This window comes from Sapajus apella, unplaced genomic scaffold, assembly GCF_009761245.1.
Source record: "Sapajus apella isolate SASKATOON/1434 unplaced genomic scaffold, GSC_monkey_1.0 scaffold53, whole genome shotgun sequence".
Classification (NCBI taxonomy): domain Eukaryota; kingdom Metazoa; phylum Chordata; class Mammalia; order Primates; family Cebidae; genus Sapajus; species Sapajus apella.
In genome coordinates, this window is record NW_022436993.1 from 11,434,120 (window position 1) to 11,567,615 (window position 133,496).

General features: G+C 41.8%; 2 protein-coding genes and 1 long non-coding RNA gene across 10 annotated transcripts in view; 1 reads left to right on the top strand and 2 right to left on the bottom strand.

Moving 5' to 3' along the window:
* Positions 1–227, bottom strand: part of LOC116527143 — a 2,933-nt gene extending 2,706 nt beyond the window's left edge. Inside the window, exon 1 of the long non-coding RNA XR_004258407.1 lies at positions 183–227. This is a non-coding gene — a long non-coding RNA (uncharacterized LOC116527143). The remainder of the gene's footprint in view (positions 1–182) is intronic.
* A 36,383-nt stretch (positions 228–36,610) lies between these two features.
* On the top strand, positions 36,611–46,461 carry C1QL3 (complement C1q like 3). The gene is made up of 2 exons (XM_032243974.1): positions 36,611–38,007; positions 43,773–46,461. Exons 1-2 carry the CDS (start codon positions 37,420–37,422, stop codon positions 43,950–43,952), a joined length of 768 nt encoding a protein of 255 aa, XP_032099865.1. The 5' UTR covers positions 36,611–37,419; the 3' UTR covers positions 43,953–46,461.
* PTER (phosphotriesterase related) lies at positions 46,373–120,992 on the bottom strand. Of its 8 annotated transcripts, none has more exons than XM_032243966.1 (6): positions 120,886–120,990; positions 93,777–93,880; positions 74,812–75,298; positions 72,890–73,155; positions 53,098–53,238; positions 46,373–47,390 (listed from the first exon to the last, which is right to left on the bottom strand). In XM_032243966.1, exons 3-6 carry the CDS (start codon positions 75,241–75,243, stop codon positions 47,180–47,182), a joined length of 1,050 nt encoding a protein of 349 aa, XP_032099857.1. In that variant the 5' UTR covers positions 75,244–75,298; positions 93,777–93,880; positions 120,886–120,990; the 3' UTR covers positions 46,373–47,179. The 8 variants fall into 8 exon arrangements, with proteins under 8 accessions (XP_032099857.1, XP_032099863.1, XP_032099858.1 ...); XM_032243972.1 differs by having other exon boundaries at positions 74,812–75,038; positions 120,886–120,989; XM_032243967.1 differs by lacking the exon at positions 120,886–120,990 and adding an exon at positions 115,260–115,403.
* Between the last annotated feature and the right edge of the window lie 12,504 nt (positions 120,993–133,496).

The window sequence follows — 133,496 nt, forward strand, 5'->3', positions numbered from 1 at the left end:
TGGGATTAGTCCATTCTCAAACTGCTATCAAGAAATGCCTGAGGACCTGTAATCCAAGCACTTTGGGAGGGTAAGGCAGGTGGATCACTTGAGCTTAGGAATTCAAGAGCAGCCTGGGCAACATGGCAAAACCTCATCTCTACTAAAAATACCAAAAAATAACTAGGTGTGGTGGTGCATACCTGTGATCCTAGCTACTCTGGAGAATAAGGTGGGAGGATCACTTGAGCCTGAAAGGCAGTGGTTGAAGAGAGCCAACATTGTGCCACTCTACTCCAGGCTGGGTGATAAAATGAGACCCCGTGTCAATTTAAAAAGAGAAAAGAAAAGGAAAAAGAAATGCCTGAGACTGGGAAATGTATTAAAAAATAGGTTTAATTGGCTCACGGTTCTGCAAGCTGTATAGGAAGCATGATACTCACATCTGCTTGGCTTCTGGGGAGGCCTCAGGAAACCTACAGTCAGGATGGAGGACAAAGGCGGAATGGGCACTTCACATGGCCAGAGCAGGAGAAGGTGGAAATGCAGGGGGAGATGCCACACACTTTTAACAACCAGGTCTCATCAGAGCTCACCCTTGTGAGGATAGCACCAAGGGGGATGCTGTAAAACCATGAGAAACCTCCCCCATGATCCAACCATCTCCCACCAGACCCCAGTTTCCACACTGGGGATTATAATTCAACATGAGATTTGGATTGGGACACAAGATCCAAGCGTATCAGAGGCCTTCCATGAGTTTAGGATTTGGCTTATCAGCCTGTACTTTACTTTCAACTTACCTAGGACCGTAACTCAGCAATGATTTACGTGAATTTTTTTGTTTAATGGACTTTCTAGACAATGTAAATTTTAAGGGCAGAAATTTTATCTTTTTACCACTCTCAGAAGAGTTTATGTTCGAAGTAGGTGCGAAATACATTGGCTTCTGTCTTTGATATCTACTGATTGAGGACATGGAGATACTTTAAGCCAAAAGGGCAACAAAAAATCTCTACCTTCATGGAGATTATATTCTGGTAGGGCATGGCAGAAAATGAACCCATAAACAAATATATGTACAGTGCTTTGGAGAAATAATAAATGTAATTTCTATATATATAGTGTGTAGAGTGTTTCAGAGAAAACTAAAGAAAGCTGTAGGGATAATGGTGATGTGATGAGATGTAGACTGTTTAAATATGGTGGCCAAGGAAAGCCTTTACCTGCAAAACGACAGTTAAGAAAATAGCTAATGCAGGCAGCATTCACTCAGGACCAGGACAAAGATGGTAAGGAATGAAGACAAAGTATTATTAATCTAAACATGAGGAGGAAGAAAGCAAACTTGGAGTGGATATCTAATCTCTTATTACAGGAGTCTACCTTCAACTGGGAATTTGTACTGAGCTAAGTAGCAGAAATATAATTTGGATTTTCTGATTCACTTCTTTCCCTCAGGCATCCCTGTTACTGATCAAGAAAGGAATGGATGTTGGAAAGCACTCTCAGCTGTCTGTGGGATTGCTAGATCTCAGTCACAAAATAGCAATGAAAAGCAACCACCTCTCTAAAGCTAGGAATTTTAAGAAAATAACTCCCAAAAGGTTAGGAGCTTCTGTTTTCTGTTCATTTCACAAGACGGAGGATAGAGAGGATTTATTCTTTCCATAAATTCCTGGTGAGCATCTTTCGTGTACCATAAACTGTAAAACGTCTAGTGGATACAGCTGTGTGCAAAGCAGGTAAGGTTCTGTCCTCCCCACATCAAGCTTCCAGCTTAGTGATTAATGCTAGGGGGTTACACATTAGATTTACACCACAGAAATAGGCAAACCCTCTAAATCAGAGCTTGATTTATCATTTGTTGATTTTCCAGGCTTAAAGTGATGAAGAAAATGTTAATCCTGCCAATTAAACTCAAAAATGTATTGTGCATGTAGCTGCTACATTGCATCCAGCACAGAAAAATGAGGCAGTATTCAAGTATTGAAGAATTATTACCTGAGAAGATAAAAAACAACACCGAAGGGGAAAAAATGGCACATAGGAGGCAGGTCTAATCTGCAGCTCCCATTTTGACAGACAGAGCGGCATGTGGAGACCTACATCATGAGCTTCTGATCCAAGGACTACCGCAGGAACATACCAGGAAAGCCAAGGGAATCCACAGACCCTTTCAAGGAGGTGGCTAGCTGCTATAGGCTCCATGGGACAACTGAGGAACTATGAGTCTGCTTCCTTTCTCAGCTGGGAGGCTTATAGTCTGGGGCAAGTTCTCAGCCCTGCTCACTGGCTACCTGGCAATAAACCTGGTGCTGTTGGGGTTGTGGGGGGTGTGGTTGTATATAGAGGAGACTGGTCTTTTGGCTGCAGGCTGTGTGAGAGCTGGGTGCGGTCTGAGTCTGCCCACTTTCCCTCGCTTCCCCGGTGACCTGTGTGATGCAGCAGAGACAGCCATAATCCCCCTGGGAACATAACTCCATTAGCCTGAGAACCGCATCCGCATCCCCATCCCCCACAGCAGCCACAGCTAGCCCCACTCAAGCAGAGTCTGAACTCAGACAGGCCTATCCCTGCCCCCACCTGATGGTCTTTCTCTACCTGTCCTGGTAGCCAAAGACAAAGGACATAATTTTAGGGGAGCTCTAGGGCCCCGCCTACCACCTGACCCTCCCTATACTACTGCAACTGATGTCCTCTTGAAAGTGCCAACTCCTGGCTGGAGGCCAACCAACACAAAAGCCGAACACTTACTACAACCAAGGACCCTCACAGAATCCATTTCACTCCCCTGCTACCTCTACCAGAGTAGGGACTGGAATCCAGGCCTTAGAGACCTGAAGACAGATCACATCACAGGACTCTTTGCAGACACTCCCCAGTACCAGTTCAGAGCCTGGTAGCTCTGCTGGGTGGCCAGATCCAAAAGAGAATTAACAGTCACTGAAGTTTGGCTCTCAGGAAGCCCCATCCACAAGGGAAAGGGGAGAGCACCACATCAAGAGGGCACCCTGTGGGATAAAAGAATCTGAACAGCAGCCCTTGAGTCCCAGATCTTCCCTCTGATATAGTCTACCCAAATGAGAAGGAACCAGAAAAATAATTCTGGTAATATGACAGAATGAGGTTCCTTAACACCCCCAAAAGATCACACTCGCTCACTAGCAGTGGATCCAAACAAAGATGAAATCTCTGAACTGCCAGGAAAGGGATTCAGAAGGTCAATTATTAAGCCAAACAAGGAGGCACCAGAGAAAAGTGAAGTCCAACTTAAAGAAAAAAAAAAATGATACACAGTATGAATGGGAAATTCTCCAATGAAATAGATAGCATAAAAAAAAAAAAAAAAAAAAAAAAACTTCTGGAAAGCAAGAACACACTTAGAGAAATGCAAAATGCATTGGAAATTCTCAGCAGTAGAATGGAACAAGTAGAAGAAAGAACTTCAGAGCTCAAAGATGAGACTTTTGAATTAACCCAATCCAACAAATACAAAGAAAAAGGAATTTTAAACAATAAACAAAGCCTCCAGAGGTTTGAAATTACATTAAACAACCAATCCTAAGAATAATTGGTATTCCCTAGGAAGAAGAGAAATCTAAAAGTTTGGAAAACATGTTTGAGAGAATGATTGAGGAAATCTTCCTGGCCTTGCTACAGACCTAGACATCCAAACAGAAAAAGCTCAAAGAATGCCTAGGAAATTCATTACAAAAAGACCATCACCTAGGAATATGTTCATCAGGTTATCTAAGCTCAAGAGAAAGGAAAGAATCTTAAAAACTGTGAGGCAAAAGCATCAGGTAACCTATAAAGGAAAACCTATCAGATTAATAGCAGCTTTCCAGGACAAACCCTCCAAGCTAGAAAGGATTGGGGTCCTATCTTTAGCCTCCTTAAAACAATCAGCCAATAATTTTGCATCCAGCCAAACCAGCTTTCATAAATGAAGAAAAGATAGTCTTTTCAGAAGAATGCTGAGAGAATTTGCCACTACCAAGCCAGCACTACAGGAACCGCTAAATGGAGCTCTAAATGTTGAAACAAATCCTTGAAATACACCAAAATAGAATCTCCTTAAAGCATAAATCTCACAGGACCCATTAAAAAAAAAAAAAAAAAAAAAGAAAAACAACAACAAAAACAAAAAAAAAAAAAAGAAACATGCTATTCAGGCAACAGCTAGCACAATGAACAGAATAACTCACATTTCAATGCTGACACTGAGTATAAATGACCTAAACGCTCCACTTAAAAGATTCAGAATGGCAGAATGGATAAGAACTCAATAACCAAGTATCTTCTGTCTTCAAGAGACTCACCTGACACATCAGGACTCACATAAACTTAAAGTAAGGAGATGGGAAAAGATTATTCCATGCAAATGGATGCCAAAAGCCACCAGGAGTAGCTATTCCTGTATCAGACAAAGCAAACCTTAAAGGAAATGCAGTTTAAAATGACAAAGAGAGACATTATATCATGATAAAAGGACTAGTCCAACAGGAAAACATCACAATCCTAAAGACATATGCACATAACATTGGAGCTCCAAAATTTATAAAACAATTAAATCTAATAGTAATGAGATAGGTGGCAACACAATCATAGTGGGGGACTTTAATACTCCACCGACAGCACTAGACAGTCATCAAGGCAGAAAGCCAATAAATAGACAATAGACTTAAAGTATACCCTACAACAAATGGACTAAACATATTTACAGAGTATTTTACCCATAAACTGCAGAATATACATTCTATTCATCAGCATATGAAATATTCTCCAAGACAGACCATATGGTAGGCCACAAAACAAGTCTCAACAAATTTTTAAAAACTGAAACTGTATCAAGTACTCTCTCAGATCACAGTGGAATAAAATTGGAAATCAACTCCAAGATGAACCCTTAAAACCATGCAAATACATGGAAATTAAATAACCTGCTCCTGAACGATTGTTGGGTCAACAATGAAATCAATACAGAAATTAAAAACTTCTTTGAGCTGCATAGTAATGACAACCTATATAAACTTCTGGGATATAGCAAAAGTAGTGCTAAAAGTAAAGTTCATAGCATTAAATGACTATATCAAAAGGTCTGAAAGAACACAAATAAACAATCTAAGTTGACACCTCAAAGAACTAGAGAAACAAAAACTGAAACCCAGCAAAAGCTATGCTATAAGGCCATAGTCACCAAAACAGCATGGTACTGGTATAAAAATAGGCATCTAGACCAATGGAACAGAATAGAGAATGCAGATATAAAGCCGAATACTTACAGTCAACTGATCTTCGACAAAGCAAGCCAAAACAAAGTGGGAAAAGGAGACCCTATTCAACAAATGGTGCTGGGATAACTGGCAAGCTATGTGTAGAATGAAACTGCATCCTCATCTCTCACCCTTTACAAGAATCAACTTGAGATAAATCAAAGACTTAAATCTAAGACTGAAACCATAAAATTCTAGAAGATAACATTGGAGAAACCCTTCTAGACATTGGCTTTGGCAAATACTTTATGACCAAGAACCCAAAAGCAAATGCAACAAAAACAAAGATAAACAGATGGGACTTAACTGAACTACAAAGCTTCTGCACAGCAAAAGACAATCAGCAGAATAAACAGAACCCACAGAGTGGGAGAAAAACTTCACAATCTATACATCCAACAAAGGACCAAGACCCAGAATCTACAAGGAACTCAAATCAGCAAGAACAAAACAATTCCATCAAAAAGTAGGCTAAGGATATGAATAGACAGTTGTCAAAAGAAGATACACAAATGGCTGACATATCAAAAAATGCTCAACATCACTAATGATCAAGGAAGTGCAAATCACAACCACAGTGAGATATCACCTCACTCCTGCAATGGCCGTAATCAAAAAATCAAAAAATAATAATAGATTTTGGAGTGGATGTAGTAAAAAGTGAACACTGTTACACTGTTGGTGGAATGTAAACTAGTACAACCTATGTGGGAAACAGAGTGGTGTTTCCTTAAAGAACTAAAAGTAAATCTACCACTTGATCCGGCCATCCCACTCCAGGGTATCTACCCAGCGGAAAAGAAGTCAACGTACAAAAAAGATACTTGCACATGCATTTTTATAGCAGAACAATTCACTTGCAAAAATATGAAACTAGCCCAAATTCCCATCAGTCAATGAGTGGATAAAGAAAATGTCATCTGTATGTATATATTTGTGTGTGCATATGCACACACACACACACACACACACCCCATAGAATATTACTGAACTATAAAAAGGAGTAAAATCATAGCATTCACAGCAACGTGGACGGAACTGGAAACCATTATTCTAAGTGAGGTTATTATTCTGACTTAAGAATGGAAACCCAAATACGGTATGCTCTCACTCACACATGGGAGCTAAGCTGTGAGGATGCCAAACCATTAGAATGATATAATGGACTTTGCAGACTCAGGGGCAAAGAGTGAGAAGGGAGTGAGGGATAAAAGACTACACATTGGGTACAGTATACACTGCTTGGGCAATGGGTGCACCAAAATCTCAGAATCACCACTCAATAACTTATTCATGTAAGCAAACAGCAGCCATTCCTCAAAAACCATTGAAATTAATAAAAATCTATTACTTAAAGCAGCAAAGGAGCCACTCATGTCATTGACAAATGAGTGAAATTCCAATATACATTTCCTTTGTTGTTTCCCTTTCCTTTTTCACTCATGAAGGTGAAGGAACACATCAACATCCATGTCAGAACTATGCTCCTTCGTCATTCACATAGCGTGGCCATGGATACAGTTATTCATCTAAAGGCAGCATTCGGAACAATCAGTTGGCTCACATTGAGATCCATTGTTGCTTTTTCTGTCCACAGCAACATCATGATCTTGAAATCAAAAGACAGAAGGGCGAATGCTTTGCATTGCCTGCTGGTTTGTAACCAAACATCTACCAAGGCCAAAGGTGAGTAACAGCGGCGGCTAAATATGCAGAAGTGTTAGCAACACTGGGTAGACTGACCAGGATAAACTGTAGGAAGTTTGGGGGATGTGGCTGTGTGCAGAGCAGACCGAAGTCTGTCCTCCCCACATCAAGCTTCCAGCTTAGTGATTAATGCTAGAGGGTTACACACTAACATTTACACCACAGAAATGGGCAAACCCTCCAAATCAGAGCTTGATTTTTAAAATTTTATTATTATTTTTTGAGACAGAATCTCACTCTGTCACCAGGCTGGAGTGCAGTGGCGCGATCCCAACCACTGCGATCTCCACCTCCCAGGTTCAAGCGTTTCTCCTGTCTCAGACTCCTGAATAGCTGGGATTACAGGGTGTGCCACCATGCCTGGCTAATTTTTCTATTTTTAATAGAGACGGAGTTTCACCATCTTGGCCAGGCTGGTCTCGAACTCCTGACCTCACCTGATCTGCCTGCCTCAGCCTTCCAAAGTGCTGGGATTACAGGAATGAGCCACTGTGCCGAGCCCAGAACTTGATTATCTGATTTTTCAAGGCTTAAGAGATTAATGGAGAAAATGTTAATCATGCCAATTAAACTAAAAAAATTTCTTCTGAACTTGCATCTGAGAAGGTGCCTCATGAAGAAGCCTCCATCATGCAGGTTTCTTCCTGGCTCCTGATTGTGAGTTCCATTGTGTTGAATTGTTTTCTCCTTCTGTATCTGCCTAAGGCTACAATTGAGCATGGGTGAGGCAACAAGCTAGGTCTAAGGATCAAGTCAGCATTCATAAAACAGTGTTATCTCTGTGAGAAATGAGAGCCCACCTAGGGCACTAATTCACAGCACAGGCTACTAACTCTTTAATAGAGTTTTTTATACACACACACACACACACACACACACACACACACACACACACACACACATTTATTCATGCAGACCATGGAGCTGGGATTACTGGAGACAGGAGTCAGGAAAAAGATGTGATGAGCTTCTCTTCCTGAAGGTATCTTTCAGTATTTCAAACCCTGACATTTTGAGAAGGGAGAAGAAAGAATGTTGGGAGAGACAGTTCTGACCTGATATAAGTCAGAACCATTGGGAAACCCCCAATGATTGTCTCAGCAGCCATCCACAGCAGAGGGTTGGGGGGACATCCCCTCCTGGATTTTTCCCCTCAGTCTCCTTCAAAGAGGCCCCCAGACATGGGAACCTGGGAAGCAGCCTCCCAGAACCAACCCCTTTGTGTTCATGTTTTTCCTCTTATTTAGTTTTGAGAGATGAGGTCTTGCTCTGTTGCCCATGCTGGAGTGCAGTGGAATGATTATGGCTTATTACAGCCTCAGATTCCTGGCCCAAGTGATTCTCCCACCTCAGTCTCCTAAGAAGTTGGGGCTGCAGGCATGTGCCAACAGGCCCAGACAGACAAGGGTCTCGCTATGTTGCCCAGGCTGGTCTTGAATTCCTGGCCTCAACCAATCCTCCCACCTTGGCCTCCCAAAGCACTAATATTACAAGGCATGAATCTTAAAATACTCTTTGGTTTTCTCTTTTAAAAACTTGCAGCTTGGTTTGGCACTCAACTGAGGAATATCATCTATTTTATCTCAATGCATCAGTTGAAATTTATTTTCTCCAGATGGGGAATCTTAGAACTAAGGGAATCCCCTGATTGCATAAAAAGAACATACCCGTATCTTGAGGGAAACTGATGGATCTTCCAGCCTCTACTTTTTTCTCCCATTCTGAAGCTGTCCCAGATACAGCCCTGGAGATATCACTTGACTTTAGAGACTAGAATCCAACACCACACTCAACAACGTTCCCACCTATGCAGGAATTCTAATAAACTTAGTAGCAATTTGGACAGTGTCTGTGAGCATTATAAATCAGCAAACTATCATAAGCAGCTTTAGTTGACTTACAGCTCAAAAAAAAAAAATCAACTTCATCTTCCCTCCAGCATTCATGTTATGCCTTGGTGTCGCAAAGATTTCTCGTGTCTCAATGCTGAAACATCCATCTTGACTCATGGTAAAATTATACCCACAGGGTTTTACAAAAGACCAAAATTTGTCCTCATTTTCCATCAGACTATCTCCTAGAATGTTTGAGTCCAGTATCTTCGAAATGCCATGTTTCAACAACTATATTTATCTACATGTAGCTGTTAGACCCCTTAAGGTTTCCCTTGTCTTGCTGATAAAATTCCGTATAAAGGTTTTTTTTTCTCTTTTTTCCCTCTTGTCTTTCTGATAAAATTTCATATGAAGGTATTTTCTATGTTACAAATTAAGAGGAAAATATCAGAGTTTTATCAGGAGAAGAGAAACAAGTTGTTCACAGAAGAAAACAAAAAGCCTACATAAACAAACAAACTGCACTTCCAAAGTGGCTATCATACGGTAAGTGATTTGTTAACCTAGGCACCAGTACCCCTTTCCAAGCCGGGATCCTGCCATTCTCCTTTGCACTGCTTGTCACTCACAGTTCACCTGTTCTCCAAATATCCATTTTCAATCAGAGTTCCCCAATTATAAACACATTTCTCTCTGCTTGGAATGGCTTTCTTCTTTGTGGCCTGACATCCAGCAATTAATTCAAATGTCTCTTTCTCATATTTAGGCAGAATTAGTTTTCTATTCCTTGTAATTCCCTATAACTACAGTCCTGTGGATCAAATCCAGCCCACCATCTGTTTTTATAAATAAAGTTTTATTGGAATACAGCCACCTCATTCACTTACATACTGTTTGTGGCTGCTTTCTTGCTAGTATGCAGAGTGGTTCCATCAGGGACTGTTTAGCCCACAAATCCTAAATATTAATTTTCTGGCCCTTAACAGAAGAAAATTGCTAACACCTATTAGTCCATTCTCATATTCCTATAAAGAAATACCTAGACTGGATAATTTATAAAGAAAAGAGGTTTAGCAGGGACATGGATGAAACTGGAAACCATCATCCTCAGCAAGCTAACACAGGAACAGAAAACTAAACTCTGTATGTTCTCACCTATAAGTGGGAGTTGAACAATGCGAACACATGGACACAGGGAGGGGAGCATCACACACTGGGGCCTATTGAGGGGGAACGGGTAGGGAGAGCATTAACACAAATACCTAATGCATGCAGGGCTTAAAACCTAGATGACAGGTTGATACGTGCAGTAAACCACCATGGCACATCTATACCTATGTAACAAGCCTGCGTGTTCAGCACTTGTATCCCGGAACTTAATATAAAATAATAAAAGAAGTTTAATTGGCTCAGGGTTCTATAGGCTGTATAGGAAGCATGATGCTGGCATCTGCTCGGCTTCTGGGGAGGCTCAGGAAACTTACAATCATGGTGGAAGGCAAAGAGGGAGCAGGCAGGTCACATGGCCAGAGCAGGAACAATGGAGGTAGAAGGGAGGTGCCACACGTTTAAACGACCACATCCCAAGAGAACTCGTTCACTATCACAAGGACAGCAGCAGCAGGATGGTGATAAACCATTCATGAGAAATCCAATCACCTCCCACCAGGCCCCACCTCCAATATTGGGGACTAGGTTTCAACAGGCGATCTGGCCAGGGACACACATCCAAATGTTATTACCTGCCCTAATACATTGCATGTGTACAATAGGACTCGTCATCCTGGATGGAAATTGTTTGCTAACTTACAAGTTCACCTACCCACACAGTGATAGTCCTTCAACGGACAGACCATAAAGAACAAGGTGTCTGAAGTTTTCAAGTTTTAGCTCTGCCGCTTATGAGTTGTGCGGCCTTGAAAAAAACTACGTCATCTGTCTGGGCTACTGGTTTTCTCATTTGCAAAATCGGGATAATAATAACCGCAAAGGTTTGCTGTGAGGATTAAATGAGCTATACCAAAAGTGCTTCCAATACTGTCTGGAACAACAGCAAAAAAAATGTTAGTGTAAGTAATCCCTTTATCCCACATACCATGGAAGTAGCCCACACTAGTAGAGTGCCTGAAATCTACTGCCTTCTCCATCAAGTTTCTTGCATTTGTTGGCAGAGTGAATGAAAAAAGATATAAATATTCCTGGAAGATTAAAATGGAAAATATCCAAAGTCATAGACTGATTCCATGCACAAAGCAGAAGCCTGACTCAACATACTTAAAGGAGGTACAATAAAGCCAAGACAGAAAAATCTTCATAGAAGGATGTATCAGTCCATTTGCATTGCTATAAAGAAATACCTAGGGTGGGGTAATGTATATATATATATATAAAAGAGGTTTATTTGGCTCATGGTTCTTCAAGCTGTGCCAGCATGGTGCCAGCATCTGCTTGGCTTCTGGTGAGGCTTCAGGAAGCTTAGTGGTAGATGAAGGGGGAGCAGATATGTCACATGGCAAGAGTGGGAGCAAGAGAGAAGACAAGCTCTTTTAAAGCACCAGTTATTGTATGAACTAACAGAGTAAAAACTCGCTCATTACCATGAGGGCATCAAGCCATTCATGGAAAATCCACCCCCATGACCCAAACACCTCCCACTAAGCCCACCTCCAACACTGGCAGTCACATTTCAACATGAGCTTTGTAGGGGACACATAACCAAATCGTATCAAAGGAGAAAAACTGGAAAGCTCTGTTAAAGAATAGAAATTCTCCTGGAGTTACATGGCTAGTTCGATGTCAGAGGGAAATTATAGAAATGTAGGAGGAAAGTCGACCCTCTACCTGCCTCTGCTATTCTGTTGAGTTTCAAAGAAGGAAGACAAGACACCAACGTGATCCTCACCTGCAGTTCATGCTAAGTGGGGCGCCTCCCTAAACCCTTATGTACCATGACTATTGAATTAACCATACACGTGTTACACAAGTATAGATGAAGGGGGAGCAGGCATGTCACATGGCAAGAATGGGAGCAAAAGAGAAGTCAGGCTCTTTTAAAGCACCAATTATTGCGTGAATGAACAGAGTGAGAACTTGCTCATTACCATGAGGGCATCAAGCCATTCGTGAAAAATGCACCCCCATGACCCAAAAATGTAAAATATCCAAGTTGTGGGTATTTTACCCACAACTTGGCCCCCAAATAGGACTAGAAACTCCTTCAGCTTGTGCTATACCCAGGGCCTCACATGCTCATCTCTTTCCTAAGCCTGCGGGTTCCTATGCTCTTAATTCTGCAGCCTCTCTGGGTATTACCCCAAGCCGCAGCACTGTACCTCTGTCACTGCTAAGGGGAACTATGCCAATTTGCCATGATTAGAAGATCTTTGAAGGTCTTTGGCAGTTTTTATCAAGGCATGAAAAGCAATTATTGCAATTAATGCAATTTACCATGTGTTTCTCTTCCAGAAAAGCTATTTCAGGGAAGGTCTGCCATCTGTCCCTGTCAGAGTGACAAGCCTTATCATTTAACACTGTCCAGAGCCCCGGGGTTTGCATGCAAAACCTCAGGGAGTCTCCTCAGAGAAATCCACTCCAGCATGTCCTGATGGGCTTTTCCAGGTCTCAGGTTCATAGACAGTCTTCACCTCCAATATGAGAAAGGCTTTTGTGTCTGGGTAGGAAGAAGGAAGAACACGGTCTCTAAGTGGATATTCAGACATTTGTGTCTGCGGAGGGAGCCCTCAACCGGCAGAGGGAGCTGACTTTTTACTGTCAACAACCCTTTCCCTTAACACAACACTGATGCTTGAAGATGCAGTCTACCAACGTCGCTTCTGACAACCAGGAAATCTAGAGAAAACACCGTAACTGGCGTATGTTGTTGCAGAAGCCAAGGCAAATAGAAGAGTTCTTGCCAAAGAGATCCAAGCTAAACAGGAAGGAAAGGAGACAAAAATCACGACTCCTAGTTTCTATCGGGTGAGTTTTCAAACGAGACAGTGGACATCTAAGATCAAAGTCCAACTACCCAAGATCAAGTTAAAAATCTACCTATTTTTATTCCTTTTTCAACAATCCATCAAACACTTGATTTCTGTCTTCGTCTTTCGTTTTACATAGATGAACTGGGGTTCTTGGGAAACATGAATTGGTATAAACCACTTTAAAAAACACAGTGCCAGCCAAATGGCTGGAAAACTCATACTTTGCGTCTCACCGATCTCCCTCATTCCTCTCAGAGAAATCTGGCTGCAGGGCTGCTAAGCGTATACTGAAAAGAGAAGCAGGGCAGGCTTTCCCCCATGAAAACAAGATTCACAAAGGCACTGAGAAGCAAACCAGCTTTTCTCTTAGTTCACACATTTGGTAAAAGCTGCCATTTTCCAAGTTTGGCACCTTTTTCCTTTCCAATAACCAAGAAGATTTTATGTATAAAATATTTATATATCTATCAAGTACTGTCTCTATGCTTTTTAATGACTAAATGTTTGTATAATTCTTAAAATCCCAGTGCTTTTGGTTTGTGCACTATATATATATATATATATATATATATATTTTTTTTTTTTTCTTCTTACTGTGAGCCATGTAGCGCTCGGGTTTGTGAGGAGTTGCTGGAAAATAAATTAGGCTCTTCAAGATGGTATTTGGAACCCTCTGCATTTATCAGGAGACAGGCTGTTCCCTCCTTGACTACCTTTCAATGAGGCCAAAGGACTGGGGCAAGGGCGTTTGTCTGAGGCGAAATGACATCGTGCTCTTCTTCAGTGGGAAGGACAGGGGTGGGGCAGAGAGTTATGCTGATTGTTCCTGAAAACTTTCCATTTCCTTCCAATCGTCAGCCAATGCAAGGCTCTCATTTACTTTTAAGACTTTTCTTTCCTTTTTTTTCCCCCAAAAGATACTTCAGTCCTAAGGGCTCTTATTTACATGGTAAGGGAACTAGAAATGTCAGTTTCATTGTCAGTTTCTTAAAAAGATGGTTTTATTCACAATGTTTGAACAGCATGTCCACTGTTATATTTTATATTTGCTATCAAGCATCTGTTGACAAGATAGATATTTAAAAATTACTACCAGGGCAAGGTGCAGTGGCTCATGCCTGCAATCCCAGCACCTTGGGAGGCAGAAGTGGGCGGACTGCTTGAGGTCAGGAGGTCGAGACCAACCTGGCCAACATGGTGAAACCCCTTCTCTACTAAAAATACAAAAAAAATTTGCTGGGTGTAGTGGCGGGTGCCTGTAATCCCAGCTACTCGGGGGGCTGAGGCGGGCGGTGGAGGTTGCAGTGAGCTAAGATCGCACCACTGTACTCCAGCCTGAGGGACAGAGTGAGGCCGTCTCCAACAAGAAGAACAAAAATTACTACCAATATATTACATTTAAGTTCAATATCTGAAGCTTTCAAATTTTAAATTACTGAATACTTGAAGTTTGCAAACAAGATTGAGTTTTGCACATCCAATGTGCAAATGAAATGTAACTTGCGAAGTAGACGAAATAAAGTTGATATGAAAATAACCAATAAAGAGACCATTATTGTGGTTCCAGCAACGCTCTGGCTCCCTTTTGTTTTCTTCACACCCTTAGGCCATTACAGACTGATGAGCGTTAAAGAACTCAGGTGATAAGAGATTCAAGTGAACAGAGTATGGAAGCAAGGCACCCCAGATGCGCATATCATGGTCACAGATAACTTGACCGTTCCTTCTGCAACGGCCACTGACCGGACCAGTAGCTTGTCAGAGGCCCACAGACTTCCCCAGAGCCACTGGGCACAACCCATGGAGCCCCCCAAAGTGCCCTAGACAGCCTGGCCGTAAGCATGTCCAATGACCTGACAAGGCCTTACACAAAGGACTCCTCCCAAAGTCGCTTACTAACGACTAAGCAACGAAGACGAAATCTCTCCAGAATGGAAGAATACATAAAGGCAGGGTCAGTTAGGACCTACAGGCGAACGAAGAATCCAGGAAACAAGAAGCGATATTTAAGAGAGAACACACCGAGCAGACGATAAAGCCAGCAGAACGCCTGTCTCTGAACACGCCTCTCTTCCTAGTGGTTTTTACTCTAGTCCACACGTGCTCTTATGCTCTGTGCCGCTTTGCTTAAGCTGCCCATGGGAGGCTGTGATTCTTGTTTCCAGGTAAGCCTAGCACCACAGGTGAGGGCTATGGCGGACGGCTCAATTGACTCCCTGGAACAGAGAGTGTTGTTATTCTTAAATACCCCATAAACAGGCTTTGAAACCTGTCGTATTCGTCCATTTTCACACTGCGATGCACATATGACTGGAGGCTGGGTAATTTATAAAGGAAAGAGGTTTAACTGACTCACAGTTCCACACGGCTGCGGAGGCCACAGGACGCTTACAATCACGTGGACAGGGAAGCAAGCACCCTCTTCACGAGGCGGCCGGAGTAATAAAGCAGCCCGGGGAAACTGCCGTTTAGAAAACCATCAAACCCCGTCAGATCTCGTGAGAACTCCTCACTATAATGAGAACAGCATAGGTGAAACCACCCCCAGGCTCCAATCACCTCTATACCTGGGAATTACAATTGGAGATGAGACTTAGGTGGGGACACATAGCCAAATCATATCACCTGTACAGAATAAAGACGACACCTTTCATTTTCACTTAGTACTCTGTAAACTCAAGTTCTGGTAATAGGGTATTTTTTGCTATATCAGCGCTATACAGATGATTCAACAGTTCTCTGGAGAACACAGTTACCTGCTGCATACCCACCTAGAGAACCAGGTGCCCCTAGAGGCTTTTCTAGTGCGAATGGGAGAAAAAACATGGCATCTGTTTGCTTGTAGCTGTTCTTTTTATTTAGGTGATTTCAAAAATAAATTTGGAGGTCAGGTGCAGTGGCTAATGCCTATAATTTCATCACTTGGGAGGATGGCTGGGAGGATTTCTTGAGGCCAGGGTTCAAGACAATCCTGGTAAACATACCAAGACCTCGTCTCTACTAAAAATTCTTTTTTATTTTTTTTGAGTCAGAGTTTCCCTCTTGTTGCCCAGGCCAGAGTGCAATGGGGTGATCTTGGCTCACTGCAACCTCCGCCTCCTGGATTCAAGCAATTCTCCTGCCTCAGCCTCCCAAGTAGCTGGGACTACAGTCATGCACCAGCATGCCTGGCTAATTTTTGTACTTTTAATAGAGATGGGGTTTCTCCATTTTGGTTAGGCTGGTCTTCAACATTTAACCTTAGGTGATCTGCCTGCCTCGGCCTCCCAAAGTGCTGAGATTATAGGTGTGAACCACTGCGCCCAGCCTAAAAATTCTTCTTAAAAAATTAGCTGGGCATAGTGGCACATACCTGTGGTCCCAGCACTCAGTAGGCTGAGGCACGGGGATCACTTGAGCCCAGGAGGCCAAGGCTGCAGTGAGCTGTGACTGTGCCACTGCACTCCAGCCTGGGTGACAGAGTGAAGCCCTGCCTTGAACTCCTGTCCTCAAGCGATCCTCCCACCTTGGCCCCTCAAAATGCTGGGATTACAGGTGTGAGCCAGTACGCCGGGCCTTCAGCAGGTTTTCCTACAGCAGGTCTTCACAGCTGTCAGGAGTTTACTAGGGCTGCCATAACAAAGTACCACAGACTGGGGGGTTTAAGCAACAAAAATGTGTTGCTCCTTGGTTCTGGAGGCTGGAAACCCCTAATTCAAGATATTGAAAAGCCTGGTTTCTTCCAAGGGCAGTGAGGGAAAGACCTGATCGGGCCTCTCTGCTGGACTTGTGCACGTCCATCTTCGGGTTTATTCAGTATCTTCCCTGTATATGCCTGTCTGTGTTCCTATTTCTCCCTTTTATAAAGACACCAGTCATGTCAGATTATGGCCCACCCTACCCCAGTGTGATCTCATCTTAACTATATCTGCAGCGACGCTATTTCCAAAAAGGCTCACATATTCTGAGATACTGCGGGTTAGGACTTCAGTATAGGATTTTGGGGGGCGGGGGGTGGGTAATATAATTCAGCCCATAACAACTTTTGTGAACTTGAGTCTTTCAAAGTTGTACATCAGACCAAGTCAGTCCCATCCTCCACCTACTCTAAGATTCCTTCAATGAAAGCTTGAACCCTAATGTAAATTATAGATTTTATAATAATGTGTCGGCACTGATTCCCCAATTGTAACAAATGTGCTCACCAATGCAAAGGTTAATATGTTTAATAATAGGGGAAACTGAGGCAGAGGACAAGGAGAAAAGATACACGGGAGCTCTGTACTCTCTATTTTTAACTGCTCTTAACAATAGTCTATTAAGTTTTTTTTGAAATGGGATCTCCCTGTGTCACCCAGGCTGGAGTGCAGTGGCACGATCTTGACTCATTGCAGCCTCTGCTTCTTGGGTTGAAGCGATTCTCCTGCCTCAGCCTCCTGAGTTGCTGGGATTACAGGTGCACAACACAAAGCCTAGCTAATTTTTGTGTTTTTAGTAGAGATGGAGTTTCACCATGTTGGCCAGGCTGGTCTTGAACTCCTGACCTCAGGCAATTCGCCCGCCTTGGTCTCCCAAAGTGCTGGGATTACAAGCATGAACCACCATACCCAGCCCATTTTGTTAAAGGAAAAATCCTACGTAAACGGGAAAAAATGTACCCTTTGGCTACAATGACAGAGCCTCCAGGGACCTTGGGGAGTTGCTCCTTTCCCTCTGTGACCCCTCCTCCCTTTCACTTCACTCCAGGCCAGCCATACTGACCTTCCTTCTGTTTCCAGAGCCTCACAGTCTTGTTTAAAATCAAGGGCCTTACACAAAGTTGTTCCCTCTTACTGGAATCTTTTTATCTCCCCAGATTCTCCAGGTCCTGGTTTACCTGTCAGTCTTTGGAGAGGGCAATACCCCAGCTCTCATTTTCCTCACAGAATTTATCATTGCTAGGTTTGATTCCCTCGTCTATTACCCGTTCCTTCCTTTTCTGTCTCTGATTCTTGCTCTCACTGGGCCCCCTCTGTCTCCACCAAGACCTCCTGGTCTAAGCCACCATCGAACTTGATCCACGGCAACTGCCATCTCACTGGTTATCAATAAGAGATTAATGAGAACAGGTGGAAGTCCTTGAAGATTGGCCCAACAATTTTCTTTTTTCACTGTAATCTGAATTTAATTTAATGCACAAAGATTTTTTTTCCTCCCTCTTTTCCTCTTGAACAAAGTTGCTGTAAACACACACACACGGGCACACACACACACACTCTCTCTCTGAACGCCCTTCTTCCCAGAAGGATCTTTGTTTAGCATTTCCGATTGAACATCTTGGAACTGTTAGAGTAACCACCTGACTTGATCTCAGCTGGTAGAGTTGAGAAAGGTGATCCTGAGAACAGCAAGAATTTATGAGGCAATTTAGAAAGAGATGGATTTAAAAACACCAAGTGCTCCTGGTAGATTTGGGAGCACAGGTGTACTATCTTTGATTTGGAAAGAATTGCAAAGAAATGCCGTCCAACACTGTGCGTGAGCGGATGTGTGGGAACAGCTCCTACATTACTGTGGAGTCAATGGGCTTTAATAGGTGATTTGAGGGGTAGAGGAGGCTGGTGTTTTTATGCTTTGTTACCAAAGGAAATCACCCTTATTTCTCAAAGCACGATCACAGGGATGAGTGAGCTAATGGTTTTGTTTTGGTTTTTGTTTTATGTTTTTTGTTTTTTTTTTTCAAACAGCAGAAACAAACTCAAACCAGTTTAAGCAAAGAAGTGGCGGTTGACAACAGGGACCCAAGAGCATCAAGTGGAAAGGAAGGGCAGGGACAGACACTGGCCCCAGGAAGCTCCCATGCCCGCTGCCTCTGCCCGACTGTCTAGTCATCTTTCTCTGTGAACTGCCTTCCTTTCTCTGTTTCACAAGGTAGGCATCTGCCGCCCCTCTTCCATTGCCTACATATAAAAATAGAAGTCTTGCAGCCAGAAGAGGATGATGTGACACTCTTGGTCTCAGTTCAAGTTCCTGGAAGAAGCAATCTGCATGGTACAGTGTCCATCTGTGGTCCAGTCTACGGTGGCCAAGATGAGGGCTGTGCAGAGACTCATGGTAAACACTCCTACCTTCCCTCCGTGCTTTGCACACTGTGGAGGGGAAATGGAAAGACAGGGAAGTGAGATGATCCTCAGAGAAGGGCGCTGTTGGAAGCTCAACTAATATTCCCCAAGGGTCCCACGGAATGGGTATATGTGTCATTCACTCATTAAAGATTTATTGAGCCACTATTACAAGAGGGCAGAATCTCAGGCCTTAGGGACAACCCTCCCCTTTAGAAGCTGGGATGCTAGCTGGTAATCAAAACATGCATGCGTGAAATAGTCAGGAAATATGTAAATAGGACCTTATTTAGGAAAATATTCACCGAGTGTCTGCCATTGGCAAGATACTGCGGGGAGTTAGGGAGCACGAGAACTAAGAACTAGCACCCCTTCTCCTTGCCCAAGTTCTAAGTCAACTGAGAAATGAGATAAAGCCAACAGAGACCAAAGCACTACCTCTATGACCAACAAAGGTTAGGTTGGAGGATGTAGTTAATAGCAGCAGATGGATGGGCTTCCTGTTCTAAACCCCAGAATGAGGCAGGGATAAGCACAGCTGGGCACGTCAGAGAATGATCTTCCAAACTCCATTCACTGAGCACCTCCTACATGCCAGGCACTGCTCTAGATATAAACACACTGCAGTGAACAAAACTATGTTTCTGCCCTTGTGAACTTTATTTCTAGTGCGGGAATATGGAACCCCCCTAAAAAAATCAGTTAGATAGTGATATACACAGCTGTGTTGCTTCACTCAGGCTCCATAGCAAAGTAGCATGGACTGGGCAACTTAAACAACAGACATTAATTTTCTCAGCTGGGTGCAGTGGCTCATGCCTGTAATCCCAGTGCTTTGGGAGGCCAAGATGGGCGGATCCCTTGAGGCCAGGAGTTCAACACCAGCGTGGCCAACATGGTGAAACCCCATCTCTACTAAAAATACAAAGATTAGCCAGGCGTGGTGGTATGCGCCTGTAATCCCAGCTACTTGGCGAGGCTGAGGCACAAGAATTACCTGAACCTGGGAGATGGGGGTTGCAGTGAGCCAAGATTGCGCCACTGCACTCTAGCCTGGGTGTGACCCTGTCTCAAAAAAAAAAAAAAAAAAGGAAAGAAGAAAGGAACGAAGGAAGGAAGGAAGGAAAGGAGGGAGGGAGGGAGGAAGAAAGAAGGAAATTTTCTCTCAGTTCTGGAGGCTAAAAGTCTGAGATCAAGATGTCGGCAGGGTTGGGTTCTTCTGAGAAGTCTCGAGCGAAGGGTCTTTTCCAGGGCTCTCTTCTAGGCATGTAGACAGTCTCCTCATGGTGTCTGTACACGGCCTTCCTTCTGTGCATGTGTGTGTTGTAATCACCTCTTTCTTATATGGACACCAGTCACACCAGATCAGGGCCCACGTGAATGACCTGATTTTAAAGATCACCTCTCTAAAGCCCCTATGATTAACAGCGCCTAGGTTGGAGGATGTAGATTTTCGCTGCAGGCAGATGGGCTTCCTTTGCTAAACCCTAGAATGAGGCAGGGATGGGCAGGACCAGTCACATAGAATGGTGTGCCAAATACAGTCTAAAGACACTCTCTCCTTTCCTTCCAAGATTGGGCTCCAGAAAAATAATAATAAATAAAATAAAAAATGAATAAGTAAAGACCCTATCACCAAATCACCTCCCTTCTGAGTCTGAGATCGAGGTGTCTGCAGGTTGGTGACTTGTAAAGTCCCTGTCCCTGGCTTGTAGACGGCCATCTTCCCCCTGTGTCTTCCTATGGTTTTCTCTCTGCACACGTCTGTGTCCTAATCTCTTCTTAGGAGGGCATCATGTGACCCTATTTGGCCTTATTACCTCTCTAAAGATCCTTTCTTCACGTACAGTCACGTTCGGAGCTCACTAGAGCTCAACATACAAATTTGGGGTGAGGAAGTACACTTCAGCCCATAACATCATAAAGAAAATGGAAAGCAGTGTTATAGGATTTTGGCTGATGGAGCACTATTTTACAAAGAATGACCAGGGAAGACATTTCTGAGAAAGTAACATTTGAATCAAAGTTTTCTTTTTGGACGGGTGTAGTGGCTCATGCCTGTAATCCCAACACTTTGAGAGGCTGAGGTGAGGGGATTGCTTGAGACCAGCAGTTCAAGACCAGTCTGGGCAACATAGCAAGACCCTGGCTCTACAAACAATAATGAATGAATGAATGAATGAATGGAAAAATTTTCTTGGGATGAATAAGTGCCTTGAGACCTGGAGCATTATAGATGAGTAGCATAAACAAGAACCTACGCCTTGACATGTGTGAGAAATATCTGTGGAAAGTAAGGAAATAGATCTGGGGGTCATAGAAGAGTTCTGTTTTTTTTTTTTTTCTGTAGCAATAGAAATTAACATCATATGCAGGGTCATATTCTAAAGTCATAGCAATAGAAATTACAGTCGTAAGTCAAAGACTAAAGAAAGGCATCGTTAGGTGATAAAGTACAACTAGTGAAAAGTTAGAGATCTGGGATTTATCTTAAGGCAACTGGGTTGACAGAGTTTTTTGAAGGTTCAGGGAAATGGTAGGAATCATGAACACGGTCTCATGGGAAGAAGAATCTCAACTCTGTACATAGAATGAATGAGAATTGGGATACATTGAAAGGCCAGATGACCATGCAGATGACCAAGCTATTCTGAGCCCCCATGTACGTGGTCATAAAGGCTTTAGATAGCAACTGAAGTGAGAAAAATTCAAAACTGGAGATAATTTCAAAGGAAGAATAGACTGAGTCAAAACCGGCATTGAAATCTCTTGGTCACGTGAACTAAGTCACACTCATTAAACTCCCTGGAAATGGTAACGTAGAAAAGAGCTATGCCGTATCTGCAGCTCATCTGACACCACAATTAAAATGCAAGAAGCACAGCCAAACTCAGATTGGAAAATGCTGAACAGGTCTCTGGTCTCAAGAGATTGCAAGTTCCCGGCCATGTTGTGATTGGAATTTTCATCATTCCTTTATCTGTCAGGCATATTCACACCTAAACCACTTGTTATAGGCTAAATTGTGTCTCTCCCAAATGTGTACCTTGAAGGCCTAAACCCCAGTACCTGAAAATGTGACTGTATTTGGGGATAGGTTCTTTAGCGAGGTAACTCAAGTAAAAGGAAGTCATATGGGCACTTTTCTAAGACGAGATCAGGACACAGACATGCACAGATGGAAAGGCACGTGAAGGAAGACACGGGGAGAAGACGGACATGTACAAGCCCCAGAGACAGGCCTTACAATAAACCAACCTGCTGACACCTTAGTCTCAGGCTTACAGTCGCCAGAACCGCGAGAAAATTAATTTCTGGAGTTAAGCCACCCAGTCTGTGATACTTTGTCAACGCAGCCCGAGCAAAAGAATACACCATTCTACTCAATGCCACTTCTGAACCTGCCAGGGGCTTCCAGAACCTTTCTTGATCTTCTTTTCTTGCGATTTGGCTCACGGCCAATACATAGCCTCATTGCTTCCTCTTACATCCACGTTCTCTTCTTCTGTCCTTCAGTAGAGAAAGTGAATTCATATCATCCTCGTCATGCTGCATCATCTAACACGTAACCGCTGGCCACTTATGGTTATTTATTATTTTAGACGGAGTTCCACTCTGGTTGCCCACGCTGGGGTGCAGTGGCGTGATCTCAGCCCACTGCAACCTTCACCTCCCAGATTTAAGTGATTCTCCTGCCTCAGCCTCCTGAGTAGCTGGGATTACAGGTGCCTGCCACCACGCCCAGCTGATTTTTGCATTTTTCGTAGAGACGGGGTTTCACCAAGTTGGCCAGGCTGGTCTCAAACTCCTGACCTCAGGTGATCTGCCCGACTTGGCCTCCCAAAGTGCTGGGACTATAGGCGTCAGCCACTGTGCCTGGTCTATTTATGGCTATTTAAATTCAACCTAATTAACATGAAATGCAATATAAAATCCAGATTCTCTATTGCAGTAGCTACATTTTAAGTGTTCAGTAACCACATGTGAGTAGTGGCTAACTCATTGGATGGCACATCGAGAACATTTCCATTATCGTAGAAGCTTCTCTTGGACACGCTACTGAAGAAAGCTTAAATCCCCTCCCTTAACGCCCTGACCTGGTTGTATTTGTTAAGGTTCTTTCAGCTGTAAGCAACATAAACCTGCTCAAGGTAGATTTTTTTTTAAGGTGGAATAGGAAGATAGTGATGGGCGTTATTGGGAGATACAAATATCCTATGAGGTCAAAATAACAGCTGGGAGAACCAAGGGCAGCTCTGATGACTTTGACAGCAGGCTTTTGTGGCCTTTCCTCCATGTGTGTTTTTTGTTTTGTTTTGAGACAGAGTCTCACTTACTCAGCCGCCCAGGCTGGAGTGCAGTGGTGTGCTCTCGGCTCACGGCAATCTCCGTTTCTAGGCTTAAGCGATCTTCTTGTCTCAGCCTCCCCAGTAGCTGGGACTGCAGGCGCCCGCCACCACGCTTGGCTAATTTTTGTATTTTTAGTAGAGATGGGGTTTCACCATGTTGGCCAGGCTGGTCTCAAACTCCTGATCTCACATGATCCACCTACCTCAGCCTCCCAAAGTGCTGGAACTACAGGCATGAGCCACTACTGCACCTTGCTAAGTTTCCATGTTTTTTTTGTTCCGAGGCTCAAAAATCAGGAAAGAGAATCTGATTGGCCCATGTCAGATGAGGGTTCACTTGGTCAAATGTGGCTGGTGAAAATATGGCACCTGGATCCTCGAGGACAGCATGGCTACCAGTTGCCCATCCCAGTGTCTTCCCAATGATCCTGGAGAACAAGGAGTCACTGTGAGTGGGGCTGTGACCTCCACAAGGACCCAGGGCAATGGATGAAGGTGTCCCCTCCGTGGCTGATCCAGAATGCTTCATTGTATCATAAGAACTGCAAATGCTGTGATCTTAGCTTTACACAAACATGCTGTTTCTTTTTACTCATCTGAAAAAAAAAGCAATTACTGTGGCCTTACTTGGTGCACAGGTGCTGGTATAGATGCTCTGGGACATATAAAAGGGAAGAAGATCTGTTTTGTTACAAATATATCCAACCCCTGAATACAGACTTGCTCTATCCAAAACTGAACAGTTTGAGAACTGAAAGGCGGCTGCCTCACTGGGTTCTTTGCTTCTTACATTATCAGCCTTAAGAAATATTTTTATGATGCTGCTCTTCATCATTATGAAAAACAAAGCAAAACAAACAGCCCTGGAACCTGAGGCCTTCTCTTGAAGAATCCCATTTACTTGAAGAGGATCTTAAAGCCAGAATCAGCAATGGTATTAATACTTTCCTCCCATAGCCCCAGACTTGGGGTTACTGAGAAAAATCCTATCAGTTTTTACTTCATAATAGTTATCCGAAAAGATCTTTCCATCTTCAATCGTGTACATTTTATTTAAGTCCATGAAGATATGCCTCAGCCATCCCACTATCTTGGACTCCAGGATTACAGCAAAATTCCTCCCAACGACTCCAAATCCCCTTAAAACAGGCTATCTGCCACAGGTCAGTTTAAACTCTCTCCTATTTTAAATTTAAAAATATCACGCATGGGAATAATTAAAATGGTTGCATTAGTGGTTAAAACATTCAATCACAAATGATTCCAAAATTAATAATCAGGAGACATAAACAGGATGACAGCCACACTGAATCTCCTAACAAAACAGCGGAGATTTTAATTTGGAGTTGCCTGCTCCTGGCCCGCCACTCAGAGCACACATCCATCAGGTTTCTGGAGTAAAAAGGCCGTGGTTTATCATGCCACCAGGGCGCTCATTAAAGATGACAGTAGATTTTGAATTGGTCTAAGAAAGTGGCAGACGACAGCATGCAAGACTTTCACGTTTCTTCTCATGCCTCCCTTCTGGTTATTTGTTTTCTTTCTTTCTCTCTTTCTTTCTCTCTCTCTTTCTTCTCTTTTCTTTTCTTTCTTTCTTTTCTTTCTTTCGTTCTTTCCTTCTTTCTTTCCTTTCTTTCTTTCTTCTTTTTTCTTTCTTTCTCTTTCTTTCTTTCCTTCTTCTTTTTCCTTCCTTCCTTTCTTCCTTCCTTTTTTTTTTTTCAGACAGACTCTCCAGCTGTCGTCCAGGCTGGAGTGCAGTGGTGCAATCTCAGCTCACTGCAACCTCTGCCTCCTGGCTTCCAGCGCTTCTCCTGCCTCAGCCTCCTAAGTATCTGGGACTACAGGCCTGTACAACCACAACCAGCTAATTTGTATTTTCAGTACAGATGAGATTTCACCATGTTGGCCAGACTGGTCTCGAACTCCTGCACTCAAGTGATCTGCCTGCCTCGGCTTCCCAAAGTGCTGGGATTACAGCGTGCACCACCGTGCCCTGCTATTGTTTTGTATTTTTAGTAGTGACAGGGTTTTGCCATGTTGGCCATTCTGGTCTCAAACTCCTGGCCTCAGGTGGTCCACCTGCCTCCATCTCCCGAAGTGCTGGGATTATAGGCATGAGCCACAGCACCTGGCCTGCCTATTCGTTATTGTTAATTGCACTGAAAAGTAGTGTAACCACTGTTTCAAAGAGGTTCCGGTTTTTTGATATGCTCACAGTGCTTCAAAATCTTTCCTTGACCATGATGGGATTCAAACATTGAACTTAAATATGCTGCCATTTTTGAAACTTGCGTTATTCTGAGAAAGCTTGCCTGAAAATCCCTCAAATAAAGCAACAGCAAAATCATTTTTCTCCCTCATTTCGATTCTCCTTTACTAACGCAAACTACACATATTTATTCTCGCTTTTTTTTTTTTTTAAACAGAGGCTGCTCTGTCACGCAGGCACAGTCCTGGCTCAGGGCAGCCTCAACCTCCCAGGCTCACGCAGCCCTTCCACTTCAGCCTCCCAAGTAGCTGGGACTACAGTCACATGCCACTGTCCCTGGTTAATTAAAAAAAAATTTTCTGTAGAGACAGAGTCTCACTGTATTGTCCAGGCTGGTCTCAAACTCCTGGACTCACGCTATCCTCTTGCCTCGGCCTCCCAAAGTGCTGGGATGACAGGTATAAGCCACCGTTCCTGGCACATTCCGGCATTTTTCTCTCCATAGCTCCATTCTCTTGTGTGTTATGTAAAAGTATTTACTTCCCCTGTTTGGGTTAGGTAGTTTATTATTTTGCCTGTTCTCTTTTGCTGATGGAAGAGTGTTACCTTTTGAGCAGTTTTTGGTCCTGGGTATGAATGCAACCATCACGGGATGACATTATCTTCCACTGAACCCATTTTCAGTTCATTTGCATTGCACAATACGTATTTCTATATTTGTGTGTAGATCTAAGAGGAGCTGAAGATCATTAAAATTCTTACTATACTGAATGCTCCAAAATCTTCAGAAAATTCATTGGCTGTCTCTAGAATACCATGATGCCTTTATCTTGCATAAACTTGTCTATATTTTGGAGATTTTGAGTAATTATGCAATGACTTACTAGAGGGTAAATTCAGGAGTTACTGAGGTTGAAATAAATATTCTAAGTTACAAATTAAATGTGAAGGGGAAAATGGCTTTTATATTTGCATTAAGTAGATCAGTGCTTGCAAATTCAAAGGGGGTGCATACAAGTGTTAATTTTTTATTAGTGGAGTTCCCAGCGGTTATGAATATTATTATCAAATAGTGTAGATAATCATTTTCTATTTTCAAAATTGGACGTTTCAGTGTGATTTTGTTAACTTCCAATTTGCTCAAGGTTGTGTTTTTATAATACAAGTAGTAACACTTTGATATCTGTAGTAATTCATGGGTCAAAATATTGTAGGCATGACTTGGGAACAAATCTGCCAAATTGTTTAATTTTTTTTTCCTGTAGCTAGTCACACACATTTGACTGATCTTTTCAAATTACTTACTGAAAAGAAACAGAAATGTGGAATTTATTTGCATTCGTTCTAGCTGAGTTTCATGGCTCCAGGGATAGCATTTACTGCACTTTTGCTTTTTATTTGAAAACGAGTTGTCACTCCTTCTGGTGGAAACTTCAGTCTCTGCTCTTCAATCTAACCCATCCATTCTGTTCCTGCTAATTGTGCATTTTCTGGGAGTAGTGTTTACCTCTTATTCAACGTGTCAGCTTTCTTTGAATGAATTTCAATGTGTTCTAGGAAATGGTGAGCTGGGTAAGACTTGAACTGCTTTAGTTTGCCATGGAGAAACATTTCTTTATTTTCTATAAAGCCACCTTTAATTAGTAACCGTGACATTATTTTATAACCCTCACTTGATAAATTAGTCTCAGAATTCTGTGATAGGTAAAAAAATCTCCTGTCTCATGAAAGACTGGAATGTTTATTTAAAAAAATCCTAAGATAACAGTAACTTGTAGTGTTTCCCTTTTTGCCTTGGCTATTGGGAAACTCAGAAAGTATTTTTATTTTCTATACAGGACCTATCATCCCTGACATAGACTTCTGGCACAATTCTGTCTTTCTTCTCCATGGCCCTTCTTTCAGCCACATAACTATAGGTCTCTTATTTTTATTTTAAAAAACGCTATTTTATATGTCTAGAGTATAGACAAAATGCTTGTGCACAAACCTTAAAGAGATGAGGTGAAGAACCTCATAGAATAGTCACTGAGGTACATAAGATGGGTGGTTCATGCGGACACCATCTTGGGCAGAAATCGGTGAGAAATTCATGTTCTCTTCCAGGGATCACAGTGTAATTTCTGCTTCCGCCACAAACGTAGTATGAGGCATGTTGAACATACAATAGTTAAACACCTCTAATCACATATTTAAGCTATTAGAACCAGTTCCAAGTATCGGCGGATCTGCAAGCATCCCTTCCCAGCACCCGTGAGGTCTGACATCCAAGGCCCTAACACATTTTAAACTCCGGCTCTTGTGCAAGCTATCTCTCTGTTCTTATCTTTACTTCTTTTGTAAAGTGTTGACGTTAAGCTGGTTCTTAATCTAACCTTTCTGGCAGAGTTGAAAGAGTGTCCCGTCCTTTAGGGAAGGTCGTCATAGAAATGTCTAATTTTCAGTCCAGGCTTGTTCACTACATCTAGATGTGTTAAATTGATAGCACATTTGGCTGTTTTTTCCCCATTCAGCCATTCAAATAAACAAACGTGTATTTAGCCCTAGTAAACGTATCTTTAGTGCCTGGGTGCGGGAGTGAGGGTGGGGTGGGGGACCAGACATGAAGACACTTGGTATTTCTGTGAATAACAGGAAAAGGACAAGAGTATAGGACAGAGCAGAATGAGGAGGAGACACTCAATGTGCTTGGGAACACAGGGAAGAAAGGTCAAGTGCTTGGGAGTTCCGGGCTAAGGGTGGAGAGCTAGGGGAAGGAGGTGGCTGTGCAGGAGGGTCTTGAAAGGGATCTAAGATCAGGAGGAGTGACAGCCAGGCGTGGTGGCTGACGGCTGTAACTGCAGCACTTTGAGAGGTGCAGCGGGGAGGATCACTTGAGCCCAGGAGCTTGAGACCAGCCTGGGTAACACAGTGAGTGAGACTTCATCTCTACAAAATTAAAAAAAAAAAAAAAAAATGCCAGCCGGGCTCAGTGGCTCACACCTGGAATCCCAGCACTTTGTGAGGCCCAGACAAGCGGATCACAAGGTCAAGAGATTGAGACCGTCCTGGCCAACATGGTGAAACCCTGTCTCTACTATAAATACAAAGATTAGGTTGGCATGGTAGTGCGTGCCTGTAGTACCAGCTACTCAGGAGGTTGAGGCAGGAGAATTGCTTGAACCTGGGAGGCAGAGGTTGCAGTGAGCCGAGATTACGCCACTGTACTCCAGCCTGGTGACAGAGTGAGACTCTGTCTCAAAAAGAGGGAAAAAAAAAAAGGCTAGTGAGGTGGTGAGTACCTCTGAGTCGAGGTATTTGGTATGCTGAGATGGGAGGATTGTTTGAACCTGGAAGCTGGAGGCTGCAGTAAGCCATGATTGTGCCACTGCATTCCAGCCTGGGCAGCAAAATGAGACCCTGTCTCAAAAAAAACATAAATAAAAAATCAAAAAATAATAAGCGAGGGAGGAGGTGGGTTGAAAGAGTCAAGGGGAAGGCAAAATGAGAACTGACAAGGCCATTTAAGGTGTGAATACCTGATAACTGGACAATGGAGAAGAGAGGGTCAGTTATGAAAATGAAACCTGGGAGGTTAGAGAATCTTTGTGCCAGTGGTGCAGGGCCTGGCCACGGACTTAGACCTTCTGACAGCATGGACAAGATGGACATGACTGTCCCTGAGCCGAGTGGGCACAGGCTGCGAGCCGTTGATGCAGGAAGATGCCCACTGATGCCTGGTGTGAGACAGTCTGGAGATGGGCAAGACTGAAGGAAGGGCATGGATAGCAGAGTCCACTTCTCTTCTGCACATTTTAAATGAAATTGAACTAAATAGTACACATTAATGAGAAGATAATAGAATGGATATACCCAGAGAATTCATTCTAACCATTGCAGTCAAACATTAGATTAAAACATTGGATTAGGGCCTTCTGGCTCTTTCAGAATTTCTGAAAGAAAACTTGATTGTATAGTTTAGACTTAGTGCATGATTTTTAAAAAATGTTTTATTTTTGAGACTCAGAGGGTCTCAATTTGTTGCCCGGGCTGGAGTACAGAGACACTATCACAGTACCACGCCCAGCTAATTTTTTTTTTTTTTTCATTTTTCATAGAGATGAAGTCTTCCTGTATTGCCCAGGTTAGTCTCAAACTTCTGGGCTCCAGTGACCCTCCTGCCTTGGCCTCCCAAAGTGCCAGAATTATAAGCATGAGCCACCGTGCCTGGCCCAGTGCATTACGTTTGCTGAGAACACTTCTCCTAAAATCCCTTTTAATTTGCTCCTAATTTTCTTTCTCTTTTCTATTCAAGAACTTTTACAAAAACTGCCACTGAGGCTGTATGCCACCCTCCGTCCCGGGGGATATGGGCAGAGGACCGATGCGTTATCTGTGTCATGACAGAGCTATGTCCCTATGTACTGGGGCTTTGGATGAAAATAAACCATCATGGGTAATCAATATGGGACCCTCTGAGCCACTGACACCTTCTGCTCACCTACAAAAACAAATTCTTAACAGTAAGTGTAAAATATGTATACATATGTATAATGGAAGGTACACACACAAATGGAAATACATAATGGTCGCTACTGGGTAATAGACATGTTCAGGTAATCCCCTAATTTAATCGATAGTTTTAACCTTTTTCACAAAGGCGCTCACTGAAAACAAAATGAAAACCAAACAAAAAACCAACCAAACAAAAAAAGCCGTACCTTTGTCCTTGTCCCTGCAAAGTCGCTGGCTTACTGGAAAGGTTCAAACGCCGCAGCAGCAGGCAACAAAAGGCTGAAATTCCCAAGATCATTAGCATCTCGGACGCCGCTGTGGCTAGAGCCAGGAGAAACCTCTTAACTGCTGATGTGTAATTAGAGGGGCCTTCGTGAAAACATAGACACCTTTGTGGATATCGGCAGGTGTAAGGACTTCTACTTGTATCTTGACTAATGCAGGAAAACGAAAACTCAAAATCTCCATCTACGTAGGACCATATTTTACGGACTTTTTCCACTTTCCAGAGCCAGAGATGAAATGATTGAATAATCAATTAAACCACGAATTGTTCCAGCTACTTTCAATGGGAAGCACTGAGGTATACAATGACTTACATGGGACGTACAACTACTTGGAATAGGTTACTTTTGTCTCCTCTCTTCTCTTGCAATTTATTACAAATCTAAAATACCTTCACAATTTACTTTTAGGATTATGGTTTCAAATTATATCTATTTTTACAAGGTATAGAACCATCCCCAAGAGACTGCCTGCATTAGGGAAAAGCTGATATGTCTATTTGCACATAAGTACCCAAGGGGCACGGTATTTGTTCGCAGGACGTGCTGCTCCCAGTTGAAGGTGACTTGCTGAGGCTACATTCACACAGGAGTGGGGCTGAATACACTTTCCCTTGGTGTTCATGTCTCCTCCAGCCTTATTGCTTTGAGGGCCAGATTCTAGAAATATCACTTGCTCTTAATAAGTTCTGCCTCTTGTCAGGGGCTCTCTGCAAACTCTCCTTTCAAAATGCATGATGCTTTAGGTTTTTTAAACAAAACAGAACAGTATGTGACAAATACGATTCTCATCACGGCCTGCCCAGTTGACGGTTTCTCACCTAACTTCCTATGACATGTCTTGTTTGAAAGTTCCCTCTAATCTAATGGCAGCTGCTTTTCTGGGAATTCACTGATTTTCCTTGTATGATGAGTTATCATCATAGCTAGGCTCTCAAATATCATTTGCAGTAGCTCTTCCTTTAATTCTACATCAAGTAGGGTCATACCAATTGAACATTCTTCCCATGGCAGGTACAAAGTGTCACATCCATGCTTGAGATTTCATCCTTCTATTGACTGATATAGTTAGAATTTTGGACCAACACAAAGCCATACGCTGGCAACCATCTCCATTTGGCATTTCAATAATTTTTGATAATACACCTGCCAAGCTAGCTTTCCAACTTGTCTTGTATGGAGAGTTTTGTGTTGAAAATTCCCTACAGATGTAGCTATGACTTAGGTCTCTTTCAGAGTGGCTGCTCTTCTGGTTCATGTACAAAGCAGGGCCTAGCACAGTGGCTCACTCCCGTAATCCCAACACTTAGGGAGGCTGAGGCAGGTGGATAATTTGAGGTCAGGTGTTCAAAACCAGACTGGGCAACATTGCAAAACTCATCTCTACTTAAAAAATATATATGTGTATATAGATACACACACACACACACACACACACACACACACACACATTTATATATAAAAGCTGGGTACAGAGGTGCATGTCTGTAACCTTAGCTATTTGGAAGACTGAGGCATGAGAATCGCTTGAACCTGGAAGGCAGAGGTTGCAGTGAGCTGAGATCATCCCACTGCTTTCCAGCCTGGGTGACGGAGTGGGACCCTGACTCAAAAAATAAATAAATAAAAGGCCGAGTATAGTAGCTCATGCCTGTAATCCCAACACTTTGGGAGGCCTAGGTGGGTGGATCATGAGGTCAAGAGATTGAGATCATCCTGGCCAACATGGTGAAACCCCGTCTCTACTAAACGTACAAAAACTAGCCGGGCGTGGTGGCGCATGCCTATAGTCCCAGCTACTCAGGAGGCTGAGGCAGGAGAATTGCTTGAACCCGGGAGGCGGAGGTTGCAGTGAGCCAAGATTGCGCTGCTGCACTCCAGCCTGGTGACAGAGCAAAGGATATGACAGAACAGACAGTTCATATCTTTTGCAGGGACACGGATGAAGCTGGAAACCATCATTCTCAGCAAACTAACACAAGAACAGAAAACCAAACACCACATGTTCTCACTCATAAGTGGGTGTTGAACAATGAGAACACATGGACACAGGGAGGGGAACATCACACACCGTAGCCTGTCGGGGGATTGGTGGCTAGGGGAGGGATAGCAGTAGGCGGGGGGGATTGGGGAGGGATAGCATTAGGAGAAATACCTAATGTAGATGACAGATGTAGCAAACCACCAAGGCACGTGTATACCTATGTAACAAACCTGCCCCTTCTGCATATGTACCCCAGAACTTAAAGTACAATAACAAAATTTTAAAAATTTTTAAAAAGTGAAAAAAAAAAAAAAAAACAGCAACAACAAAACCAAGAGGCCCTCTCTGGAATGTTTGCTGTTTTGAGACTTGTTATTCACAGAAACAGTTCCTGAATAACGATCTCAATAATTTTTAAATATACTTGCAGCTTGTTGACTTGGGAACTTCCTAGAGGACAGAAGGCACATGGTAATCCATCCCACTAGGTCTTGGGCTATCAAACTACAATGAATTCAAATGGTCTTGATAGAAAATTTTGTCTTTTTACTTTGGAAAAGGGTAATGTGATCCTTGTTTTGAGTTTTGTTTTGCTTGCTATTACAGGAGAGGACACCTCGGCAACTCTCCTGGAGAACTTTTGTGTTCCCCCGACCCCGTTTTGTTTAAGTCTCTCCTAGTTACTGTTCATTTTGTGCCATTTGTCTTAAGTTAACCCCTTTGGTTTCAGCTTCCTTTACTACGCCTTGTATTCTTCCATTCAATTCATAGGCATGCACTACTCAGTAGTCCTACAGTATCCTGAGATGACAGTTGGCAGTTATCAGGCTCTTACTATAAATTGGGTACTATTGTCATTTCATGCATTAACTCACTTAATCTTCACAACAATCCTGTGATTTAGGTATTAGTGTTATTTCCACATTACCACGAAGGAAATTGAGCCTCTGGGAGATTAAGTAACTTTCACAGCTCCTAAATGAGGAAGCTAGGATTCAAATTAAGACTCATCTGATTCCAAAGCCATAAGGATATACGGCTTCCCTACATAACTTAGGCAGACTCTTTCTGGTCAGAAATGTACAATTCTTCAGTCAAAGAAGTATATGTTCTGAAATACAGTTTGGGGACCCCTACCTTAAAGATAAATAGCGGATCCAGTCCCAATGTTTTGTACTTTTTATGTCTGATTCTCTAGACAGCCGTTGGGTTTGTTAATTTATTATTTTTTCCTGTTCTAAGAAATGCTATTTCTGCTTAAGTGCTGCTGGATTTGGAAATCATTTTCATGACTAAATATTTGTTTGCCTGGTAAGAGCCCAGCATAGGGCTGTGCTGTCAGTGGATACTCAATAATGATTAATGGACGGCCGGGCACGTCGGTGTGGGAGTCGGGTGCTTAGGATCTGCACGCCTCTCCGAAGCAACAGAAACGATGTGGGGAAGATGAAAATCACAGGATCGTGATCCAGCCACCACCACGGCTTTCTGGGTTGGACTTCATCCTCCGGAGGGTCCGCAAGGTCCGGGTACAAGAGGAACGGGAGTATGGAGCCTGGTGTTTTCCTGAGAGATGGTTGGGAGGTGCTGCAGAAATGAGATTCCAGGGCCTGCTTCCAAGATTCTTATCAAATATGAGAAAAAAAACTTGGTTCTCTAATGAGGACTGAAGAAAATCAAATATTTTTTTAATTGACACGTTTTCTATTATTATATACATGTAAAGATGATGAGTAATATGCCATATCAGATGGTTTATCCAAACTGTCGGAACAAGAGCTGAAGCGTGAGTAACTTTGCAGAGAACCTCCTGGGAAATTCAAGCAGTAGAAAGTAGCAGTAACCAGCCATAAGTTCATCTACTACCAAGTCATCCTCGAAAATCATGGGGGCTCAAAAAGGTTCCCCCAAAGTGCATAGTGAGACACTTCTAGAGGAGAAGAAGGAGACTGAGAATTTAAATTTGCTTCACTACAAATCCAAATATCCATGTGTTGCCCAGGCTGGTTCATGGAAAGTCTGGGGTCAGCCATGTGGCCTGGGAGGGAATCCCCTTCATGGGGAATGAAGGCTGCCGAGTGCCTTTCTAAATCTCAGCAGAGCTTTAAAATGTAAGGGCACTCACTTGCAAAATCACATTTCCTTTGGTGTGAGAGAAAGTAGAAGGAGGAAAGCCTCCGTTACTAGAACTAGCAATGCCAGTCTCAGGTTGGGATGGGAAGTATCCACATTCTGTGCAGAGGGGAGGGCAGGGGCAAGCTTGTTGAATAGCGCTGACTGTCCCGAAGCTCTGTTTCAGTCTCATCATCTGCATGTGCAGCAGACAGATGAGCTTTGCAGGGTCCATTTCAACTCTAATATTTTATGAGCATTCGACTCTAACATATCTTAAGCATTAGTCAATGGGAAAACTTCACATATCTTGAGGTTTTGATGTGAGTTTCTCTATACAACTCTACCTTTAAAAAAACTCCTTTTGTGTCACCTACAGAACTCTTCTTAGCAATAGAGAGGCCTTATGACATTTATAATTTGGCACATCAGAGTTTTATGAATACCCTACCCCCCCAGTGCTGGCAGCAGACCTCACCATTTTGTCCTCCAAAAGGAAGGTGACTTTTAAGAAGCAATCTAGAAGATGTGCTAGGAAAGTATTATGGCCAGGAAAGGACTTACTACATGTTTACTGCTTAAAAATATGAAAATAAGGCAGCTCATGTGAACAAAAACATTATGGAAATATGTGTCTAATTATGCCCAAGCAATAGGCGCTCATTTATAAAACCACTACCTTAAAATAAAAGTTAAAGGCTTGAGAAGTGGGAAGGACTATTTTCCAATACCAGGAGCAGTGTGGCTTTATCAGTAGCCAGGAGGTGGAAACCCCCACCCCGCTGAGCCACACAGCACAACTCTTAGGGTGATTCTCCCAGCCAAGGCCTGAAGAAGCTATCACATTTCTCTTAAAAGAATCAATGAATCTTTGTTTCCTTCTATCTGCTCATTTGACCTTATTTTGTTTTGAAACAGAGAAGAAGGAAAGAAAGAACTAAATTGGTAGGGTGGGCTGGAGTAGGCTGTGGGGGTGTGAGGAGGTTGAGGCACAGGGAGGAAGGGAGATGTCCCTGCTGTGAAACCCGCAGACAAGATCACAGGCTGCTGATCGTCACCCAGATGTTACTGTTTGCTTGCTGTAGTCTTATTTGTTCCTGCTTCTCATTTCAGATTCTCACCCTGATGTAATAAGTCACCGTCTTTCCAGCCATCATCCTCGTATTGACAAGCAAATGTCACCCACGTTTGATTGACATCTGTTGCTCCTGAATGCAGAAGTATGATTTAGGAATCAATTCTACTTATTTATTTAAAGCCATTCTTGTGTGTCTTATGTATTTGTTGGTGGGATCACTTGCCTAATATCTACCCTGGGGGCTTTCCAGTAATTTGATAAACTGTGCCGTTCCTTCTCCAGCTCACCCACTGGGAGTGGGGCTCTTCGTTCTTGTATTTCTCCTATTTCTCCCCACCCTCAATGTCCATTTGGGAAATTTGCTATGGAGCTTATAGAACTCTTTGCATATCTTGGAAAAGACCTTGCGTAGCATTTGTGGAAATATGCTGCTTGCTTGATCTTTTGACGCCATTTTGACAAGTGATTATTTCTCGTGCATTTAGCGCCTTTAAGTAAATGCAACTTCAGGTCCATTGGCAGTATCTCCTGAAAGCTTGCTAGAACTGTAAGCCTGCAGGTAGAGTGCATATGTATGCACTCACCAGGGTGCAGCATTTGTAAAAAGGACCAACCCCTTTCCCCCCCATGCGGTGGACATGTCCATTTAAAATCGTGGAGAAATACCTTCTGGCTTTTCAACACTCCTCACTGTTCTCGGAGTGACATTCATTTAGAAGGCAGGGGACGAAAACCATCAGGTTAAAAGAAAATCACACCTACCATCTGGAAAATTCTAAAAGGCCCTCCCTCTGTTAAAGTGGCATTTTGAAAAACACCTGAAGCACTGATTGTGGAGGAGCCAGCAGAGAAACATTGTCAACTCGGCTACCTCCTTTCAACCTTCACCTCCACCCTCTGACTGGGGCTGCTGGCAGTGGGGAAATCTGGGACTTAGGTGTGACCCTTGAGCCCTGAAAGCTGTCGCACAGCTGTCTCCCTCCCCCAGGTGGGTCCAGCAGGACCTGCCATCGCTTGGTTCAGCCAGGGAGTATTCAGAATCTCACTGTTCATCCATGTGCAGAGAGAGAGAAAAAAGAGAGGCCGAAAAAAAAAATCCCACATTGTCAGAGTAATGCCAAACTCTCTCTGAGTGGGATGAGCAGAGCAGATGCTGCAATGAGATGCCAAAGCGGCTCCCCTTCCTCTGTGCCTTGGGTGCCTATAAATTGCTCCGGCGCGCGTTTGTCAGCCTCCTCTTCTCCTGGCAGGTGGTACCCAGGCAGAATTCTGCCTTCAGTCTCTCTCTCGCTCCGCTCCCGGCCGTGAGGCGCTCGCCGCTGCTCGCTCGCTCCTCCGCCCCAGCCCCGAGCCTCGCCGAGCCGCCCGTGCCCGCCGCCGCCGCCTCTGGGTGCACCCCGGGGACGCCCGGGCCCGCGCGGGGCTTTGGGGTGCGCGTCTATTCGAGTTGTGGTGGTGGCAAAGAAGGAAGAGAGAAAGGAGGCAGAAAAAAAAAAAGGCAGCGGACGGGCGAACTGAGCGAGCGAAAGAAGAGGAGGAGGAGGCAGAAAAAGGCAACTTCAGACGGAAAGTTGGTGCGAACTGGCGCAGTCTGCAAAAACGGAAAAGTCGATCGCGGGCGGCGGCGGCATAAAAGTGTGAGCGGCCCGGGCGAGCGCAGGAGGCGGCGGCTGGCTCTGCCCTCCCGGTGGCCGCGCCGGCGCCGGCGGCAGCCACAGGTGCGAAGGAGCTCGCGGGAGGCGAGGGCGCCCCGCGCACCCCTCCCCCGGCCCCCACCCCGGGCTCGGGACTTCGGCTCAAGTCACTAGGCGCCCGCGCTCCCTCCCCAGCCGCAGCCTCCGCGGGGGGAGCAGGAGTCGGCAGCAGCGGCCGGCGCGCGCCCGCCCAGGGGAGTTGGGGTTCGCAGGGGGTTGTTTTCGGCTCTGAAGAGGTCCCCGCCCAACCTTCAAAATTTTGTCCAAAAGCAGACAAGAGGATCGCCCCGCGCTGAGCCGGCTGGTGGGCAGCAGGAGGCGCCTGATCGCCGCCGGGGCGCTGGGGGTGGTGATGGTGCTGCTGCTGGTGATCCTCATCCCGGTGCTGGTGAGCTCGGCCGGCACGTCGGCGCACTACGAGATGCTGGGCACCTGCCGCATGGTCTGCGACCCCTACGGGGGCACCAAGGCGCCCAGCACGGCCGCCACGCCCGACCGCGGCCTCATGCAGTCCCTGCCCACCTTCATCCAGGGCCCCAAAGGCGAGGCCGGCCGGCCCGGGAAGGCGGGTCCGCGCGGGCCCCCCGGAGAGCCAGGGCCGCCGGGCCCCATGGGGCCCCCGGGCGAGAAGGGCGAGCCGGGCCGCCAAGGCCTGCCAGGCCCGCCCGGGGCTCCCGGCCTGAACGCGGCCGGGGCCATCAGCGCCGCTACCTACAGCACGGTGCCCAAGATCGCCTTCTACGCCGGCCTCAAGCGGCAGCACGAAGGCTACGAGGTGCTCAAGTTCGACGACGTGGTCACCAACCTCGGAAACCACTACGACCCCACCACCGGCAAGTTCACCTGCTCCATCCCGGGCATCTACTTCTTTACCTACCACGTCCTGATGCGCGGAGGGGACGGCACCAGCATGTGGGCTGATCTCTGCAAAAACAACCAGGTGAGCGCGGGCGGGCGGCGGGGAGGGCGGGGAAGGAGCGCGGGAAGGTGCGGGCGAGAGGGAGGAGACCCCGGAAATGGGGGTGGGAGCCCGCGGAGGAAGGGCGCGGAGGCCGGGCTCCCTGGAGCGACGGCGAGGGGGGACGCCGTCCCACCCTGGAGAGGCGGGGGTCGTGCGCGCAGGAGGGCGCCCCGCGGTCTGGAGAGGGCGGTTCCGGAGTCTGGGACCCTCGAATGGAGCGCGCGCCTGCGAGCGCGACCCTCGAGGGGCGGGAAGCCGGGGGCTGGATCCCCGGGACAGCTCGTGAACTGTGGAGTCCCGGCGCGGGAAGCGACCCTTGGCCATGGGATCCTCTGCAGCGTAGGGTCGCTTACGGGCTTTCTGGGGAGCGGAGAGGGCTGGGGGAGTCCGGAATGGGCGTGCCGGGGTGACCGACTCGGGGGTGGTATACAGAGGCCCGAGGGAGAAACAAGGGCCCGGAAGGAGTGGGTCCAAGCCGGAGGAGCAACCGTGGGGCCCGTGGTCGCAGAGTCCTTGCGGCGTCCCAGGCTGTGAAACTCACGGAGAGTCAATTTCAAGGCGCAAACTCCAGTTTCGTTTTCAGCCAAAAAATAGCGGAGGGGAGAGGCAAGGAGTGCTGATAACAAAAGGAATAGTTGAGATTCCGGGGTTCATGCGGTGAAACAGCGCACAGCCAGACACAGAACCCAAACTCTGACTATGGAGTCGGAGGACGCTCAGGCAGGTGGCCTGGAGGGCGACCGGTTCGAGCGCAGCCCCGGCTCCATCGACCTCTGGACCCGCCAGCCAAGAGGATTTGATCCCCTGGGCCGGTCGGCGCCGCCACAAGGGCCACGCATAGGTCTGCAGCGTTCTGCTGGGGCCACTGGAGAAATTCGAGGTCACTGCAAAACCGAAGCTTGTTTGATCTCTTAGAGGAGGAAAATAATATTTGTAACTATCTAAAAGTGTAACGGGACCTTCTGTGCACGCTGAATCAGCAGCCACTAGGGCGAGGCCTTGCAGCCTGCAGCCTGCGATGTGGGGGTGAGTTTCTGGATTTTTAACTTTGCTTATTGCGTGGCATGGGGGGATGGCTCGAGACCCCGGCATCGCCATCAAGAGACCTCCTCTCCTGCAGCAACTCTGACTTAGCGAAGTCTATTGGGCTTTAGGTAACTCGCCCCCTAGACTTTCAGAGATTCTTAGATACAACCCAGGTTTCTATCAAGCACCATTCAGGCAGGATTCAAAGACCTAATTCAATGTCAGAATTCTTTCAAAACTGAAAGACAAAAAAAAAAAAAAAAAAGAAAAAAGAAAAAAAAATGTCCTAAATGCGTAAGAGAGACGAAGGACACAAAACGTCCTGTTCCCTACCCTTTCCTACAAGTAGCTTAAGGGACCCTCAGGACACAGAACAAAAAGAGGAAAAATGGCCACCAGGAGGCACTGACAGGGTTGTTTATTACAGTTATTATGCATGAAAATAATATTAAGATAAATAAAAACTATTCATAGAGCAGTAAGATAGTTATAGGCAAAGGGTTAAAACGGGCATGACTCACTGTACCAGATTGGAGCTACTGAATCACCCTCACAAAAAGGCTTATGAACAGTCCTCAGCAGGCAGCCATGAGACACCCCTTTATTTGCAAATTGGCTCTCTTCTGACTCAAAGGTTAGGTCTGGAAAATACTATCCGGCTAAAGAGATGATTTTTAGAGGTATCAATCACGAAAGGATTCCAATTTTATCAGCAAATATATAAAAATGCTCACATCTTTAAATATCTGGAAATTGCAATTGCAGGAAAAAAGCAGGGATTAATACATTTACATTAGTTTAAATGTTGATGTCTAGACTGCCGAGCCTGTGTATATTATACTGATTCCAAGAAGGTAACACCATGTAGGTGTTCTATGTGCATTTTGTTTCTAAAATTATCTCATTGTTTGGGGTGTAAAATCTTCCTTTGTATCACTCTGGCACACACATTTCACGAGGATCAGGAAAAATAATAAGGTAACACAGCTGACCTTATAGTGTATAATGCTTTTCGTGGGTAATATTAAGCCGCTACTTTTGCAAAAAGGTATGCAACAGGTAATTCAGAAAAATAAGTCTACAGTTGTAAACAATGTTTTTTTCTTAGTTCAGTGTGGACTATTTTGGAAAATGATTACTACACTACTACTGTTAAGGAATTTTATCTCTAGACTAGAACTATTTTGTCAAGTCCCGTCTGCAGGTGGTTACAAATGAGAAATCTTATAAAATCTTTTTATTAATTTCAAATAACACTTCACTCTTGCTTTTCAATTATATTCTTGTCTGATCACTTCTTAGAATGGCAGGTTCCCTCTCTGGCTGACCTAATTTGTTTTCATAAAACAGAAGCTCAGAGATCCATGTCAGTGTAATGTAATGTTCTATGGATTAAGTGGATTTTGAGAAGCACGAAAATTAAACTAAAAATGCAGTTCCCTCTAAGAGAGAGAAATGCTCTGGATCGTAACCATATGAGAGCCATTTTATTTATGCTTTGTGTAGAACGTAGGATCACAGATGGAAACATCAAAGACCAGTAAATTAACCTGATGTGCCACTTAACCTTTTGTTTATGATTCCACAGAAGTACAATGAAAATGAAATTATGAGAACATCAGTAGCAATTAATTAAATTACAAATGTCACCATAAATATTGTCTCCAATGATAAATCCTCACTAATAAGATAATGCTAAAACTACACAATCTATAACAGACACAGAAACATACCCCTAAAAGGACCATAGCTCTCATATTCCCCATGAAACCATCAGCCTGAATTTAACCTTACCATTTGTTGAAAGCCCATGACAGTGCATATTAAAGGTAAAAGTTAGACTCAAATAGCTTTACATCTGGAAAGAGGAAATCTCTTTAATGTTTGTAATCCCTTTAACAGAAAACATGAAGAAAAATTGCTGTTTGAATATAATCAGTCTAATGCCACTATAATAAAGAAGCCACTCTAATGAAAACTAAAGCTGGTTCAGGATTGAAAGCATAAAATTATTAAAGAACAGTTGGTACTCTTAAAAATTTATTAGTTACGGCACCGATGAATGTAAATATTTTTAAAGGAATGAGTAGTTTGTGGGTTGGTATTCGTTTATTAGAGAGATTAATGACATGTCAAATTAATACTCTTTTGGGGATTAAAGAAACATGGACTAAAGAAAAAGCAAAATCTAAACAGTTATCTTGTAATAAGAAAAAGATACTAGAGAAAATTTAGTTAGACATGGGTCTATTGCACTGAAGAAAGGATGGATCATATTTCCAGACAAAATGCTAAAATCAGTGTACATTTAGGAACCTGGAAATAGCCTCCAGGGTGAATGCATTACCTTCCTCAATAGTTTGATGGCTTGAAAGAATTGTTAAAGTCACTGAGCTGGGCACTAGAGCTTGAAATTTCAAGTCCTATTATATCTTTAGAATATGATCAGGTGAGTAGGCATACCGAAATCATGTATGTACACTAGAGTATGTCAATTATTTAATTGGGACAGTCTTACGGTACAGTATAGGTTAAAATCTCAGAGAATTACGTTCATTAAAAAGCAACCACACTGGCTTTATCCAACAAAGGTGGTAGAAACGGTGAGGGGAACCTTTCAGTCTGTGGAAGCATTCTAATGCATTTGCAGGTTTTTGTGGTTACACCTGCTGAATAAAAATGGTGATGTTTACTTAGTGTTGTGGCTACACCCTGGACCATAAAAATGGCATTGTATTTTTAAAAAGATTACTGTGTCAAAATCAAGTGATTTTAATGTGTTCTGTTTCTCCAGTACCTTCATGCAGAAAACCATGTTAGAGGCCAATAACCACAGAACATGTCCTAAACACCCAAAGCACTGAATAAAATGTGTCTGGTTGTTAGTAATAGCTGAGGAGTATATTATGGGTTGATAATTAATGTATTACTAATGTAGCTCATAAATATTTTGCTTTAAAATTTTCTCACCCATTAAAAATCCACAGATGAGAAAAAACACAATCATAACAGCAATATTCTCCTTGTAGATTTGTTCCCCTGGGAATTGGTGACTAGATGAAATTAATGAATCAAAGCATCCAACTCCTACAAACTCATGATTAATTTTTAGAAAATATTATGAAGTTAAATTGCATTATTATTTAATGGTCAAAACAGACCACTTTACTAAATTGGTATATAGTAAATGGAGTCAATGCTTCTGAGCATAATTACGTGGTATATTGCTTTCATTATATTAGGGCCTGTTAGCCCAGTGTTAAGCAATTCTAAATCCTTTAAGCCATTTTCTCCTTCTGCTATATGATACCCAGAAAGAAATTTTAAAGATACTACTCAAATGACTTTACAAGTTCAGCAGTGTCAAAGAGCCTTCTCCTTTTTTAACATTTCAGCATTAATGCGAGAACATATCACATGAAAATTTAATTGGAAAACCTATCATTTAAATTTTGAAAGAAATGCATGGAAATTCTTGACTTCTGTCTCATTTCTCTCCTTTTGCCAAGTGATAAAATCCAGCATATTGTACCCCAAGTCATGCATTATTACATAGTGCAGGTTTACAAAACCACTAAATCACTTGCTATGTTATTCAGGGAAATATCATTATAGTGGCAGAGAAATGAAACAAGCCAAAGAACAAGATGTTTTACTGAAATAAATCAAATCTAAGTCTGCCTGTTGAAAGATTTTCCAAGGCAGAATCAAAACATATCTAAATGAATATGAAGCCCAATTTGAGCTAAGAATCTGACAGAATGTCCACATTGCATGGGATGATAGGCAATTTGACTGTTTGTAAACGTCTATGAACTCACTAATGAGATCACAGGCTTAACATGGGCAGATTATAAGCAGCCTCTGTCCTCAAATCAAGCCATGTATTTACAATCTCCTAAGTATAAATGGATATTCAATGAAATCATTCAAAAATTCTTGAAACTGGAGAAGCCTCAGAGCATGAAAATTTAGTTCCTTCTTTAACTTTTAGATATGTTAAGATTAAGTTGTTAATTTCAATGCATATATCATAGTTAAGTAATAAAAAGACATGAATGGAAAAAAGAACTCTGAAAACTCAGGTGATATAATCAAAGATGTGTAAATGAGCTAAGCTTCTGAACCAGCCTGGTACAGGGGGGTTTACATGAACTAGATTTGGAAAGCCCTAAATCAAAGGGCTTTCTTTCTTTTTTTTTTCCTTTCTAGGTAGTAGACTAATTGGTATTTTCCTGGATATTTACCTATTACCTACCTCAGTTTTCTAATAATTGTGGTGAACAGCTGAAGTTAGACTTGAACTTCTGTACTCATGAACAGCTGATTAGAATATTATAATTTGGCTTAAATTAAAATGCAAAAAAGTACTGTTTGTTTCATTTCAAAATGTGATTGGGCATAGGGATTGAAGGAGTTAGAAAAATGAGTGATACAGGAAGAGAATAAATTGTATGCACAGTTTACAATCTATGGTTAGATAAGACTGCTAGAATGGTTCCCATTGAAGCACTATTTTCTCCCTTTCTGTCCTCCGTCTCACTAACATAGCAGAAGCTGCCACAGCAATATCCTCACAAAGCTTTGAGGTCAACCTGGACTTTCCTGTGCTAAGTTCTGTGCTATGGCTGCACGGCAGCTTGGGATGCTACGTGAATGGCAGAAAAGAAAACGAGAATTCTCGTTTACGCATCCTAATTCTTGTCTGTTTCACATAGGTGCGTGCTAGTGCGATTGCCCAAGATGCTGATCAGAATTACGACTATGCCAGTAACAGTGTGGTTCTTCATTTGGAGCCGGGAGACGAAGTCTATATCAAATTAGATGGCGGGAAAGCCCATGGAGGAAACAACAACAAATACAGCACGTTTTCTGGATTTATTATTTATGCTGACTGATGATGATGCAGAAACTAAGCTTATTGTTCTGAGTTTGAACAATGGATTCGTATGGCTAACGTCAGTGAATCAAGGATCCCAAGGGATGCCAATTGCGGGGCACCTCAGTTGTGTATATGTGGGGAAATCAAATGCTACCTGACTCACATCTGTATCACTCAGAAACATTATGTAAAAATATCAAAGCAAGATAAACAGATGTGTGATCCACAACCGCCAAAGCAAATACTCCTATCGTTAGTGTCCATGTGAATGAAGTCCTATATAGATCACAAATTTTTATAGACAAATCTAAGACATTGAATTATTTCTTCAATATATATGATACTTTGGTGTACTGTGATCTTGCTGCTTTTATCCATATGTCAGCTTTGGTTCTTGTGAGTTTACCTGCTTATTATGATACTTGGAGTCCATTCATAGTGTGGGGAAGAACAATTTTTACCCTGCAGGAGAAGGTCTAATTGAAATAATGCTGCTTGTCCCCAAAGAAATTGTTTGCCTTGTACTCTTGTTAACTTTAGAGCTAGACCTGGGAATGATTCAACTTCAAGCCTTAACCTGGAATTTTCTGGATTTGAGGGAATTCCCAAGCCTATGATCATTTTCACATTTTCTTTTTCTTATATGAATTTTCTTTTCTCTCTTTTCTGGTGATAGTCTTTAAAAATAGAGATTGACAGTGTATCATAGGATTACCCTGCAAGTGTGAAAATGTGTAATTATGTACGGTATTTAGAAAAAGCCCTTATGTGTCCATTTTGTCAACTGAATACATTTAGATTCACTGGGAAAGTCAGAGAAATGCATTCTTCAGTATCAAATCAAACCAAGGCTTTTGCCATCTTTGGAAGAAAAGATTATTCATAACCCAATGCACAAAGGTTTAATTTGAGCTGCTGCATATGTCACCAAGGGGACACTAGGTAAAGCTTCAAATGGTTACTACAAGTCTGTGGCCTGAGGTTATTTCAAAATTAACAATTTCACATATAACCAATATGACAACAGAGTGTTTATATTTTATACAAGTATCTGCTACACACACACACACGTTAGATGAAATGTTTTATATACACATAAAACATGTATACATATGTGGCTTTATTCTATAGGGTACAGTGGCTGTACTGCCTCAAAATTTTAATATAAAAAGTATATGCATATATATATACACACAAACCTGCATAAATTATTTAACTTCTTTTGGGTTGAAAGATATTTTGAATGACAACATGTGAAGTAGCAAAAACAATTAAAATGGATTCTCTTTAAGAGTTCTCCAGAAAATTAATTTTATGAGGTTAAAATGCCCTTTATTTCACAGGTCTGTAAGGTAAGGCTATGGTTGCTGTATGACCATACGCCAATCAATACTGTAACTGCATTCCGTGGCAGACTGTTAATAGGAGGACTGCAGATGCCAAGTGGCTCTCCTTTGCAGTGTTTATGAATTACATGCATTGGAGCTATCATTTTTTTTCTTTTTTCTCAGGTGGATTTAAGCTGACAGTACAGTAGATTTGGAGAGTAATACAAATCCTTTCTTTCTGGTTAGAACACACTGCCAAAAGCCATTTCTTTCATCTAAGGAAAAGATTAAAAATGCATGTTGATATCTCCTAACTATCACACAACTTCCACGATTACAATGAAAAATCTGTTCCCCTTCCAATTGCCTTTGAAGACTCTTTGACAAGTAGATTTCAAAAACAGAGATTTAAAAAAAAAATCTGCTTGCTTTACTGGTGAGGACATTTGCATTTTTTATTTAAAGGAATTAATTTGTTCTCCTGGCTCCTTCCTCTTTGGTACTTTCTATTCCAATACACAGAAAGCCTCATCATCTTTGAGCAGCAGAAATATCTTTTATTTAGCGAAGCTCAACTTTCCAAGAGGTATGCATGGTGTTCCTATCTGAAGGTGATGTTAGCTCTGTTGAAATGCCTGGGTCTGAGTAACTGTCACGATTTATATGATTAAAAACAGACACTTCATCAAGAATAATGACTAATTCTAATTGGCCTTTGTGATAGGTAAGATAACTCATAAATGAATCACAATGGATTTTATTTCAAATTAACAATATATATTTATCAAAGAGGAATTGGCAGCAAGGGTTTGGATAATATTTGTAGGCTCCAAATAGCATAGTGAGGATTCAACCAAAAGATTAATTTATAAGTAGCAGTCAGTGCCCATCACCTAAGTGTTTTAACTAAGAGTTTTTAAAAATGCTTTATTTACACAAAATATCAGGGCTGGATACCTTTTAAAGAGTAGGCTCTAGTATCGAGCTGTCATTTCCAATAGATCTGACCTTTTCTTCAGATAAATAAGCATGATTTTCTCTGTGTAGGGCCAAGGAAAAACAAAACGTAAAGGAAATAAAGGGAATATATATAAGGCAAACATTTCTCTTTTTTTTTGCATTATATCTTATCAATTAATTAAATTGTGGCCTTTGTTATTATAAATGTAATGATTCATTAAACTATATTATGTAATATATTTTGACGTTTATGATTGAATTTTTATAATTTAGTAGTGGAATGTGTTCTTACACAAACTTTGCAAAAGAGCAAAATTTATGGCAAAAATGGATACCAGGAAGCCAAAGATATCAAAATCATTTTATTAGAAGAATATATAGCTAGGTGGACGGCATAAAATGACCTTTCAAATATTTTTATCATTGTGAATTGGTAACCATATTACAGTCAGTATCCTTTGGGGAAAAAGTCTCAAGATTTAACTTCCCTTGTTGCAGAAGCTATTTTAAAGCGCCATATTATTCATTAAGCATTAATTAAAGAACAGCAGGATAATTAGTAGGATCATCAATATTACAATAAACATTAGATTTTCAAGAAGGGAATCATTTAACTAGAAACACTTTAAATTTTCTCAAGTAGTGCAGCTGATAGATTAGGAAGAAAAACAGCAACTCCACTTAGGGGATACAGACTTTAAATCACTGTTTTGAAATAGGTACTTCTGTATTTATTGTGTTAAGGCACAATAATAGGGCTCAATTAGGCTGAGTAATCCCTAGAGGCACAGGTTAATAGCTGGTCTCAGAGAAGGCAAATTCTCCTAGTTCTCACAAGAAGGAAATGATCAGTCATTAGTGCTAGGTAACTGATTAATATCTCACAGTGGATTGGAAATCCCTGAATGTTGTCTGCAAGTTTTATACTCAAGGTGTGAATTCATAAGCAACCATCCTATTTGAAAGTCAGCCATTGCTTAGGGTTCTCTATTAGAATCTTATCAAGTACATTCTCAGTTATACCTCTAAGTAGCATTTTAGGAACGACGTTGGTGAGTATATGAGAATAGCCATGACCTCCATATTTCATCAGCCGGGTTTTCGTGTGTATGTCATGTGCTATCAGAATTCCATCTTCATAGCCCTCCTCTACCAGGAGACGCACCCTGTGAAAAATGTTAACTCATTAGATGTCATTTGTCTTTCACTTTCTCTGTTCAGGGTGCTTTCGACTTTTTACTCATTAACCTATTGTGCTTGTCGTAAAGATACTGCCTTCTACTGTGGCGTGTGTACTGAGAGACCTTCAATAAATATTGTGTGGTGATGATAAAAATATTGCTGCATCCTGGTAGGAACATATCCGTATTCCATGCACACAGAAATTTCTAACCAGTGAGATTTATGACAATGCCTGGCAATACTGCATTAAAGATAGCTTCGAATAGGATGTGCCATTTTGAACGAAGGACCACTTTAGCATTTCACTAAATAACTTTGTTCTGGGTTTGTATTCAGCTCTCCTCTCTCAAATGCCTCTTTTGTGGGCCCATTTTTCAGATCTCATTCTTTCTCTCTCCTTTTATCTAGCAAAAAAAAAAAAAAATCAATGACTATTTGCTATTAAAATAGGGAAACAAAAGGAATCTCACTACAAGCAAAGTATTTTGAGAGCAAGATCAATTGGTTTGCAAGTGAGGGACATTTGATAAGCCACAAAGCAAGCCACTTGAAAAGGTTGGTAAGGGTACCTCAGTATTTTAACCACTTGCCCCTTTGAAGTCTATGGCAATTTTGATTTAGTTGTAGTCTCTGAGCACTGGATTAAACTGACCAAAACAAATGTATTCTGTCTTCCTCCCATGTCAGCGAGACTGCTAAAATAATAAGATATTTCTTTAAATTTATAGTCGGTGGACTAAAGGACAGTTTCCTGACTATTCTCTAAAAATGAACTCCTCTTTGCTTTGTTGAATGCTGGAATCTGTAGTGTGAGTCACCTCCTGACAGCCACCATCTGTACATGTCTGGACTCTGGGCAGTGTCTGTCGTGACTTCCATGGGTCTTTGATGGTGGAAGATGCCACTCACGGACAATAGCTCTTCTCTGGGATTCTCTGAATAGTTTTTCAGCATCTAGATTCTAAAGCGGATCTAGATGGACGAACAGTGCCTTCTTCCAGAAGCTGATTATTTGAAAGGTATCTTTTTTATTTCTAAAGCGTTTCCTGGTGTCCTAGTACATGAGTCATATTTAATAACTACTACAGTGAGCAAAATGTGGGACACTACACACACACACACACACACACACACACAAAAACTCAAGCACAAAGCCCTGCCCTCCCAGAACATATATTTTAAAATAAATTATAATGGAAGAATAGACCTTGTATCTGCAGGTAAAAGGGAATGCCAGCACCAACAGACATGGCTGTCCTGTAAGTGCACGGAATGACTTTTGTGCCACTAAGATTTTCTGCCTCAGTGAAATTTGTGTAATATCCTCAAGTTCTGATCTGCAGTTACTTTTAAAACATACTCAGTTTAAGGGAATTATCTAAGTTACATGATCACATAAAAAAAAGAGAAAGATTTGACAGAATGCATACACAATGCTGAACCTTAGTGTGACCACAGCTGCATAGAAGCATCGTGGTATAGGAGGTTTGAGGAAACAATTTCTCCCTGATATTTTCTGGGCATTATCTGAAATTTGTGCCTCTCTTTCTTATCTGAGAAATATGATTTCTCATATTATAAAGACATATCATGTGGCTAAACAAAATCCTCTAAGATGTCTGGTGTCAGGCCTTGAAACACAATGTTATCAAATCGTGAAGTAGTAATCAAAGAATATAGAGGATAAGATATTCATATTTAAAACTGGGAATCCTTAGAGCCCATCGAGTCAAGAGTCCAGAGACTAGTTATCTCATGAGAAAGATAACGTTATGGCTCTGGACACACAATTATATCCTGACTATCAAGAAAACCTGCCCCGTCCCGCTTACACTAAAAGATCATCTCTTATGTTGTGCCATTATACGGAAGAACAGGAGCTACGGAGATGCTGCCAGAAAGGGGGAGCCACTACAGATGAGAAGACAAAAAATCACGGTAATTATAGAAATACAAATGAGTTAGTGTTTGCAAACAAATATTAGAGAGAGACTACAAAGTGTGAAAAGGCAGAGATATAATAAGATTTGAGAAATGGAGCAGAAGATTGAAAACAGGTGTTAGACACAGAATTTCTGGTGCTGAGCACCAGAGGTAGGCAGAAGCGTGCTTCTGTGTTCCTGCACTTTAGAGGTTTAAGGCTACGATGGCTCACAAAAGGACCGCAGATGCATGATGAACACCAAGTGTGTCAGAGAGTGCGGCACTGGAACACGTGCAACCCAAGAGGGTATTCTGTGCTTAACATGGGCTGCGCTTGGGTCAGGTCACCTAATGCATGATTTCAGGAGATTAAGCACACATACATATACATATGTATGGAATAGCACACAGGCATTTTATAGATATAAATGTGTATGTATATATATACATGTATACATTTATATCTATAAAATATGTGGTTCCTACTCCATTCCTTAAATGTCTCTGTCCCCAGGTCTCTGTCCTCATCCTCTTCTCTGAGTGACGTCATTCATTCCCACAGTTCAACTCTCATGTACAAACCTTATCTTAGGGCTTCACTGGATTGCATATACATATACACACACATTTATATTATAATAAATTGTACGCACATAAATGTGTGCATAAACATATTTATAATAATTTTTATTATTTCCATACATCCGGAATGGCTATATTTAGCACAATGCAGATAAACAAATAGCCAAAAGAAGCTAAGAAGAAATGCTGCGGGAGCCATCGGTCATCCAACCATTCTATCTCCTTCATAGACGACCTTTTACAGACCTTCTTACTCTCGTTCGGGAAGGTCTGGGAGCCTCATGTTAAGACACAGGCGTGCAAAAGATGCACCTCACTGCCACAAAGGGGCTTGGGAAAAGGAAGCCGATTCAGACTGCAAAGTTCCCATTTCGAAGATGATGTAGAAGATGTGTTGAGGGCGCTGATAAGGAAATCATATTTTTGAGATTGTGAAAGATGAGAATGACTGAACGTACTGCCCTATTTTAAATTCCAGATGCCTTTAGGCAAGGAATAGTGTCCTCTGAATATAAACTAACTACGAGGGCTCTGGAGAAACCGGTTCACCTGTATTGAATGGGGTTCCTGGGCAAGTAAATTAAAATAATAAAATAAAAATAAAGAAACCATACAACTACTTGTCAAATAACTGATCTGAGTATTAAAAAAGAAAGACGGCGCTTCACTGGTCAAGGCAGTTGAAGTCATTTGCTCACGTAGAGTTGAGTGTCGCCGTATTACATAACTAGTGCAACACTGATTAACTCTCTTTCCCTAATGATACTAAACTTGAACATATTACTTCTAATGACGTGGTCAAGGCAGAATGCCAATACATGGAGAGAGCAGAAGCATACAGACACAAATGTTGACTCCTCAGGCAAAGATCCTCAGGATGTCCCAGCCATGGCCACTGGCTCAAGATCTTCCCCTCAACCCAATGTGCCTTATTCAACTATGGATACTTGAATCTCATGGTTCCTGGACATCACTTCTCAATTCCAGCTTTGCTCCTTCCATTGCAACCATTTTTTCTGTACTCATCATCATATTCTAGTTCTTGTCGTCAAAGGGAACTGCTGCCCCCCCGCTGAAATCTCAATCTTCAGTTTCCTGTTCTGATCATGTTACCTCTTACTATTTTTTCCACTCACTTCTTCAACTGTATATATACATATACATATGCATACACACATACTCCACCTACTTCATTAAAGCCTGCAGTCCAGTTATTTGCCCTACTATACTTCTCCTTCGATCTGCCCATTCCTCTGTATATTTTCTTCCCTCCAGCTTGGATCCCATGACCCTCAGTCTCAACCCCTCCTTTGTTACCCATTTCTTTTGGATAGAATCCCAACCTTCAATCTTTTGAACTGTTCCCATGTCCTGCTTATATGCACACAGCTTCTCTGGTTCCATTACCAAAACGCAAAACATTTTTGCTTTTGGAAAATAATCATTCAATCACGTGCACTGGTGCCAATATGCAGGCATGCAATCATGATTTCTAGAGTCAACGGGGTCTCACACTTAACACATCCATATCAATCTCTCTCTCACTGACCCGAGAGCCATTCCTAGCCTTCCTCCTGCTCCACGTGGTCCTGCCCTAAATCCACTCTTTTTTTCTCAGGAGATAATCACGTCTACCTCACAGAGACACTAGAGGACATGTGGCCATGTGTCCTCAGTCTCCTGCTCCCCTCACTAAGACTTTCATTTGCATTCACCCCATTGCTTGTGTCCTGCCCTCTCATTTCGATGGAGAAACCATCCTTTCAACCAATGTTCTGTTTGTTCCCTAGATTTCCTCAATTTGTCACCTTAGGAGCCTTGCTCTGTATTTCTTATCTATCCAGATTTTAAAAAATCAACATCTATTCAACACTTCCATATTCTGCACCACTCAGATAAAAACTTGGCATGTGTCATTTCATGTAAATTCTATAGAGACCCTGTGGAATGGACACCACTTCCCTGAACTCATTCTTTCTGGCTCCGTCTCTGCTCTTGCTCTTAGTCACATAAACATTGGTCAACTCTTACTAGAAACTTCCCTTGACCCTTTGTTTTCTTCTAGCTCCAGACCCATCTCCTTGCGTCCCTCCACTGCCATGCTTCTCGAAAGAGTCACCTAAACATCCCTCTCCTCTTCCTCATGGCTTTTCTCCCGAGACTGCACTTACTGTCTATAAAATGTGACCCTCCTAATTGTGAAAAACAATGGATGCTTTTCAGTTTTTATTTCCCTTGATATCTGTCACATAGTACACGCGTTCAAGCCCTTCTGCCCTGAGCCTTCCTCTCTACTGACTTCCATAACAACACATATCCCTGATGTTATCACTTTGAAAACTTCTCAACCTTTCCTTCAGTGGTTCCTACTCCATTCCTTAAATATCTCTGTCCCCAGGTCTCTGTCCTCATCCTCTTCTCTGAGTGATGTCATTCATTCTTACAGTTCAACTATCATATACAAATCCTATCTTAGGGCTTCACTGGATAGCAACAATTAGATTTTCCCAAACAAAAGTCTTCTTTGTCAATCTCCAGTTTATTTCTCCTCCTAGATTTTCTAACTTGGTTCATTCAATCTTCATATTACCATGTGACCAAGACGAAACTAGGTAGCTATGCCTAAGGTTTTCTACTTGATTACAAAGAATGACTCCTACAATTATCTACTAGCATCACACATCATACAATTTTTGAAGGTTGAATTCATTTTACACGATGTTTGGTCTTTAGACTTTATACTTTTAGCATATAACTTGAGATTGCCTTTTTAATAAAAACTTTTAATAAAGCATTTAAAATATTACTTATAGGAAGTTATGGCTTTAGTGTGGTCAACCTGAGAGATGAACAGCTTATTTCACTAGGGGTAAAAAGAGGAAAATGTCTTTTGTTCTCTGATTTTCATGGCAGGGGTTGGGTATTATCTGTGTTTCCTGTCAGCTGCCCATCTGCACTGAACTTCTAAGGCTCTGCTAAGCTTTAGCCTACTTAGGATGACTCATTTTCTCCTTAAAATAATATAGAGAGATTTTTCTCCCTGAAACAGCATAGATATATTTTTCTCTGCAAGTCTGTGGTTCAGCCTCCTTACTGTTTTCTGAATCTCTGCTAATACTTCCCTAGATATGACAATCAAAAAGGGCAAGGGAAAGAGAATGCTGTGGGAGACTTCACCATATTTACCTTTTAATTCTTTTGTTATCATCAGGCATGTCAATATCTGGGCCGAGCTGGTAATGAAGTAATTCAGTACCAAAGAGATCATATTCCAAGTAGCAGCCAAGCTGAGCAAACTCCAAGAGCTCCTTCTTATCAAGTATAGTCCTAGAGAAAATATGAAGACATACTGTTACGACGAAGAGCCCATTTTCCGCATGTACAGAGTAGTTTTAAGCACACTGTGTACAAGAACACAGTTGAAGTCAAGTAACAGAAACTGCTAAAATAGCTCTTAATGATGTGACTATGAAACAGTAGGTTCAATTTGTTACCAGAAATAACAGAACTTACTCATCGAAAAGGGAGATTTCCCCTCTAAAGTACGTGGGTACTACAGACTTAGTTTAATGAAGCTTCCATTATTCCAAAGCAAGTTTGGAACTCTCCCTCAGAACCGTGTTCAGAATATGCCCCCGCATTCTTGAGATTCCTTAACGGGGTAAATTTTCATCCTCTAAGGACTGCTATGAACTATGAGAACTGTGGAAGGAAATCTGGCCTCAGGTCTGGCGAATTAGGTGAGTAATGCTAATCTGGGTAACTCATGAAGCTTTGCCTTATGGTAGCAGGGTGATTTTCTTGTGAAGATTGTAAAGTGATTCTAAAATTAATTCTAAAGCCTTTAAAGAATATCGTTCCAACATTTTCTTTACAGCACAACACTCATATAGACATTTAAGTTCTGGAGTACTTATTTTTTAAATAAAATTTATTATTTTATGATAAATTTTATGGATATCTTCTCATTTCAATAGATATCATATAAAGAATATAACTATTTTAGGATGTAAGATTATGTAAATGAATGGGAAAGGAGAGAAATGTAAGACAAGTACAGGCTACAGACGAGAGCAGAGTATAGAACAAGAGTAGATTATCTCAAGAAATTTACATTATAACAAGTAAAAAGAGATGCATTAAGGTAACCCCAAAATACCATTGTAGAGATCCAATCACGCAGAGAGCTAAGAAGAAATGAAAACATCCTAGCAGAAGACAATATGGGAGAAAAATGTGAAGGAAAAATATAGTCCATTAGACACTGCGTGAAGGGAATGAAGGAAAAATACAGCCCATTAGACATTTCATGGAGGGAATGAAGGACCTAGAGAAAGAAAGGGATTGTTTGGGATCCAAAACTGGCCTGGAGATGAGTTGAGAACATTAGACAGTCATTGTCTTACTAGCTTTTCATCCACACTGATATTTCTAGTACTTTGGCAACTCCACAACGTGAGGATTAAAGCACTGTGTTGTGGCAGGGCGTGGTGGTTCATGCCTATAATCCCAGCACTTTGGGTGGCCAAGGTGGATGGATTACCTGAGGTCAGGAGTTCAAGACCAGCCTGGCCAACATGGCAAAACCCCATGTCAACTAAAAATTAGCTAGGCATGGCGGTGGGTGCCAGTAATCCCAGCTACTTGGGAGGCTGAGGCAGGAGAATTGCTTGAACCCAGGAGACGGAGGTTGCAGTAAGCTGAGATCACACCACTGCACTTAAGCCTGGGCAACAGAGTGAGACTGTGTCTCAAAAAACAAAAACAAAACAAAAGTTAGCTGGAGGTGATGGCGGGCACTTGTAATCCCAGCTACTTGGGAGGCTGAGGCATGAGAATCGCTTGAACTCAGGAAGCAGAGGTTGCAGTGAGCTGAGATTGTGCTGCTGCACTCAGCCTGGGTGACAGAGTGAGACTCTTGTCTCAAAAAAAAGCAGTATTATATGACCAGGCGTGGTGGCTCCCGCCTGTAATCCTAGCACTTTGAGACACTAAGGTGGGTGGATCATTTGAGGCCAGGAGATCGAGACCGGCCAGGCCAACATGGTGAAAACACACCTCTATTAAAAATACAAAGAGAAAAAGAAAAAAAGCACTATTATGTGTCTATAAATCTGTTTCTAAGAGGACAGAAGTATTTTTCAAAGCTTTTCTTACAAACCATAGGAGGTCTAATTAAGCCTCCCTGTGCCATGGGTTGAAGAGGTTTCTCCTTTCCTGGGAGTTGACTATTGACTTTCATTCTGAGCTATCATACCCTGGCTGGCTCCTTTCCATTTTATTCATCAATTTAGCATAACATAGAGTTCACGATGTTGTTTTAGGCAGAGAGGCTAAAAAATCTTTCCATTATACTATAAAATGTACATTAGTTCTGTGCTATCTTCTATTAATACTACTCGTTTTCTGTCTTCTTACCATGGAGACCATCTTTTGCTTCCAAAATTACTAGGCTGAAAGAATATGTGTTTTTCCATAGAAAACATATTCTGTTTTCCCCAAAGAACCATTCTTGAAGAAAAAAAAAAAAAACAAAATATACACAATCAAAGTAACGTAAGCCGGAAGAGGTTAAGTTTAGTATTTTTCCTTTTGAGTAAATTCAATGTGTTAATTATCCAATATGGGCAAGGTAGTGGGGGAGGGGAGGAGTTGGGACGGAAATGGACCACCAGTGACGGGTTGGATCGTACTCCTATTTCTGCTCCTAATATATTTTTCTTTCTTTTGGCCCAATGCCTTGAGACTAAGTTTTCTAAATTTTCAGTGCAATATCGAGGCATATACTTAATGAAAAGTCCATGGTAAATGTAAAGCCATAGAAAAGTCTTTACCCTTAGTGCCAATTGCAAATAAAAATAAAGTCACTTAGCAACATTATCATCATACTGACAACTGTAGGAACTTACCATGTGTCTGACATTGTGCAAAGGACATTACATTTATTATCTCATTTAATACTCTCCATAATCCTAGCAGGTCTCAATTTTAAAGATCAAGAAACTGGGACTTGAGAGATTAGATACTGACTCAAGGTAATGTGCTAGAATTTAAATTCATCTCCAGGTTAGAACTTACTCTCTTAACCACCACACTATATGGCTTCTACTATTGTTAAATATATGTATTTTTTAACTCAAAGGACATTTTCCAGAATTACAGTGACTGAATGTGTACAGAGTGTGTTTTAATTTTTAACTTGAAATTTGATTTCCTCCCCATGGTACCTTCAAACTGCACTTGGAAAATGGAGAATTTACCATTAAAGGGTAGTATGGGGGGAAGAAAGTGAAAATCCCAGAGAGATAAGAAAGGATTCACTTGTGGAGATTTTCAGTTGCTAAGTCAGAGGGTAACTACATATAATAAGCAGGATTAAGTCTTTACAAGTTATTTTTGACAATTTAAGTGACATAATCAATAGAGAAAGGGATTATGGTAATCACGACAACTGCTTACTTTCTTACTGTGGGCTATATATGTGTGTGATATATATGTGTGTGTGTGTGTCTGCGTGTGTGTATGTACTTATTCCTTTTTTTAAACTGACATTTAGTGATATGACCCCCTCTGGATAACTAAACACTAGTGTGAAGTCAATTAAGAAATGAATATTATGGGAACTCACGCCTATAATCCTAGCATTTTGGGAGGCCGAGGCAGGTGGATCACTTGAGGTAAGGAGTTCAAGGCCAGCCTGGCCAACATGGTGTAACCCAGTCTCTACTAAAAATATAAAAATTAGCCAGGTATGGTGGCACATGCCTGTAATCCCAGCTGCTGGGGAGGCTGAGGTAGGAGAATCGCTTGAACCCAGGAGCAGGAGGTTGCAGTGAGCCGAGATAGCACCACTGCACTCTAGCCTGGGTGACAGAGGGAGACTCTGATGCAAAAAAAAAAAAAAAAAAAGAAAAAAGAAATGAGTATTACAAATATTAAGGGGCACAGAGGCAACTGCGATCACTTGATCAGGCCTCTCTCCTGACGCCAGACCTGAAATCCAGCCGTCTGCTTGCCATCTCTACTTGGATGCCTAAGCAACTTCAACCTTCACATCTCCCACACCGGACCTTTCATCTGCCCCCGAAACTGGCTGCCCCACTCTTGACTGCTTTCTTCCTCTGACATTCTACATTTAATCTATTGGGAGAGTATTTTGGCTCTACCTTCAAAATACAACTGGAATCCAGATATATCATGAGCTCCCATACCACCCTTCTGACCCAAATCACCCTCGTCTGTTGTCGGATCGCTGCAATAGATATCAAATTATTCTCTCAGCTTTTACCTTTGCTCAATTACAGTCTGTTCTACACACTGCAATTAAAGTGCCACTTCCATACCTAAGTCAGACTAAGTCTCTCCTCTGCTTAGAACTCACCAACGACTTTCTATTTCCCTCGAGTAAAAGCCAAGGCCTTATGGTGGCCCATGGGGCACGATGTGATCTCTCTTCACATGGTCTTGCAAACCCTCATCTAAAAGAGGAATGGGGGCCAGGCGTGGTAGCTCACGCCTGAAATCCCGGCACTTAGGGAGGCCGAGGACGGTGGATCACTTGAGGTCAGACGTTTGAGATCAGCCTGGCCAACATGGTGAAACTCCAACTCTACTGAAAATATCAAAAATTAGCTGGGCATGGTGGCACGTGGCTGCAGTCTCAACTACTTGGGAAGCTAAGGCAGGAGAATCACTTGAACCTGGAAGGCGGAGATTGCAATGAGCTGAGATTACACCACTGTACTCCAGCTTGGGCAACAAAGCCAGCCTCTGTCTCAAAAAATAAAGTAAAAGAGAAATGGGGTGGTGGCAGGCATGGTAGTTCATGCCTATGGTCCCAGCTACTTGGACGGCTGAGTGGGGAGGATTGCTTGAGCCCAGGAGTTCAAGACTGCAGTGACCTATGATCATACCACGGCACTCCATCTTGGGTGACAGAACAAGCCCCTGTATCTAAAAAGTAAAATAAACAAATAAAAAAAAAAAAAGAGGAATGGGGACTGTAGGGACCCAATCCTCCAGATGCAATGAAATATAAATGCTACCTACGTTGTAAACGTTAACGGAGGACTCTTACCATAAGCAGAGATGTCGTTCTGAGGAAGACTAACACTGTTCAATAAGATTCATCCACACATGTAAGTTTCAAAAGTAACCCCTGGCTAGGCACATTGGCTCCCTCCTGTAATCCCAGCACTTTGGGAAGCCAAGGTGGAAGGATCCCTTGAACCCAGGAGTCTGAGACCAGCCTTGGCAACAAAGCAAGACCCTGTTTCTACAAAAAAATTTTAAAAATTAGCAGAGAATGGTGGTGTGTGCCTGCGGTCCCAGTTGCTCAGGAGGCTGAGGTGGCAGGATCATTTGAGCCCAGGAGTTTGAGGCTGCAGTGAGCTATGGTCGCACTGTTGCACTCAAAAAAAAGAAAGAGAAAAAAAAGTAATCCCTGTGAATTCTTATTCTGTCAAAAAACTTATATAAAGGGGTGTGACTTTGAGGAAGCTGATTTCTCTGTAAAAATGCTCTTAAAAATTTCACAGTCGGGCCGGGCGTGGTGGTTCACACCTGTAATCCCAGCACTTTGGGAGGCCGAGGTGGGCGGATCACAAGGTCAACAGATCGAGACCATCCTGGCCAACATGGTGAAACCCCGTCTCTACTAAAAATACAAAAAAATTAGCTGGGCGCGGTGGCGCACACCTGTAGTCCCAGCTACTCGGGAGGCTGAGGCAGGAGAATTGCTTGAACCCGGGAGGTGGAGGCTGCAGTGAGCCAAGGTCGTGCCACTGCACTCAAGCCTGGTGCCTGGTGATGGAGTGAGACTTTGTCTCAAAAAGAAAAAAAAAAAAAAAGAAGAAATTCACAGTCACATGCAAGGGAAGATATCTTCAGAAGGGAAGCAATTAGGTTGATATTTTGACATCAGGAAAATGCAGTTGAAAAAGAGGGGCAAGGCCAGATGCAGAGAGTGGCTCGTTCCCGTAACCCCAGGGCTCTGAAAGGCCTTCTGGGAGGGTTGCTTGAGCCCAGGAGTTTGAGACCGAACACTGAGATGCCCTGTCTCTATAACAAAAATAAATAAACAGAAAGAAAAAGAGGGGAAGAGAAATGTGCTGTCATTAAAAAATCCAAGACATACATACATATATATGTAGGGTTTTTTTTTTCTAATTTTTAAACTGACATATATTGATACGACCTCCTTTGGGTAACTAAATATTAATGTGAAGGCAGTTAAGAAATGAATTTAACTCTGCATGGTGGCTCATGCCTGTAATCTCAGCACTTTGGGAGGTAAAGGTGGGAGGGTCACTTGAGCTCAGGAGTTCTAGACCAGCCTAGGTGCCAAAGCAAAACCCCATTTCTACTAAAAATACAAAAATTAGCTAGGTGCGGTGGTGCATGCCCATGGTCAGAGCTACTCAGGAGACTGAGGTGGGAGGATTGTTGGAGCCTGGGAAGTTGAGGCTGCAGTGAGTCAGGATCAAGCCACCGCACTTCAGCCTGGGTGACAGAGCAAGTAAGACTCTGACTCTAAAAAAATTAATTAATTAATTAAATTTAAAAATAAAGGAAATGAATTCATTTAAATTCTTCTTGCTGACAAAGCAAACTGAGTGGAAAATCCAGGGGAAGACAGTGTGAGTGATCACACATATTTTTCAAAGGAAAGTCCTGAAAACAAGTAGAATGTGGTCTGAGATATTACTGAGAGGTGGAACGGGAAACAAGAAGATCAACACCAGATAACCTTCAGGTATGTAATACGGCCCGAGCTTGTTTAATCCTTACAGAAGCTCTATCAGGAAAGTGTGACTGTCCCCATCTCACAGATGAGGACCCGAAGTCTCAAAAAAGATAAATTCAGCTCTAAACTTGAAGAGCTTCAAAGAAACCCAAACTGCTTTTGTGTTCAGAGGCCATGTTCTTAGACCAGGCTGCTCCTCTGGGGCTGAGGGCACGCAGGCACCATAGCAGCTCCCTTCCTCCTCCAAGGTGCTCACTCTACGGAGACACACTCACCATCGCAATGACATCCAGGAGCAAGCAACTGGCGCCATGAATGTCTAACAAGGTGACTTACCCATGTGAAATTGACATTCAGCTGGATGGCTTCCAGAGACTGCCAAAGTGCGACTCAAGTTGCATTTATGCAAGTTACGTTCTTTTTCACTTGGAGAAAACTGACCCCGAATGTCAGTATGTTAGCATGGAAAAATGAAATCTGTGTGCCGCCCAGCAGATGAAGTTTAAACAGGGGTCCTGTCCCTCCCAGTCACCAGTGATCTCATAGCACATCTTAGAACAGTAGAGGTGCTAACCTCAGCCAGTTTTCCTCATTCTGCATTCTATATCCATGAATAATTCTTGAGAGGTTTGGTTTTTTTTGAAATGGAGTCTCATTCTGTCACCAGGCTGGAGTGCAGTGATGCGATCTTGGCTCACTGCAGCTTCCACCTCCCAGGTTCAAGTGATTCTCCTGCCTCAGCCTCCTGAGTAGTTGGGATTATAGGTACCCACCACCATACCCGGCTAGTTTTGTATTTTTAGTAGAGACAGGGTTTCGCCATGTTGGCCAGGCTGGTCTTGAACTCCTGACCTCAGGTGATCTGCCCGCCTTGGCCTCCCAAAGTGCTAGGATTACAGGTGTGAGACATTGCGCCTGGCCATCCATGAATAATTCTATTCTTTCTTACTCCAATCTTTCCCAGCTTTTAAGGTAGGTATTTTTCACTTCCTCTCCTGAAAAGTCAGTAAAGTGACTGTGACACACAGAACAGCGACCACACTGCACACTGAAGAAAAGTTCCTTCTGCAAGGTGGATGAAATGACTGCAAAGTCATTTACAAGATATCCTGGGATTTCCCAGAAGGAATATGAGATTTTTGTAATAAGAGCTTGTTCACGTCATTCCTATGGTATCCTTTCTTCTGCTGCGTATTTTATACTTTTGCTCAACTAATAAGTAATTTTTCTCTATATAAGAAATGCATAAATTTAGGGAAAATATCTGGCCATCAGCTATAAAAAATAGGGTGTCCAAAGTGATTTGGCTCTTTATTTTCAGAATGCAGTTATCATTTACCCAGTTTCTTAAGGCTGGTACTAAAATGCAAGACCTTTGATCCTATTTTTCAACCCCCTTTTATATTCTAGATCTTATCCATATGCTGAGGGGTTTAGTTTAATGTCAAAATGTACTCTGAGCGGAGAAAGGAAGTCTGCACGAAGTGATAATTTAGACGAGGGTCTGTGGGCTCCCTAGGTAGAAAGAGCTAAGGAGCAGAGTCAAGAATTTGATCCGTAGGTAGGAGCAAGATAACAAAAACACCTACCATTTGTCTTGGGCTTTACAGTTTCAAATAACTCTCAGGTACATTATTTCATTTCACACATTGAAACACACCTTCATAAATTCATTCAACGAACATCTACTATCACCTGTCTTGTGCTATTCTCTGCGTTAGGAATATAGACATGAATAAGAAATTTAAGATGCTGTCTCAAGGATCTTAAAGTCTGCATAAGATAGATATTTAAACTAATAATTATATTTAAATGTGTCAAAACATTTAAGTACAAATAAATACAAAGTATTACAAAAGAAGAATGATGCGCTTAATTTTTTTCACTTGATTCACTTTGATTCATTTGAGTTGTGTCTTAAAGGACGCTATTCAGACAAATGTTGGTAGGGTTCAAGATGAACAATGCAGAGAGGCTGGGCACATGGCTCACGCTTATAATCCCAGCATTTGGGAAGCCAAAGCGGGTGGATCATCTGAGGTCAGTAGTTCGAGACCAGCCTGGCCAGCATGGTGAGACCCCATCTCTACTAGAAATACAAAAAGCAGCCAGGTGGGGTGGCAGGTGCCTGTAATCCCAGCTACTTAGGAGGCTGAGGTAGGAGAACTGCTGGAACCTGGGAGGTGAAGGCTGCAGTGAGTCAAGATCGCACTACTGTACTTCAGCGTGGGTGACAGGGTGAGACTTTATCTCCAAAAAAAAAAAAAAAAAAGAAATCCAGAGACCCACCTGCTGAGAGGCAAAAAGGGAGCTTGCTGTTACTGAATATAAGGGTGTAGTTTATCAAAGAGGAGGAGAGAAGAGAGGGGAATCATCCATCTATCCATCCATCCATTTAACAAGAAATTGTTGATCACCTACTTGCAATCAGGCATGAGCTGGGAAAACAAAGACAAATAACACCAGTTCCATCTTGGAAGGAGTTCAGTCTCTACTACGGAAAAGAGACACGGAAACAAATATTTGCTGTACAGAGTTTACCAAATGCAGTGGTAAGAGTGCTACCAGGAGCTAGGATGGCAAAGAGAAGGAGATAGCAAACAGTGCTTGGCTGGTTCTGGGAAAGCTTCATAGAGAAGAAAACCCCTGGTGAATTGCATTTTGAAGAAAGATTCTGCCAAACAGATAAGGGGAAATAGGACATTCACAGCAGAGAGAATAGCACGTGTGAGACGCATATAAGAACAAGCAGTACAGGGCGCTCAAAGACATGCTCAGTGTGGCTTTGGCCCAGAGACTGTGTGCACACTGGGAGTAACAATACATAAGGTGGAGGAAAAGGAGGGAACCGGACAACCAAGGTTTTCGGATTTTGCGCCTCAGGCAAAGGTGACCCACTGGAGGGTTTTAGGTCAGGATCAGGGATATAATTAGATTTGCCTTTGCAAAGATCTGGTAGATTGTGGAGGCTAGATCTGGGACCAAAACTAAGGGAGGGATTCGTGTTTGGAGACTTATAATAATTCAAATGATAAATGAGGGGCTGAATTCACAGAACACCAGAGGAGGGGATAGGAGAGCTTGTATTTGGCGATGTGAGGGAGGTAGACAGGTCTTTAGGCTAACAGCTGCGCGGACAGCACTGTAATTAGCCAGATTATGGAGTAAAGCAGCAAGAGTGAAGGATGGGGACGGGGCACTGACACCACAGGGACAGCCATGCAGGAGGAGGATCACAAGCCTGTCTCGCTTGGGCAATTGATTAGATGTTGGTGCCGTTAAATAACAAGAACAAGAACAATGAGTAGGTTGTGAAACTCACAATAGACTGGTGAAATAATTACATCACATATTAATGTCATTGCACAAATAAAGAAACTAAACACGGGTCTTCTTTAAAGGGATCAACAACTCAGTATTCCAACTCCCAATCTAGTGCCCTTTCCACTGTGATGAGCTGTGATTTGATTGTAACTCATCAGCCATTTCACTCTGTGAATTCCTGGGGCAAGTGGTGGACCCATGAGCGTGGCTCTATGTGGCTCACGGAGCTAACTCAGGCCCTGACATCCGAAGAAACATAAACTGCATTTCCTGATACAACTTACAGACTTGATCAAGTATGTTTTAAAAACTGGCATACAAATAAAATAACAACAGAATGCTTATATATACAACTGATTTATTGAAAACACAGTCGAATTTCAATGATCTTTATAAAAACTGTTTACCAAAAAAGTAATTCTAGGCCGGGTGCAGTGGCTCATGCCTGTAATCCCAGCACTTTGGGAGGCCAAGGCGGGTGGATCACTTGAGGTCAGGAGTTTGAAACCAGCCTGGCCAGCACGGCAAAACTACGTCTCTACTAAAAATATAAAATTGGCCGGGCGTGGAAGTGCACACCTGTAATCTCAGCTACTCAGGAGGCTGAGGCACAAGAATCACTTGAACCTGGGAAATGGAGGTTGCAGTGAGCTGAAATCACACCACTGCACTCTAGCTTGGATGAGAGAGCAAGACGCTGTCTTGGAAAACAAAAAAAGTAATTCCAAAAAATCTCTGTCCTCCTCCCCCTTGAGTTTATCAATTTAGAACAAATGAATATTTGTACAACTATGTGGAATTCTCATTTTAAGTTTTTCAACAACTGTTTAAAATAATTACTAAACCCAACTAGAATTATACATTTAATAACCTAAAATTAATTTTAAAATGTTTATAATGCAATATTTAAAAAAACAAATTACTGTAATCAAGTGAATATAACCTAATTTACTACACTCTAATTTGAAATTAACATAATTTTAAAACATTATTCATGTACATTCTTACACTGCTCTCATGACAGCTCCACTGCAACTATAAGATCTAAAAAATTCTTAATTGATGGAATTTAATTGATCTCAATTAAACATAAATTTAAATGTGAAAAATAGGAAGTAAATAGAGATGATATAAGTTTTTAACGTGTGGGCTAAACATAGACTATAATTAATAATATATAATTTGCCACTTCCAAGAACAATTAGTCAAGAATTTTAGTTTGATCCAGACTCAAGCCATGAATTAGAATGGTACGTTTGCATTAATATACTGGTTTATGCCCAAATATATAGGGCTTTTAAAGATTTATTCTTTATGGGATTCTTTTTGCATGAAGGCATGACTATTGAAAAATATTGTTGATATTGGAGAATAACTGGAAATGAAAAATACTAGAAAAATAATTCAGTTTGCTATTATCTGTATTTTAACAAGCATCTCCCCCCACAACTTGATTCAGCTCTCTGACTGCTTGGGTCGCTACAGAAATGTTTAATGACATCATAGGAAGGAATGACGTCACCCTTTCAATATTATGACTTAAGTGTAGGCTTAAGCAAAAGGAACAGATGGCTGCAAGAGAGAAAAACCCTTGTTTAAATTAGACTAAACCCAGAAGTTGGCTCCGAATTACAAAGTGTAATTAAAACTTTATTTTAGAATGCATTTCACAGTTTATACATCCCGGGAAGAGCTTTTTACCATATGAACTCTTTAGCTACCACATAGCACAGAAGAGGCTGCGTTTTTCATGTAGGGCAATACACAGTTCGAGGAATGACGGTATTGAGGAGAGTGAAGATAAATCTCATAGACATGGCAATCCTATTTGTTAAAATGTCACATTTCATGGGAATGGTGTCAGAGTCATGAAAAATTGCTTTAGAAAAAAATTACTAGTGGAAGGCTTTGGTGGGTAGAATGTACTGGATAGAGCACATGGCAAACGCTTCCCTTTCACCCAGAAGGCAGGTCTGCCCCAAAGACTGTAATTTGGGATACTCCACAATTATTATCACCATAATTTTATTGCATTTTATTTGGCACTATTTATGAATATAAAGAATTTTAGTGCATTTCACTTTGTCAAATGTTTGCCTGGATTTCTCTCTCTCTCCTTTTTTCCTCTTTCTCTCCTTTCTTTCTCCCTCCCTCTCCTTTCTTCCTTTCTCTCTCCCTCCCCATTTCCCTTTCTTCCTCCCATAGGTTCCACATATTGAGAGAAAATACACAGTAAGCAAATTTTAGGGCAGGGGTGAGGGAAATTTGCATAGCACTTTAGGATTGAAAATAAGTTTTCTGGCCGGTTCAGTGGCTCACGCCTGTAACCCCAGCATTTTGGGAGGCTGAGGCAGGAGGATTGCTTGAGGCAGGAGTTTGAAATCAGCTTGGGAAACACAGCAATTTGCTATCTCTTTTATTCTTAAAAAAATTTTTTTTAATTGTTTTTAAGAAAAAAAGAAACAGTGCCATATTCACAGGATTCTATTTGTTAAAGACAAATACAAGCACATAGCATTCCATTTGTTCTTAAACACCACTGTATGACTTAACTATATAAAGATGTTTTGCTCAATTTCAGTTTGTCAAACGTTTGCTTGGAATCGTTTTTGAATGACTTCACATTAATTCACTAATATTCACAGGGATTCAAATGTGGGCAAGTTCCAAGGAAACCACATAATTATGTTTTGTGGCTTTACACAGAAAACCTTAAGGTTAAAAATCACCGTAATTATAATGAAATAATGACTTTGAAGGCAGAGAGTGGGCTGTTCTTCAGGCTACAGCCCAGCGTCTGGTATATGGTAATTAGACACTCACATATTTGTGGAATGAATGAATGATGTGATAGTCTACTCTCTTATTTCATCTAATTAAGAGCACGAAAAAAAAATCAAAATTATATCTTTCCCAGAGATGTGCCAATTTGGCATGAATGATCAGAGGCAAAGGAAATAAAATACGCTGTTGGCCGGTTCCCTAAATGTTTCCCTCTTGTTGCCTTTCAGAGCCCCTTAGGTCAAATTCCTCTATCTTCCTCAGCTAGGAATCTTCAAAGACAGTGATGTGCTATTTCTCTTCACTTAATTATCATTGGGCCCTTAAACAAACTCTAGGCCCTGGATTTCTATCAAAGCCCTTTGGCTTGTTAAATAGACAACCAAGTAGGAAAAAAATTCGGGCACAGCACCTGTCTATGGTCTCTCCAGGGGGCTCAAAAATTTAATCAGTAAGTAGTTGCTACCCAAATACCTGACAGCCATGCTGTTCTACTCAGCTTTCATTGGTAAAGACTTTTGTTGTCATAAAAATACCTACAGCTACTTTAATAGTCCATTAAGGATAAAATCTCCTTGAAGATGAACGGCACAAAGGATATCTGTGGGGTGTTTTTTTCAATCACATCTAGCCTGTTTTAGACCGGAGGCCAAGGCAGTGCTATCATTACATGTCACCTGGAAATGTGGGTAGAGTTTTAACAGGTAGTAGAATAATAATAAACGACTGAAAAGCAGAAAACCTTCATAGATTAAGACCAAGCAGGAACACTTAAGTGCTGGTGCTCTCTTCCAATAAATGTTGACTTTCGGTGGCCGTAACCATCAAGGGCAGCCCCCTGCAATGTTCCCTAGGGTTAAATTCACAGCAGTCAACAGGCCCATGCTTCTTAAAGGGAACAGATGGTTAGGGGAGGGCCTAGCCACAGAAGCAGATTTATCTCTTCAAGCTGTTATCTCCTAGCAAATGACCTTAAGCAGGTCACCAGTGGTCACATGACAAGTAGTTCAGAGGTCTCCTAAGATGATGGCCATTCATTAACTCTTCCCTCTCAGGGTCCCAGATGCCCCTTTTGGATAGCCATGTAGCAATTTGTTGTTGTTGTTGCAATGTGTGTATGTATGTGTGTGCGCACCCATGCAAATACATGAATCCTAATGAAGATTGTGTATCTTCAAAAATGTTTACCTGCGATAAAGGCAGGGTGCAGTGGCTCATGCCTCTAATCCCAGTACTCTGGGAGGCTGAGGTGTGCGGATCACAAGGTCAGGAGTTTGAGACCAGCCTGGCTAACATAGTGAAACCTCGTCTCCATGAAAAACACAAAAATTTGCCCGGTGTGGTGGCACACGCCTGTAGTCCCAGCTCCTTGGGTGGCTGAGGCAGCAGAATCACTTGAACTAGGGAGGTGGAGGTTGCAGTGAGCTGAGATCATGTCATTCATTGCACTCCAGGCTGGGTGACAGAGTGAAACTCTATCTCAAAAAAAAAAAAAAAAAAAAAAAAAAAAAAAAAAAATTACCTGCTTCAATGTGATTGGAGTATACAGAAATATTTTACTTTTGTATACTCAAATGATGGAAACTCTACTATGAAGGGGAAAAATAAACTAATCATGGGTAGGTAAGACTGACAGTCAGTCTCATTGGAGAGTCCCAGCATTCTGGAAGGGGCTATGAGGCAGAGCCACCACCTTATTACCTTAAATCACAGGGTAGCTTCAGAGACTTTTTTTGTTTTTTAATGTCTGAAAAGGCATGATGTGGAAATGAAATGATTTGCCGTTTTGTTTTGGTTTTCAATTTTTGGAGGCCTTGTTTTGGGGACACACGTCTGTTTTGTGACACTTTGATGTGAGGCTTCTGTGCATTTCATTGCATGAAATACATGCCCTTTGTGATTTGTCCCCATTACAGAAAGCTGAAGTCCTTGCCCTTCCAGCACGGCTCACATTGTATGCATAGCCCAGCAGACCTCAGAGAGTCTGACCCAGTCAAACTTCAGCATGGCCACTGTCTTGCTGTGAACAGCCACTTCAAAGAGCTAATGATGCCTGCATCTGCCTCCCTGATTATTTTTTTCTGTTACTTTATTCAGTATGTTTTTCTAAACGCACTGCTTTTTCTAAAGCCATATTCCCTAGCTGCTTCCCTACTGAAATGCTCATATTTCCATGTATGCCTTTTTCATGCACTGGAACCCTGAATAATCCATCCGCTAGGTACAGAACGGATGGCTGCTCCAGGGATGGTCTCAGAATTTTCTAGAATGTTCTGAGTTTGTCTGATGTCAGGTCAACCTTTCCATTCTGTTCTGAGTCATTCTAGAGAGATATATTGAAACTGCAGCCAAATGGAAATCTGGTAATGTATCTTTATTGTTTAACAGAAAAAAAATACATATGTGTGTGTGTGTGTATATAAATATACACATATGCATATATATAGGTGTAGTGTATACATATATGTATATCACTAGGCAATAAAGAAAACATTTGCAATTTATATATTGTTTGATTTTATGAGCAGGGAAATACTACTGTGATAGAAGTAAAGGTTTATTTCACATTTTCCAATGAAAGCTTGTTTTCTGTTTGTGCCAAGCATAATTTTCTAAGTTACATACATGTCTAACTGTAAATAGATGGAGACAGAAAGATTCTTCTTTAAGAATCATCTTGAGTCAGCTTCAAGCAGTATGGCAGACTAGATGTTCACAGAAAACCTTTCCAGCAGAGTACATGTAAAATACCACATTACATTGAAGAGAGGGGAAAAAAAAAAACCCTATTTTGAAATGCTTGGTTCAGCTGGTGGGAAAGTAAGGCTTACTTGCTCAGGGGACAGAACCAAGAGGGCTGAGAACATAAGGAATAACGTGAGACCTAGAGCTAGCATTTGCCTAAAAGGTTTTAATGAGCCAAGTAAGACAGAGCTTAGGCTTGAACTGAGTGGGAGATCAGACTGGAGACAGATAAAGGGCTACTCCCTGCATATGGAAGGCTACACCCTTGAGGATGAAGTAGGTAAAAACTTGGCCCACAAACAGTTTTTGGAGATTACAGATGGTCCCCGACTAGTTCACCTTAATGCTTTTTCAACTTTACAATGGCGTGAATGCAGTACACATTCAGTAGAAACCATACTTCAAGTACCCAGAGAAACATTCTGTTTTCCACTTTCAGTGCAGTATTCAGTAAATTACATGAGATATTCAACACCTTATTATAAAATAGGCTCTGCTCTGGATGATTCTGAGGAACTGTAGGCTAATGTAAGTGTTCTGAGCATGTGTAAGCTGGCCTACGCTAAGCTGTGAAGTTCAATAGGTTAGGTGTATTAAATGCACTTTCAGCTTACAATATTTTTGAATGACAATGGGTTGATTGGAACATAACCCATCCGAAGTCAAGGGATCTCTGTATACATATATCTTTCTCAGTCTTGTCTTCTAGTTAAAGGAAGGTAAGTCAAGAAAAAGTCTGCCTTGAGAATCCATACCCACAATCCTGCACTTGCTAAGCTGAGGGGTCAGAATTCATAGCACCTGTGTGGATCTAAGTATCTTAAATCTAAAATTTAGTTTAAACACTCACAGAAAGCTTTACATGAGTCCATCTATATGAGCTACCTAGAGTATTCAAATTCATAGAGACAGCAAGTAGAATGGTGGTTGCCACAGGCCATGGGGAGTGAATACACTCAACATTACTGAACTGTACTTTTCAAAATGTTTAAAAGATGATAAATTTTTTAAGTGTTTTACCACAATTAAAAAGTTTAGTATAAAATGTTCCAGGTAGGTACAATTAAAAAGTTTGGTATAAAATGTTCCTGGTATAAAATGTTCTACAAGGTTGTGAACCTACCTGGAACATTTTATACCAAACTTTTTAATTGTAGTAAAACATTTAAAACAAAATGTAACATGTTTTTAAGAATTTTAATTTTAATGGTGGTAAAAAACTTAAAATGTTTCAGACATGCCTTTTCAGACATTATTTCTGCCTACCAGAAATAAAAAATAAATAACCAAAAAACACACAGGTAAGGGGAAACCAACCTAACATTCATAATATCCAAGAAGTCTGATCTCACAATAAAAAATTTTACTCTAAAACATAAGGAAATAGCCTCATATCAATGACAGCCAGGAGAACTAGTAAACTATATCACAGTAAAAAAAAAAAAAAAAAAAAAAAGATAGTAGAAATTAGATTTATCAATTACAAGCTAAACACTGTGTGTTTAACATTTTTTAAAGATTGAATTGAACCATGTGGAAGAGAAAATCAATTATCAAAATTAACCAAGCAGATTTGAAAAGTAACCGACTAGAACTTAATAGGTAACAATAAACTATATAGTTCTTAATATTATAAACCAAATAGATTGGCTGAGTGACAGATTGATTCTATTGGAAAGAGTAGTAAACAGGAAGATCGAGCTGAAGAAATAACAGCTCAGTGATGCACATGGATGGAAACATGAAAGAGATATTAAGAGATATGGAGCACAGGTAAGAAAGTCCTGTAAATATCAAATTGAAGTTTGTGATGCAGGTGATAAACAACATGAGTTAAACAATATTTAAAGAGAAATGGCTGAGGCTTTTCAGAAACAATGAAAGATACATCCTCACATTCAGGGATCCCAAGGAATGCCAAGCACACGATAAGAAATTCATGACCAGGCACAGTGGCTCATGCCTACAGTCCCAGAACTTTAGGGGGCCAAGATGAGTGACTTGCTTGAGGTCAAGAGTTTGAGATCAGCCTGAGCAACAGGGCAAGAACCTGTCTCTACGAAAAATATACAAAGTAGCCAGGTGTAGAGGCACATGCCTGTAGCCCCAGCTTCTTGGGAGGCTAAGGTGGGAGGATCACTTGAGCTTGAGAGGCTGAGGCTACAGGGAGCCAAAATCATGCCACTGCACTCCAGCCTGGGCAACAGAGAGAGACCTTGTCTCAATATATTTAAACGTATATATATATTTAAACTAGTAGAAATGCAGAATACTTTAACAATATGATAAACAATTATGTTCTAACAGACATATAGAACACTTATACCATACAATAATTGTAAAACACAATATTTGTAAGAAACTAAAAATGATGGGGTGATGGATGCAGCAAACCACCACCATGGTACCTGTATACCTATATAACAAACCTGCATGATCTGCACATGTACCCCAGAACTTAAAGTATAAGAAATAAATAAAAAAGAAAAAAAGGAAAAAGAAATAAAAAATTAAAAAGAGCAAAAAAAATTTTTTTAATAAAATTTAAATGTATTAGTATTATACCTTTTTGAAGGTATGACATACTTAACAATGTTTAAAAAGTATCATACTTACTGAATAAATGTGCTACATATATCCCATATCATCCAAGGCAACATTACAAAACACCTTGTTTTAAATTCAAATGCAGCTGTCCAAGATCTTACAGCAAATGAGAATCATAATTTGAAGTTCTCACTGGATCCAAAGAGTCTAGTCTTCACAGCCTGATGCGTTTCCTCTATGACCAGTATACAGAAGCATGCCTCTATTTTATCAGTGCAACCAGAAGATTCCTGAAGTTAGCCAAGCATGAATCTTGATATTAACCCAGTGGCAAGAGAATTGCCTTTATCCTATTATGCCTCAGTTCGCCCATTAATACTGACTTCTCTGTTCTGCCATAACTACAACTTGTTTATATTTCCTGCACATGATTTTATAATATTTTTATTAAGTAGAAGAATTTTTTTTTTCTTGAGATAGGGTCTTGCTGTGTTGCCTAGGCTAGAGTGGTGAGATCATAGTTCACTGCAGCCTCATAAGGAGAGGCATTTTATCAATACATTCTGTAGGACTGTTAGTTTATTAAATAGCAACGTGTCTGGTCTGATAATCAGGATTTATCAATATGTTAATATGGCTTTACTCCAATAGGCAAGATAGGAGTAACTGTAATATATTAGTAGTCTCACTGGTACTGTATTAATTCTGTAATAAATTCAATTTAAGGCTAACAAGTAGCCTTAGCAACACTGTAAGACTTGTTCATAAAATTAACAGCAGCTGGCATTTCTTCATTTAGTCATTTGTTTTACTGGCCACTATGCATCTAAAATAATATGTAGGGATTGAATGGTGAACCCCAACAAGATATGCCCATATCCTAACTCTGGAAACCTCTGAAAGTGACATTATTTGGGGAAATGGTCTTTGTAGACATAATTAAGTCAAGAATCTGAGATGAGATCATTCTGGATGATCTGGGTGGGCCATAAATCCAATGGCAACTGTTGTTGTAAGAAACAGAGAAGACATAGACACAGAAAAGGCTACGTGAAGGCAGAGACAGAAACTGTAGTTATGCAGCCAGAGGCCATGGAACAACCGGATCTCAGACTAGGGAAGAAGCAAGGAAACATTCTCCCTGCAGCCTGCGGAGGAAGCGGGGCCCTGACAATGCTTGGTTTCAGACTTCTGGCCTCCAGAACTCTAAGACACTAAATTTCTGTTGTTTGAGGACACCCAGTTTGTTATAATTTGTTCCAACAGCCATAGGAAACTAATACATGATACCACCTAACAAATACTCTACTTCTTACTATTCTTTTTTATAATTGCATTTTCCAAAATTCAGATGATTCAAACCAAAAGTGACACAAATGTGAACTTGCATATTTGTGGTTTTCTTCTCTGGGTGAAATCATTGACTTTCCCTCCCTTTCTATTCATGCTAATTTATTATTCCAACTACTGGTAAATATTGAGCGAGGGGAATTGGCAGCTACTTTGATATCATCCCATGAGACAAAGAAATGAAGTAGACAGTGACACCTCTTATGATGAGTTATACAGGATTGAGCGAATGAAAGGAAATGACTTATGCAAAGTACCTTATGCGAAACACCTAGGATACTAACCAATATGGAGGAGGGACACAAAAATGCCAGCAGTGACTTTTATTAATGTCAGTTGTAAAACTTTTTAAATACTATCTTCCATGTAGTTAGGGGTTCTCTCTACGCGATTAGTATTGCACTGACCTGATTACTGCAGATTCTTCATTTGATCATGCATTAAATATATGGCAGTTTGCATCCATTTGTAAGATAGGCTGCTTACCTATCCAGATGTGACATGACTGTTTTGGAGATGTCTGCACCTGCTTCTTGCAATATTCGGATAATCTGAAATGGTGCCGTGGGGTGCCGTCCAGGATGGATAATGACAGGGCAACCAAGCTGAGCCTGGGTGTGAGCGGTGGCCTGGAGAACCTTTCTTTCACTCTCAGTCAAAGGCCAGGAGCAACCGATTTCTCCAATAACGCCACACTTGATACTGGTTCCATCCGCTCCGTGGAGAATTTCATTCATAAGGACATCGGTAAGCTAAGGAAGAGTGAGAAGGAATATATAAATATATATATGTAATATATATACATGTAAATATATATATATGCAATAAAGCATTTTAGGTTTTGGGGTACATGTGAAGAACATGCAAGATTGTTGCATAGGTACACACGTGGCAGTGTGATTTGCTGCCGAGAAGGAATATATTTTAAAGATTGTGAAACATATCCAAATAGATCCACTACAGTATGTGAATGAATTTATTTCTTTAGTCCTTCATTCTTTTAAAAATGTATTCAATAGTTATCAATTAATATTGGCCAATGAAAAAGGCATTTTGCTAGCCAAATCACAAATCAACAAGTTACACTAAATCCAAGATTAGACAATAAGTGTTTATTTAATGAGAAATTAATAGCTTTATGAAGCTGGAGTTGGAGAAAGTGGCTTAATGACAGTGCATTCAGAGTGAAGGGGAAAAAATCTATAATTTAACCTGGGGAGCAGCATCTAGAATATAGAAAAACTGCCAATGAATTGAATCTGTGTCTCCTGTATCAAGTAATTCTTTTTCTTTTTTTTTTAAAAGAAGCAGGGGTCTCACCATGTTACTCAGGCTGGACTTGAACTCCTGAGATCAGATAATCCTCCCACCTCAGGCTCCCAAGTAGCTAGGACTACAGGCTTGCGCCACCGCACAAGGCTTCCAGTAGTGCTTTAATTCTCTCCTATTTATTCAGTTTTTTACCGAAGACAGCATGGAAAATTGACGGCACACAGTACCACTATTACACTTTTTGGTTCCTGTGTATAGTTACTGCTCAGAGTGCTTGGAAAAGTGTATAATGCTCATCATCAGCGTAGTCTTTAAATACCATAAATACATTTACAAAAATAAAGTCCTGGTTGGAAAACAGTGCAGACAAAATTTTGAAATACAAAATATTCTAGAGAGTAAGTGATCTTTTGCAAAGACTGAGCTGACACCCCATGCCTGTTAGGCAATGGAAGACACATATGAATATATACATATATTCATTAACAGGTATAAACAGATACATGTGTGTTTAGAAAGAGAACACACACATGCACAAAAATGTTTTGCAGCTTATTCTTTTTGTCCCTAAACAATTTACTCCCTTCTGCCCATTCTTGTTTGAGACCATATTATGAAAACCCACAGGAGAACGAATTTTCTTCCACCTCCTGTGTTTTGTAAAAGGAGAGTGAAACACATTCACAAACGTGCCAAGTCTCTGCCTGCCAAGTTTCACCCTACAGTGAATCTTCATTGCTGGTTATTATAAAATCCAGGGGGACAAAAATTGAGGTTGCATGACTGAAGATGGAAAAGTGAGGTTTACAAACCGACTGTGGCGCCACTACTGAGGACAGATATGATATACACAATCTATTACCACGTTGGGTTTTTCAATGACCAGTGCATTAAGATCTCTTTCCTTGACATTTTATTTATTAATATTATTTTCTTTACCACAAGGCTTACTTACAAAATTGGCACTTTCTTTGTGAAATACAATGTTACTAATTTGGGTACCAACTGACAGATGTCTTTGCTAGCTGGCAAATTTCTATAGTATGCCCAGCTACCTCCAGGCCCAGGGCATTTTTCAAGGTTCTGGCTGTTTTGAATTTATGAACAGATATTGTCAAAGAACTTAGGCTTTTTACCTGCTCCACTGACATGGCTCTGGTCTCTGAGGAGTGAGTTGCATCCACGTAAAACCCAGCTCCGGATATGATATGGATGCCAGTCTCTTCTGCAAGCTTCTTCAATGTCTGTACGTCTCGGCTAATCCCAGTGGTTGTGTTTTCCACCACAGCCCCTCCACCATTAGCTTTAAAATACAACAGTTCTTCCTTTACGGCTTCTGTCTCCTGATTCAATTGAAGGTTTTCTTTATGGGAATAAGAGTTTTTCTGAATCCAATATAAATTTTTCATGACGATAGGTTCTTTGGAAATAGCTTCCTGGCACGGAGGAGGTGGACAGTAACAGCAGTCAAAGGTCATCGTCAAGTGTTCATGGGTCAGGGTGCGGCCCAGTTTGCTTGGCTCGACAAGGCCCAAAACAGTTTGGACTTTTCCACTTAAGGAAGACATTTCTGATGGTATCACCAAGAGAAGTTCTAAAAAGAGGATTCTTTTTTTTTTTTTTCTTTTTTTCTAAAAAAAACCAACAACTACAATCAAAAAATTTTACACATGCATAAACTCTTGTCCTTAAAGGGTGGAAGGCTGTGAACATACACCCATGTAAGAAGGCAATTCAATAAAACTAGAGAGATGATCTCACTTATGATCCCGCTGAAGTCAGAATCTACCCCCACTGCAGATCTAAGTGACATACGTGGTGTTAATTGCCTCCCACCACTTCCATTGGGAGTCCTCTTCCTGAGTGAGTGTTAACCTTATCTACTGGACAAATCCTTTGATATTCAGTTTGCATTTTTCTTTAACTTAATTGTATCTCTTAGTCATAGCTATGTATTCTTGAATAAATCAACAATAATTTAAAATTTCATTTGTCGCTTTTTAGCTAAATTAAATATCCCGAAGCAACGGCTCTTTCTTTTTTTTTCTGTTGCCCAAGTGGAGTGCAGTGGTGCAATCTCGGCTCACTGCAACCTCTGCCTCCTGGGTTCAAGTGATTCTCCTGCCTCAGCCTCATGAGTAGCTGGGACTACAGGCATGTGTCACCACACCTGGCTAATTTTTGTATTTGTAGTAGAGATGGGGTTTTCCCATTGTTGACCAGGCGGGTTTCGAACTCCTGACCTCAGGTGATCCTCCCAAAGTGCTGGGATTACAGGTGTGTGAGCCACTGTGCCTGGCTGCAACTGATCTTTCCACTATTCATTCACTACCCAAGCAAACAAAATTCGGTTGAAGGCCCATTATGTGCCAGAAATTAGAGCCATAAAGAAGCAAAAGACAAGATCTGTGACCCACATGACTGCATAGAGTACGCCCCCCAAAACAACAGGGGAACACACTTAGGTTGAATAAATGAAATAACAAAAACAAATGAACCTCTTCACTTTGAATTGATTGTCCCGAGCACACAGAAACGCACTTCAAAAATACTGAAAAGCAAAGATTCTTAGTCATAATGAAAGTGACTATGATTTACTGAAACTGAAATCAGCTGTCTCTGAAAAGTCCAAAGCCCTCTGTGTCCTCGATTTGCTCTCATTTGTAGCACAAATTAAGTGTTCACCAATGTCTATCAGTGACAGCAAGAACCCCAATTCCTGTGCTTTCCTTTAAAAGTACATTTCCTTTTTAAAAATTTGTTTCAATTAAAAATTAAAAATAAAATGGCTGTGTGCAGTGCTTCCTGCCTATATACTCCCAGCACTTTGGGAGGCTGAGGGGGGAGGATCACATAAGGCCAGGAGTTTGAGACCAGCCTAAGCAACGTAGTGAGACCCCATCTCTACTATTTTTAAAAATTAAAAAAAAAAAATTGGGGGGTTGGGTGCAGTGGCTCATGCCTGTAATCCCAGCACTTTGGAAGGCTGAGGTGGGCAGATCACCTGAGGTCAGCAGTTTAAGACCAGCCTGGCCAACATGGTGAAATCCCGTCTCTACTAAAAATGCAAAAATTAGCCAGGTGTGTTGGTGCATGCTTGTAATCCCAGTTAATCGGGAGGCTGAGGCAGGAGAATCGCTTGAAACTGGGAGGTGGAGGTTGCACTGAGTCGAGATAACGCCACTGCACTCCAGCCTGGGCAAAAGAGTAAGACTCTGTCTCAAAAAAAAAAAAAAAAAAAATTAAAGTACATTTCCTAAATGAAGGCTTTAAAACGAATGAGAGCTGCTAAAAGTAGCGAGGAAAAACTCCAGCATTGCCAAGAACAAAACCAGGACTCAAGTCCCACGCTCTGGGAACTGAGGAAAAGGGGCATCACGTCTGTCCAAGCTCTCAAACTGTTCCATCAAACGATGTTCTGAAGTCACTATTTCCCCCCACATCCCTTTGAAGGCCTTCTTTGACTTCCATTTTTCTGATCTGTAAGTTAAAATAACAAAGCACATTTCATAGACTATCATAAAAATAAATTAGATACCATAGGTAAAAATACCTGTAGACAGACGGGTTTGGCGCACAGCCCATATTCAACGAACAGTAGCTTTGTTATGAGAACCATAGGAACCACTCATGTATTTCCTAGGTTATTTCTTTTCAGAGGAAGTGGGTGATGAGAGGGGAGATGACTTGGCAGAACAAGGGGAAAATTTGTGACGGGTATAGTATACACGTAAGATAAGGTGAAAACAATGTCACAGATCAGAGGGTGACAGAATTATAGACCAATTTATAGCCAGCCATTGCAATTATCTGGAACTCAGGTGTTTGAGATGTACTGGCTCACAAGGCATAAATGATGTATTTAGACTTTTGTACAGAACATAGGACTTGTGGCTAGCATAGCCATTGATTTTGTTTGATAGTGTCCTTCTGCAAGCCAGGCTTCTATCAGCTAGGCAGTTCCAACGGTGGCTATGAGAAGAAAAGGCAGTATCTGCTCAGGGAATCACCATACAGCTGCCAGGTGCTACATGGGGTGATATGTTTCATTGATGATGGCTAGGAATTTACTCTTCAGTATCTTATTCCTTGCTACTAAGAGCAAGGAATATGTAGTTCATGCCTTCTGTTGATGAAATCACAGTACCATTAATAATAGATGCAATCTTCCATATGAGTTAATTTGCTGTTTCTTTCCTTCTGGCTGACGATCGTACAGACGTGTTCCAGAGAGTCATAGAGGGGCAGAAACTGAGCTAAACTGATAAAATGCTATCACTTTTGCTTGAAAAGTACCAAACTGTATATTTAATTGATGTATATTTGAAAGAGCAATGCTGGTACATTTCAAGCTCACAAGCTGTGAGTCTTTCTGAAAAAAAAAAAAAAAAAAAAAAAAAAAAAAAAAACAAATCACTTAAAAAATGTCATCCCTTCTGGGAAATACCTCTAATGCTCTCAGGCAGAACAGGCTGGCACTTTCTATGATCACACACACTGTAACCTCCACTCAAAGGATAAGAAATGATTAAAGAACAAACTTGCCAATGCTGCTCTAAGGTGGAACATGTCTTTGAGTGGGGTGGAGAGTGTATCTAGAATACATGCTTTCTGTGCAGTGAAGGAGCCCTCTTCGGTCTGCATTCAGCCTGGAGGTTGCTCTCTTCTCCACATACAGGCAAGGGGCTATTCACAGAGACGAGAGTTCACAGAACAAGGAGGAAGGTAAGGAACGATGACAGCAGCAATACGCAATGGTGCAAACAGGAGTGGCTACCAAGAAACAAAGCAGGCTTTGGTATTTTCCGGAGTATGCCCGAGAAGCTTCAGCACTGCATACAGGTACCTGCACAGAAGCTAGTGAAAAAGGGAGTAGCTAGAGCTTATTATAAACACATTGGTCAAAAGTTCTGTTGCACTTAAAATGTGAAATGTGAACAATCTGAGAGACGGAGGACAGACTGCAACTGCTATTACAGCCTAGCGGAGGGAAACAACATTTCTAATTCCGATGGATCTAGAATCGCAAAAGAACAGAGACTTAAAAGACAAAAAACACCGCATGTTCTCACTCATAGGCGGGTGTTGAACAATGAGAACACATGGACACAGGGAGGGGAGCACTACACACTGGGGTCTGTTGAGGGGAAATAGGGGAGGGACGGTGCGGGGTGGGGAGCTGGGGAGAGATAGCAAGGGGAGAAATGCCAGATGTAGGTGATGGGGAGGAAGGCAGCAAATCACACTGCCACATGTGTACATATGCAACAATTTTGCATGTTCTTCACATGTACCCCAAAACCTAAAATGCAATAAAATAAATAAATGGGGAAAAAAAAAAGACAAAAAATAAAAGGGACAAAAGAAGAGAATCAGAGGACAGTCCTCCAGCACAGCCGAAAGCCAGAGACGATAAAAAGGATTTGTTTTATTTCAAATATGCATATTTAAACTATGCATATTTTGAAAAAATATACGCATAAATCAACTTCTATACAATATTTAGGAAATTCACCTAATTGAAGATTTGGTGTGCAGGAGGGTAGTTTGGGGGCAATTTTAGTTTAGTTTCACTGAGAGTTTCTCACAGCTATTTCACCCTGGCCATTATAATTAAGATGATTCCGTCTACCCAGATTAAATATATTTTTCAGTGGTATTTTGAATTTTAGAGGGCAGGACTTTCCAGAACTCTACTTCACCTGTGAATGAGAATAGCTTCTCTTAACTGCAATACACTGTCCTTATGTCATAAACATAGGCTCTTTTCCTACCCCTGACTCTGCTATACCCAGCCCTCGACCTGGTACTCATCTAATAAGTTTAAATGCAATGGTCAAATTAGGTCAGGCATGGTGACTCACACCTGTAACGCCTGTAATCCCAGCATTGTGGTAGGTTGAGGCAGGCGGATCACTTGAGGCCAGAAGTTCAAGACCAGCCTGGCCAGCATGGTGAAACCCCATCTCCATAAAAAAATACAAAAATTAGCTGGACGTCACGGCACATGCCTGTCATGTGCCTATCATCACAGCTACCTGGGGAGGTTGAGGCAGGAGAATTGCCTGAACTTGGGAGGTGGAGGTTGCAGAGAGCCAAGATTGCACTACTGCACTCTAGCCTGGACAACAGAGCGAGATTCCATCTCAAAAAAAAAAGAAAAAAAAATGCAATGGTCAAATTAGAAAACTGATTTTTGGTGGATGAGTTTTCAATTGACTCTCAACTCCTCCCTCAAGCATGAAAGGTCTAATTCTTAGCATACATCGCTTATTTCATTTTATCTTAGTATTAGGTTTGTGCAAATGTAATCACGGTCTTTGCCATTGAAAGTAATGGTCAAAACTGTAATTACTTTTGCACCAACTTAATAGTTTTGTGGCTCTGAACAAACCCTAACTGACAAAAAACGGGAAGGCACCCCAGGGTTTGATGCAGACGATATGAAGTGAAGAGCCTGGCAGCCGTGTGACAAATGGACGAAGGGAAGGGCCCGTTGTACCTGCAGGGGGCCCATAGGATGTCGCTATTATCCAGAAAAAATCAGGTAGTGTCTTGTCTGAGACGACACCAGTGGAGATGGCAAGGAAGCAGAAGCAGGAAGAGGCAGAGCAGATGGAACTTTCTAACTGGACTTGCTGGCACTATAAAAGTCTCCTCCAAATAAATGGACTTCTAAGAAAAAAGTGCTGTCTGGCCCAAATATATCAGCACGTCTATTTTTTGATGTGTTACATCACAGATTGTGGCCGCACTCTAGAAACACTGCATTTAACACCGACATTTGATTTGAGACAAAAATATTTTTTAAATGCATCATTTTTTTTAAAGTTTGTTTGAATACTTCCATGGTGCAGACAGGTTCAGACCTGCGATGTGTTTTCTTTAAAGCAGGCTGGGCTGGACACCGATCAACGGCGACACCAGGAGCCCCTCCTTGGACATGGGCACCACCACCACACTTCAACTTTCTCAGGTATTTACGGCGTAATGGCCCTACTGCATGTGGATTTATAACTTTTAATATTGAACACTGTCAAAAGAATCAATAGCCATGCCTGAAGAGAAAGAAATCCCACCACTTCAGGATACAGAGCAATAAGGGGACCCAGCAAGTTCTTTCAACTGTGACATAAATAAAGCAAAACTGCTCAGAGATACAAATGAGCAGCATGTATTCGGAGGAAAATGTTGGGTTTCATTCCCAGGACTTTTTTTTTTCTTTTTTCAAATTGACAAAGAATGTAAGAAGAAAACCTGGGGATGTGTGCAAATTCTAAACGATTACGAGGACTATGGCAGTGATGTACCCAGGAAGCGATCGTGCTGGAAAAAGGCCTTTGCAGACAGGTCAGCCTGGGATAGGTCCCCTCCTCTGTGTCTGCTCAGGCTTTCACCATCCTGCACACCTTGATGTGAGCAGTTCATCTTAAACTGGTAAGTTAATCCACTGAAGCCATTCAAAAAGCCAGAAAACACGTGAGGTTGCTTGAATGAAAAAAATCAGCTTGTGGCTTCATTAACTCTTCAATTTAACATGGGCCATCTGGTCAATCCCAAGTCAGCAGGATTGAGCAGACGGCCTTTGCATACACTGTGGTCTACAAACTTGTAACTAGTACCACCGACTCCCCAAATTTCTCTGTTTAGTGGCCAACTAAACAGTATATATATACACTTCAAAAGGGGCCAGGCGCTGTGGCTCACACCTATCATCCCAGCACTTTGGGAGGCCAAGGGGGCAGATCACCTGAGGTCAGGAGTTCGAGACCAGCCTGGCCAATGTGGTGAAACTCCATCTCTACCAAAAATACAAAAATTAGATAGGTGTGGTGGTGGGCACCCATAATCCCAGCTACTTGGGAGGCTGAGGCAGAATTGCTGGAACCCAGGAGGCAGAGGTTGCAGTGAGCCAAGATCACGCCATTCCATTCTGGCCTAGGCAACAAGACCAAAACTCTGTCTCCCCCCTTCCCCCCCAAAAAAAAGAAAGGAAAGGAGAAGGGATAGGTAGGGGAAGATAACCATATTTCAGCACAGATCAAAATGCAATATTACTCACTACAGTAACATACCAGAGTTGGGACAAGTGCAATATTATTGTCAAGACACTGTCTGAATAACTGACCTTTAAATTTTACTTAATTTGAAAAACTGAGATCTCATCTCTGCCCTTTTCATTCTCAGAATTTTTTTTTTTTTTTTTAGACGGAGTTTCACTCTTGTTACCCAGGCTGGAGTGCAATGGTGCAATCTCGGCTCACCGCAACCTCCGCCTCCTGGGTTCAGGCAATTCTCCTGCCTCAACCTCCTCAGTAGCTGGGATTACAGGCACGCGCCACCATGCCCAGCTAATGTTTTGTATTTTTAGTAGAGACAGGGTTTCACCATGTTGACCAGGATGGTCTCGATCTCTTGACCTCGTGATCCACCCGGCTCAGCCTCCCAAAGTGCTGGGATTACAGGCTTGAGCCACCGCGCCTGGCCTCTCAGAAGGTTTTACGCTCAATGCCTTGAGAATGTTTGATGTAAAATTTTTGATTTTGCTAGCCACACTTATTCCACTTATTCCTGCAAGTGAAACATATGCCGAGTTTCTGGAATACAACAGTTATCACTTCCTTTTCTCATAAAGAACTCTCCACATTGAAGTCTGTCCTCAGCTTTTTCTAGAGGGGCTTTTCTGTCCCATGGATCCCTAGCCATAGGTTGTCTCCCAGAAATAGCAATACTTTGAGCCAGATGCACAACCGGTCCTTAGCTGCATTTGACCAGAAAAGAGCTTAAAAGCTGTATTACTTTTAAGTCCTGGAGAACCACAGACAAATGTTTTAAACATGGAAAATGTCTACATTCCTCTCACAGTTTCATCCAGAAGGCTATTCTTGAGGTGGCATGGTCTAGTTGGTAAAACGATGGGTTCAGAGTCCAGAATGCATGGCTCTTCACTAGATAGTTGTGTGGGTTTGGGCAACTAAGTTATCCAGTCCACACCTGCTTTTCCCATCTGTGAAATGAAGGGGTTGGACCAAATAACTTCCAGATGGCATCCATGCATCTGTGACTCCTTTAACTTGAAATGGATATTACTGACTACCTATAGATCATTAACTAACAATGAAAGCTACACTTTAAGAATGGATTTTTCAATGTATATTTTAGGCTGGGTGTGGTAGTTCATGCCTGTAATCCCAGCACTGTGGGAGGCCGAGGTGGGTAGATCATTTGAGGTCAGGAGTTTGAGACTACCCTGGCCAACATGGTGAAGCCCTGACTCTAATTAAAAATAAATAAATAAAATGCATATTTTATATGCATGTGCAGACAAACATCTCTCTTTATATATATATATAAAGAGAGAGAGAGAGAGAAAGACAGAACAAATTTCCATTTCATGTCCTTCAAAGTTTAAAAGAGAATTCTAGACCTGGCATGGTGGCACATGCCTGTAATCCCAGCACTCTGGGAGGCCAAGGCAGCAGACTGCTTGCGCTCAGGAGTTTGATACCAGCCTGCACAACATGGCAAGCCCATCTCTACTAAAAATACAAAAATTAGCCCGGCATGGTGGTGTGTGCCTATAGTACCAGCTACTTGAGAGGCTGAGGTGGGAGGATTGCTTGAACCTGGACGGTAGAGGCTGCAGTGAGCCAAAATCGCACCACTGGAGTGTAGACTCCAATCTGGGTGACAGAGTGGGACCCTGTCTCAAAAAAAAAAAAAAGAGAGAGAGAGAGAATTCTAGGACAGATGGGTGGTTTGAAAGAACCCCAAAGCCAGGCACAGCAGCTCATTCCTGTAATCCCAGGATTTTGAGAGGCTGAGGTGGGACAATTGCTTGAGTCTAGGAGTTTGAGACCAGCCTGGGCAACATAGCAACACCTTGCCTCTACAAAAATTAGCTGGGTGTGGTGGGGCACTCCTGTGGTCCCAGCTACTCTGGAGGCTGAAGTGGGAGGATCATTTGAGCCTGTGAGATTGAGGCTGAGGCTGCAGTGAGCCTTCATTGCACCACTGCACTCCAAAGTAAGACCTTGTCTTAAAAAAAAAAAAAGGAAGAACCCAAAACTTAGAGTCTTGCTCCAGTGTTTTCTGGCGGCGTGACTGTGGAACATTTAAAAGCTTCTCGTGACTTAGTTTCCTTACTTGAAAAATGGAATATTTGTCTGATTGACCACATAAGATTTGACATAAAAAGCAAGTAAAACAATACCTAAAAGCACTACTTAAATAATAAAGTACCGGGCTGGACACGATGACTCACGCCTGTAATCCCAGCACTTTGGGAGGCTGAGGCGGGCAGATCACGAAGTCAGGAGTTTGAGACCAGCCTGACCAACATGGTGAAGCTCCATCTCTACTAAAAATACAAAAATTAGCCAGGTGTGGTGGTGCCGCCTGTAATCCCAGCTCTGTGAGAGGCTGAGACAGGAAAATTGTTTGAACCCGGAAGGCAGAGGTTGCAGTGAGCCAAGGCCATGCCATTGCACTCCAGCCTGGGTGACAGAGCAAGACTCTGTCTCCATAATAACAATAACAACAATAATAATAAAGTACCATACAAATGTCCAGAATTATGATTACTATACATTACACTTTGAATTATTTTCCAAATATTTGCTGAGTATCCTTGGACAAATCAACCTGAGCTTGTTCTTTCAGAAAATAAGCAAGAAAGGGCTGAAGCGTATGAAACACACTGAAGCTGTAATCTGCTTATCCCGTAAATGAATTTCTTCACTTGAGGCCCGTGATTATTAAAAGTAGATTGACAGCTGCAACTGACATCACAACTCATTAGGGTTTTGGAAATGATGTACCAAAGTGACTACAGCTGCAGTAGGTCCTCATTATCCAAGGATAACCAGTACTGGAAATGACTTTTTCAATGAATGTGCTTTCTACAGTGGTTAGTCTCCATGACGACCCTCAGTACTTTCCCATATTCAAATCCTTCTGTAGACCCTTCCACCCTTTACCTGAGCTGACCTGTGATATGGGTCCCAAGCTGTGATGCCATGCCTGTTTGGGACCCGTATCATTGGAAGTAGCTTTTGCTTTTATGCTTTGGGAAATCTTGAATTGCAATCTAAGAAGTCTGGCTTCCTTCCTACATGGAGAAGAGGCCCTGAGATGACATGGAGAGAGAGAGAGAGGCCCCAGCCATTCCAGGGTCCCCATTCATCTAAGCCTTGTGGCTGTCCCTGTGAAGATAGCAGAGAAGTGAGTTATCTGGGACATTCTAGTCCAGCCAAGATCCCAAATGACTTCAGGCCAAGCTGAATGCAACTGGCAGAGTCTGATCAACCCACAGAATGATGAGAGACAATCAAATGCTGGTTGTTTGTAACCTCTGGCTGAGGGATGGTGCTATAGACTAAATGTGTGTGTCCCTCCAAAATTCATATGGTGAAATCCTAATCCCCAGTAACAGTATTAGTAGGTAGGGCCACTGAGAGATGATCAGCTCATGAGGGTAGAGGCTGCATAAATGGAATTAGTCCCTCTATAAAAGAGACCCCAAAGAGCTCTCTTCTTCCTTCTGCCATGTGAAGACACAGCAAGGTGACCATCTGCAAACCAGGACACAGGCCCTCATCAGACACCAAATCTGCCAGCGCTTCGATCTTAGGCTTCTCGGCTTCCAGAGGGATGAGAAATGAATTTCTGTTCACCCAGTCTATGACATTCTGTTAGAGCAGCTCGCGCAGGTAGGTGGTTTGTTACACAGCAATAGACAATCAAAACATAGAGACCAACACCAAATAATATGTCATTTTTAAAGGGCTTGATTTTTTACATCAAAAAGAAAAATCAAAAAAGTCATCATTATAAATACGTCCTAATGGTTAAAACAAAGAATTAGTTGAATGTTAGATATGGGGGGAGGGAAGATCACTTCTCAGATAAAACTATGTAAGACGGTACTGTTTACTTGACTTTTGTACCCCAGTGATGAAAAAGGTTTTGCAAAAATATTTATGAAGGCTTCATGATTTCTTACCAAGTTCCTCTATTAACTAGTAGTTATGCAACTTACTCTCTTCGGAAGCACTTGACTTGATAACACTCCTACCAATTTCTCCTCTTAGGTTGTTAAGGCTCTGACTCTGCCATATCTTCATTTGGCTTTGGAAGTATTTTGGCATTTCTCCAATATTGCTTTCAGCAGCTTCATGAGAAACTGCATCTTTCAGGTTTTCAGTTTTAGTTTGCAATCTCTTTGCATCATATTACTTGATATTTATGAGCATTTACAGCATTCAGCCAGAGATGAAGAAAAAGATACGATGGTGCAAGGCAGGAACAGAAACTGATATTAAGGACATAGGAATGCTTTACGGGAAACGTCATTTTTAATGGTACGTTCATTTGTGCATAGATTTAATTTATCTAAGCAACTTACTAACGAGAGTGTGGTGGAGAGGAGGACTCATATTGAATACAGCATGAGATTCCACAGTATATCCCATCACAGCATGGTCTTCTTTTGACTTCATCAGGGGCTTCGTCAGGTTAGAGGTGGGCTGCGTAGAAGGTCTCCTTTATCCCCAATAGCTATACAGTATCTAGTGTTTAGTCTGTATCAGTAAGACTCAATTGAACTGAATACAGAGAAGAAAAGTATAATAACTAGTTTAAACCTTAATTAAATAATGAAAGAGCCAAATGGTTTATCCCAAAGTGATTAAAGTACGATGTGCTCGGCTGGGCGCAGTGGCTCACACCTGTAATCCCGGCATTTTGGGAGGCCAAGGCAGGTGGATCATGAGGTCAGGAGTTCAAGACCAGCCTGGCCAATATGGTGAAACCCCATGTCTAAGAAAAATACAAAAATTTGCTGGGTGGCATGTGCCTGTCATCCCAGCTACATGGGAGGCTGAGGCAGGAGAATCACTTGAACCCAGGACGTGGAGGTTGCAGTGAGCCAAGATCGCGCCTCTGCACTCTAGCCTGGTGACAGGGCGAGTCTCCTTCTCAAAAAAAAAAAAAAAAAAAAAAAAAAAGTACAATGTGCTCTAACTCTAAAATTCTAATAAAGTTTTTGATGTTGTTGTTGAAGTTTGCAAGGAAATTGGGTATGTAATATGTAGAGCTATACCCCAAGGCTCACTCAATTAAAATACTCTACAAATAATTACTTTTTCTTGTATGTCCAAAGATGAAGTCTGGTTTAAATTTTGACTTCTTAGAAATGAAGAGAACAGAAGCTACATACATAAAATTCTCACACCTACAAACTAAACCTGAAGCACAGTGTATTTTATTTTTATAAATTTCAAAGGGTACAACATAATAGAAAACTGTTCATATTCCAAAAAGCTGTTCAAAAGTCCAAAATACCCAAGAACTAAAGTATTTATTAGGAATTACTATCCTCAGGTAAGCCCCAAAATATGGTGGGGGAGAAGGACTGTATTAGTCTGGTCTCACACTGCTAATAAGGATATAACTGAGACTGGTTAATTTATAAAGGAAAGAGATTTAATGGGCTCACAGTTCCATATGTCTGGGGAGGCCTCACAATCATGGCTGAAGGCGAATGAGGAACAATGTCATGACTTACAATGCAGCAGGCGAGAGAGTTTGTGTAGGGAAACTCGCATTTATAAAGCCAGCAGATCTCGTGAGATTTATTCACTACCACGAGAACAGTATGGGGGAAACCTCCACGTGATTCAATTATCTCCACCTGGCCCCAACCTTGACACATGAGGATTATTACAATTCGAGGTGAGATTTGGGTGGGGACACACTCAATCCATATCAGGGATATATGATTTCAGTTTTATCATGGGATAAATGCTAAATAATAAAAATAATATCTATATAATATTTAAGGAACTTATACCAGAAATGCAAGAAACACCAAATAACCAATTAAAATTTTTTATTTATAGATATCCAGCTTCACATTCAAGAAAAAAATCTTTCCATTTAAAATGGTAACTTAGTCCTTAAAAGTTAGCAGTAGTCATATTGTGGGAATCCAATAGAAAGCATTACTTTGGAGGCAGTTACAGAGTGTATGTATCTACCTGTAAGTAGGACTTAACAGCCAGAGATACTAAAATGTTACGTTTATCTTTGAGCAGGAGAAGTAAAGATAGACCATTTTTTTTCCTTTATTACAATTTCATGTATTTTCCAGTTTTTAATGTTTATAAAATGTATAATTAGTAAAAGCAAGTAAAATGGGAAAAGATCAATGTTACTAGTATAAATCCATGAGATACCTATACTATTACTGCTCTTGATTCTTTTTTTTTTAACTTAGAAATATATGACTCACACTTTCTAATTTCTGATACTCCTGCTCAAAGATAAACATAACATTTTAATATCTCTGGCTGTTAAGTCCTACTTATATGTAGATACTCACAGGTTAAATAGTAAAATATAGATTTTTGAATCCTCCAACAAAAACACACAGGCAGGCAAAGATTTATGCACTGGAGCTATTTCAAATTCTTTATTATCACAAAGTTGCTAATTGCCTGTCTTGCCTGAGATTTGATATTGTTCCTGTGCAATATTTCAGAGCAAATTACACGCCTTTCTAGTGCTATGGTTCATTTTAATTCAATTCAAGCTGTTTGAGGCAGTCCATAGCTGACTGATTTTGACTTCAGTATAAGTCTTGAAGCCCAGTGACAATTCTGGAAAAAGCTCCATGGCCTGAATAATTCTTATCATAGTTAAGCCAGACCAGGAACAGGATCTCATCTGAACACACTCATGGGTGGGGTTAGGAGCAGATAGGGAGGCAGGGGTATCATAAAGGGAACATTTTTATAGAAAAGTATCAGAAATTAGGAAGTGCGAGTCATCATTTACTTTTAAGTTAAGAAAAAGAATCAAGAACAATAAATTTTAAGTAAGGATAAACTAGAAAAAGAGAATCATAAAAAGAAACCTTTTTAAAGGAAGGAACCATAAGAATAAATTTATTTATTTATTTATTTATTTTGAGATAGAGTCTCACTCTGTTGGCCAGGCTGGAGTGCGGTGGCGCAATCTCGGCTCACTGCAACCTCCACCTTCTGGATTCAAGTAATTCTCCTGCCTCAGCCTCCCAAGTAGCTGGGATTATAGGCACCTGCCACCACACTCAGCAAATGTTTGTATTTCTAGTAGACACAGGGTTTCACTCTGTGGCCAGGCTGATCTTGAACTCCTGACCTCAAGCGATCAGCCTGCCTCAACCTCCCAAACCGCTGGTATTACAGGTGTGAGCCCCTGCTTCTGGCCCAAGAAACCTTTTTAATGGAGGGCAAACACCCTCAAGAAGATGAAATAAAAAGTTATTCTGGATTTGATAAATACATATTAAGCATTTAATAAGTATAAGGTGCTATGTTAGGAAGGTAAAGTCTATGGGAGATACAAAGATAAATAAGAGAGTCCCGTGGCCTCACTGGGACGCTGGAAACTGACAATAATGCCTTTTGTTCATTGACTAAGCTCCTACTATGTGTTGCTTAAAGCACTTTACATCTCTTATCTCAAATTCTCAAGAATGCATTGCTGACTTGATATTCCATGAGGAAACTGAGGCCAAGAAAAGTTAAGAAATTGCCACTGGGCTGCAATTCCAACCTGAATCTGCATAGAGAATGCCGAATATTGACTATGAACAGCACTTCATACACAGTTCTGTTAAGATTAATTAGACCAGTTTACCTGACAATGACAATAATAGATAGCAACCTTATTGGATAATTACCATGTGCCAAGCCCAGCACTTGGTAATTTACATGACATGTCTACATTTTCCGCATTCTCTCTGATGCAACATCTACAAATGCTCCCATTTGAAAAAAAAAAAAAAATCCGGGTGCAGTGGCTCATGCTGCAATCCCAGCACCATTTTGGGAGGCTGAGGCAGGAGGATTGCTTGACCCCAGGAGTTCACCATTAGCTTGGGCAATAAAGTGAGACTTCATCTCTCGGAAAGAAATCCAAAAATTAGCCAGGTGTGATGGCACACGACTGTCGTCCCAGCTACACGGGAGGCTGAAGCAGGAAGATCACTTGTGCCTGGGCTCAAGGCTGTAGTGAGCCATGTTCACCCTCTCAGAAACAAACAAACAAGAACACAAAACAAACTGAGATTTCATCCAAGACTCCTGCCTCACCCACATCCACTCAGTTTCTAAACCCTGTAAATTCCACCACTTTAATAGGTCTTTGATTCATCTTTTCCTCTTCATTCTCACAGTCACGACCTTAGTGGGAACCACCGTCATCTCACAGATGGATTCCAGTAAAAGCTTCTCAGCAGTCTCTCTGGCTTTCCAATTCACCTTAGGAAGCCTATATAGTGCTCTTTCTAAAACGTGGACAAGAACATGTCTCTCCCTGAGTCTTCTTCTAACCTTAAAAAACAAATCTGAACGTAGAGCCTGGATGGTACCCTGGGAACCCACTCTACTCTGGCCACTTTAGAAAGCCTGCCCTTTCCTGGACTTTACATCTTCTCCCTTGTCCCAAGGTCTCTGAGCCAGTTTCTGTTTTTTTGCTCTCAGCTTGCAAATCCAACTCACTCCCACTCTGCCTCCCTAACACTTTCCCTGTCCTGGCCAACTTCTATTTGGCCTTCAGCACCCTTCCTAACTAGAAGATTGTCCTGTGGTTCCTCCTTGTTGCTCAAGCAATACAGGTAAGATGCCAATTCTAGGTATACTCATAGCATCCCAAGTTTCACCTTAATAATGCTCTTCTTCTGATTTTTATTTTTTATGAGACAGGGTCTCACTCTCACACAGGCTGGAGTACCGTGGTATGATCATAGCTCACGGCAGCCTCAAACTCCTGGGCTCAAGCGATCCTCCCACCTCAGCCTCCTGAGTAGCTGGACTGCAAGTGAACGTGGCCACCTCCAACTATTTTTAAATTTTTTTAATAGAGAAAGGGGTCTCCCTATGTTGCCAAGGCTGGTTTCAAACTCCTGGCTTCAAGTGATCCTCCCACCTCGGCCCCCAAAGTACTGGGATAATGGGCATCAGCCACCACAACCAGCTGCTTTCTTCTGTTTTATGCCTTTGCATCACACTTTGAGCTTGTTGGGGTGAGTCACATCTTCTTTGCCACTCAGTCCCCAGCTCCCTGCAGTGCCTGCTACATAGTATGTATTTAATGAACATCTAGATGCTTGCTCTAGTCCACCTTTATCCACAAAGGATTTGAGGAGACTTCAACAAAGGAAATATATAATAAAGAAAACAAAAATTAATGCAGAAGCAAAGAAATTATAAATAGAAGTGGAATTAGCACCAGAAAAGAACAACATAAATGTGGAGTCAATAGAGATTAAAAGTTGCTTTAAAAAAAAAGAAAAGAAAAAGGCTAAACATTTTCCTAGAATCTTTTTTTGTTTTGAGATGAAGTTTCTCTCTGCCACCCAGGCTGGAGTGCATTGGCTTGATCTCAGCTCACTGCAACCTCTACCTCTCAGGTTCAAGTGATTCTCTGCCTCAGCCTCCCAGGTAGCTGGATTACAGGCATCTGCCACCACACCTGGCTAATTTGTATATTTTTAGTAGAGACAGGGTGTCGCCATGCTGGTCAGGCTGATCTCAAACTCCTGACCTAAAGTGGTCTGCCCGCCTCAGCCTCCCAAAGTGCCGGGATTACAGGTGTGAGCCACCAGTCCTGGCCATTTTCCTGGAATCTTTATTTTAACATATTTCTGAAAATGGATAATTCTGAGATCACAGCACAGCCCTTTTATGGAATATCACATTATTTTCCCAAATTAGAAGAGCTTAAAATTATTAAAAAGCATGGAAAATGTTTTTCCAAAGTTTTTGGGCTCTGAATTTTGAAGTTGTGTTTGTTTTTTCAACTTGCCTGTATCTTCACACTCCAAGTTCTCAGAAGGCAGAAACTATCCTATTTTATTTTACTTTATTATTATCATTTTTTGAGATGGAGTTTTGCTCATGTCGCCCAGGCTGGAGCACAACTGGTCACTGCAACCTCCGCCTTCCGGGTTCAAGCAATTCTCCTGCCTCAGCTTCCCGAGTAGCCGGGATTACAGGTGCCTGTCATCACACCTGGCTAATTTTTGTACTTTTAGTAGAGACAAGGTTTCACCATGTTGGCCAGGCTGGTCTTGAACTCCTGACCTCCAGTAATCCACCCTCCTTGACCTGCCAAAGTGCTGGAATTACAGGTGTGAGTCACTACGCCTGGCCACAAATGTACTACTTTAGATTATTCTTCTGTACCCAACTACATAAAAATATGTAGCCTTTTTTTAAAAAAAAAAAAAAAAAAAAACTTTCCCTTCCTATCTGCAGAAGTGCCCACTTATCCACAGGGAATCTACTCCAGGGCCCCCACTGGATGCCTGAAACCACAAACAGTAACTAACCCTGTAGTGATTATGTTTTATCCCCATATATACAAACTTATGAAAAAGTTTAATTTATAAATTAGGCACGGTAAAAGATTAACAATGATAACTAATAATAAAATAGAAGAATTATAACAGTATGCTGTAATAAAACTTATGTGAATGTGGTTTCTCCCTCTCTCTCTCTGTCTTAAAATACCTTCATATTTTCAGACTGTGGCTGACTACAGGTAACTGAAACCACAGAAAGCAAAACCATGGACAAGGGGAGAGTAGTGTAAGAGCCAGAAACTTGAGCATACAAAAAACAACCGCAAGTGACTTCATCACCACAGACATTTTCTATCTGCATTGGTGGAAGTCAACTGAAAATCAGAAAACTAAAAATACTTAGTAAAATTACTGCAGGTAATTCATGGCTATAGCTCTTCCTTTATAAGAAGTAAAACGATAGTGGCTCTTCGGCAAATGTTGTAAATTTATAGGCCATCCACAGGAATTTCTTTCTAAGGCTGTTTAATTTTGAAATAAACTTTGAATCACAGAAAGGCTGTGTGATTCAGTTGCACAAATAACTATACACTATATCTAAAAGGTATTTCCCACACAAATTTCCTGAGGTCCTTTGAAGATCACACACTAGACTCTCTGAGAAAAGTCTTGATTTTGGCTACTAGGTTTTGCTAATCCAGAGTTTAAAAGAATCAGGCCAGGTGGAGCGGCTCACGCCTGTAATCCCAGCACTTTGGGTGGCTGAGACAGGTGGATCACTTGAGGTCAGGAATTCAAGACCAGCCTGGCCAACATGGCAAGACGCCACCTCTACTAAAAATACAAAACTTAGCTGGGTGTGGTGGCATGCACCTGTAATCCCAGCTACTTGGGAGGCTGAGTCACGAGAATCACTTGAACTGGATTGGCAGAGGTTGCAGTGAACTGAGATGGTGCCACTGCACTGCAACCTGGGTGATAGAGCAAGATTCTGTCTTAAACAAACAAACAAAGAATCAGTGCAGGTACCCGTTTTAGATGGTCTAACCTCGCCCGTTTGGTGTGAACAATGGTAGTTATAATAGAAAAAGTCCGGAGAGCCACTTGCAGGGGGCTCAGGGACTTTTCCATTCTGACTCTAGCCCTTGCCTTGCTCTGGTCTGCTGCCTGCCTGGACACCTGTCTGGGAAACTCAACACCAAAACTGATGAAAAGGAGAGCTGTACTTGCAACTAGATTTTGTTTGGATCACTAACTCCGTTCCCATACTTGGATCAGTAAGTGCAACTCCCAGCCATAACAGTGATATGGTTTGGCTCTGTGTCCCGACCCAAATCTCATCTCAAATTGTAATCCTCATCATCCTTACATGTTGAGGGGAGGACCATGTGGGAGGTGATTGGATCATAGGGACAGTTTTCCCCATGCTGTTCCCATGATAGTGAGTGAGTTCTCACAAGATCTTATGGTTTTATGAAGCAGTTTTACCTGTTCTCACTCGCCCTCTCTCTCTCCTGCCGCCATGTAAGACATACCTGATTCCCCTTCCACCATAATTGTACGTTTCCTGAGGCCTCCCCAGCTGGGCAGAACTATGAGTCAATTAAACCTCTTTTCATTATAAATTACCCAGACTTGGGTAGTATCTTTATAGCAGTGTGAGAATGAACTAATACAAACAGTGATTGCACAGAGGCAGATAAATGTCTGCTCAACCAATGAGCAAATATTTAGTTCTGTTCTACTCACCCTTCACCACACTGATGGAAAGTAATTTCAGCCACAGGCAAACCTATGTTTTCATTGGTATTAGGTCCTCTTTATAGGCTTCTGACCAACGATCTTTACAGTTCCTGAAATATTAAGAAAAGCTGCTATGATTGACAGATCGGAGGGGGCAACTTGGATCTTAAGTTCTCAGGGCATAAGAAGGCACTACAAGGAAGTCGGCTTTCCAGGCATGTGCTAATTTCGCCTGCATACATTTCAATTTATTGTAGCAAATGTTTGCTGAGGATCTACTAACTCCAACAGAAGATATGCAGGGAAACAAAGATGAAAAAGGAACAATCCTTCCCCTAAGACAGGAGCCCCCAACACAGTGCCTGGCACATACATGGTAAGCGTTCAATGAGATACTGATTGTTTTTATATATTAATACGATAGTTACGGTATAAAGCAGAGTATAGTAAATGTTAGGAGACAGGTACTGATATGGTTTGGCTGTGTCCCCACCCAAATCTTATCTTGAATTGTAGCTCCCGCAATTCCTCTGTGTCATGGAAGGGACTCAGTGGGAGGTAACTGAATCATGGGGGTGGGCCTTTCCCATGCTGTTCTTGTGATAATATATAAGTCTCACAAGATTTGATGGTTTTATAAAGAGGGGTTGCCCTGCATAAGCTCTCTCTTCCCTGCTGCCATGTAAGATGTGACTTGCTCCTTCCCTTCCACCGTGATTATGAGGCTTTCCCAGCCATGTGGAACTGTGAGTCAATTAAACCTCTTTTCTTTATAAGTTACCCAGTCTCAGGTATGTCTTTATCAGCAGCATGAAAATGGACTGATACAGGTACAAAGCAAGTGCCCTGTGAGATCAGTATGGACAACATTCACTGATACTGGAGGAATGAGAAGGCTTCCTGGAAGAGGTCGCATGTCACATAGACTTTCTGATGATAAGAGCCATGAGGAGCATGTTTCAGGACTTTAAAGCATCCTGTAAAGGCTCATTGTAGGTTGCACATTAGTTTACAGTGAAAAATACTGACACGCGGGCTTGGCCCAGAGGATGAGAACTATATTAGGGAGATCATTAAGTAGGCAGTTGGAGCATAGGTTGAAAGCTGGAGAAACCGGAGACCAGGAGACAAGTCAGGAAACGAAAGCAATTTTCCTTGTTCCTCAGGGATCTTAAAAGCAGGACTGTGTTTCAGGGCAAACACAAGCCTGGATAAATAGTCTCCCCCTATTCCCCACACCTCACCGCTCCAACTTACAAAAGTTTTGTAATAATCATAGTTCAAAAACAAAATAGTAAACCCTTGAAAGTTGAGTAAAACCAGCAGGACCTAAATATTTAACTGATCTCTCAAACATGTTATTTATTGACAGGAAAAAGGTTAAATCAGAATGGTTAGAACAATTAGAAAGTTCATAGGAACCGAATTCTGAACTCTCAAGCCCACGATGACCACTATTAATAAAGCATTGTATGGATATGTCTTCATAAAACTCTGACTATATTAAAGCCTCAGCTTTCTATATTGCTGGTTTCATTACCTTCAAGAGATTATGGAAGATCAGAAGTGTTATCTACCATAATAATGCTGTGTGTTTCTCTGAAGAGCTTAGACAATCTACACACTTTAATTAAATCTCCTAATGTTCTGGTAAAGTAGGCAAGGGATCAACAGAAGGTGAGTCATCAAAAACAGTGGAAGACCGGACCATAGGATGTACTTTGAGATGAAATCCACTTTTATTATTATAGTTCCCATTTCACCAATGAGGAAATGGGTTATTATTCAGATAAGGATGGTGAGCTATATTACACTTTCACTAAAGGCAGAATACACGGCTGTAGGTTCTGTAAGCATCACGTGGGAGACCTTTAAAAACAGTATAACAACCAGGTGCAGTGGTTCACGCCTGTAATCCCAGCACTTTGGAAGGCTGAGGCGGGCAGATTGCCCGAGGTCAGGAGTTCGAGACCAGCCTAGCCAATATGCGGAACCCTCCCTCTACTAAAAATACAAAAATTAGATGGGCTTGGTGGAAGGCACCTGTAATCTCAGCTACTTGGGAGGCTGAGGCAGGAGAATCTGTTATACCCGGGAGGTGGAGGTTGCAGTGAGCTGAGATCACGCCACTGTACTCCAGTTTGGGAGACAAGAGCGAGACTTCATCTCAAAAAAAAAAAAAAAAGTCCTTGGAAATACAATCATGGCTCCCAGTAGAACAGAGATCCCAGTTTGAAAAAAAGAAAAAAGTCATGAAAAAAGATAAATGTTGTTATTTTAGGTAATAATTTGGTATCACTCAAGTCTTAAAAAGTAATGGAAATGCATATAATGAAATCCTAGGGCAATATACAGTTATAAAATAGGTATATTGATTCAGAATATGCTTAAATGGTTTGATGATTATAAAAATGAAAAGACAAAATCAAAAATTTTGTTGAAAGTTTGTGGAACTCTAAGTTTGAGAAAAATTGCTTTAGAGGTAGCCTTTATTAATGGTCTAAGAAAGAACTCAAGGTAACAAATTTTGTGTGGTCCTAAGGGAGCGTAGCACCTGACACAGGAAGTGTTTTGGGGAGACCAGTATTTGATGGCATTTTACTACTTTATATTTGGTACTAAAAGTAAAGTAACAAACAGCTTATTTCAACTCCTGAAAGCTGATTTACTACAATGGGGTCAGGGACAAATCTGTAATGACTACATGTGTCATAGAGCAATAATCACTCTTTCCCAGGCTTTGAGACGGATGAGAAAATGCTCTGAATTCTAAGTTCTCTAGAGAAAAAAACCTCACAAAAACAGAAAAAATCTCTACCATCAAATAACAAATTTTAAGTAACTTATATGTATGTATATATGTATATATATATATATAATTAAATACAAAGAAAATTTAATTATATTTAATTTGCTTAAGTTTAATTTGCTTATATATTGTCCCCATAAAAATAAGCTGCATTAAAATATTTAGAAAGGTTTGTCTAGCACCATAGCTTAATTTAGCACCTCAATCATTGCTTTTACCTGCTTCCTAACAATTCACAGGAAAATCATATATTTAAAAATTATTTGACACAATGATTTATCTATACACTTATGTAGTTATACAAGCAAAAATCTCTTTTCATTGTAGTTTTAACTGTACTTAAACCATATTGCCGACATATCAAATGACTGTAATTTTCAGCCCGGTGGGGTAGCTCATGCCTGTAATTTCACCTGTCTGGAAGGCTGAAGCGGGCAGATCATCTGAGGTCAGGAGTTCAAGACCAGCCTGGCCAATATGGTAAAACCCCGTCTCTACCAAAAATACAAAAATACAGCCAGGCGTGATGGTGGGTGCCTGTAATCCAAGGCAGGAAAGGTTTGTCTAGCACCATAGCTTCATTTAACACCTCAATCATTACTATCACCTGCTCCCTAAGAATTCACAGAAATTGGGAGGCTGAGGCAGGAGAATCTCTTGAACTTGGGAGGTAGAGGTTGCAGTAGGTTGCCTGGGCAACAAAGTGAGACTCTATTTCCAAAAAAAAAAAAAACAAAACTGTAATTTTCATCTCTTTTTTGAATTAGATTTATATCTGCAAGTTTAATAATTTTAATAAATTTGTTGAATAAAAAAGTTTAAGTCAAATTACAAATCTACTGCCAAAACATGTCAAATTATTAAATGCCACCCATGTAAGGACTGGTTTTGAATTTAGATTAACGGTTTTAAAGTAGGTAAACTATATTGTTAAATATTAAAATGTGTAATTCTTAAAATGAAAATGTTTGCATTTCAATTAATGTCAAATACTACTTGATTTTAGAATTTTTGAGCTGGAATAAACCATGGAGATTGTTTAATTTGGTGACTTCATTTTTAGATGCTAAAATAGAATCTTTAATCTTTTGAAGGTCAGATAGCCTAAGCTAGATCCCAGTCTCTCAACTTGCCCAGTGTTTGTTTTACTAAGCTACATATTTACCATGATCATCAAAATTAGTTATTCTTGTCTCCATTCACATGGAAGTATTAACCCAAGGTAACATCATATCTTAGCCTAAAATCACACCTGTAATTCCCCAGGAACAGAAGACCTAATGCCGATTTCACTGTTCACTGAGCGGCATGAAGAAAGCCCTTTAACTGCAGTGTGCTTTCCTTTTCCTAATGATAAAAATAAGACTCTAGGATGGGCGTGGTGGCTCATACCTGTAATCCCAGCACTTTGGGAGGCTGAGGCATGTGGATCGTGAGGTCAGGAGTTCAAGGCCAGCCTGGCCAATACAGTGAAACCCCATCTCTACCAAAACAGTACAAAAATTAACCAGGTGTGGTGGTGTACACCTGTAGTCTCAGATACTTGGGAGGCTGAGGCAGAAGAATCGCTTGAACTCAGGAGGCAGAGGTTGCAGTGAGCCAAGTCTGCACCACTGCACTCCAGCCTGGGCAACAGAGCAAGACTCCTTCTCAAAAACAAAAAACAAACAAAAAAAAAAACTCTAGTAATTTAGACCTGTCTTCTTCATTTAGTCATTGCAAAAAGTGGTAATAAAAATAACTCTGAAGTATACAGCATATATAAGTGCAAACCAAATACTTAATATCAAAAACTCAACTACATTGAAACCAAGGAGCAGTAACTACTTTGAGTCATAATTAGGAGGGAATACATATAAGCTGCTGTGTGACCTCAGGAGATTTGAACTAGCAGATGCAGGGGTCTATCTAACAAGTTCTGTAGTTCCTAACTTTTCCTAGTTTTTTTTTTTTTTTAATAAGCTATGTTTATCTAAACCACATAATAATTATCAGTTTGAGAACAAATTAGAACCCTATGATTTCTCAAAGGCACCACTGATTCCTAAACAGAGAGAAATGTGGAGTACCTACAGTACGGCTAGTAGAATCTGAAGAATTTACTATTGATCCACCCTATAACTGATATATGCAGAGCATAAACCTTTCCAAATATGATTCTCTAATAGTAAAATATACTTTCCCAAGTGACATGTAAAATCGTCCAGCTTGAGCTGACCTTTAAAAAACAAACAAAACTTATCAACTGGAATCTCTTGGATAAGAAATAGATCTTGCAACTGGAAGGGGTGAGAAGAATCAGTAAGTAGGTTTTAAAAGTGTTGTAGAATGCAAATTTCTGAGGAATAGTATGTTGATACGATGCACAGAGAATAGTCTGAAAGAAAACACCCAGAGATGCTAATATAGGTCATCTCTGGGGGTAGAATTTTTAAAGTTTTTAAAAAATCTTTTTTCCCTTTGTACTTATCTGTTCCGTCTGATTTTGAATATGGATTAGTTTTGTTGTGTATAAAGAAACGTTATTTTTCATGGAAAAAAAATTTGCTTTAGTCTCTTGTATTGAGGGAGGTAAGGTGCGTTATGCTCACTTCAAAAATGAACCAAAAAGGCTCTTAACGTTAGTTGGTGGTTGTGATAGGAATGGAAATTGGACCCAAGCTTTTTGTGTCTTGGTACTGTTTTTGATTGCTTTAGAGGACCAGCAGAGAGGGAGGAAATCTGGAGAGGCACCTTCAATGACAGCTTTCACACCCAGTAAATCCTAAAGGGCAGAGTTGCAAACGGTTTATAGACCCCGCGAAGCTTGCACTCACCATGCACTCCTTCCCACAACTTTCATTTCTGGATTGCACGTCTCCGTCTCCAATTTAAACAAGCATGGCTTTCAGTGTTTAATTACAATTTAATGGAAATATGACTTGCATTCAAATTAGCTTTTAGTTTTCACATCACGAATGTACAGCCAAGTTATTGTGTCATTATAATCTCATGTTATAATGGCTTCATAATGCAAGTCCCTGCAGGCTTGAATTAGTAGTTTCCTATGGTAATCGCCCATCACTATAATATCATAATTGCATAAGCATAGTCCCCACTTGCATACACTGCAATCATTCTGACATTGTAAGAGCATTTTAATAGTATTAGCATAGACTCTCCAGAGAAATCATCTCATTGTCACTGCACTACCATATAAGATGAATTGTGATATGAGAGCTTAAAAAAAATTGCTGCAAGCAGCAAAGCATTGCACTTCTCAAAAGGTCAGTGCATTTTGCAGTCAGGTCTTCCTACAATCCTTAACTGAATATAAGGTCTTTCCAGAAGATATTAGGGTTTCTGTTGTTTTGTTTTTCTTTTTGTTTGCTTACAGCTCATTCAACAGTAATAAATTGAGTCAGACCTTCTCTGCCGTAGAGACAGGAAAAGTAGACATGATGCCTGCCTTCAAGGAGTTTGCAATTTAATCAGGTTTATAACAAATTTTATAGACCATATTGGTAAACAGAACGAAAACATTTATGATAAACAAAGTACTTAGAGGGCTACATGTGGTGGCTCACGCCTGTAATCCCAGCACTTTGGGAGGCCAAGGCAGGTGGATCACCTGAGGTTGGGGGTTTGAGACCAGCCTGTATAACATGGTGAAACCTCATCTTCACTAAAAATACAAAAATTAGCTGGGCTTGGTGGTGCGCACCTGTAGTTCCAGTTACTGGGGAGGCTGAGGCAGGAAAATCTCTTGAACCTGGGAGGCGGAGGTTGCAGTGAGCCAAGACGGTGCCACTGTACTCCAGCCTGGGTGGCAAAGTGAGACTCTGTCTCAAAAAAACAAAACCAAAGTACTTTGAAGTAACTGGCATTACATAGTGGTGAGAGTAACTAAACAAGGCTTTCCTAAAGAAGAAATGCTTAATAATCAACTAAAGGGTTAAACATATTAAAGACAAGGACTATGAGGCAGAAATGAAGTGCATGCAACTGGCTGAAGTCTTTGTATTCACTAACTCTGGGAAGACGGAAGGCCACTGCGATAGTCCATTTTCTCAGTGTGGATAAAGATATAGCCAAGCCTAGGTAATTCATCAAGAAAAAGAGGCTTAATGAACTCACTGACGCCTGTATCTAGAAAGGTCTCACAATCATGGCAGCAGGCAAGACAGAATGAGAGCCAAGTGAAAGGGGAAACCCCTTATAAAATAATGAGATCTCGTGAGATTTACTCACTCCCCACGAGAACAGCATGGGGGAAACTGCCCCCGATTCAATTATCTCCCACCAGGTTCATCCCACAACACTTGGGAATTATGGGAGCTACAATTCAAGATGAGATTTGAGTGGGGACACAGCCAAACCATATCGGCCACCAAAGACACTAGCAATAGACACAGCCACAGCCCCATCCAAGAAGGGAGCAAGAACAGGTTATGCACAGAATTCCTCTCCTCTTCAGGTACCTCTGCTGCTTTCATTGGACAGACTGGAAGGTGGGACCTTATTCTTGATTACTAAGAAAAGAATGAGCAGAGCTATTCTTCTGAAGCATCAGACCGAGAGTCAGAAAAAAGCAAACTCCTGTGCAGAAAAGCATTGCCAGCCGGGCGCGGTGGCTCACACCTGTAATCCTAGCACTTTGAGAGGCTGAGGAGGGTGGATCATGAGGTCAGGAATTCAAGACCAGCCTGGCCAAGATGGTGAAACCCCATCTCTACTAAAAATACGAAAATTAGCCGGGCATGGTGACAGGCGCATGTAATCCCAACTACTCAGATGGCTGAGGCAGGAGAATTGCTTGAACCCGGGAGGCGGAGGTTGCAGTAAGCCAAGACTGCGCCATTGCACTCCAGCCTGGGTGACGAGAGTGAAGCTCTGTCTCAAAGAAACAAACAAAAAGTATTGCCCAGCCTCCAAGAGTCGTCTCCTTGGTTTGCTTTGCATAGTTGCAACCATGGTATAAAATAACTATCCTGTGTCAATGACAAATGACACACACTGAAGAGACTGGGAGGATATTGTGTTCATTTGAGGGGCCTCTAATCTCCTGGCATTCTCTGGGGATACCACAGGAAAACGGCAAAAGGATTATCATAACTCTTAGAGAATCACCTCTGCTCAATGTTTAAGAGAGAACAGCATTGCAGCCAGCATTTACACAGTGGATGGCCCATAGCAGGATTCTATAAATGTTTATGGATGGATGGATAAGTGAACTTGACTGGAAAGAATGTACATGTTTTAGAGCTGCTTTGAGTCTGAAAACACAGGTGAAGAGATTTAGAATACGTACTCTCTGGTAACATTAACGGAAGAATTAACAACTGGCAACGCATTTTATACTGTGAAAACTCACTTGCCTTCTCGGTTATGGCAAATCACAGCATTCTGGGGATAATGGTCGCTCATTTTCCCTGTCTCAGTTTCCGTTGGCCTGGGAGACCTCAGAACTACTTGGAGGCTCAGTTTCCAAAAAGAAGTAATAACACTTTTTAAATTGGAACACACTAAGGATAAAGATGTGTTCTCTAAGTGCTCAAAGTGACTTTTACCAACAGGCTGTGGAGCAATCCAGTATAAACCTATTAGAAAAACAAAATTAGCTGTCCTTCCTTTGAAGTTATTTTTAACTTCCTAGGTAAAGTATGGCACTTGCTATCCTATTCTTCTTTGAGTTCTTATTTAGGTATCAGATGAACTTAAACCTTTAATTCTTGGCTTGCTCTTTTTATTTTTATTTATTATTATTATTATTATTTTGAGATGGAGTCTCGCCCTGTCACCCAGGCTAGAGTACAATGGAGCAATCTCGGCTCACTGCAACCTCTACCTCCAGGGTTCAAACGATTCTCCTGCCTCAGCCTCCCAAGTAGCTTGGGATTACAGGCGCCCACCAGCACACCCAGCTAATTTTTGTATTTCTAGTAGAGACGGGGTTTCACTGTGTTGGCCACGCTGGTCTCAAAGTCATAACCTTGTGATCCACCAACTTGGCCTCCCAAAGTGCTGAGATTACAGGCATAAGCCACCGCACCCAGCCTTTATTTTTACTTTTTGAGAGGGTCTTGCTCTGTTGCCCAGGCTAGAGTGCAGTGGCACAGTCATGGCTCACCGCAGCTTCAACCCCCCAGATACAAGTGATCCACCTCGCTTAGCCTCCCGAGAAGCTGTGACCACAGGCATACACCATCTCACTTCACTCATTTTTTTATTTTTAGTAGAGATGAGGTATTGATATGTTGCCCAGCTGCTCTCAAACTCCTGGGCTCAAACGATCCTCCTGCCTCAGTCTCCCAAAGTGTTGGGATTATTGGCATGAGTCACTGCACCTGTTAATTTGTGTCTGTCATTGACACATGACAGTCATTTTATACCATGGTTGCAATTATGAAAAGCAAACCAAGAAGACTACTGGGGCCTGGGCAGTCTTTTACTCCACAGAAGTTTCTTTTGTTTTCTGACCCTTGGTCTGATGCTTCAAGAGAACAACTCTTATTCTTTTGTTTTGTTTTGTTTTGTTTTGAGACAGGGTCTCCCTGTCACCCAGGCTGCAGTGCAGTGGCATGATCATAGCTCACTGCAACCTCTGACTCCCAGGCTCAAGCAATCCTCCCACTGCAGCCTTCCCAATAGTAGAGATAATTTGTGTATATTTTGTAGAGGCAAGGCTTCACTCTGTCACCCAGGCTGGTCTTAAACCCCTGGGCTTAAGTGATCCACCTGCCTTGGCTTCTCAAAGTGCTGAGAAATGAAATATCACTTCTCAAAGTGATTTTTTCAGGTGCACATGACCCACTCTACCTGGCCAGCTTATTCTTTAGGTAACTTATTTCATAACAGTTTTTATTACACCTTAATATAAAAATTTTACTTTTTTAATGAAAGCTGATAAATGTAATATAAAAATTTTATTTTTATATTACATTTGATTATCAGCTTTCATTTCATTACTATATAGCACTTATTATTTATCAGTTTACAATATGTATTTGTATTGTTCTATTATTTATTAGACATAATTATAGATTAAAAATCAAGAACTTGGAATGTTTAAATGTACGTATACTTACTTGCCATAAAAACAGAAATATTTATTATGTATAATATATCTTGACATTACTCAGAAAAATGTTTTTCTCTCTCATTCAAGTATATTAGAAACATAAATAATTTCTGATTCAATAGGTTAATTCTCTAAATCAATAGGTTAATTTTTTTTTTTTTTTTGGAACAGTTTCACTCTGTCACCCAGGCTAGAATGCAGTGGTGTGATCTTGGCTCACTGCAACCTCTGCCTCCCAGGTTCAAGCGATTTTTATGCCCCAGCCTCCCAAGTGTTTGAGATTACAGGCATGTACCACCACACCTGGCTAATTTTTTTGTATTTTTAGTAGAGATGGAGTTTTGCCATGTTGCCCAGGCTGGTCTCGAACTCCTGGTCTCAAGCAATCTGCCCATCCCAGCCTCCCAAAGTTTTGGGATTCAAGGCAGGAGCCACTGTGCCTGGCAGGTTAATTTTTTATTGATACAAATGACAGTAGTTATAAAGTATGTTCTGTGCCAGCAAAAATTAATGTTAACTTACTGTATTTCAAAAATGGCATAGAAGTGGAGCTGGTTGATCATGGGATTTCTGTATTTTAAAATAAAAGTAGATGTTGTTTCATTGTGCACTGTCCCCTCAAAAAATGGACACAGTTGGGACAACACGATGCTTTCTGAACATATCACTATTTCCCCAAGAGGAAGAAAAGGCAAAACTTTACCAACTGCATAAATGTAACAAAGCAGATAGGCCAGAAGCATGTCTTTGGGCAAATCACTTAGTCTGAGGACCTCAGTTTTCTCATTAATGAAACAAGGAGTTGAACAAAGTGATTTCTCAACTTCCTTCCAGATACAAATTCTGAGTGTACGTGGAGAGATGTTACATGGGCTCTAAATGACCTCTCCAGAAGCTTCTCCATTTGTTCACATTTGTTTAAATATTAAGTGAATGGGGATGTATGTATAGAAGAAAATCAGACAGACCATTTTGTTACAAGGACTGTGAAACCTACTGATCTCTTTCTCTGTATGAATTCTTTTTCTTATGTCCCATTAGGCAAACCATACTTAAACAGACCATATTACAGTATTTACTTTATTATAAACTTAGTATAAACAACAGATTATTACTAACAGATGCACGAAATAAAAATACCTCACAACCCAGAAGTTCCAGATTGTTAATTATCATTTTTCATACTGCTTGTGAGTAAGAATAGAGGCACAAGTATAAAATAATGGTGTCTTTATAGTAGCCCTCAAATAAATGATGCTGACTGCCTAAGCAACTGAAAATGGTTGGCTATATCCCAAATTAAAGTTTATATAATCCACTATTTGTCTAAGCATATATGTATATCTATGTGTTTATATATATATACATATGTATGTGTGTGTGTATATACATATATATATACAATTTTTAGCTTCCAATAATTGCAACACAACTACAGAAACTAGTTGAAAATTTTGTGCCAACTTAACCAAAAATAATTTTATTATTTAGTGGATGGTGAAATAAGTATTAAAAAAAAAAAAAGTCAATAACTTGGCCGGGTGCAGTGGCTCATGCCAATAATCCCATCACTTTGGGAAGCCAAGACAGAAGAATCACTTGAGCCCAGGAATACAAGAGCAGCCTGGGCCACATAGTGAGACTCCACCTCTATTATATTAAAAAATAAGAAGAAACGGCTGGACACGGTGACTCATGCCTGTAATCCAGTAATTTGGGAGGCTAAGGCAGGCAGATCACTTGAGGTCAGGAGTTTGAGACCAGCCTGGGCAACATGGTGAAACTCCACCTCTAAAAAAGTATAAAAATTAGCCGTGTGTGATGGCACGCCTGTAATCTCAGCTACTTGGGAGGCTGAGGCAGGAGAACTGCTTGAGCCTGAGAGATGTAGGCTGCAATGAGCCGAGATCATGCCACTGAACTCTAGCCTGGCTGACAGAGCAAGACTCCATCTCAAAAAAAAAAAAAGTCAATAATCTGCTTTCTTTTTTTCAGTGCTTTCAAAAACTGTGATATTGTGTGTGTGTGTGTGTGTGTGTGTGTGTGTGTGTGTGTGTGTGTCTATATATATATATATATACCCACCGGTGGTTCAAACTGATTTTAGGTGATATATGGCCATTTAAAACTGTTTTAAACTGTTTTTTTTATTTTAATGTGTTTCAGAAAAGAAAGTAATCAACATTGCAAGCCTGTGATTTCATAGATATTATTGCTTAGGATGGAGCTAAAGCAAAATGGATTGGTTTAAAGAAAACTATTAAGTAATTAGTGGTAAAGATAGTATCCAGACATAGAAAACACTCTTGAAGATGATATGAGCATAAATCAAGTTTCACAAGAACTGATGAAAACTATACTGAGTCTCCAAATATTAAAAGGCTTAGCAACATCTCCATAATATCTCATAATGATTCATTTTCTTTCATTTGTTAAAGAACTAACTCCTTTTCTGGAGGGTAACAGCCCTCCCGACACATCAGATATATAATCTTGACTTTTAGTTAGGCAGACAAAGCTATTATCCAATTTTATTTATTTATTTTTTGAGATGGAGTATATTTATTTTTGAGATTCATCTTGCTCTGTTGCCCAGGCTGGAGTGCATTGGTGCGATCTTGGCTCACTGCAACCTCCACCTCCCAAGTTCGAGTGATTCTCTTGCCTCAGCCTCCTGAGTAGCTGGGATTACAGGAGCATACCACCATGCCTGGCTAATTGTTTTTGTATTTTTAGTAGAAACAGGGTTTTTCCATGTTGGCCAGGCTGGTCTCGAACTCCTGACATCAAGTGATCCACCCACCTCAGCCTCTCAAAATGTTAGGATTATAGATGTGAGCCACCATGCTCAGCCTATTGCCCAATTTTAACTCTCAGACCTTGTGATGGTTAACACTGAGTGCCAGCTTGAATGGATTGAAGGATGCAAAGTATAGTTCCTGAGTATGTCTGTGAGGACGCTGGTAAAGGAGATTAACATTTGAGTCAGTGGACTGGGAGTGGCAGACCCAACTTCAATTTGGGTGGGCACCATCTAATCACCTGCCAGTGTGGCTTGAATAAAGCAGGCAGGAGAAGATGAAAGGCCAGGCTTGCTAAGCATTCTGGACTTCGTCTTTCTCCCGTGCTGGAGGCTCTCTGTCCTCGAACATTAGACTCCAAGTTCTTCAGCTTTTGGACTCTTGGACTTACACCAGTGGTTTACCAGGGGCTCTCAGGCCTTTGGCCACAGACAGAATCTTAAGGATGGAGTTCTTTAGTTCATTTTGGGGTTTCTGGAGTTGACTGCTTAATCTGATGACACCCAAGAATGCTAAGTATTCTACTTCTAAAAGTATGGAGAGTCCTTAGTGTGAACTGATTGGAGAGTTATGCAAAATAAATGCATTTGATACTCTTGATTCACCACTTACGGGGTGGGGGAAGGGGTTTATTGACTCTGTACATAGTATCTTTCACCATATGTGGAGAACCAAGGAATATAATAAAGTTGGTTGTTGCTACCAGGTTCACTGGACAAGGTAATGAAAGCAAAGGATGAGATTAGAGATTCTAACTTCCAGCTCCAGAAGCAAATACTGAGCCTCAAGTGTTCTGAGATTACCCAGAGTGACAGTCTTATCTCCTGCAGACAAAAGGCTGAAATTGTGGAAAATCAGACACAAGTTCTTATCATGTGAGTGGCTGACCTGCAATAAAAGGTGCATTCTCAGTCTCATCAGACGTCTATGTCAAAGTGAAGGCACTGACCGAAAAAGAATGGGATCCTGCAACTTGGAATGGGGATGTGTGGGAGTACCGTGATGAAGCTGGGGACACTGATCTTGTAAACTCTGATGCGTCTCTTTGCCAGTGAAAACAGCTTCCCCATCCCCAGTGGTGACAACATTCCCTCCACCACCCACACTGCCATCAGTCTTTCCACGTTCGTCTGAGGAGATTAAGCATGCACTACCTGAGACAACAGTGATGACCTCTCCTGAGGCCGTTGCCAGGCAAGACAATGTTGATTCTTCTCAGGACACACCCCCAATACCCCTGTTTGCTTCTAGACCTGTAACTAGACTAAAATCCCAGTAGGCCACTAGAGGTCAAGTTCAGAGTATGGCCCACCAGGAGATGCGCTACGCTCCAAAAAAACTGCTTGAGTTTTCTGATTTATATGAGCAGAAATCTGGAGAACAGGCATGAGAATGGATATTAAGGGCGTGAGATAATAATGGACAGAACATAAAGTTGGATCAGGCTGAACTTACTGATTTGGGCCCACTAAGCAGGGACTCTGCATTTAATGTTGCAACTCAGGGAGTTAGAAAAGATTCTAATAGTTTATTTGTTTGGTTAGCTGAAATGTGGATCAAAAGACGGCCCACTGTGAGTGTGCTAGAAATGCCTGATCTCCCTTGGTTTAATGTAGAGGAAGGGATCCAAGGGCTTAGGGAGATTAAGATGCTATATCGATTTTGTCACTTTAGAGCTACCCATCCCAGCTGGGAGGGCCCAGAAGATATGTCCTTCACCTTCACCAATAATACCTTGTGAAATAGATTTATGAGAGGATCATCTGCATCCTCGAAGAGCCCTATGACTGCTCTTGTGTGCCAGATCTTACAGTGAGAACCACAGTCACTCAACTACAAAATGTACATGTAGTGGGAATAATTGGATCTCAACGTGGCAGGGCCAAGTGGCAACACCCAACCATCGAAGACAACGTGGGCATTGTTACTATAAGGGACAGAAGCAAAGCAGCAATCAGAATAGTCTGACTTGTGTAGAGCTCTGGTATTGGCTAATTAGTCAGTATTTCTAGAAGTGAAACTGATAGGAAGCCTACGGCATTCTTACTTAATTTGTATAAACAGAAAGCTTCCAGGTCAACTGGACAAACGACTAAGGTGAATTACAAAAACAGAGAATCACAGCCTCTCAATCATTTTCCAGACTTGAATCAGTTTACAAACCTAAAACCCCTTGAATGAAGGGGAGGTCAGTTGCCCTTACGAAGGACACCAGTGCACTACCGACAATTTATACTGTTAATCTTTCTCCCATCCTTCCCCAGAGATACCTCTGGCCTTTTACCAGGCTAACGGTACACTGGGGAAAGAGGAATGATCAGGCTGTTCAGGGACTACTGGACACTGGCTCTGAGTTGACACTGATTCCAAGGGACCCCAAACATCATTATGGTTCTCTAGTTAAAGTAGGAGCTTAAGGAGATCAGGTAATTAACATAATTTTAGCTCACATCTGACTTAGAATGGGTCCAGAGGGTCCCCAGGCTCATCCTGTGGTCACTTCCCCAGTGCCGGAATGCATAATTGAATAGACATACTTAGCAGCTGGCAGAATCTCCACATTGGCTCCCTGACTGGTAGGGTAAGGGCTACTAGGTGGAAATGGCCAAATGAAAGCCATTAGAGCTGCCACTACCTAGAAAAAAAAAATAAATCAAAAACAATATTGCATCCCTGAAGGGACTGCAGAAGTTAGTGCCACCATCAAGGACTTGAAAGACGCAGGGGTAGTGATTCCACCACATCCCCATTCAACTCTCCCATTTAGCCTGTGCAGGAGACAGATGGATCCTGGAGAACGACAGTGGATTACCATAAGCTTAACCAAGTGGTGACTCCAATTGCAGCTGCTGTATCAGAGTTGGCTTCACTGCTTAAACAAATTAATAAATCTCCTGGCACCTAGTATGCAGCCACTGACTTGGCAAATGTCTTTTTCTCAATTCCTGCCCAAAAGGTCCACCAGAAGCAATTTGCCTTCAGCTGGCAAGGCCAGCAATATACCTTCACTGTCGTACCTCAGGGCTGTGTCAACTCTCTGGCTTTGTGTCATAATCTTGTTCAGAGAGAACTTGATCGCTTTTTTCTTCTATATCACACTGGTTCGTGACATTGATAACATAATGCTGATTAGACCCAGTGAATCAGAAGTAACACACACTGGATTTATTGGTGAGATATTTGCATGCCAGGGGATGGAAAATAAATCTGACTGAAATTCAGGGGCCTTCTATCTCAGTAAAATATCTAGGGGTCCAGTGGTGTGGGGCCTGTAGAGCTATTACAGTAAGTTGCTGCATTTGGCCCCTCGCACAACTAAGAAAACGGCGCAATGCCTAGTGGGCCTATTTGGATTTTTGGAGGCAACACATTCCTGATTTGGGTGTGTTACTCCCGCCCATTTATCCAGTGACCTGAAAGTCTGCCAGTTTTGAGTGGGGTCCAGAACAGGAGAAGGCTCTGCAACAGGTCCAGGCTGCTGTGCAAGCTGCTCTGCCACTTGGGCCATATGACCCAGCAGATCCAATGGTGCTTGGGGTGTCAGTGGCAGACAGGAACCCTGTTTGGGGCCTTTGGCAGGCCCCAGAGGTGAATCACAGCGGAGGCCTCTAGGATTTTGGAACAAGGCCCTGCCATCTTCTGCAGATAACTAGTCTCCTTTTGAGAGACAGCTCTTGGTCTGTTACTTGGAATTGAACATTTGACTATGGGTCTTCAAGTCACCAAGTGACCTGAACTGCTTATCATGAATTGGTTGCTTTCTGAGGCACCTAGCAAGAAAGTGGGGTGTGCACAGCAGCATTCCATCATCAAATGGAAGTGGTAATATAAATGATCTGGCTCAAGCAGGTCCTGAAGACACAAGCAAGTTACATGAGGAAATGGCTCAAATGCCTGTGGTCTCCACTCCTGCCACCCTGCCTTCTCTCCCAACCCTGCACCGATGGCATCATGGGGAATCCCCTATGATCAGCTGACAGAGGAAAAGACGGCAAGGGCCTGGTTCACAGGTGCTTCTGCCCAATATGCAGGCATGAATAATACACAGGCATATATGCAAATACAATGTATGGCATAAAGAATATGGACCAAGACCTTAGAGTCAGAGATAATATAGCCACTTACAAAGATTTCCAATATTTATAGTTAATAACTCTAAAATTTAATACATCATTCTTTGTACAGAAACAACTTATTTAAAAAATTGTCCTCAATGCTAATGTTGTGAAATTGTTATGATATATAATAGTAATTAATGTAAACCTATTTTGACCAAGGTATTACTAACACACAAAAAAAGAGAAGTGAAAATAGGTTAACAAAAAAACTGATGTCACTATATAATGCGTTACGAAAATTCTACATAAAAAATATTTTACAGGCTGGTTGTAGGAGCTGACACCTGTAATCTTAGCACTTTGGGAGGCTGTGGCTGGAGGATCACTTGAGGCCAAGAGTTCAAAACATTAAGCTGAGCAACACAGTGAAACCTCATTTCTACAAAAGTAAAAAAAACAAAAAAATTTAGGTGTGGTGGCATGCACCTGTAGCCCCAGCTATTTGAGAGGCTGAGGTGGGAGGACTGCTTGAGCCCCGAAGTTCAAGGATGAAGTGAGCTATGATGGCACCACTGAACTTCAGCCTGGGTGACCGAGCAAGACCTTGCCAAAAAAAAAGCTTGGCATGGTGGCTCACACCTGTAATCTGTAGCACTTGGGGAGGCTGAGGCAGGCAGATCGTCCCTGAGGTCAGGAGTTTGAGATCAGCCTAGCTAACATGGTGAAACCCCATCTCTACTAAAATATAAAAATTAGCTGGGCATGTGGCAAATGCCTGTAATCCTAGCTACTCAGGAGGCTGAGGCACGAGAATTGCTTGAACCCAGGAAGCAGCGGTTGCAGTGAGCTGAGATCATGCCACTGCACTCCTGCCTGGGCAAGAGAAGGAGACGCTGTCTCAAAAAAAAAAAAAAAAAAAAAGAAGAAGAAAAATATCTTTTACAATCCTGATGGTCTATCAAAAGAAAAAAAAATTTAAAAATTAATCCTTTTGACCTTACCATAGCAACAATAACTATTAGCAACGGTCCATGAAATATTCCTAATGCTAAGAAACTGTGTATGTTCTTTACATAACAAATCTAACAACTAAATTCAATAAACAAATGGAACTATGTGGAATCTTCATGGAGAATATTTTAAACTTGAACTTTTAGCTTGAAATATTTTGATCTGTCTATCCAACTACACTAACAGGCAAAGAGTGAAAAGATAACACTTGAACGTCAGCAAGGGTCACTGCACCAGCCTGACTAACATGGTGAAAACACGTCTCTAGTAAAAATACAAAAAACTATCCAGGCATTAGGCATGTGCCTTCGATCTCAGCTACTTGGGAGGCTGAGGCATGAGAATTGCTTGAACGGAGGAGGCAGACCTTGCAGTTAGCCGAGATTGCAGCACTGCACTCCAGCCTGGGTGACAGAGCAACTTCATCTCAAAAAATAGTTGGGGGGGCAGGGCGCACTGCAACTCTATTTGTAAGAGCCTTCTCCCCACCCCCAAACATTCAAGATCAACTGTGGCTGCAAGTCAAAGTCTCAGTAATGTCAGTATTTGAAATAGCAAATTCTTTACCACTTACGCACTGAGCTGCTCCAAATACTTGGCACACAGTTGAAGATGCACTTTACCAAATGGTAAAGGGGCAGGCTCAAAGCAGCACAGAACCAAAAAGGAATCTATGTCAGGCCCGATGCTTATGCAGAAATGTGAGCGACACTCACAGGCCCAGGACAATGTCTAATCCTAGAAGTGGAGGCTGGAGGACTTGGATGGGCTCTGCCCATGCCAGCCCCTCAGGAGGCACTGTCCTTTGAAGAACAAGGACAGAGCATGGCTTCCTTGATGTCAGCCTGTAGGATCCTTCCTGGAACAGTGGAGAATGTTTTTAGAGAAGGTAGTGGGCAGAGGGCACTAGACACGCATGGTGTATTGGTGCGTTGGAGGCAATGGCCTCTTTGTAAGTTTCTGTGTTCACTGTCTATTAGCTTTGCGTCACAGCTAATAGACAGGCTCTGAAATCAAAGACTGAACTTAGAGAAACTGCAGCCTGAGAGCCTGGGAAATGCTAACTGGGAAAAAAGACACTGACTCATGGAAGTAATAGGCATGTCATATGCCAGAGAAGGATAAATAAAAACATGTCTCAAATAATCTACGCCAAAACTGGGGAAGATGGTCTTCCAGCTGCTCTTGGATAAGGGTTTGAACAATAATTTTCTTTTTTTCTTTTTTTTTTTTTTTTTGAGACAGAATCTCACTCATTCTCTAGCCCAGGCTGCAGTGCAGTGGCACGATCTCAACTCACTGCAACCTCTGCCTCCCAGGTTCAAGCCATTCTCCTGCCTCAGCCTCCTGAGTAGCTGGGATTACAGGCATGACCCACCATGCCCAGCCTCAGTAATACTTTTCTCCAGAGCGATTGGTAGTTAAAACCATATTCAACTCACTATTGTCTAACATAGGTATGCATACCTCATTTAATCTGTCCCTTAAATAACTATCAAATTTTGCATCACAGGAGGCCATATATTTCATCCATTTCTTCTTTAAAAAAAAACTTCTACTTAAACTTTTCAATACGGACATTTTCAAAAATTCACAAATGAGAGCATAGTATAGTGAACCCTACGCATCCATCACACAGCTTCAACAATAAATTTCCACTTAAAATAGTTTTAAAGGGAAAAGTGTTTTACAGCCCATTCAAAACCAAAAATTTTACCTATATACTCTTATATACCCATGTTACAACCCTCTAATAGTTCCAACTACCAATTTACTACAAAAGATTTTTTAAGGACTAGAAAAAACTATTACTCTATTCAGAAGGAACACTGTAAAAGCCTGTCAGAATCAAAGATAGTATGCATCATAGAATGGACAGATGTCAAACTGAGGCCTTCTGTGCCTTCACATCCCCCAATATTTCTTTGAATATAAGAGCTTTGCTAGCTAGGTGTGGTGTCTCATGCCTGAGATCCCAGCACTTTGGGAGGCCAAGGCAGGAGGATCACTTGAGCCTTGGAGTTAGAGACCAGCCTGGCAACAGAGTGAGACCCCATCCCTACAAAAAAATTTTTTTAATTAACCAGGTGTATACCTGTGCCAGGAGCCAACCCGGTCTTCTCAAGGGGCAGTGCCCTAGTGAGGATACAAGCAAGATAATAAAGTTCCCTGTAGGTCTTTCTGTCCAAAAAAACAACAACAAGAAAATTAAATGAACCAGGCACGGTGTGGAGCTCTGCAATCCCAGCTACTCAGGAGGATCGCTTTAGCCCAGAAGCTCAAGGCTGCAGTGAGCTACAATTACCACTACACTTCAGTCTGGATGACAGAGCCAGACATTGTCTCAAAAAAAAAAAAAAAGCTTTTGTAGCTTCTTAGGCTCACATCTCTCCTCAGAGACCTTTCTGTTTTCAGTCGGCAATATCGGGACAGTAATAAGACACAATATATTTAAGCAAGATGAGCAGAAAATACCACCTTACAGAAAGAGCTGAGATAGGACCACAGCATCATTTGGCTCCTTTTGCCCTTTGTGATGGTACAAGTAAGGACATTGACTAATCATAGTAAGCTTCTGATTTGGTAAGGAAATTTTGGGTAAAAATATCTGTGAGTTGTAACAGCAGATATTTGGATGTTTGTCATTCAGACTGCAAGGTACATTTGATTATGTACATTTTTTTCTTAACTGTTAGATGAACTATAGCCAACTCATTTAATAAGGTTGCTTCCCTTTTTACCTAATTACATAAATGTTTAAAATCACAAGCATTAAACTCTCCTCCAAGTAATAGTAGTTAAAAAAAAAAGTTCCTGAACCAAACAGATTCTCCAAAGATGCGTAGTCGTCACTTGGAAGGTCAAATTTAACAATCAATGAAAATAACTCCAAAAACATTGTTTCCAAACAGACCATTACTATTGTAGAGTAGCATTATGGGCTCAACTGTGTCTCCCTCAAAATCTGTGTATTGTCTCCCTAACCCTCGGCACCTTAGGATGTGGTTGTATTTGCAGATAGAGTCTTTGCAGAGGTAATTAAGTTAAAATGGGATGGTTATAGAGTAGGTCTCAATCCAATAGGACTGGTGTCTCCATAAAAGGTTAGCACACAGACATGTACAGAGAGAAAACAGCCATCTACAAGCCAAAGAGAGAGGCCTCAGGAGAGGCCATCCTGCTGACCCCTTGATCTGGGACTTCCAGCTGCCAAAACCGTGAGAAAATAAAACTGTGGTTTAGGCCACCCAGTTTGTGGTACTCTGTGAGGGCAGACCCAGCAAATAAATATAGTAAGTAACAAAGGTTATCTAATGGAAGCTACAGAAAAGGCCCTTAATTATGCCTGGGGGCTCTGAATTTTTTCTTTTTTTTTTTTTTCCCCTGAGACATAGTCTCGCTCTGTTACCTAGGCTGGAATTCAATTGCACAATCTTGGCTCGCTGCAACCTTCGCCTCCCAGATTTAAACCATTCTCCTGCCTCAATCTCCCGAGTAGCTAGAATTACAGGCGTGCACCTGGCTGATTTTTGTGTTTTTAGTAGAGACAGAGTTTTGCCATGTTGACCAAGCTGGTCTCAAACTCCTGACCTCAAGTGATCCACCCACCTTGGCCTTCCAAAGTGCTAGGATTACAGGTGTGAGACACCACGCGTGGCCTGGGGGCTCTGAATTCATAAAGAGAGAAGAAAATCTGTCAAAAGAGCTGGCCAGGCACATGAGAGACAATCTAACTATTTATTTATTTACTTATTTAATAGACATTTGATTTTTCTTCTTTTTTCTTCTTTTTTTTTTTTTTTTTTTTAAGAGAGGATGTCTATGAATGAGAAACCTTTTGTTATAAAAGTCTTATTAAGGGCCTGGCATGTTGGCTCATGCCAGTAATCCTAGCACTTTGGAAGGCTGAGGTGGGCAGATCACCTGAGGTCATGAGTTCGAGGCCAGCCTGATCAACATGATGAAACCCTGTCTCTATCAAATATACAAAAAGAAAATTAGCTGGGTGAGGTGGTGTGCACCTGTAGTTCCAGCTACTCAGGAGGCTGAGACAAGAGAATCACTTAGTGAGATGGGGCATCTCACTATGTTGTCCAGGCTGGTCTTGAACTCCTGGGCTCAAGCAATCCTCCTGCCTTGGACTCCCAAAGTGCTGGGATTACAGGCATGAGCCACCATGCCTGGCCAACCTAACCCTTTTAAACAAATTCTGATGACAATCAGATGACAGCTCAGTGTATGGACTCTGACCAAATAAATCTTTATTTCAACTATTCAATTACATGGCCAGGCTTTATCTGTCCTCCAAACTTTTAGAGAGCAAGACTGATAACATTTAACCTTTCAGGTATACAAGGAATGTAGATGAGACATGTAGACTTGGGAAGGTATAAACATGAGATAACTTTGAGAGTTTATGAAAATATTTAAAATATTTTTTAAAATCAATACACATATAATTTTGAAAACAGTAAGCCACATCAGGAAAGAAATTTTGTGGGTACACAATAAACTAAGAATTTTGTGGTCACAATGGGATTTCAGGTACACAAAAGAGCATGAAATTAACAATATTTACCAATATTCTCTTCAAAGTGCTTTTCAAACGCCAAATATTACCCAATTAAGCCACTGCAAGATAAGCAAGATAAGCTGCTATTACTTTTAACAAAAACAACTAATAATTACATTTTAACGGTTTCTGTGAAGAAAGAATTGAATGTTTACCATATACAAGTGCGCATATCCCACCCTTTTAAGGAGTAGGGAACAGGAGAAAAAAAAGAAAGGCTGATTATGTAAGTGAATTCAGTGGGGGACACAGATGACTACGAACCACAACCTGTGAAAACAGAGAATTTAATATGTAAAGCAGAGACCACCACTGGCAAAAGGCTATTTACGAATACTGCCAATACTTAACATTACAGACTGACAACAGGAGATCTTCGGTCCTGCCCTGAACAACACAATTCATCACACTAGTGCTTGGGGCAGTCATGTCCAAGCAATTTATCATCATCATATCACTTGCCTGAGTATGAGAGGGGGAGAACTTTGATTGCTAACCTCTAAGGAGACTGGATTTATAGCCAGCGTCCCTTAAGAATGCAGCACAGCTCTGCCCAAAGCACAATGCTCCCTGCTTCACTTCTGTTTAACTCAGAATAAAAGAGTGAACACATCGCCCCCAGGACATTCATAGCAAAACCTAAGTCTGATACTCTTAGATCCGAAATCAGATAGCTGGGAAATCATATTTAAAATACTCCTTGAAACTGCCTGAAAAAAAATGTATTAGTCAATGGTAAGTATGGATGATTCATTTCAAATGTCCTTCAGTGACAAAATAATTTCTGAAATGCATCCACTGATAACTGCATTTGGGAAGAATCATCTTTTCACAGCTCACCCACGAACATTCCTCTGTAGTGGAAAACTTGGAAGTGCACTGAAAATTGTTAAAAATATATAAATTGTGTTTTTCAAAGTAAAAATGAAAGCCTTGATTCCTATCCCTTCCACGCACCGAGGCTTTACGTATTTTACACTTTAACATGGTCTGCCCTTACAGAATATAATTAAACATCTAATGCCATTTTTGCCAATTTTGATTAAAATCACAAAGCGGACTGGGGTATGATGGGAACAGCACACCTGCCAACTCCCACACAGTAAAAGAAGCACAATTCACAGGACAAGCCTCTTTCAGCACCCTCCCTGATGCTCCAAAGGTGTCTGGTAAACCTGAGCCAGAAATCCCCAAAAACATGGCTTATCTGATAATATTCACTACGCAGGCTCGACCAGGCAGACCACAGTAACACATAAATCGCCAAATCTCAGGGTCTGAACACAACAAAAGTTTATTTCTAGCTCATCATATATGTCTAACACAGTATGGAAGGGGGCTCCGCTCACTGTCCTCTTTCTATGACCCGGGATGACAGCGCTGCCTCTATCTGGATGGTCACTGTGGCAGAGGGAAAGCGATTGTGACAGATCTTTCACTGGCTTTTCACACGCTTTTACCTGGAAGTGACACAGGTCACTCCACTTGTCTTTCATTGGCCAAACAAGTCACGTGGACATACCTACCTGGAAGGGGACAGGGAAATGGCTAACACAGCTCCCACACAGAGCAGGCAAAGAGGTATTTCTACTCAGTGGTTACTGTTTTGACAAAATAGGTAGAACCACAGAGCCAGTTTATGCCAAATGGAACCAGATACTTTCTTTTTCTTTTTTTTCTTTTTTTTTTTTTTTTTTAAGTAAGAGAGGACGTCTATGAATGAGAAGCCTTTTGTTATAAAAGTCTTATTAAGGGCTGGCTGTGCTGGCTCATGCCTGTAATCCCAGCACCTTGGAAGGATGAGGTGGGCAGATCATCTGAGGTCAGGAGTTCGAGACCAGCCTGATCAACAGGATGAAATCCCATCTCTACCTAAAATACAAAAAAACTTAGCTGAGCATGGTAGTGTGTGCTTGCAGTTTCAGCTGCTCGGGAGGCAGAGGCAGGAGAATCGCTTAAACCCGGGAGGTGGAGGTTGCAGTGAGCAGAGATAGCACCAGTGCACTCCAATCTGGGCAACAGAGTGAGACCTTGCCACCAAAAACAACAAAAAAAAGCTTATTAGGAAAACCTGGACCACTGAAAATACACTCGAAACAGCAGCTAAAGAAAACAGAATGAAGCCACATTTGATGTATGAAAAATATTCAACAACTATCTCAGTCAAATTCACAGGGATACTGGGCAGACTAGAGCTTGATCAGAAATTCTCAGTATTGTTACTCTATGGCTTACTGAGGCATTTAATAGATTTGACATTGGCTGGTGCCGTGGCGCATGCCTATAATCTCAACACTGGTGGGCCAAGGTGGGAGGATCACTTGAGCCCAGGAGTTCAAGACCAGCCTGGGCAATAAAACCAGAACCCCATCTCTACAAAAATAAATAAATAAATAAATATTTCAAAAAGAAGATATTTGAGGATAAACATTCCTCCTGTATTAACACTCTGGAGCACATGGAAGCAAAGGTGGACATTTACCAAGCTCCTCTCACGCGATACAGTTCATTGCTTTGTCTCTAAGCTTCAGTCCGAGAGCAGTCTCTAAAACCCTGGCATCAGGGCCACTTACTCTACTTAAAATAGTCACAGGGACCCTATGGCCAAGCCCTGGCACTGAGTACATGGGCATGTGCTTCTCCAGATTCTAAATGATCTATTTTTGTGTTCTCTTGCTCTCCGATCCTATTTGGCTCAAAATTTACTGACACTTCAAAGTGTATTAAATTGCATTCTTTTTCAGAAATGCTTCTCACTTCAGCCATATTCAGGGTATCTTCCGTTCTTCATCAAGAAGGGGAAATTTGCCCAGTGAAACTGATCTTTCAGTAAGTCCCTCCAAAATAACCAGGGTCCTGATTTTCCTCCTGTCTCACTAGCCACCCTTCTGGATGGATCCGCCCCCACTGACCTCTAAAATACATATTTATTGATTTTTCAACTGAATAAACAGACCCTTCCTGACTACCTTGTAATTTCAGCACCAAATTGGACCCAAAATAGGAAGACCCTCTCAATCTATTCTGGTTCGAGGGCTGCCCAATTAAAAAAGAAAAAAAATAGCTCAAAGTATCATTAAATGATAAAAACATAATCTTATCTTCATAAATCCATAGATTATTAGATCTATTAGAGACCTAGAGAACACTTATCTTTTCTTTTTTTTTTTTTTTTGAGACAATGTCTTGCTCTGTTGCCCAGGCTGGAGTGCAGTGATGCGACCTCAGCTCACGGCCACCTCTGCCTCCTAGGTTCAAGCAATTCTCCTGCCTCCTGCCTCAGCCTCTCCAGTAGCTGGGATTCAGGTGTACCTGCCACCACGCCCAGCTAATTTTTTGTAGAGAAAGGGTTTCACCATGTTGGCCAGGCTGGTCTCGAACTCCTGGCCTCAAGTGACCCACCCGCCTCAGCCTTTCAAAGTGCCAGGATTACAAGCCTGAATCGCTGCACGCGGCCTGAGACCACTTACCTTAATGTGTCTAGAAAAGACAGGCAGGCGTGCTCGCTTCGGCAGCACATATACTAAAACTGGAAAACACAGGCAGGCCAGGCGCAGTGTCTCGTGCCTGTAATCCTAGCACTTTGGGAGGCCCAGGCAGGCAGATGCTTGAGCCCAGGAGTTTGACATCAGCCTGGGCAAAATGGCAAAATCCCGTCTCTACCAAAAATACAAAAAATAAAACAGAAAATAAAAACTAGCCAGGCTTGGTGGTGTGCATCTGTAGGAGGCTGAGCTGGGAGGATCATTTGAACCGGGGAAGTGAAGGTTGCGGTGAGCTGTGATGGCACCACTGCACTCCAGCGTGGGTGACAGAGTGAGCCCCAGTCTTTAAAAAAAAAAAAAAAAAAAAAAGCAAAAGAAAAGCAACTTGTTGAAAGTCACTGAGCTGGAACCAGAATTCGAATTAGGTTCTACTCATTCTGGGTTCAAAGTTATTTAAATCGGCAACCCCTCTTACTGCCTGTGTAAGAGTATACCTTTAGTTCCCACTGACTTGTGATGTGCAAAGAATGAGGTGGTCTAAGAGGGTAACAGCACAGGCTGTGGAGTCAGAAAGACTCCACCTCTAAACTTTCTTTCCATCTCTAAACTTTCCAGCAGTGTGGCTTAGCTTTTCTGTACCTTAGCTTTGTCGGTATCACGAGATTCCTTCACAGAGCTGCAGAGTGGATTAAGTGAGAAGTGCACAGGACTCAGACATATGACCCCTGGTGATTAGCTTTCACTAACTGTAAAAAATATAGACCTGTACCCCCAGCACTTTAGGAGGCAGATTGAGCCCAGGAGCTCGAAAGCAGTCTCTACAAAAAATACAAAAAGTAGCCGGGCATGGTGGCACATGCCTGTAGTCGCAGCTATTCGGGAGGCTGCGGCAGGAGGTTCGCCTGAGCCCAGGAGGTCGAGGCTGCAGTGAGTTGTGATCCTGCCAAATGTACTCCTGCCTCGGTAGCAAAGCGAGAACCCCGAATTTAAAAAAAAAAAAAAAAAAATTAAAGGAAAGGAGATTTAGCAGGGAACAACCGCCCTCACCCAGCACAGCTACCCGACGACGCCCCCGGGCACTGCCCTGAGCCACAGGTAGCTGGCGCCGCACGGGACCGGCGCTCTCGGCAACTTCCCTCAAGCACTTGGGGAGAGGCGGCAGGGCCTCAGCGCCAGCGGCTGGAAAATCCTTCCTTCCCGCAGGAATCTCGCGAGGAACTCTGCAGCGAGCCCCGGCCGCAAGGAACCCGCCGTCGGGCGCAACTCTTCCTGCTGGGCCCGCAGCTCCACCTCCCGCTCCGACTCCTAGGCGCCTTACCTCGGGTCACAACGCGCCGCCTTCTACCCTGGGACCTTCCGCCAGGCCAACTTCTGGGGCCTTTTCCGCCTTCCCTGTTCCCGCCCACTTCGCCCTCCCCTCTGGTCTTCTCCCTACCCCCGTCCCGAGGCCACGCCCACACTGACTCCTGGGACACGCCCCGTGGGCGCTTGCCACGCCCCATCTCTTCCTAGGCCACGCTCTTCAAATCCTCTCCACGCCCCACCTGGTCCCGGGCCACGCCCCGCAGGTCTCTGCCCAGCCACGCCCGCCTGCAGGCGCTGTCTTTGACTGTTCACTAGTTTGGCTGAATGGAAAAAAATTCAGGGCACCTAACCCGAATGGAAAAAATTTGAGATCTACCCCAAAGGGAAAGAAAACTGTTGCATTTCCCCCAGGTTCCAATTCTCCATAGAACAGCCTGGAACAAGGGAACTTTCCGTAGCGGGCCCTGGTACTTGCTGTGGCTGAAATAAACTTAGTGTGTGTGAGTCTGCTGGCAAAACATGATGCTTGGAGCAGCTGCCACAATAGTCATACCTTTAGGTATTGCAGGGGCCAAGGACAAACCTCTCCTTCATCCTACGAAGGTTTGCTGAAAATCAACTGACAAAAGGCAGTTTCATAGTAGAAAAGGCATACAAACATACTTGATCATAGCTTTATGTAATCCAGGAGCCTTCAGAATGAAAACCCGAAGACGCCGGGAAACGGTCCATTTTCATGCTTAGGTTCAAAAAAATATGGACCACCGTGTATTCAGTTGGTGGAAAAGTCATTGTGGTTTTTAATGGCAAAAATTGCAATTACTTCTGCACCAATCTAATAGATACTATGATTGGACCAAATGGGTCTGATCGAATGCTAATTGAGTGAGTGAGCAAACTCTGTTTAGATTATTTTTGGCTTTTCTGTACAGTGTTCCGTCCTTCTGGGTATAAGGCAGGACCCTTTCTGGAATGGGGGTCTTATGACCTACAGTCAAACAAAGCAGGCCAGAGAATTTCTTTAAGGCCAGTTTTGACACAGAAAGGCCGGGGACGAGTAGAGTCATTCTTTAGGTTTTATACTTGGCTTTGGGGATATGGGATTCTGGCTTTTGTGAATCACCTTGGAAAAGAGGGATTCCAGTTTCTAGAATGAAGGACCAGTGGCAGGAGAGCATGAGGCTAGAGAGAGCTGCTTCTAAGGCCTTCATTTTGGGGTACTGTTTTCTGAACCCCAACAATATCACAGTGTAATCAATTATTATTATTATTATTATTATTTTGAAATGGCTCTGTTGCCCAGGCTGGAGTACAGTGGTGCAGTCATAGCTCACTGCAGCCTTGAACTCCTTGGGCTCGAGGGATCCTCCTGCCTCAGCCTCCTGAGCAGCTGGGACTACAGGTGTGCACTACCACACTCAGCTAATATTTGTATTTTTTGTAAGGATGGAGGTCTCGCTATGTTGCCCAGCCTGGTCTCAAACGCCTGAGCTCAAAGGATCCTCCCACCTCAGCCTCCCAAAGTCTTGGGATAATAGAGTCAAGTCAATTAATTTTATCCTGAATTCTGAGAAAAAAAGCAAATAGGTATACAGATGGGCAGACGCTACAGATGTCATTTCAGAGGAAAATAGAGATTTAATACTAATACTAGATGGTGTTTATCGGGGCCAACTCTGCCAGGTTTTGTAATGAGTGTATGTTATTTTGTTTACATTTTTAAGCAACCTATTTATGTTTTTGAGCTATTTCCCTCCAATTACAGACAAGAAAACAGAGGTAGACAAGTGCCTTGTTCAAAGATAGGCCTAGAGACCCAGACTAGTTGATAGTAGTCACTACACTACACCTTCTTAGTAGAGAATGGGGAACTTTTTGTTGTTGTTGTTGTTGTTTGTTTCTTTGTTTGTTTTGAAGTGGAGGCTAGCTCTGTCACCCAGGTTGGAGCGCAGTGGCCCAATCTCGGCTCACTGCAACCTCCATCTCCTGGGTTCAAGCGATTCTCCTGCCTCAGTCTCCTGAGTAGCTGGCACTACAGGCATGCACCACCATGCTCAGCTAATTTTTTGTATTTTTAGTAGAGACAAGGTTACGCCATGTTGGCCAGGTTGGTCTTGAACTCCTGATCTCAAGTGATCCACCCGCCTTGACCTCCCAAAGTGCTGGGATTACAGGCGTGAGCCACCGTACCAGACGAGAATGGGGCACTTTGATACGAGATTAATAGAAATGAATTAATTCATTTAAATTAGAACAAAAGGGGGAGAAAAGGATATGCAGGTCTTGTTTTCTGGTTTTTTGTTTGTTTGTTTTTAAGGGTAAAAGTACAAGAATTTATTTAGCAAAGGGGTTTGTTGATAAGGGACAGTCAGGGAGAAGATATTGAGGAAAAAATTGGTTCTTAAGGAGGGTGGCTGGATAAATCCTAGGAATAGAGAAAGGAAAAAAATAGGGCCCAAGAGTGGGAGAGACAAGAATAAATGTAGCGGTTAAGAATTGCAGAGGCATGAGTGCTGGGAGAGTTGGATATTAGTAGCAATGACTGGGGTTCACACTGAGATTCTATAATGAGGCGATGGATCCAGGGAGGCTTCTAGAGTGATTTCAGTGCTGGCTCCCACTTCGTGTGTGCTACAAGCACGGAGCCATATAAATGTGTACCTGACAGAGGGTATTAAAGAGAGGCTTGAAAGTCCATTATTTATAATGGTATGTATTTTAGTAGTCCATGCTGCCAGATGTTAAATTATACACAAGGTCCTTGTTAAAAAATGACTTCAGGCCGGGTGCGGTATCTCATGCCTGTAGTCCCAGCACTTTGGGAGGCCAAGGCAGGCAGATCACTTGAGGCCAGGAATTGGAGACCAGACTGGCCAACATGGTAAGACCCCATCTCTACTAAAAATACAAAAATTAGCCAGGTATGGTGGTGAATGCCTGTAGTCCCAGCCACCAGGGAAGCTGAGGCATGAGAATTGCTTCAACCTGGGAGATGGAGATTGCAGTGAACCAAGATCACACCACTGAACTCAAGCCTAAGTGACAGAGAGCAATCCTGCTATCTCGAGAAAAAAAAATGACTTCAGTTTTTAGGGAAGTTACTAAATTCTCCACTGCCCACATTAAATCCACTGAGCAAGATTTGTGATGGATTTCATATGCAGGCTCTTATTTCTGTGGCTTTACCTAAAAGATAGTGGTGAAGAGATTTTATTTCTCTTTTGAAAGAAGCAGCTACAAAGAAACTTCAAATTAATCACAGGAGATTTATTTCAGGAATTTTCTCAAATTATTGTGAACAGGTGCCGAGGCCAGGTGTTGTGGCTCATGCCTGTAATCCCAACACTTTGGAGACCAAGGCTGGCGGATCACTTGAGGCCAGGAGTTTGAGACCAGCCTGGCCAACATGGTGAAAACCCTTTTCCATTAAAAAATAATTAGCTGAGCATAGTGGCATGCGCCGGTGGTCTCAGCTACTCAGGAAGCTGAGGCAGGAGAATCGTTTGAACTGGGAGGTGGAAGTTGCAGTGAGCCAAGATTGCATAGTGCTACTGCACTCCAGCCTGGGCGGTAGATAAAGATTTCATCTCAAAAAAGCAAAAACAAAAACAAGCACAAACAAAGAACAGTAGAGAAAATCAAGTAAATCCAATGCACAAGAACGGAAAACTCTTCAGCATATAGCATCTGTGAACACACTGTAATCCTATTTCACTAAGCACTATCATTAGTTAGGCACCAGATGCTATTGTATCTTTTAGAAAGTGAAATAAACATTCTTCACTACTGGCCTTAAAAACTACCAGCCTTGGGATAGGCGGACAAGAACAGGTGAAAAGGGTTCTTTATGATGTTCTGCTGTAAAACATGATAATCTGGCATCAAGCTGTGCCCAAATTCATTTTTCAGTCTTTCTTCCTAGAGAAGTTTAACTTGGAAATAATTTTTGAAACCGAGAATATCAATGTACTGTCATATGTTTGTGATGAAATAGCAAAGTTGAAAATCACATTAAGAAACCGAGAGTTTCCAAATCAATCTCTCAGTTAAAGGTTTAGTTCAAATGCACTCTCATTTTTACAGTACTTGCTTCTCACTTTCATAGTATCTTTGAATTTTGACAGTACCTGTACCCAGAACACTAAATTGGCAAAAAGAATGAAATCAAAGTGAAACATCCAAAGCCCCTGCTGTTTGCGTTAAACTTCTAGAAAGCACCCAGATTTTCATCACCCTAGTTAGTTGTTTTAAATATTTAAACAAAAGTAGTCTATAGGAACAATCTGCAGAGGACAAAATATGAAATAATCCTGATCATTATCAGATAAGCAGCAAAAAAAAAAAAAAGCAGGACCTATGATGTCAATTCTATCAATGATGTTGCTGTTAGGTTTTAATTGTTAATTGGAAGTTGAAATGTGCAGTGCTGCAGAGATTTTCTTGCCTTGAGTCATGGTGTGATAAGCCATTCCTATCATTTATAGGAAATCTATTAGATACTAATGTCACAAGACTCACGAGAGACCCAGAATAAAACTTTCGACACACATTTTTTTTTTTTTTCTCTTTTAGACAGAGTCTCCCTCTGTCTCCCAGGCTGGAGTGCAGTGGTGTGATCTCACTGCAACTTCCGCCTCCCAAGTTCAAGCAATTCTTCTGCCTTAGCTTCCTGAGTAGCTGGGACTACAGGCGCATGCCACCATGCCTGGCTAATTTTTATATTTTTAGTAGAGACGGAGTTTCACCATATTGGCCAGGCTGGTCTTGTGATCCGCCCACGCCAGCCTCCCAAAGTGCTGGGTTTACAGGCGTGAGCCACCGGGTCCTGGCTTTCTATTTTTTGCTATCAAATTCCTATTATCTGTACCCCCAAGAACATACAACTAACTGTTCAGTATATTTTATGACTTCACTTAGAAACAAAGGAAAGGTGAAATTAAAATCATTCTAGATCTTAAAGAGCCACATTGAGAACACATAACCCCCCAACTGAGTGAACCTTTCATCCGAGACTATGTCTTCATCAATAAGTTTTTACAACCCTTTTGTAGAAGCCAATTACAAGTTTGTCTTAAAAAGTATTTCGACTTGGCCAGGTGTGGTGGTTCACACCTGTAATGCCAGCACGTTGGGAGGTCGAGGTGGGCGAATCACCAGGTCAAGAGATGGAGACCATCCTGCTGGCCAACATGGTGAGACCTCGCCCCTATTAAAAAAAAAAAAATACAAAAATCATCTGGCCGTAGGGCACACACCTGTAGTCCCAGCTATTCGGGAGTCTGAGGCAGGAGAATTGCTTAAACCTGGGAGGTGGACATTACAGTGAGCTGAGATCACGCCACTGAACTCCAGCCTGGTGACAGAGCAAGACTGTCTTAAAAAAAAAAAAAAAAAAGACTTTATAACAGCTATGGGTTACAGGGAGGCAATTCCTAAAAAAAAAAAAAAATTCATTATAGAATTTCCATGTGATCCAGCAAATCCACTTTTTGGTGGAATTCCACCCAAGAAGTAAAATCAGAAGCTTGAACAATCGTTTATAGCGTTATTCACAGTAGCCAAAATGTGAAAGCAAACCAAGGTCCAATAGATGAGTAGACAAACAAAACATGGCATATAGGCACGATGGAATATTATTTAACCTTAAAAAAGAATAAAATTCTGATAATGCGGAAGCTTAGGTGAACCTGGAAGGCATTATGTGAAATAAGCCAGACACAGAGCCATGTATTATTTCACTTCTATGCGATACCTTGAGTGGTACATTTATAGAGACAGGGGAATAGTGGTTACTAGGGGCGAGGGAAGGAGAAAGTGAGGGGCTGGTATCAGTTTTCGATGATAAAAAAGTTCTGGAGAGCAGTGTGGACACTTTTACAACAATGTGAATGTACCCATATTGAACTGTACTTAAAAATGGTTAAAATCAAAAATCCAAAAAATGAAAGGTTCAAATAGTAAATTTTATGTTGTGTATATTTTGTTACAATAAAAAATATTTGACTTTAGACGGCTGTGAAGATAATCAGCAATCACTCGAATTAGAAAACCTATTACTTGAACTAATATTTGCTAGCATTAAAGAAAGGTTCAGAATTTTAAATTATATCACCATACTTATAAAAAAAGCCTGTTAATCAAATTACCTTGTTGATATATATATATACATATATATCCGCTGTTCTCTAGAAATTTTATCATCTCAAATTGACAACCGCTCCTCTGTTGATATATATGCATCAACAAGATGATTCGATTAACAAGTTTTCTTAATAAGTTATATATATGATGTGTATATATATATATATATATTCGCTACAGAGTCTCATTCTGTCAACCAGGCTGAAGTACAGGGCATGATCTCAGCTCACTGCAACTTCTGCCTCCTGGGTTCAAGCAATTCTCCTGCCTCAGCCTCCTGAGTAGCTGGGATTACAGGCGTACACCACCATGCCCAGCTAATTTTTGTGTTTTTAGTAGAGACAGGGTTTCACCATGTTGGCCAGGCTGGTCTTGAACTCCGGGCCTCAAGTGATTCACCCATCTTGCTCTCCCAAAGTGCTGGGATTATAGGTGTAATCTCAGCCTATATATTTTTTTAGCTTCGCAATTTGTTTTGGTATTTGTGACAGAGACTTAATGGTATTTGGTGACTGTGCTCACTGGACCCATTTCCCACTCCTCCTGGACTATTATACTACATTTCCCAGTCTCCCTGGCAGTTAGATGTGTTCCTGCCACCGCATTCCAGCCAGTGGGAAGTGGGAGAAGTAGACACGTTCCTTCCAGAACCAGCCCATCAACAACCATCCTTCTTCTCTTTGTCCATCCATTGGCTGGCTAAAGAGGATTTAGGACCTGTAGAACGGAGCTATAGGAGGGCAGGGATCTATATTTGAAGAGCTGTGTGGAGCAGAACCCTCCTACCAACCCTAACACCTGATATAAATCTACATCATATAAATGAAAAATGCAGGCCGGGTGTGGTGGCGCGTACCTGTAATCCCAGCTACTCAGGAGGCTGAGGCAGGAGAATTGCCTGAACCCAGGAGGCAGAGGCTGCAGCTAGCTGAGATTACACCACTGCACTCCAGATTGGGCAACAGAGCAAGACTCTGTCTCAAAAAAGAAATAAAAAAAAAAAAAGGAGAGAAAGAAAAATGTAGTTTTATTGTCATAAGTCACTGTGATGTGGGGATTATTTGTTATAGCAGAGAGCCTACCCTAATTAATATGGTATTTGTCCTGGTCAGAGAATTGGAAGAACCTATGTGCAAATTGAAAACCTTTCTTTAGCCAGCCATTCATAGCTAACATTAAATAGGTCCCAGGATGACTTCCAAATCCTTGGGAGAATTATTTAAAAATTATTTAAATACTAGAGGCATCTTTTAGCACACAATAATGTGATTATTGGTCTCTAATAAATACAGTGTTGAGAGCTGGGTTAATTAAACAGAAGGAATTAAACTCTCAAAAAGATGGCCAGGAAGCAGTTTATTAACTGGAAGCACAAGCATGTGTGTGTCTGTGAAGAACACCAAATGGTGGTGTTCTCAGTGTTGAAAAACAAAGTGGCCTTGAACCAAACATTGCAAGGATAACTGGAATTTATAAATCTAATTACTTGACTTTTTTTCTTTAAGTAGTATGAATAATTTGTTTTCACTTGAAGGTCTTCTAAAATTTTTTTTCTGCCATGGAGTTAGTTAAAAGTTCTAATCAGAAACTTCATTTAATATCGTTTTGAGGCCAGGTACAGTTGCTCATGCCTTAATCCCAGTGCTTTGGGAGGCTGAGGCAGGAGGATCACTTGAGTCCAGGGGTTCAAGAGCAGCCTGGGCAACATAGGAAGACCCTATTTCTACAAAGTTAAAAAATTAGACGTTAGGAGGGCATGGTGACACACACCTGTGATCCCAGCTACTCGGGAGGCTTAGGTGGGAGGATCTCTTGAACCCGGAAGGTCAAGGCTGCAGTGACCTGTGATTGTGCCACTACGCCCCAACCTGGGCAACAGATCAGAGACCCTGTCTCTTAAAAAATAAGAAAAAGTACTCTTTTTGATTGTGCTACGTAAGGAACACATGCCTTTCCAGCTTTAGTTACTAAAGAACTCCTTCTGCATGTGTAGTTTGCAAAATTGTGTCACTTACTTAGTAAATATTACCAGGATACATAAAAAGATCTAGGATATATAAAAACATCTAAGATATATAAAATTATACATAAAAATAAAAATCATATATACAATACATAAAGATTATGTTGCAGCTAAAATAACCGATGAGTTTGATTCGATCTCCTAGCTAGAATAAGAGGGAAATATCAGGGTCTTCTCTTGGAATGAATCCTTCCTCCAGGGTACGCTGCAACACGTGCGTTCTCTGTGAACACGGGGAACCAGACGGTGTAGACCAGCCCGTTGGAAAGCAGCTCTGCGGTCAGACAGACCTGACTTCAATTCCTGGCTCCTCTCTTTTCTTGCTAGGGGACCCCTTAATATCGGTAAGCCACGATGTCTTCAAGTAAAGTGGGGTAGTATTACATCGCCCTGGCCAACTCCAGGTGGCCCCAAAGATCCTTTTCCCTTTTCTGTCACAGTATTAATTTAGTGAGGTTCATGGCCTCCCAGTTAAAGATGACATTCCCCAGCCTGTCTTGCAGCTAGTCATGGCCCTATGACTGAGAAGATTAGGTGCACATCCCACTCCACTGAGAAACGATGAGAACTGAAGAAGCTGCCTTGAAATCAGAGTTTAGTGTTGAGGATGGCAGAAACCCCGTACCTTTGTAGGGTTGGCGTGTAGAGTTGACAATATGAAAGTGTCTTGTTTGGGGTCTTTAGAACAACACTGTGGAGTTTGCCAGACAAGAGAGGGTAATTAGAATTTAAGTACAGAGAAGTCAGAAAAAGCAAACAGAATTGAGTCAATAATGTGCTTTTAACTGAGGTCAAGAGTTCGAGACCAGCCTAAACAACATGACAAAACCCTGTCTCTACTAAAAATACAAAAGCTGGCCAGGTGTGGTGGCATACATCTGTAATGCCAGCTACTCAGGAGGCTGAGGCAGAAGAATCACTTGAACTCTGGAGATGGAGGTTACAATGAACCGAGATCACACCACTGCACTCTAGCCTGGGGCAACACAGTAAAACTCCATTAAAAAAAAAAAAAAAAGCGGGGGGGTGGTAGCCTCCACCTGTAATCTCAGCACTTTGGGAGGCCGGGGTGGGCAGATCACCTGTCAGGGATTTGACAATGGCCTGGCCAACATGGTGAAATCTTGTCTCCACTAAAAATACAAAAATCGGCCAGGCGTGGTGGTGTGCACCTGTAGTCCAAGTTACTCAGGAGGCTGAGATAGGAGAATCGCTTGAACCTGGGAGGCCGAAATTACAGTGAGCCAAGACTGCACCACTGCATTCAAGCCTGGGTGACAGAGCGAGACTGTCTCAGAAAGAAGAAAAAGGGCTTTTATACAGGAGGGTAGATGGGCCTCAGGTTGTGGAAGGGATCGCCATGCAGGGAGCATCTGCCAAAAGCCCAGGATCCAAAGGTCAGGCGAAGAGATCCAACACCCCGACTGGGGGCAGGAAAACCAAGTTATCAGTGCCCTGGACTGAGAGTCTAGGTGCAATGACTTAGGAATCTCGGCCAATATAGTGGAAAGAACAATAATAATAGTGACAAAAGTAACTATCATTTATTGGCAGTCTGTGTGCCACTTTAGTAGTGCTTCGTAAACATTTTGAAGATTAGAGAAACATATTCCCCATTTTAATGATGCTCAGAGATGTGAAGTCTTTTCTCCTAAGATCTCATAGCTAATAAATGGCTAAGATTCAAATTGATACGGTTTAGTTGTGTCCCCACCCAAATCTCATCCTGAATTGTAGTTCTCATAATCCCCCTGTGTTGTGGGAGGGACCTGGTGGGAGGCCATTGAGTGATGGGGACAGTTACCCCCATGCTGCTGTTCTCATGATAGTGAGTTCTCACGATAGTGAGTTCTCACGATACCTGATGGTTCTGTAAGGGGCTTTTCTCCCTTTTGCTCAGCATTTCTCCTTCCTTCCACCATGTGAAGAAGGAGGTGTTTGCTTCTCCTTCTGCCATAATTGTAAGTTTCCTGAGGCCTCCCCAGCCCTGAAGAACTGTGAGTCAAACCTCTTTCCTGTGTAAATTACCCAGTCTTGGGCAGTGCTTTATGGTAGCATGAGAACAGACTAAGACAGTAAGTCTAGGATGAGCTGACTCTAAAACTCAAAGAACTACTCCTTAATCCAATCCCAGTTATTTTGGAGGCTCAGGCAGGAGGATCGCTCAAAATCAGGAGTTTGAGACCAGCCTGGGCAACACAGTGAAACTGCATCTCTAAAAAAAAAATTAGATGGGTGTGGTGGCAGGTTCCTATTGTTCCAGCTACTCAAGAGGCTAAGGCAAGAGGATCGCTTGAGCCCAGGAGTTCGAGGCTGGAGTGAGCTGTGATCATGCCCTGGTATTTCAACCTGGGCAACTAGGGAGACCCTGTCTCTTAAAACAAAACAGAACAGAACAAACTACCCAGTAATCTAAGTGAAGTGTTTAGCACAGTTATAGCAAAGGGATTAACAGATGTTAGCTGTTATCTAGACAAGGGATTGTCAGCCACAGATCAACAGAAGCAAAGTAGGAGCTCACCTGGAGACCTGGTGAAACCAGAAGCCAGGCTCCTTATATACTGGTGTGTGTGTGTGTGTGTGTGTGTGTGTGTGCGCACAAGTGTGCTTGCGTGGGTGTGTGGAGGGGAGACCAGTGTGTAGGTGAAGGGACACAGTGGGAGGTGTTCTGGTGAGTAAGGAAACTTGACTCACATCAGAGTGAAGAAGTGAGGAGTTAGAAAGCAAAGGTATTCCTAATCCCAAGTATTCTTTTTTCTCTTGTGCAGAGAAGGAATCAGATGCTTTCGTAACAGGGAAGCTGGAAAGAAAAGCTAATACACTTCTTGATTATCACAGGATGAGAGATGTTTAGAGCCAGAAGAAGATCTTAAAAACAATCTAGTGTCCAACCTTTTCCTCTTGGAAGTAGGCAAAGGACATTCTCTGGGATTTTAAAAAATCATCATCTGTGGAGAAATAAGCAAACTCAAAGGGTTTTTAACACAAAGAGCCCGAAGTCTCAGAGAGAGGTTTCAGAGAAGCAGGGTGAGTCAGAAAGCACTTCATAATCACAGCATATGTGTGAGATTAAGGTTAGAATACGTGTTAATAGGAACAGATGTAATAGGAAATTTTTCATATTAGGCTTTAGCATTCTTTTTCTTAAGATCCCTTAAACTGTTTAAAAATAGAGTATTTCATTATTTTGATATTTAGATGGTAATAGGATGTCAGATAGATTGGGTAATTTTCATAAAGAACTATCTCTGGCTGAGCGTGGTGACTTACACCTGTGATCCCAGCACTTTCTGGGGGGCTGAAGCAGGAGGATGGCTTGAGCCCATGAGTTTGAGACTAGTCTGGGCAACATAGCAAAACCTCATCTCTACAAAAAATAGCCAGGTGCAGTGGCTTACACCCGTAATCCCAGCACTTTGGGAGGCTGAGTCAGGCAGAACATGAGGTCAGGAAATCAAGACCATCCTGGCCAACATGATGAAATCCCATCTCTACTAAAAATACAAAAATTAGCTGAGCATGGTGGTAGGCACCTGTAATCCCAGCTACTTAGGAGGCTGAAGCAGAAGAATTGCTTAAAGCCAGGAGGTGGAGGTTGTAGTGAGCCGAGATCACGCCATTGCACTCTAGCCTGGAGACAGAGACTCTGTCTCAAATAAATAAATAAAAATAAATAAATAAATAAATACAAATACATAAATAAATAAATACAAATAAAATAATTAGCCAGGCTAGGTGCAGTGGCTCATGCCTGTAATCCCAGCACTTTGGGAAGCTGGGCAGATCATCTGAGGTCAGGAGTTCAAGACCAGTCTGGCCAACATGGCAAAACCCTGTCTCTACTAAAAATAGAAAAATTAGCCAGGCATGGTAGCACACGTCTGTAATCCCAGCTGCTTGGGAGGCTGAGGCAGGAGAATCGCTTGAACCTTGGAGGTGGAGGTTGCAATGAACGGAGATTGCATCACTGCATTCCAGCCTGGGTGACAGAGCAAGCCTCCATCTCAACAAAAACAAAACAAAATAGTTAGCCAGCTGTGGCGGCGCATGCTGTAGTCCCAGCTAGGGGAAGGCTGAGGGGGGAGCATGGCTGCGTCCCAGGAGTTAGAGGCTATAGGGGGCTATAATCGCCCACCGCACTTTATCCTGGGTGACAAAGCAAGACACTGTCTGAACGAAAGAAAAAGAAAAAAGGATTATCTTGTTCAACCTAAGTAGCATGAATGTGGTAGCTCTTATTTGAATACAAGCACACAGTATTTTTTTAATTGATACAGAAGAATAATGAAATATATATTATGTAATTTATAAGGCCTAGTAATAAGGTAAACAGCTTTGAACCCAACCCAGCATCGTCAAAGCCATTGATGTTCTGTGCATATTTCCCCAACCCCCACTCTTCCTGCCTCCTCACTGCAGGCAGCCACCCTCCTGAATTTTAGGTTAATTCTTTTTCTTTC

What these genes read in the sequence shown, in the direction of transcription:
- C1QL3 (XM_032243974.1), top strand. Translation starts at nt 37,420, where the DNA reads ATGGTGCTGCTGCTGGTGATCCTCATCCCGGTGCTGGTGAGCTCGGCC. An exon ending in ATCTCTGCAAAAACAACCAG is followed by an intron (nt 38,008 to 43,772) that starts GTGAGCGCGGGC and finishes TGTTTCACATAG; the next exon opens with GTGCGTGCTAGTGCGATTGC.
- PTER (XM_032243970.1), bottom strand. Translation starts at nt 75,243, where the DNA reads ATGTCTTCCTTAAGTGGAAAAGTCCAAACTGTTTTGGGCCTTGTCGAG. An exon ending in GAGCCATGTCAGTGGAGCAG is followed by an intron (nt 73,156 to 74,811) that starts GTAAAAAGCCTA and finishes ACTCTTCCTTAG; the next exon opens with CTTACCGATGTCCTTATGAA. An exon ending in GTCATGTCACATCTGGATAG is followed by an intron (nt 53,239 to 72,889) that starts GTAAGCAGCCTA and finishes TATTTTCTCTAG; the next exon opens with GACTATACTTGATAAGAAGG.